Genomic DNA, 139,191 nt, shown 5'->3' with positions numbered 1-139,191 from the left:
CATATAGTTTCAAGTTGAAAATATAATTCTTTAAATGCCATTGAAAAATCATATTTTATATGTTCTACCATAATACATAGGGACAGGTTTTAAATTAAATGACGTAAATTACATATTACAGGCGCGTATTATGCATAAGGATTGGAGGCAATTTATGCCAGACATTAGAATCGAGCCTTCGAAAAGCCGACGACGTTCAATTCACGATAAAATTATCTTATTTTTCTTCATGGATTTCCACTGATATTTCTGAAAAATATATGTCAAAATGCCTAAAATCTCTTACTGCTTGCATACTTGTGGACTAAAGATGTTTGAAAAATTGCTTTGCATAAAAATCAATGGTTTTTACGCCCTTCTGTTTTCTTCGAAAAACTGATCATTTAAGAAAGCCGGTTCGGTATAAGTGATGTTCTTTCTTCTCAATCTCTTTTTTTGTTGCAAAATCTTGATTTCCTTTAAGAATTTGACTGAACCAAGCAAAGTATTTTGCTGTCCGGTATTGAGGGGGGACTCGGTGTCCGGTACTTGGTGATGGGAATTATTGAGTACAATTTATATTTTTTAACGAATTGAATATTTTTGTGGAAAAATGAACTACGGAGCTTGGAAAATATTCAATGAAAGATATTTTAAACATGAAAAATGAAATTTTATGCGACCGAATAATACTGTAATGCTGATCCGAAAATCAGCCGAAGCATAACGATTCGATCGGCGGTAGATACAAACAAACAAATCTCTGTTTTCATGAATGATTCTGACCTATAAAATCACACAGGCTGATTTTTTGTCCTTTTTGTGGTTCAGATTTAATTTTCCCTTGAAATGGAATTGAGATTGGTTCTAACTTTTCTTTGTCATGTTGGATATTCAATCTGGATAATACCGCAGATGCTCCGACCGATTATAGTCAAAGGTTGATCGAATATCCCTTTGAATTCGTACGTTGGTATTATTTATATACGCTCTTTTACTGCACACAACGTTTGTTCTCAATTCACACTAGGGGAAAAGTTGGTTTCGAACTTCTCCGAATGTCTTTTTTTTGCAATAAACCAATTGTGGCACGCGTGATGTGCATGTTGTACCGTCTTGTTGAAACTACAACTTCTTCACTCCATTGAAGGGAGTCAATTGAGATACATACAGTGGATTGAAACAGTTCTAATTGTTGAGAAGAATGCCGAATGAACTCATTTGAATCTCCCTTCACACTACGCTCTAGAGTAAGAATAGTTTCTTCGGTACGCACTCTTATACGACATCTTTGGCGATTCGTGCTATCCTGTAAGGACTGTATCCAAAAGTTTTTAGCAACATCTATTTGTGAATAAAAATGAAATACGATTATTATTTCAATTTTTGTTTTCGGTTTATTGAAGATCAGTACGACTTGGAACAATAACATGGCTTACATTAGTCAAAATATTAGGTTCTAAAGCATGAGCTCACTTTTGATGAAACTCTTCCCAGCAAATTCTGCACACTAGCTTTTGTGCATTTCCTGGATGCTGCTGTTCAGTTTTTCTTGAATTCCTCCATGTTTTGGGAAACTTCTCCTTCCCTCCTGAAGATCTTCTTCAAAATCGACCAGTAACGTTCAATTGGTCAGAGCTTTTTCTCGACGAATTGGATATTATTGTCTGAAAGGCACTGTAGTACAGGCTTAGCGCAATGTACAGATGCCAAATTCGGCCAAAAAAGAGGGGGAGAGACTGCTACTGTTTCTAGAGGGGCCACAATATTTTTTACAATTAGTCATCTTTGTAAATTTGAGCATTTATTGCACACTTTGTGAAGAAAATACGCATCGCAGACCACAAGTACAAAAAGCATGCCATACTAAAACCTTCTGTCCAAACTTTTCCAGCGTAATCGTACTGTCGGTATCGTCCACCAGCTCGTCCGCTGATTTCGTGTAGAATTTTGGCCCTGGAAGCGCTTTTGAATCCTGTTTGACGTAAGTTTCGTCGTCCATATAGATGCACTTGTTGCCGTTGTCTATTATCCGTTTATAGTTACCGTGCTCTTATTTAGGCTCAAGATTGTTACTCTCCGGATTTCTTAGAAACCTTATAATTCTTGTATGTTTTTACGGAGTTCCTGACGTTGATTCGCTGAATTATCGCAATGCTTCTTTTAAGTATTTTAGCCAAATAAGACGTTGTTACCAGTCGGTGTCGTTTAATACGAGTTATTACTTCAGAATCTACCGGGGGCTAACTGGAACCAGGTTTTCTTTCGGACCAAGGCAGATCCTTCAAGGATAACTCTTCTTTATTTATCGATGATATTTTTACGCTTGTGTGGTGCACTTTAAACCGTTTTGCGATTTGGTTGATAAAAAACACCGTTTTCAGTGCACCAAGCGTGCAGAATTTTTTTTCTGATTTCAAGATCAATCCGAGGCATAATAATATGTTTTCGAAAAAATGCCGAGGATTTACCCCATGGAAATAAGCACTAGCTTCAGCAATGAATAAAAGTGGTGCACAAACGATTCACGGTTGATTGCTCCGATGCGGACGATTGAAAAATGTACGAAAATTTTCTTGAACTATGGTTTTTGTAAAAAATTTGCAAAAACGATAAGCAAATATTTGCGTGCGTACCGTGAACGTACCATATTCTGCGCAGTTAAGACATTTTTATGATTCTTCCGCTATTATAAGTATTCTAGAGTTAAATTAATAACGTTCCCAGTAAACATTTTCATATGCATATCATAGTAACAAATGAGTTATATGTACCTATATATACCCTGAAAAATCGTATCTAATGCACAAAACTAGCATATGCGTACTAATTTGGAGGCCATATACGTACTAAAAAATATACATTACCAATTCAACTTAATAAGTCTTTGTATGCGATAAGGTCTGACTCAAAGCGATTAGTTTTATAATTCTATACAATTCTGTACTGAAAGTCGTAGGTCAATCACTTGCTATCGTTAAATACGACAGGATATAAACTTGTATGCATTTCATTACGCTATATTTACGATACTGAATTTATTAAAAGTCAATAACGATAATTTTCGTACATTGATATACGAGTTTGTGTTTGCTGGGTTGATAGCAGCAACGTGTAGTGCTACGGTCTATAATATCTGGTAAAAACATAGGAATTAAAAGTCGACCAACAATTGAGTATATCTTTCGTTGTATAAACTTACTCACGGTGCCTAATTCTGCGCAGTTTCTTGCCCATGTTCCTAATTGCGCGCATGTTTGTTCCTAATTCTGCGCACCCAAAACGTAACAATAAACACTCATACCATGTTGTTTATGTCTTTATAAGCAGAAACCACATAAAAAACTGGTGGCACAGGAATATTGTTATGATTTTGATTGGCTTATTTTAAATATTTTATTGTCGATAACGTGCAGGGCGAGTTGATTCTGGTTTTCTGCATACTGAACATTACACTTTAGACTAATGCTAAAAATTGAGTTTTCATATAGAAACCGCTTCCCCACTCCCTGACAGCTCCATGAAGTTTGACATTCAAAAAAAAATCAGAAGACTTGGTTCCATGAATGGGCGTTTGTAGGTTCGGACCCCGAGCCGCAACACAGGTTTCCAATCAATACAAGCTAAAGGTTCTACTTGAATTTCTATGCCTCTATACCTCAGGCATTTGGGTGACGCTGCGTATTCTTTCGCGATTTCTTTATAGGATACATTACTGCGCAGAATTTGGAACATGAATAAAATATTGGTGCCTAAATCTGCGCACAACTGCATCGCATTTTTTCAACGAAAGCAAGGCATATAATCACTCTTTGTCTAAAACATGACTAATTATTCTTTCTAATTATGCTGGGTAATGTGATCATTGCAAAGAATTTCAATCATAAATTTGTTACTTTTCTAGAATGACAGTCTTAGCGTTGGCGCTAACGACGTTGTTTTCTGACATATAAAATACTTTCAGTTTCACTTTAATTTATTTCGCTGTCAAATATTATGGCCCTTTTGTGAATAATGGCGTAATATTCAGCAGAGATTTATAAAAAAATAACACAATGGCCATAGTTATGCACAATGTTGAAAAATATATTTATAAAGAGAAATGAGCAGAATTAGGAGCTGTGCAGAATTAGCAGCGGTCACGGTACCCCGAAAATCCACATCTCTTTCAACGTGCCATCAGCAGGAAGTTGGGAACGGTACAATCAACGATAAGTCGTGTATTAAGTCGGTGCAAGAAGCAATTGACTATCAATCAGAAAGAAAACGGTTGCCAAAAAAGGATCTCCGTATAGTGTAAAGAATCACAAGCTCACAAGATCATAGGCTTTCAAGAGGAATCCAAACATTTCTGTTTGAGATGTGGCGAAAAAATTGATTTTAGGCAAATCTTTCGTACAAGATGGAAAAAACCTGTAAGTTTTATGTAGAATTAGACTTGAATTCTGATTGAAAATAGAATTTAAACTTTTTCTTTAAAATTTGAATTGAATCAGACTTGAAATCAGAGTTTAAATTTCACTTTAAATTGAACCTTAAATTGGAATTATATTAGACTTAAAATTAGATACGCAATTCATCTTGAAATTGAACTTGATATAGGGCATTAAATTAAACTTGAATTTGGACTAATTCGAACTTAAAGTTTCAGTTCAAACCACACATGGATACGAAATTAGACACGAAGTTTTACTTAAAATTAGAGTTTGCATTTTTCGTCTTATTCTCTCACACGTTTTATCTTTTTTGTGTTCCGTTTTTTTCTCCTGTCCAGTCCGTTTTTCCATTTTTGTTTAGTTTTTTGTGTTTTTCTGTACCAATTTGTTGGTTTTTGCTCTCACTTTTCTACCATTTTTATTTCCTGTCATTCATGCTTCTTACTTTCGTTGTACCCTCTTTTAGTCTGTTATCCTTGTTTTCTCCTGTAACGTCTTTCTCCTTTCATATCCCATTTGACCTCTACTTTTCGTTTTAGTTAATCTTGTTTTCTGTTGCGTATTTCCTTTCTTGCATTGTTTTCGCTCTCGCTTTTCGTTTCCCGCAGCCAGCTGCTGTTTCTTTTTCCGTTACTTTTTTATTTTATTTCCTGTTCTGTCTTTTGCTCTTTACTCGAGTACTGACGTTCATCTGCTCCGAGTTTCGTTTTTTGTGTTTCCTCGTTTTCAGACCCCGCTTTACCTGTCTCGTTTTTTTATTTTCTATTCCGCTTTGAATTTTTTTCTTTCTTTCGGCTTAGGTTTACATTTTTTTGCTTTTTAACTATTTTTCGTTCCGTTTGTTCTGTTCTTTCTATTACTATGTCCTACTCTTCTGTCTGTTCTGTTATACTTCTTGTTTTTCTTTCCTGTTTGATTGCTTTTGTCCATTTTTTTTTCTCTCACTTTTTACTTTTGCTGTACCGTTTTCCATTTTCCTGCTGCCGTATTTTCTCCTCTTCTATCCCGACTCTTCTCATTTTTGTCTCGTTTTCTTCTTGTTTTTCGTTCGTTTTTCGCTTCATATCTTGGGGTTATGTTCTTTTTCTTCGTGTACTTAAAGGTTTTTCCTCTTCTTTTATTTTTCACGTTATTCCTTTCGGTTTTCTTTTTTGCATGTCACTTTTTTTTTATCTTTTTTTCTCTCGCGTTTTTCTTTTTCTATCCCGTTTGCCCAGTTTCTGTCACGTTTTCTTTCGTGGCCCTTTCTATTTTTTCTCCTTCCGTCTCATTTTTTCTTCTTTTCCTAGAGAGCAACGAGAGACGGACCGCTCTCATAACAAATTGTTCGCTCTATGTTGTTTGGTTCATGAGATAGGAATTTTTGCATTAGACAAATATTCAGGAAAACCGAGTTTTCAGCCGCAACTCAGGAACAACAAAAAATGTGCTCATGAATATATTATCATTAAAACATTAGAAAATGACAAACAAGAAAAAATTTAACAAAATTTCCATGTTACAGAACATAATTTTCCGACTTTTCTGTGGAGTTTTCCACCCTTACCGAACTTAAAATTGCGTTTAAAAATAGGAATGAATTAGTTTTAAATTGGACTTGAACCTAACGTTGAAATTGGATTTGAAATCAGACTTGAAATTACACTGGAAGTTGGACTGAAATTTAAAGATTAATGTATTGAAATTAGACTTGGCAATGGACATGAAATTGAACTTAAAGTAGGAATTCAAATCGGAGATAAATTAGCTTTAAATTGCACTTGAATTAGTATCTGGCATTAGACGTGAAACTTAAAATTGGATTGGATTTGGGTATGAAACTAAAATTTAATTTAAAGTTCAATTTGAGCTAAAACCCCTGGAAACTAAGCTTGAAATTGAATTTATAACTTTACTTGAAACTAGAACTTTTTACGAATAAAGTGTCCCGACATCAGACAGGACAAAACACCAGAAAATGAGAAGTAGCAATGAGCTAATCTGTTGGAAATGATGCAGCTTTTGTCACATCAGAAAGGGAACCAAGAAACACGTATCGCTGGATATTAGACAGCAGAGCATCGAAGCAAATGGTAAATGATAAAGAATTCTCAGTGAACGTTCGGAAATTCGAAATGCCGATATTGATAAACGTTGCGAAGTCTGGAGTGTTCTTAGCGAGTTGTTTTGCCAGTGAACTGATCACTCTACGTACGAAAACCCAAAATTTCAACACAAACGTTAAGTTGAGGAGAGGAGCGAACGAGATCTGCAGGGAAGCACTCGACTGGAATCCGTCAGGACAGCGTTGAAGAGGCAAACCTAGAGGCTCATAGCGACGCAGCTTAGCCAGCGACTTCCGGACTGTAGACGAAAACCTGTCCTGGTTACAGGTGAAAGCTATGGCGGGTAACTATCGGCAGTGGAGATCTCCGATTTCATCCCTGTGTTCTACCGGACCGGTGGACATGAACCAAGTAAGTAAGTTAGTGATACATACTTGCAGGTTACAGCATATCAATTGGTCGAATCGCACCTTTCGCTTGGGAGAATGAATACCAAATTCGTTTATTTTAATCTAGTTTTTCCAGATTGGCATGACTTATAATTAAATGCCGTTTAAGCATATATTAATGAATTATCAGAAAACTGAGCTAATCCCGATTAAATCGAAAACATTCGTCTTCAAACATATTTTTTAAACTATTTAGTAGCATTCATTCATATCCCTAATTAATTTTAAAGTTTAATTAAAGATTAAAGTTATCAGGGGTCCATAACACAATACTTAAAAGCATAAGCTTTTTTTGGGTTTTGAACAAAATCGCAGTTCTAATACTGGTTCTGTACATGGAACTTAACCCGGTATTTTTTCCGCTATTGATTGATTTCCGGAATTGATTTTTAATTTTATTCAATTACTCGAACTTTCGATATATCAGAAATCAGTACCTACATAAAATGCTGCGGTTAATCTCCTACAAAAAGCAATCGCTTTAAGATTAGTTTAAGACACTACGCTCGAAGTAAAAATGTTAAACCATGTCGGCTCCCATCTCCACATTAGTTTCGTCTTCGACTTCGACGTCGATTGTGAAGTAGGCCATGAATGGCAGCAATCATTTGAGAAGACGGACGTCGAAGGCTGATTTTCTATGTGGATTTTCGGTTTAGAACAGACTTGGCCTCTGTCGTCTCAATCGTTATAATTAGGAAACTTTATATGACCTTAAACTTAGTTCATTAGTTTTAACTTTATTTGCCCTTTTATAGACTTCTAAATAATAAACTAAAGCACAAATAAAAACAACGGAAATGCGCGATGAAACCTAACCTCTATATTGTATCAAGAGCGATAAAATTTTTGATTCTAAAGCTTGCAGTGTTTTCGCGACTCATCTGTGGTTTTATTAGATCCAATAGGTTCCTAAACGTATATTCTCCATTCTAAAACAATTGAATTCCGAATTTACATAATTCAATAATAACAATTATTAGTTTAAAATTTTGATGTCCAGCAGACTATCACGTCAGCATAATCGTTAATATTAGTATGACACGTCGCACCCTTCTGACTCAGAAGGTTCTAAGCCGTTTGTCGAAGAACTTTCGAACGACGGATAATAGATAATCTGAGTCTTCTCTTTCTTTTGTTTTTGTTTTCTTTACTTTAAATTAAATAACTGACATTTTCAAGGATGTTTTGTCGTTGAAAATTTCCATTAACTTTCTTATTTTTGTTTGTAACGTGGCTTTAACCGTCGAACGTTCATCCCAAAGAACTTCTTATTGATACTAAAGAATATGTGACAAATTAACTTTTTTTAGTGATGCAACTGAATTGCTGAAGTGGTTAGCGCTTAGGAAACTGTTTCGTTTACATTAAATCGATAAACTTTGGTGCAATAATCTAGTAACTGCTGTTAAGCCAAAAACCACCGAATGATATATCATCAATCATTTTTTGCCTAACTGAACTAAAGGTTTTTTTGTTTCGATATAGTCACTTTAAGAGGTCCGACCATTTGTGACTTGCACCGGAAACACTTGTAACAATCACCCCTATTCTGCATACCGATCAAACCCGTTCCGATCAGAAATTTCTCTCCGATCAGAACGAAAGTTTTTGCTGCAACGTTGATCGGAATTCAGAATTTGATTTTTGATCGCAACGGGGTCGGAATGTAGAATCGAGGCTAATTGTTGAACTGAGAAGAACCGTTTTATGATCAAAAGCACAAGAATCACTTTTTTTTAGAATCAACCCCACCAACACTTCCGATGATTCATCGCCACAATATTGCCCTTCACTAGGCAGCTAGCCGTTTCGAACACTAGCTAGATGACCCAATGAATGGCCGAATTGTAGGTTCTTAGGTTCCAGTTCCGCTTCCGATGGCTTCCGAACGAGGATCAATAGGACACTGACGGAAATCGAACGACTGCAGATCCTCTTATACGTAACGGCTGTTGGGAATCGGTTGAGTTTTGGTTCGACGGCCCGTCTGCTGTCGCGGTCGCTGGGGAACTGATTAGTTGTGGTACTTTCGCCTTGCATTGACTGACCACAATAATGCTCAGCGTTAAGATCTCGTCCGTTAACAGGAAATTCTTTTCTGATAAAAATCGCACCACATATGGAGTACTCTGTACTGTACTGCATCGACCAGCAATAATACTGGCCACATCTGGTGCGTTTGTCAACCGAGTGGATTTGCCTTGCCACTGCTCTTACTACTTCATTGATAACGGGCCAGAATCGGGGTGCGATGCGGGTTTTTATCTGAAACGAAAAACACAAAATTAGTGAATAATAGAACAACAGTATAAGCTTTGTTGTTATCAGTGTTGAAGAACAAACGATTTGAATGTGGTTGCTCCTCGTAAGAACGAATGCAAAATGTTCTCGCTGCGGTTCGCCGGGCGGCTACGTCGGGCTAGTTTCTGCTTCTGGGAATTGGGGTTTCAATGGTTTTAAAATAAATTCATTTAAAGGAAACGAAACGAGAAAAAACATTTTCTGTAATCATACTAGAAACTAGAAAAATTGTAGCAACTGGACGAATATATAATATTTTACGCCTATAATAAAAATGTGATCGAGAAGGGTTATGTCGGCTATTGACTGCGGTTAGATGTCTGCAATATTCATCTAAATTTTCTAAAATCATCGCGCCGCTTAAATTTTGAAATTTTCGAAAACTGGTTGTTTTAATAAAATAAAAATATTCAGTTAGTCAATCTCCATTTCTAACAGAATCATTTTAGTTGCTCCCTCTGTCAGGAAAACCGATTGATAATATCTTTCTTTCGGCACTCTTTGCTCTGATGAATTGTTGTTTGCGAGCTAAAACAAACTACTAGAATATGGCGACATGGCCTCGCATAAAAAAATGATTTTGGTGTTGAACTGCGGTATTCTTCATAATAGCAGCAAAAAAACTGTGTGGTCAGGGTGCTACCGATTTAATAGCTCTATAAAACTAACGGATTTATTGCGGTTTGACAAGCAACCGCGATAAGATCAATTTTGATTGGTGCGCCATTTTGTATTGATCCGCCACAAGTTTATAAGAGACGTGGTGCAGCCAATAAGTTTTAACGTGGTAATATGAGCAAATACAATAAATTTGCTTTATTAACAGTTTTATTATGGGTTTCTAGCTAACTATAAGTGTGTTTGGACATGTATCCTTTCGGTATTGCGCAATAGCACAATTAAACCAGAGGTAATGATTATTACCACAATAAAATCAGAATGATCTGTCAGTAAAACTTTTCTGCTCACGGATATATTTTCAAGTTGACAAAGCTGGCGAATTGATACATATTTACACTGAAACAAGAATTATAGTAATTGTTACCATATTAGAGGGTGAAATTAAGAGGACACACCAGTGAATTTTTGCAGAAAAGATTTCTGTTTAGCTTAAGCAGTGTTCTGGTCAAAATTACTATGCGTTACTTTCGGCGTTACCCCGATACATAACAAAAATAACAGAATCGTAGTTAAAATTAGTAGACATGACCAATAAAGGTGGTAAAATTATCTGAGAACATATTACTTCTACAAGAATCATGGTAAATTTGAATAGCTTTTTCATGGTACTTACAAAAAGCATGCGTTTTCTGCAAAATTGTGCGAGATACCATGATTTTTGTTTCAGAGTAGCTTTTGCCAGAGCGAAAAACTTTATTATGGCGATAGCTGTCAAGCTGCGAAAGCTTAATCGGTTTTATTGCTGCTTTCAGCAGAGCGTGATTCGACTACTTGAGTTTATAACCTGATTCTTGTAGAGGTTATGAAAATATTCTAAAGAGTGGGCCACTTGGTCAGAAAGTTCTGGTGGAGCTCATAGTTTTATTAGCGGTTTAATGAAATTGGTCATGAAAACCACTATACGAACGTAATCAAACTTGAAATTGTTACTTGGGAAGTTTCATAAGAATCGCAGAAAAAGTGAGAGTGGTAGAGCTTGGGCTTAGGCTTTCTTTGGCTTAGGATTGTGCTTGGGCAAGGGCTAGGGCACAGAATGCGACTTTAATTTGAACATGGATTTGGAAATGTGGAAATAATTTTGGTTAACAGACGAAAGCGAAACGATATCGTTCGATCAGTCCAGAATATTTCATTTGACTTTGACAATGTCGATTGAAAATTTTCCTTAGAGAGGGTTGCACCAACCCCCTCCCCCACCTTGGGACACGTGCCCCACTTTCTCTTAAAAATTAAGGTGAAACGGTACTGAATCCCAACAGGGGCGGAAAAATGACGTCCATGTGAGGATATGGGTGACATCGATCCGGCCATGTTGGAATTCAGTACCGTTTTACCTTAAATATGAAACGAAATAATCCCTGCAACCCAGAAGTCCGCAGTTTTTCATTTTGTCGGCCACTATTTTTGCGATAACCCGACCGGCACGTTTTTTTTTTGAAATTTTGCGGAAAATTGTTTCTGCGACACTAGAACGTATTTAATTATTGTAATATGAAGTGAAACTATTCAGCTAACGACGCCCAACTTCTACACATTGTAGGTTGCACGAACGATTCTAGATTTTTTAGAAAAAATTCTCACCAACACAATGGTGTAGGTTGGGGCTTAAAGGGATAAGTATGAAATAATCGCGTAAAAATAGTTCCAGTTTCAAATCGAATTGAAAACTTAGTTTGAATTAATTTTAAAGTCAAGTCTTAAGACTTAAGCTTAGTTTCAAGTTCAATTTCAGCTATGATTTTAAGCCCAACTTCAAGTACAATTTCTAATCCGATGTCAAATCCTGTTTCACCTCCAATTTATAAATATTTCCAACTTTAAGTCTCATTTTAATTTGAATAATGGATTGTTGCGCTTGAGTTATGGCTAAAATTCGGGTTTCCTGAGTATTTACCTAATTTAAAAATTCATATCCCATGAACTAAACAATATGCTGTACGATTAAAGCCTTGGGCTTAAACGTCTTATTAAGACTTGATCCTTCTTTATCGACAGACTTCACAGTCGGCTATTAGAGTACAGCACAATTACGGGGCTAGTGCATTAATCCTACTATCTCTATCTAGCAGCACTCGATAGCAGTCGAGCTTCGAACATAGGACGACTGACTTGCTAGACCAGCATCGTACCGTTCGGATTCAAACTCAGAACAAATTTCGAACACTTAGAATAAAATGCTCAAAACGAAAATATTATGCTTATTGTATACCACCGTCTTCGTTAGAATGCCCTCTATCCGGTGGTATACAATAAGAGTAATATTTTATCTTATTAGCAATACTAATGAGCGTTTTTAATCTAAGTATTCAAAGCTTGAGACTGTTCTGAATTTGAATCAGAACGGTACCTCGAAACCACCAAAGCGGTACAAACAGTTTCTAATAAAAATGTTACTAAATTTTCTTAGCGTATTCATAGATGGATTACCGATGGATCTAGAGATAGACCATCTCCTGCTGTTTCTAGAGAAAAAAAAACGGAAAAAGGTATGACAAAAACGGGACTAAAACTGGATAAACGAGACAGAAAGGAGAAGAAAAAGGAAGCAAATATCGTGACAGAATAGAACAGGAAACGGGATGTAAACAGAGCAAAAAGTAGAAAAAAGGGAAACTAAGCAAAAAAAGAGCAGTCCAAAAAAAGGAAAAACAGGAACAACGATAAAGAAAATGAGCGAGAACTGGACAGAGAAAGAGAAAAAACGGATCAAAAAAGGAGAAAATATAGAACCAGAAAAACTGAGAAATGAGAACAGAAATAGATGGAGGAAAATGGAAACATAAGACAAACGGGAAAGAAAAACAGAACGTGGTAGAAAAGGGAAAGCAGTATATAATAGAGAAAAATTGAGCAGACAAAATCGAATTGAAAATAGAAAAGGAGGTTAAACGGACGGAAAACGAGAGGAAAAAGAGTTAGGAAAAGACTGAAACTGGAAGCCGATAGAGAAAAAGGAAAGACAAAGCACGGAAAAACGGGGATAAAGCATTTGAAAGTTTGAAGATATACGTATCCTTTTGCTAAAGAGAAAATAGAAAACAGGATATTATTCAAACAACAAAAGTGTCCCCGGTTGTAAAACACTTTGCAAAAACCATTAAACAAAAAAGAAAACAATGGAATACAAATGGAAAATAATACCGTCATCCGGGAATACTTGCAACGCTGGGGCTACTTGCAACATTTCTGCGCGTCACGATTTTGACAACTCTAAGCCATTTATTTGTTAACATAACCATTTAAAGACAATGTTGTTTCAAAGAAGGTACGTTTATCTATTGTTTAGTTAAGTTTAATCCTTGATATCATTGTTTTACTTGTTTTTATACGATTGAAAAATAATTTCTCTTTCAGGGTATGAAATGGGAAAGGCAACTAGGAAAAAGCGCCCAACACAGCTCTAGCTATCCCCAGCCCCTACCTAGCGCCTCCACGTGGCCATACCTGGAAATACTTCAATTTGTATAATTGAGTAGCCACGCTAGGAGGTGCGGGGTCGTGCGTCTTTCCTAACCTGATAAATGTATTTTTAGGCAACCATTAAAAAAGCAAAACCTGGGTGCTAATTCCGTTATCGGAATTTGACCTTCTGTTTTAATACGACAGACTTCGCAACCAGCTGTTAGAATACAGGACAGTGCGGGGTCAGTGCTACGATCTATTGACTCTAAAAGCCTCTCCCAGCCGAGATTCGAACATACGACGACTGGGTTATTAGACCAGCGTCTTACCTCGAGGCCAACTGGGAGGAGGCCAACCATTAAACCACACGACTTTATTTTCAAGTATCGTTTAATCACTAATATTTTTGGCAACCTAATCTATTTTCAGAGAGCGAAATAAGGCGCAACCCTGAAGCTTATCCTTGACCAATTACAGCCTGGCTTCTGGTCTAAATGCTATTAGTTCATCCCCGAGAGTCCGGAGTATCACTTAACCTTTATTAGCAAAGATACTCCCAACGTCTGTAAATAAATCATTATCTAAGTATAAGGGATCGTTTGGTACGGGAGGTCCACGCTTTTTTCCTTCCCCTTGATTTCAAGGAGTTTAATGGAACTAGTTTTTTTTTCTGGTTCCACTTGATTCCTTGGAATTCTCTCAGCGGTACATGCTGCGCAGTTGAGCTGGCCGTTGACAAGAAAAATGATTGATTCAAGTAATCGCCATTTTCCAGGATGCCTTCGAGAATTGGCTGCGCTAGTGTGAGATTAGATTACATTGGAAAGTAATTTCTTTTTCAGAGTAGGGAAAATGGGTGTGCAAAGTTGCGTCGTTCATTAATATGAAATTATTTTTTTTTCGTTTAGTTCCTGTCCACAAATAGCATGGTGTTACACGGAAAAAATACTTCTCAAATGACCTAGTGTACGCTATTAGTCACACCTAGTACATCATAAAAACACATTTGAAATCTTCCTACCACCCCCAAAATTTCAAGTTATTGCAAAAAAACGTTTTTTGGCTAGGTGTACACATACTATCATGAATAACTCAATAATTTTCCAGGCAATTTTAAGTTTTCTATACATTTTTGGAAAGCTTAGAGGATAAGCTTTCAGGATATATATGCATTCCCTATGGTTCTACAAAAGTTAGACGAGATTTTTTCAATTAAATATGAAATTCAACTAAAAAATTAAAATTTTTCTCACTTTAGGGGTCCTTAAAGTGACCTTAAAAATGACCCACATTCCTAAGCTCAAAATCAATTGTTTTATATTCAATCCTAAGACTTTGGTCAAAATTTCAGCCAAATCGGTCAACATTTGCAAATTTGAGACCATTTTTAAGAGTTGTAGAATTTGTTGCTTCTCATATATCACCCGCCTAATCTTACATCGTGTACAAGATGCTCAGTTGTAAGTTGTTGAAGCGTGTCTCTGCCGCTCCGAAGTGTGTGCGACACGACGAGCAAACGATGTTAGTTATTCTGGTAGTTCTTCTCGTTCTAGGTAGTTCTAGGTGGTAAGTAGTTCTAGAAATCTGCCGCATGACCGGTCATAAGAAATAATGTCAAATGTCTTCAGATTTTAGTCACAACCAGTACATTTTACGTCTCTACTTGTAACATGACATATTTGTATGGGAGTCCTTATCCTCCTACCACAGGGGTGAGGGGTCTCAAATGATCATAAAATAAATTTACGCCTCTAAAATCCCCCACATGCCAAATTTGGTCCCTTTTACTTCATTAGTTTTCGAGTTATGAGGAAATTTGTATTTCATTTGTGTGGGAGCCCCCCTCCTAAAAATGGAAGGGGTCTCAATTCACCGTAGAAAAAATTCTTGCCTTCTGAAACCCCCACATGCCAAATTCGGTTCCATTTGCTTGATTAGTTCTCAAGTTTTGAAGAAATTTGTGTTTCATTTATATAGGAACCCCTCCCCCCTCTTACGCCCTGCCTAAAATTGCTCGCCTAACCCCTCCATAAATTGCTGGTCTTTTTATCTATCCAACGACATATAAATTGTTCAGTTTTGTTCAGTAGTTTAGTAGTTATTACCATTTGAAATCTATCATTCAAATGTTATACTTCTATTTTCGTTTTCACAAAGTGTTTCCCAGTCCCAGTATAGTAAACAAAGACGTAATCCTACGTCAAAAAAGCGAGAGTGAACATGAATAAAAAATGGCATGCAAAAAGGAAAAACCAAGGTGAGGAAGGTAATACCGGAGAGAAAGAAGTGAAAATGAAGAAAACGGGAGAAAAAAGAGGAAAAACGATACATGAGGAAACTGGACAGCAAACACGAAGAATAGAAGAGAAAAGAAGAAAAATGAGAGAAAACAAGGAAAACCATTAACAAAACGAAGAAAACGAGAATGAAAATAAGTATAAAATAAACAGAAAAAGAAAAAAAAAGAAAAAAGGAGGAAAATGGGATTGAAAAGGAGAAATTACGGGAGCAAAAAAATGGAAAAACAAGAACAGAATAAGAGGGCATATCGGAACAGAACATGAAAAAAATGAACGGAAGACAAAAGGTATAAAACGGAAACGAAAAACAGTAAGATTGGAAAAGCAGGACTTAATATTATGGAAGAACCGAACAGACCTAAACGAAAAACGGAATAGAAAAGCGAAAAAAGACCGAAAGACCGAAATTCTACTACACTCAAGTCTTTTTTTGCACGGTTTGTTTTTTTCGATTACTCGAAAACGGTGCAGTTAAGGAACTATTTACAATCTACGTGAGGAATGTCGAGCTACTCCCAAAAGTATTGAGAAATAAATGAATGGTCTCTAAGTTACCCCGTTCTTAATACTCAAAAAACCAAACCGTGTAAAAAAAGTACTTGAGTGTATTTATATTTATTCCCGAGAGAATGTATTTCGCGGACGACTTTCGAAAACAAACAAAACGGTTTCGCATTCTTCTAAGACGCTCCAAAAACTTCTATCGACAAAACTTTAAAAAAAGTCGAGACGGGACAGAAAATGACAAAAATGAGACAGATATAGAGGAGCAACGGCCCTAAAAACGAGAAAAAACGGTAAAAAAGAAGGAAAAAAGAAAATCAGGAAACGGTTAGAAACGGGACAGAAAAATCTGTTCCAAACAGAAACAGGAAAACAAAAAAGAGGAAAAGAAAGAAAACGAGACCAGAATATTAATACGGAAAAGAAAACAAGAGAAACGAAAAGGGAAAAGAAGAATAGCGAGAGAGATAAATCCTCGTTAGAGGAAACAAGAAAAACGGGAAAAAAGGCAAGCAGAAGACATAAAAGGAGAAAGATGGTCCAAAAAACGGGAAAATGGGACAGAAAAAGAACGAAAGAAACACGCGATGGACAAAAAAGAACAAACGATAGAAAAAAGTCGCAATTTATCGGTGGCGTTGAAGTTGTAATATTTCTAGCACCAGTTTTCAATGCACCCGGTGAACACGTTTCCGAGTGCTAACTGATAGCGGCACCCACCGTAGACGAGTATTTTTAAGTTTGCAAAAACATGCATGGAGGCGCTTCATATTTATTCCAATTGGCCGTGTGAGCAAATGAAATAGATAAGGGAATATGAAAACCTAACGCTAGCAAAAAGACACACGTCTAGCGCAGGAAATCCGAGGAACTTTTATAAAGCTAGCGCACGCAATCTCTAGTGTTGTCGAAGTGTTGAAAACCGGCGTCTAAAAGACAACACCAAAACGGGTCGCGGTTGCTATTTTCGAGCGTGCAGTTCATTTCTCTCAAATTAACTTTGCAGGGTTTTTAAACTGGGGCACGCAGTGTATGATTCAGGTTTTACACATGCCTGATTGGAATATACTAAGAACTGAAAAACGCGAGTTCGGTTGGCAAAAATTTTTGCATGAAGAGCTGGCCTTTTTGCGGCTTTCGATACCTAAAATAAAGGTTATAAAGGTATCGATATCCGATAATATCGGTCCCCGATACTCGATATATCGTATGAAAATATTAATACCTCCGGTATCGATAAAATATCGCACATCCCTAGAAGCTAACAAAATTTGCGGGCGCCAAGAACTGCCAAATCCGTTCACCAAGAGCGCCACAATATGAGCAAAAGTTTGTTCAAATTCTAAATGAAGCAAGCGTCATTTAAAAATGCTGGAAGAAACCGATTTTGTCATTCATTCGTACACATAAGGGTTATATTTATTCTGATTTATCTAGCTGTCACTACTGTAAAGTGGTGCTACAGTCGATTTCGTACCAAAAGAGATAAACCCTCCGAATTGTCCCGGGTTTCGAGACCCATTGGAAATTTTTTAACAAATGTCAAACAACGACTTCGGCGACGCGGGGGGACAGTGAACAGTTTTAAAGAAATGCGTTCAAAGTGGAAGAAACAGGTTCGAGATTTTATCAGAACCAGAGAAATGCAATGAAGTAGCACGGTGAAATTTAAAGCTGAATAAAAATACTGCACCCCTGTCATTTATGGGTTTTTCTGCGACACTCCAGTCCCAGTTTAGCCAGACTTTAAACGACTGCTACTCCGTTGGTAACCAAATGAATGCTCACTTGGCTACCAACAGAATAGCAGCGTTGTACCACCGTAAATACAACAGTTAGAGGAAAACTTTGTTCAGCAATATTGTAGATAATAAGTAGTTTTATAATTGTCTCATATAAAACATTTGAAAATTTTGCTTGACTGAGAAGGTATTGCCAAATGAATCAACATTATGAGTCACACTGACCGAGCCATCTCTGGTCACAACCACTTTCTACAATCTTGTTATGTCTGCTTCACGAGTACGGTCTCAAATGGGTGTGCGGATGTAGAAAACAGTCACAGTGAACAAGTGTAATCTTGATAGCCAGGGTAATTTCTATAATTTAATTTTTGTATTATACGTGCTCAATCTAATAATAATTATTTATCAACACACAAAAAGGATCGAAACAGGAAGTAGAACAGCTAAAATAAATGACACTAGGTAATTGCAAGCACGGAAGCAAACTGCTTAAAACATTGTAAATGTAACATTTGCATTATCATTTAGCTAGTCACCAGGGAGTTGAAATGGCACCGAACTTCCTCGAATCACAAAAGTATACCTACACTCAGCCGGGCGAAAAAAAATATCCCGATTACGACGGTTCAACGGTTTGAGAACACCAGTGCCAGAGCCTTTATCAGGCGCGCCGCTCTTAGGAAAATTAGAATACGTTGTCGTAAAAAGTAATGATTTCGCTCGTTTTGGAGGGCCTTCTTCTTGTTTTCCCGCAGCCCGCTTTTGCGGGGCTGCAGCTCAGATTATCTTTTCCTTCTGGGTGGTAATGAGCCGACGGAAAAGAACCGGATGCTCGTTATGTTTTTGTTTTTTTTTCGTTTTTTTCTTTTCGAGAATTACTATGCTTCCATATTTTCATAACTTTGCTATGGCCTAGCCATAGAATGGACTCCATTCGTTTGGCTCTGCTGGTTCGAGTATACTAAAATGATGAAACGTTGTGTCGTATCTACATATCTACACATAGCCAGCCATTCGTTGTACGCTTATGTGCACCGCAGAGTTACGATTATTTTATGTATGGTGTCACATAACGTAACGATCGATTTTTTCTCATCTGTCACAAATTGTACCATATCACTTTCCTATTACAACTCACTTAATTTTCTCGAGCGTACGTTCGAAATCACCATCAAATGTAGAAAGTTTTGCTAATTTTACATAACAACTTCAGTTCCAAACTCAACCAAACCGCACGGATTTTTCTCCGAAAAACTAAACTAAACCATTTCTTGTTTTAATTAATTTACAAAGCTCGTCTGTGCGAGAACTTTTGGCTGGCACAAAGTTATGTAAATAGAGTCACCGTAAACAAAACCCCGGGGGGAACCGATATTTTGCATACTCCACCCCTTTCGATCAGCAGCACACACACGCACACGCACACACACGGGGGACGATCCCGTTTCGGTTTTCCCGTCGTTTTATTTTCCCGGCGTGCTTTCGATTTTATTGGCAAAGTTCGACTGACTGCACCGCACAATCGCCGAAATTTCGGCCGGAAAACATTCTCACCTTCGTTAGCTAACTTTTGCACACACTTTGCACCTCGCGGAAAAGCTTCCGCCACGGACCACGGACGGGGGTTGTACACCCCATGAGAACATGTTTTCTTTGTGACTTTGACGCCTAACCGGCCTATTGCGCAGCTGTTCTACCTCTACGTGGAGTGGAGAGAACAGGACCGACCCGTCACCGAGTCGAGGAGTAGCGAAAAAATACTACTAATAATAATATTAGTAAGAATAACGAAAACTTCGGTTTTCCATGTTTTCACCACAAGCGAATGGCTGAAGTTGAATTGATTTTCCGATGTCGATTCGATTGTTTGACGCGGCCCCCCTGCTTGGCGAGGGACACTGGACTCTGGTCATTGTGTTTCACTCTTGTCACCACCGGCACCGTACTCCGGTCAGGACACTCCGATGGCTGTGACCCAAATACATACATTTGCTTTGCCTGCTGTGTGCTGGTGCTTCACAGCAGGATGAATTCACTGTGTGTTTCCGGTGGTCGATAAAGCAATTTTCTAGCGGTAGGATGTATGCAATATTTATACTTTATGATATCCTTTCCGATCTTTTCCGGTTATCACGTCCGTCCATCCGAGAAAGCCCGAGAAAGGGTCTCAATTTTCGTTGATGTTGAAACGTGTTGGTTAACATATCCAAACCCCCAGCCGCCGGAGAAAGCCGGAGTAAGCCGGTGGAACCGGCCCGGCACGGGGGTTGGGAAAATCGTAACTTTGAATTGTGTGTCGTCCTTTCCACGATGCGGGTTGCACATTTCTTATTTATTTGGGGGGGAATATTTCCCTTTTTTTATTTCCAGATCTTTGCCATACGGAGCGAACGGTGGTGTTGCCGCATTATTGCGATATAGCGGTTTTCTTTTTTGTTTTGTTCCCTTGTATCCAACAACGTTGGGGCCTATCACCCCCAAAAAGCGGACTGATGCTCCACCGACAATGCGGTGAAAACCGACGAGCGACAGAGAGACAGACCGACAGACAGAGAGAGAGAGAGTGAGCATCAAGCATAAGAAAGAGAGTGGAGCGAGTGGTTTTATGTTGTACGGTACATACATTCCTCCGGAAAGTATGATTATGTATTGCTTTAATGGGAAACGTGTGTTTCCTACGTTTCTGGGTAGAACTTTTCGAGAAAGAATCATATCGGAAGCAATCTCCGGGAGTAGGATCGGTGTTGAAAGTTCGGGTGCTGTTTATCTCGTAATGACCGGATAAAATCTTTCCGAAATTTTTGATTGCCAATGATTACGGTGGGGGATGTAATCGATGCAATTACTTTATTAGAAGCTTTTGTGTTCTGCTAGCCCTACGTCTGGTGCTATTATGTGATATCGGTTTTATCGGTCATCATTTTTGTTTTGCTGGTGGGTTTATGGCTTTTCCAATCATGAAACGAAGCCTTCTGGGAGCAAATTGCTAATATTGCATGATGATATCATAGTAATATTGTAGTTAATGGGACTCTAATTATGTTGCTGTATTCATTCAATAATGTCAAAGTCGAATATTAATCAATCTGTCGGATGCTAAACAAGCTCAATTTTGTATACCACAAAGTAGACTTCTTCTCTTTACTTTTGAAAGCATTAAAGAATTTTTGATTTATTTTCTTACATTATGAAGAGCGTTTAATGTGAATAACAAAACATTGATATGTAACATATCATAAAAATATGAAATATGAATATATTCAAATTTACATTAGTGGCATTGGTCAACTTGTTAATTTGTTTATTTGAACATAAAATCATATATGATGATATATTATAGTTATATTATAGTTAATGTGACTAATTATTTTACTGCAATCAATAATTTCATAGTCAATTGATCTGTCGGATGGTAAACAAGCTCAATTTCTTATACAATAAGCAGATTTTTTCCTTTACATTTGAAAGTACCGTTCTGATTCAAACTTAGAACAGTCTCAAACTTCGAATACTTAGAATAAAAAGCTCGTTAGTATCGCTAATATGATCAAGTATTATTAGGGTGACCACATCGATCCAACTAAAAATCAGGACATATTTTCCCAAACATGCCGATGAAGATTTACTTACCTACTTAAGTATCTTGCCGTCCCAAGACAATGCCTGTTGAACAACGTTTCGCCAGTTAACTCGGCTGTGGGCTACTGTTCTCCAATTCCTCGGACACCGAGTACTCTCCGCCAGATCTCGCTCCACCTGGTCTAACCATCTTGCTCGCTGCGCTCCTGGACGTCTTGTTCCTACCGGATTTGAGGCGAACACCATCTTTGCAGGGTAGTTGTCCGGCATTCTTGCAACATGCCCTGCCCATCGTATCCGTCCAGCTTTAGCTACCTTCTGGATACTGGGTTCGTCATAGAGCTGTGCGAGTTCATGGTTCATCGAACTTCAGCAGCTAGATATTCCTTTACGGCAGCGAAAGGAGTGCTCCAGCTCCAACACCTCGCTTGGTGAATTTGCATATCTTCGTTGCCTTATCCGTGGGAAACAGCAACAGCTGAAGCTCAACAATTTTCGATCGGATTCTAAAGGGCGTAAATTAAATACAATCGTAAGAAAGCTTTACCTATAGCTTATATCGTATATATTTCTGTCATCCGTGCTAGTGAAGCACTGACGAGGGAAGGCAAAAATATGAAAATAATTCAAATTTTCAAAATCAATTCAAAAACAAAAATTTTTCAAATTCAATTTCAAAAACAAAATCAATAGTTTTATATATTTTCAATATTTTCCATCGATTTTCCGATCAATTGGTGTAAATATCTTGGAAATCTATTGAAAATTGACTGAATTATAAGCCGAAGCGTGAAAACGCGTTTCTACTTTGATGACGTCATTTCCAACAACCAATCACGACGCGAGAATTCTGGTACAACATAGGTTCATTATTTTCAATTTTTCAATAGTTCAACATCAAGAATCCACACTTTTCTTTATTTGGGTCAATTCTTAGAAGATTTTCCGATCGATTGGTGTAAGAATCTTGAAAATCAATCGGAAAACCGCTGAGCTATTAGCGCTCAAAACCTTTAATTTTTCGTGACGCTTGCATTTTTCGATTTTTTGGAATGACACCCTATCTCAAAACTTGCCGTAAGACGTAGTCCTACGTCAAAAACCATGTTTCGATATAAGACAATTTCGATATAAGACAACTTTTTGAAATTATAAATTGTCTTATATCGAGATATCCCTGTAATGCACAATAAAGAGCTTTTAAGCAGCTAGCACCATTGAAATTCTGTTTTTTTTAAGTTCTTGGCGATGCGCATACTGAACCCGAGGTTTGTGCAAGCTTTAAAGCTGTCCACGATGAACGTGATGTGCTGTTTGAAAGTTAGCTTAAAGTCAGTTAGTTTGAAGCAGTATGCCCAGATCCTTGACGTAATAACATATTTGACAGGTTGTAGTCAAAAGCGAATGGGCTCAACTTTCTACAAAATGTGATGACTTTACACTTGTTGAAGTTTAGCAGCATCGTCGACACCATCGAATTCCAGCTTTCGTATTCTACTTAGACGCTCCAAAAACTTCAGTCAACTTTTCAGTGCAACTTGAGGTCGTCTGAAATCAAAAGTCGCGGATATTTTTTTAAAACGATGATTCTACAATTGATGAAGGGACGGTAAGGGAAAGTAATGAAGAAGGATTTTTTCGGGAATGAAGGGGAAGGGGTGGAAAGGAAGGGGGGGGGGGTAATAGGTAGCTATGTTTAACAAGTTGTCGTTGTGACTCCTATCCTATTTTGGACAAAAGATACATATATTCAAAAAAATATTAATATATGCCTGACCGCATTTCAAGGTCATGACTAAAGTCACGAGTTTGGTCAAAAGTCGCGGACCTTTCAGCAGATAGTTAACCTCCTTGAAGTAGATACGGAATATTAAAGGATCTGACTGCCTTGTGGAGATGACTGCCTTGTGGGATTCCAGGATGATCAATGAACGATTCTGGAGAAACTGTCCTCAATGTTTACCTTTAAGTGGCGTTCGGATAGGTATGAACGGAACCAACGCAGCAACGGACCACCTATGCCAAGTTAACCTAGTTAGGCAATAAACCATACAAATGTAAAAACTCTGCAGTATAAAAACCTGCAAATGTTACCTGAAATTAAATAAAAAGAAAACTTATCCAATTTAAATCTTCGATGTAAATTTTATTCGCGACAGATACGTATTTCGCTTACGACTTACAGGCTTCATCAGTGTGTGTTTTCGAACGTTGTGTAGATATTAATTTTTATTTTTTTCAGTATTTTTTTATGATTTATGAAGATTTTCTTAAAGTTACCCAAAGATCATTTTTTGAAGGGCTTATAATTTTCGAGTTATATTTTTTATAATAAAACTACATGGTATACAGCCCTAAGTGTTATACGAATGGGTGATGTAGGACTATATCAGATCATTAGATCAAAGACTAATGTAAACTGCATTTCTGGCATATGTATGTTTATAAGAATCTGTGAGTTCCATTGTTTAAGTGAATGTTTAAAAGGGAGCGAAATATTCAGATTCAATTCTTTATTGAATGCAATGGTGGCTTTGAAAATACGTGGACGGGGGTTCATAAGTACAACGCCTGCAACCATTGAGACATAGAAGATTTCTTTTAAAAATCGCTTGTATGGGATCCCCCCTTAAAGAAGGCAAAGGTCCTAATTCACTATAGAAAAGATTCTTGCCTTCTGAAACCCCTAGATGCCAAAACCTGATTCCATTTGCTTGATTAATTCTAGATTTATGAAGAAATTTGTATTTCATTTGTATGGGAGCCCCCCCTCCTAGAAGGGGAAGGGGTCTCAGTATACCAACAAAAATAAAATCCTACCTTTTAAAACCCCCACATGCCAAATTTGGTTCCATTTGCTTGATTAGTTCTCGAGATTTGAGGAAATTCGTGTTTCATTTGTATAGGAGCCCCCCTCTTACGCCGTCCATAATATTGCTCTCTCGCCCCCTTCATAAAATTGCAGATCATTTTATCTTTCCAACGACATATAAATTGTTCAGTTTCGTTTAGTAGTTTAGTAGTTATTAGCATTTGGAATCTTTCGTTCCAACGTTACACTTCTTTTTTCGTTTTCACAAAGTGCTACCCAGTCTCAAATAGTAAGCAAAAACGTTGTCCTACGTCAAAAAAGAGAAAAAAATAAGCCCTTTCCAAAAGTTAGTCTAGACCAATTTTCGAAAAACTAAGTGTGCAAAGTTGTTTATTTACATGAACTCTTTACACAGAAAGTTCCATTGAAATCTGAGAGGGTGTTGCCCACCCCATAGACGAGTTGGCGTGAAATCCGTCATGGGTGAAATTGTAGGAGTTTTACCAAGGTGGTGCGAACTTGAGCACCTGGTGCGTGGCGGCTCAAACAGCGTCTGTCTCGGAGCGTGCAGCTGAATATGAAATGCTGTTCCCCGCAAGTTATTTTTAAGATCGCCGACTCATCATCGGGACCCCAGTAATTTGTTTATTTGCAAAAAAAATCATCGGACACAAGGTGGTCTTCATGATATAAACACATATGACAGTAAATAGATACAATAGTACAATTACAAATTTATCGTCTACGAAAGAGTCGTTGTTGAAAGTTATTAGGCGCCATGTTGAAATCGAACCAACCGTAGAGTTCGTTGAACCGCATTGCCATAAAACGGATAAGGTCGTACAGTCCGTAGTTTGCATTCCGTCCCTGCAGGTGCAGGAAATACCTAGTTCTGAGGGGTCGTTCAGGAGCATACAAATTCAGTTGACTCAGAAGAGCGGCGCTGTCAATATCTCCCAATAAGAATTTAGCCAGGAACGTGGCTTGAGCGTTGGCATGTCTTCTTTCAAGAGTGTCCAAGTTAAGCAGATGGCAGCGTTCCTCATATGGCGGAAGGTTTCTGGGATCGCGCCATGGAAGACTGCGCAAAGCATACCGTAGAAATTTTTTCTGCACCGCTTCGATACTAGTGATTCAAATTTGTTGATATGGACACCAAATCACTGATCCGAATTCCAAAACAGACCTTACAAGTGCATAGTACAAAGATCGAAAACAGTACGGGTCACGGAACTCCTTGGCGATTTTAAAAATAAGTCCAAGTTGCTTATTGGCTCTGGAGATAATGTCGTTGTAGTGTATACGGAAGGTTAGTGCGCTATCCAGGACGACACTAAGATCACGAATGTTGAACGACGCGTTGTAACAAATGTCCTGCCATGTTGTAGCTAAAAGCTGTAGGCTTATTTTTACGATGAAAGGAGATGGCGAAGCACTTTGAGATGCTGACGGTAAGCATGTTATTCGAGCACTAATCTTCAAATTTGTCCACAAGGTGTTGCAGTTCAATGCAGTCGGAGTCCGTTTTAATTACTTTAAAGATTTTTACATCGTCGGCATAAAAAGACCGACAGCCTGGTGGCAGAAGAGCTGCTAGTTCGTTTATAAAAAGAGAAAATAGCAAGGGTCCAAGATTGCTCCCCTGTGGTACGCCAGAGATATTGTTGAACGAGTCGGAAAGCTCTGATCCGATTTTCACGATTTAATTTAATTTCCTGAATGAAATACCGTCAGGTCCGGCCACTAACGAATATTTTAATTTTCCGATGGCAGTTTTCACAATCTCCTCCGTTACACGAAAGACGTTGAGGTTGATGACTTCGATAGGTGTGTTTCTAACAGCATAAGCAATTTGTTCTGAGGAAGCAGGAGCACGATTAAAAGCCTACTTGAAGTGAGTAGCAAAGTGGTTGCATTCATCGCGAGCAACGTTGGCTTTACGATCGTCCAGAAACAGATCAACAGGTAGGAGGCCGTCTTCGTTATTCTTAGTGTTGAAAAATGACCTAAATTTCTTCGGATTTCTGCGGATTCCTTGCATTCGTAGAGTATACTGCTTATGCAAAAAACGGTTGTACGCTCGAAAATCACTACAGGCACGGCTAAAATTTCGCTTGGTGGCTTGGCAGTGTGATCTTTGAAATGCGCGCAGAGCAGAGGATCTAGCACGTTTAAATCGACGGAGATGCGCGTTTCCCCATGGAGGCTTGCGAGCGGGTCGGCGGTTGGGAACGAAATCGGTGATCAAACTGTTCAAAGTGCGAATGAATTGTTCAACAGCCGTGTCAACATCAGGATACAGTAACAGAGATTGACAGTCAATCTGCGCAATTGCAGTGGCTAAGCCGTTAGAATCAGTTCTATGGAAATCTAAATACCAAATCGGTGCCGTCGATAACGTCCTCAAACGCGACAGGGATCGGCAAACTGAATGTAACCTCAAGAGCTTGATCGGCATCAAGCGTGATAATAGGATCGGCCGCCACGATAACCGAGCAAAGTTGTATGGCTTGATCATTGGCAAATATCAGATCTAACAAGCGATTATTCCTGTTTAACACTGGATTAATTTGCGTCAGGCCGTGGAAACAGAAACCGTCTAAAAGCGCGGTGCAAGCTGCGGAAGCGTGAGAGCGAAGTCGTAGGCGAAATACGTATTTGTCAAGAATAAAATATACATAGTAGAATTAAATTGGATAAGTTTTCTTTTTATTTAATTTCCTGGTTTCGTATTCTACTAAGACGCTACAAAAACTTCAGCCAAGGAAACGTCTAATAGATAACGATTGGAAACTTGGTACCTGGAATATCCGAACTCTACATGAACAGGCACGAGCTAGCTTGCTACCTACAGATCACTCGGAGTGGAGGTTGCCGCTGTTCAGGAAGTGAAAATCATCATCGGAGATTCAAATGCGCAGATTGGGAGGGAGGGATTCTTCCGTCCTGTCATTAGAAGGCATAGCCTACGTCGGTCGACCGATGATAACGGTCTCAGGCCATCAATGGCACCTACATTCCACGTCTGAATATTTGGAAACACACCTGAATGCACCTAAAGTGGAGACTCTAACTCTCAGATCGATCGTGTCTTGATTGTCGGTCGACACTTCTCCATTGTCACAGATGTACGGTCGTTTCGGGGACCAAATATTAACTCTTTCCTTCAACTCGTCGTGCGTAAGATTCGAGCAAGGTTGTCGAAGGCTGCTGCTGCGTTTCAACATCCAGTGGTAGACGGCAGATTCCGTAGCTCTCGAGTACGCCAGAAAGCTTTTTCAACGAATCGCAGACTGGCATGGAGAAAGGTAAGAAGTTACAAGAGGGCTGTGGAGGAACATTCATGGTGTTATTGAAACAACTGCGAGAGAGTTGGTAGACGCGATACGTGGTAAATTGGCACCCTATGAGCTATGACCCTATCCAAATTCTTGTCAGTAATTAGCTGCAAATAAGCATTGTCAGCACTATAAGAAGTCTATTTTAGCACAATAGCATTTAATTAGGATTTATGGTGACTTAAATGCTTATTGACTTGCATTTGAATAGCATTGGTGATGCTTATTGGGAAATCCAGCGTCGAAAAAAACGCGTGTACGCGGCGTACGTGCTCGTTTACACAGGGTAAAATTCGACAGCAACGACACACGGTGTTCCTACAAAACAGTGAGGTGCAGAATGCTTGTGCTGGCAACCTGCTTATAAAACGGCAGAACTACCATCACGAAATCCCACATGCGTCTTGGTTTTACGGATGACGTCAATATCACCGGAATCAACCGTAGAGCAGTGAAGGAGGCCTTTAGGTTTTCTAAACGGGAAGCAGCGAGTTTGGGAGTTGAGACTTACCATTAACACCGCCAAAACGAAGTACATGGTTGCTGGCAGAGAACGTGGGAGTCCAAAGGGTGTTGGTGCCGAGGAGGAGTTGAACGGGCAAGAGATATTAAGTAGAGGAGGAATTCATATACCTTGGTACTCTCGTGGCATGTGACAACGATGTAAGCCGCGAAGTAAAACGACGACTACGAAGTAAAAAGACGACTACGGTAGCCACCTGAAGTCCCGTAGTTTGCAAATTCGCACAAAATGGCGCTCTACAGAACACTAATCTTTTCGGTGGCCCTTTACGGTCGTGAATCATGGACGCTAAAGGATTATAATTATGATATAATTCTGTGATCAATACTTGGTGACAAACTATAAAATGGAGTGTGGCGCAATTATACAAATAGTAAAGGGCGTACAATGTGGCAGATGCGGTTGACTGGTCACGTGGCCAGAATGCCCGATGAAAGAGTAGCCAACCAAAACTACCTTCAGCAGACATCTTCCTGGAGGCCATAGACTTCGGGGCGGTCTCCGCACCCTAAGTATTTGCGCTGTCGAGGATGATGAACGTTCGACCGAACGGTAGTCCAAGACCGACAGTACTGATGGAGGACCATAATTCGTTCGACGCAGGATCGATGAGTAGGTCTGGTAAGCTTCACACCGTACTAAATTACTCATGTAAGAAACGTCAATAAGACCGTCCTTTATGGGCACGGTACGTGGACAATGGTCGACGGGTATTTGAAAGTACTGGCCCTTTTTTGAACGTCTCGTACTTGGGACCATCTTTGGCGGGGTATGTGTAAACGTTGTATGGATGGGTGGGACATGTGAGAATACCGAACAACAACCCCGCAAAAATGGAGTTCGCTTCGAATCCGTTTGATTACTGGATGCAAAGGTGTGCAGTGTGCTAGATGGTTAGACCAAGGGAGGCAAAATTGGTGGACCATTGTTATGCAGGTGAAATCCTAAAGGCCATCGCACTAGGTTAAATAAGTAAGTGTCTTGTCTACAACTTAAAATATTAAAATTAGGACGGAATTATAAATTGCTGAGCAAATTTTTAAAAGCTTTGGTTACTCTTAAAATAATGAAATCTTTTATTGCAGTTTTTTTAAAGAATTATCGACAAGTTCCAGAGGGTTTTTGATGATTTCTCTTTTGAAAAATTTTACCTCGCAAATCAGCGATATTTTTTGATGATTTAATTTAAATAATTTTCAGTGTTTTTTTGGATATGACCTGTTTTTATTTTTATAACATAAAAATATTCTACCAACTACAAACGTTACACAAAACCGGGTAGAACTTGCGCACCCCTAGCAAACAGCCAGCGTCCGCACACACGGACACGGCCATTCAGTGGCAGAGTTCACTCGGGCCTTTGCTGCCTGCCCTCGCGTGTGTATTGGTGCAAGCACACCAGTCCACTCGCGAGTTGTACACATTCCGATTGGAACGTGCGCGGTACGGCGGAAAGCATACAGCAACCTATAGTAGCTTGAAGCTTGCTTGGCTCTGCGGCTCTACCGTCCGTGGTGCTGCTTCGAACTCTCGACTCGACTCGACCGAGCTAGCTGTACTGTGTGTGGCGTGGCGGCGTAGGATAGAAGAGGGTACCGTCGTCGAGTCGACTCGACGGTTGGTTGAATGTATGCTGCTGCGTTGACGGCGAGAGATTTTAGTTGCAATTGGATTTCGATCCAAGTAGGCAGGCAGCAGCAGCAAGCAGCGAATGCGAAGGGATTCGCATATACCTATTAGTGGGCGCAACGTTTGCGTTAGCCTTCGTCGAGTGGAGAGTGAAGTTGTGGCAGAACTTTCACTAAACTGTTGAAGTTTGAAATATTGATCGGCTGTCGGCTTTTTTTGGTCAATAGTGAGTGCGAATTTTTGCCGTTTGTTTCCCTGCTTTTTGTCGGTGTTCTATTTTTAGTTCTGGGGGGAAATTTAGGGAGAAATTATGCCACCAAGCGAAATTGTCTCTAGTTTGCTAGAGTGACAATTAGTGTGATGGGCTGCTGCTCTATACCATTACCATCAGGCCAGAAGAGGAAGAGGAGAAGTTTCATGAATCAGAGGTCTGTTGGCTAAGTTGAAAGAAGAATTTGTGTTGGTGTCAAAAATCACTGGCTAGTGAATCCGGAACGAAGTGTTTGTGTGAATCGGTTTTAATTCATCATCTAGATCGGTGTGTTGTAGGGTCTGCCTACGGAACTATGTCCAAGTGTTTCTTCATTTGCGTTTTAATTCGCTTTATCTAGCTGTAAGCGGCAATTGGAGTGAGTGGTTGAATCGTTGACGTTGATAAATATTAGATAGCGCCTGTTTGCGGAATCATTTTCATCGTTCCTGCAATTGCAGTTATCATCATTAGCCAAAGTGTGTACGTACTCCTAAATCAACAAACAAAAGCCATGTTGTGTTGTGGTCTGGTCCACCCACACAGTTCAAGAAAAGAGTGATGGCAGCGCCGCCTGCACACTGCAGTGTGTGGCATTTTCCTGCCACCCAACAGCACACATTCATAGATTCATGGATCGCATCGGAGTGAGCATAGAATGTTGCAATTGTTTCCTAGGTGATTGCGGCATACTCTCCTGTGGTGGGATGAACACGGACGGGCCGGAGACCGAACCCTCATCCGTCTAATGTACTTTAATATTTAATGTGATGTCTACTTCTTTTTTTATATTTTGGTTGATATCGATCTAGTTCGCGTCTCTTGGGTTCGGCGGCTCTAAGTGAATTGAAATTTTTATGTGCATTCCTGCGGAGCAGGAAGTTAATTGATGGCAGCAGGAAGGTTTTATCTTTAAAATTTCAGAATTCCAACAGGAATTGCGGAAGTACGGTGTTGTAAAAAAGGTCCTACCAAGAGAAGAGAAAAAACGTGTAATAAATTCTTGCTATCAAGCTGTGGTTTCTTTATTTCCCCAGTGCAGCAGCAGTAGGCGCTGTGATGATTCAGTGATGAAACAGAGCGAAACAACTGCGATCACACGACGTCAGTAAACTGCAGTGTAGTGCAAGGCCTTCTATGTTTTCCAGCATGCTGAAAAAGGTGGATCAGCAGAAGAAGAATGCGGTGCGGCGGTTGTGTGGTTGAGCGAAAGTGGTTCGGTGAACTGGGATTAGGCGGATTGACTTGTCAAGTGGGCTGGTTGGTTGAAGATTAACAACTACCACTAAAGCTCCGACTGCTTAGAAATGCAGAACAGTGCTAACGTGTTGCACGATGTAGTCACTGTTGATGGTTCTAATCCCACGGAAATTAGTTATAGCAACGATATCGATCGGTCCAGTGCCAGTGCGGCGGATGTTGGCGGATGTGTCAGAAATAAGCAACTGCTCGGCCTGTTCGGTGGTGACAAAAATATTCGGCCCGCTTCCTTGCCAATTAAAAAATGTTTTAACTATACAGAGGATGGTAATGGTAGTGGTAAATTGGATACAGAGTGCGATTTAAACTCGTCGTCGTCGTCGCGAGAGCTGAATCAGTCGTCGCAAGTCGCAGAGGCGGCATTCCTCAGTCCAAGCGAAGGTCAATTTTGGAAACGCTACGCTGAGGTTTCCAAGTTTCGCAAAGACTACAACGGCGAAGAATGTTCCACGACAAAGAATCGTCGAAGGTAATGTTTTATTTTTTTTTCGTCTCGTCGGCGTTGACATTGGACGATTGTCGAAAAAAACATTGCAACATTTGTGTTTGATGAAACTCCGATCTCGATTACAGGTCAGACACATCGTTCATGTTAGCGAAACAGCGATTATCTTCGTTCAGTCTCGGTGGTCAGGGAGCGGCTAGTGCGGAGACAATGGATGACGATTTAGCACCCCTTCTGCCCAGCAAGAGAGAACTATCGCAGGAGGATCTCTATCAAGTGAGTATGCTAGAAGAGGGAGGGGCGGGGGAATCACCGCATAAAATGTTGATGATAATAGCTGCGGGATCTTTTTGTGCCACAAAGAATAATTCCATCCCGATGGCATACGCGTGTGCACATTTGCTAGAAGACGATGCAAAAAAAACAATCTTCCTCTCATGTGCTCAGGAAGTGAGAAATGGCATAATTTATTTAAATTGTACGTGACATTTTTGATATCCTTTGTGCTGTCGTGCAATCTCGCAGCAGTGGCGTTTCATGTGGATTAACATAATGCGAGCACAAACCGTGGTAATGTTGTCTGCCATTTGCTGATTAATTTTAAAGGTTTTTTTATTAACGCTACTACTATAATACATTGCCTATTTAAGTGGCGTCTCGAAAAGATGGGGGTTGTAAGATTCCAAATTTATACCGTTTAGTCATCGCAACGCATCTTGTTGTTCCACGAATCATTAATGGATGAAACTGCTCAATTAAAATGGAAGAATTTCTGTTCTCAAGCATTATATATTAAGGTTGGTGAATGGCTGGATAATACGTAATATCGGTGCCTCGTGTACCTGCAGATATAAACCAACCCTGTTGGAAACTAAAACCGTATGCTGATAGGGAAGAGGCAATCTTGAGAACGCTGAGTAAGTAACAACGAGGATTAGCTTTGTCAGCCACGTGAGCGCCAGTTCCCACGTCAAAGGGTGACTCTTGTTGGCAGCGAATTTCAATCGCAATCGACTCGTTCCTGCCACCCAAGTCGTCCCGGCCCTGTGTCTAGTCAACCGTAACAAGTATTGCTGCATCTGCCACCACGAATGTCCTGGTATACTATCAAAACGTTGGAGGAATGAACAGCTCTCTCGCTGAGTACCAGTTAGCCTTCAGTGATTGCTGTTATGACGTATACGCCCTCACCGAAACCTGACTGAATCAAAATACGACGACAAGCCAGTTGTTTACCGATTCCTACTCCGTTTACCGACAGGATCGGTCGCGTTCAAATAGTTGTAAAAGTACTGGAGGTGGCGTTTTGTTAGCTGTTCGCTCAGGATTCAAGTCCTACGCAGTTAATCCTCCCAACAGTTCGGCAGTTGAAGAATTATGGGTCGCGATTACCGCTGTTGACGGAATACTCTATCTCTGCGTAGTTTACATCCCTCCCGATCGAGTCAACGACGAAAACTTGATGGGCAACCATCTTGAAGCTATCAATTGGGTTGTGTCGCAATTAAAGCCTAGAGATAAAATTGTTATTTTGGGTGATTTTAACTTAAGCGCGATCTTTTGGCAGCGTAATTCCCACGGTTCTCTATTCCCGATCGTCTCTCGATCGTCCATAGGCGTAGCCCCGCGAAAACTGCTTGATACATATAGCACCGCTGGACTTAAACAGATGAATGGAATTGAAAACCAGAATCATCGGACCCTTGATCTGTGCTTCGTTAGTGACGAGCTGTGCGTAGACTGTACGGTTACAGAAGCTCCGGTACCACTCGTAAAGATCTGCAGGTATCATCCTCCTTTACTAACGCAGTTAAAGATCAGGCCACAGCAACGCTTCCGGGATACTTCCGAACGCCTCTCATATGAGTTTAGTAAAACCAATTTCAACGGTATGAACGATTTTCTGGGCCACGTTGATTGGGAGGAAGTTCTCCGCGATCACGACGCTAGTCTCGCTGCATCGACCATTTCTAGTATACTGGCATATGCTATCGACCAGTTCGTGCCCGTTAAGTCAAAGCGCGTACCGCCTAAACCAGCCTGGGCGAACGCTGATCTCAAGCGCCTTAAAACGATTAAACGTGCAGCCCTTAGACGACACAGCAAGTATCGCACTGATGCCACGAGAACAAGATACGTAGAAATAAATACTACCTATAAACAACTCAATGATCACCTGTATAACGCCCTTCAGAACAATCTGCAACGTCGTCTCAAGGCAAATCCAAAAAGTTTTTGGCGCTACGTGAATGAGCAACGTAAAGAATCGGGATTACCCTCTACGATGTCCAATGGTCTGCTCGAAGCCGACACCGCCGCTGACATTGCCGACTTGTACGTTCTCATTTCAATAACATTTTCACCAATGAACATCTCGAACCGCAGGATGTAGCCGTCGCCATCGAAACTGTTCCTCGACTTTCTGTACCTTTGTCGCAGTTTGTTATCTCCATTGACATGATTACGTCAGCTGGAAAAAGACTAAAATCATCCACGGGATATGGCCCTGACGGTATCCCGTCAATCATTCTGAAACGCTGTATGGAGACGCTAGCGGCACCGCTTGCAGCGGTATTCAACCTATCTTTGGCTACAGGCATTTTTCCAAACTGCTGGAAACAGTCATATGTTTTTCCTGTCTTTAAAAAAAGTTGACGGCACAAGGAAGTGGACGCGATATACACAGACTTATCTGCAGCATTTGATAAAATGAATCATCAAATTGCAATTGCCAAATTTGATCGATTTGGCATGAACGAACATTTGCTACTCTGGCTTCAATCTTACCTATGTGGTCGTAGCATGTCTGTGAAAATTGGTGATCACATTTCTTCGCCATTTCCTGTTTGTTCTGGCGTTCCACAAGGAAGCCACCTAGGATCGTTTTTATTCCTGCTGTATATGAACGACGTTAATTCCATTCTGAAATACGCGAAACTCTCATACGCTGACGATCTAAAGCTATACCATACGATAAAGCAACCACTGGATATGAGTTTTCTGCAGGAGCAGTTGGAAAACTTCACTAAATGGTGTCAAATTAACCGATTGTCGCTGAATGTGTCTAAGTGCTCGGTAATCTCATTCGGACGAAAACATTCACTATTCCAGTATGACTATGCCTTGGCAGGCGTGCGTTTACTGCGTGAATCCACAGTTAAGGATTTGGGAGTTTTAATCGATGCAAAATTAGCTTTCAAGGATCACATTTCATACGTGGTGGCAAAAGCTTCTTCACAGCTGGGCTTTTTATTTCGTTTCGCGAAAAAATTTAAGGACATCTGCTGCCTGAAAACACTCTATTGTTCAATTGTGCGACCTGTACTGGAATACGCGTCTCCCGTCTGGTCTCATTACCAGAACGAAATTCAACGCATCGAAGCTATTCAGCGAAAGTTCATCCGCTTCGCTTTACGTCATCTCAGATGGACAGATCCACGGAACTTACCCAGCGTTGCATGCTGATCGGCCTGGAATTACTAGAGGAAAGACGCAATGTGGCAAAGGTATGCTTTATTGGCGATCTCCTGCAAGGTAACGTTGATTGTTCAATACTCCTCAGCATGCTGGATATCAATATAAGACGCCGCAATCTACGATATCACTCGTTCCTCAGTATTACTCCAGCTAGGACGAATTACATTGGCGGAACTAGCACTCATTTCTAGGGGGGGCTATAGCCCCCGGAATTTTTTTCAGCCGTTTTATTTCGTCGGCATATTAAAATTTAATGCACATTAATGCCTGGAATCTTATAACAGTCATACTAATAAACTTTACTCTGAAGTTTTTCGTACCTATAGTTATCTAACTATTGGTTTTTCAAAAATTAAAAAACTTAGTCAACTTTTCTAGGGGGGGCTAAATCTTTTCTAGGGAGGGCTTAGCCCCCCCTAGCCCCCCCCCCTAGTTCCGCCAATGACGAATTATGGTCTACATGGACCAGTGCGCAGTATGTCTCGTCTATTCAATCAATATTACCATGTATTTGACTTTAATGTGTCTCGAGAAACAAACAAGTATAATTTTAGACGTGTTTTATGTTAATAATCTAAACAGACGAGTATTGTAAATACGTTACTTAGTTATTTCTGTCATTGGGGTGATATTTTACCTGTTGACGTTAATAAAATAAAATAAAAATAAAATAAACCTCAACTAAGTAAGCGGTTGTACGGCAGGTTAGGAGTGGCTTACAACAGCCTGTGATCCGGAGCGAGCGGTTGAATTAAGAAATCACGTAAACTCGGCATTGTAGCTCTGCAGGAAACGGCCCAGTTTAATCAGAGCGGTGGCACTACAAACGAATTGGGAGCGAGCTTTGTAGTGTTGGGCAGAATGCAGGATCGCGTGATAGATTGGAAGGCGATTAACACGAGTCTATTGACGATAGAAGGCCGTTTCTTCAATTAGAACATCATCAACGGGCATTGCCCGCGCGAAGGAAAATCCGACGATGAAAAGGAAGCATTCTACGCGAGGCTGAAGGCAGGTATCATCATCACATCAAGATCATCATTGGGAATTTGAACGTCCAGGTCGGTAGCCAATGGCCAACCATAAACTTCGCAGTTTCCCGAGGTCTGGTGATCCGCAGCACCTTTTTTCCCACGATAAGATATCCTCAAAGCCAACTGGAGGCCAACCTAACCAACGTACAATGAACCAGATTGACCATATTCTCATAGATGATCGGTCCTTTTGTAACATCACGAACATAAGTTCCCTACGGGATGCGGATATCGCCTTTCACCATCACCTAGCACTATATATCCGTACAATATTGTCAATCGTAAACCAGACACGCCAAAGTCGTCCTGTTCGCTTGAACATTGAGCTCACAGGTCACCCGTACTGCCCAGAACTACGCGTGAATACTGTATGAGTCACTGCCTTAGGCGATTCGACCTACGTAGACGGTTGGGGCAGAATACTAGGTGAAGAGCCTCAGAGTATACGAAATAACTGGTTTGATGGGGAATGCCAACAAGCGGTGGCATAGAAAAACATGCTTGGAACAATCATCCGAGCATTGTCACTAGGGAGAACTTGGCCAAATACCGACCAGCAAGAAACCAGTTATCCGCGATTCTTAGGAGTAGAAAGCACCGAAAAGAGGGTCGCGAAGAATTAGAGCAGCGAATTGGGAGCGAATCACAGGCGCAAGTTTTACGAGAAGGTGAACCAAAGTCCTAAGGGTTACACACCTAAACCTGACATGCGTAGGTTCGAGGGAGGAAATCTGATCACAAATGTACGCGAGGATGCAGTTCTTCCATGACAAAAGGCAGAAGGCAGAACGCAAGTTAACTTAGTCGGAATGCCCAAGGTAGATAGTAATGTCCTAGCATCTGATCTTCAAGAAGTCAAACGAGAAATCGGTTTGATGAAGACCAACACCAACCAGAGGTTTACACTCACGTTTGAGAAACGTTAGCAACGGCTATACACTGGATTATTTCCAAAAGTGGTTGGCAGGATTGGTTTATCCCATATAGAAAGGGTGGTTGGCTCGAGTCCTGCATCTATCCAACTGCGAACCAAAATTTTACCATCCGACAGATTTTGCAGAAATGTCGGGAGTAAAACGTGCCCATGCATCATATCTTTATTGACTTCAAAGCAGCATACGATAAAGTCGATCGTTTTTCGGATAAACTGGCCTGACTGATAGCTCATCGGATCGACTGATGTGTTTCGTTCGCATCTCGGGGACACACTCGAGTCCCATCCAGACGCGACGAGGGTTAAGCAAGATAACGGCTTAACCTGCATGCAGTTCAACATCGCCTTTGAAGGGGTAATCCGACGAGTGGGCATCGAAATGAGAAATGCGATTTTCAGCAAGGGTAGCCCACTCCTAGGCTTTGCAGATTACTTAGATATTAAAACCCGGTGCTTTGCGACGACGTAGGCCATCTACACCAGACTGGAAGCGGAGTCCAGGAGGATTGTACTAGAAATAAATGCGTCGAAGACCAAATACCGCAGAGCCCCGTTAACTTGACCGTTTTTAATCTGAACACTTTAATTTGAACCCCGCTAGATTGCACGATTTGCAAATTAAACATGGTTCAATGCCCATAAACACGATTTGTTTCTACTGATCTAGCTTGTTTAATCTGTTTCACATTCCGTTTTCCGAACGATTATGACAGAAATCCGATCGGAGAATGAAAGATTCGCTGCTTGCAACTGTCAGTTAAATCGAACCATCAAAACAAAAACAAAGAGCAGAGCGGCCTGTTCGTGCAAGTTTCCGCATATTAAGGGGTTGCCAGTTGTTCAAATTAATAACTAAACCCGTTAGTCCACGGGAGTCCACGGTACATGAAAGGAAGAAGCTCACAGGAAACAAATGTGTTCCTCCTACGGACGATAACCGTGGTCGGCCTAGAAGAAGAAGTGGATTAGAACTAGAAGTGGTAAATGTAATCGTGTATTCGGGATTGCTGGTGACCGCGAACAACAATACTAGTAAAAGGATCCAGAGGCGCATTCAAGTGGGAAATCGGGCATACTTTGCCCTTCCCAAAACGCTACGATCAAGAAGCATATGCGGCGTATGAAGCTGACGATGTACAAAACTTATCAGACCGATTCACGGAGGACACTTGCGCCCTTGCCCTAGTTCGAGCGGAAGGTGTTGCGGACGATATTTGGCGGAGTACAAACTGAAAGCGGAGAGTAGCGAAGGCGTATGAATCACGAGTTACAGGTACTGCTTGGAGTGATTCCCATCGTACATCTGGCGCCGGATGACAGACCAAAGAAAACAGTTCTCTTCAACAATCCCACTAAGCACCAGGAACAGAGAGGCTCAACGTACAAAATGGTGCGACTAGGTCGAAAATAATTTGCGACTTCTGAGACGGCGGGAAATTGGCAACGAATGGCCAAAGATCGAGTTGAATAGTTCGTTTCCTGTTGCTTTCCTGCTGCTGCTTAAAACAGTATGAGTCACCTGCTGCTGATGACAACGACATATGTTGATAACAGTAATACTAGTCAGTAAAATAAGGTGTATTCAACCGACCAGAATAAAATGTCAAATGTTACCATAATCAAAACACGCTCCCAGTAAATAAGTAGGTACATAGATATTTGCAATGAAATGTGGCTGACAAAAATCAATGGCGAATAATGCATCATTTTTCAGCGCTTTGCCACGTGATTAGCCAGGGGGAAGCATAATAACGATAATCTCCTTAACTAGAACTTGGTGATACAGTAATATAGGATGTATGCAGTGCCGGCGCTAGCCAATTGGTCGCTACACACATATCCTTAAAATGGCACCCCCAGAATTTGGTCCTAAAAAATAATTGTGATTTGAAATTGACAGATTATTCTATCATGCATTTAATTTTTTAGATTTAATTTTTATGTCCAATCTAACCAATTTTTTTCTTTATTTCATGTTAATCGCTTCTATGTCCATAAACAAATAATGACAGTATCGCAATCCTTTGGATTCGCAATCCTTTAGCATTCGTTAAAAGATCTTTAAAATTCTTGCAGCTATTCTAAAGATTCTGACGAAAAAGATTATTTTTTATGCTTCTAATATCACAGAGAAAACTGCAAGCATTTTCAATAAAATTGATCGCAATATCAAAAAAAAAAACAGTTGAAGCCTTCTACTTTCGATTTCAGAGCAGAATCGGTTAATCATCTGCTGCATGCAAAAAAAGTTGATTCTTGTGACAGAAGCGGATTCATTCCTCGGAAATGAACGACGTTCCCATCGGTTTTCTGAAACTTTTTATCAGAATGATAAACCTTCAAAAACATTGAAGTTGTTTCTGTTGTTTGTTGGTTGTTCAGTTCGAAATTGCTGTTAAATTATTTTTTTTTTATTTCCATATTTGAGAGGTTTTCAGCGATAAATCATTAACATCGAAATGAATCGTTGATTCGAAAATCTCTCTCGAAAAATTTCTCAATGATTTAATTGCCTCAATACGACTTTCCCACTACTTTTGTTTACTGTTAAGGAGTGTTTCAATCTTTAACGGAAAGCGGAAAATGGTGCAGGCGTAGGAACTACGAGCTGCAGACACTTTTAGTGAGATTTAGTGAAATGGCAATGGTGGGTCGGCCACGTCGCAAGGATGCCGGACGATTGTGCAGTGGAATGCGTTCTCTTGTAGAACTTCACCGGCTCCAGGAATAGCGGAGCTCAAGGTGCTAGATGGTTTGATCAGGTTGCAGGTGACGAGTAGCCTGGCAATGAAGTGGAGAAAAACTTATAGATTTTATACCCCAGTTTTTTTAATGTAGCCAAAATTCACCCTCCCCTAAAGTGACGCCCCAAGCAGCTACTTTTTTTGCTTAAACAAAGCTCCGACCCTGGCTGTATGTTCAAGAGAATTTCTCGTTCGCTGTTGAGTAAATAACAATTACTCTAGATCCCTCCATAACACTGCACTATAAGCTAAAAGTTTTATTTTTGACGTAGGACTACGTCATTTCGAAAAATCTCGACAATTAATTTGGGTTGGTCGTTTATAACTTGGAGGTCTTGATTGATTTTCAATATTATTGCACTAATCGATCGTCAAATCTTCTACGCGTTGACCTAAATGAAGAACACTATTGATTGTTTAACTAGAAATCCTCGCTTCATGATTGGTTGGAATAATTTCTAATTATTTTCGAACAAGTTTTAGTACAATTTACAAATCAACGAGAAAATTGAAGGAAAGTTCCATTTAATTCCTGCTTTTGACAATTGTTACATAGAAAATTATCTGCTGTAAACAAGTGTAATAATTGGATGGAACTAACTGAAACACTAACTCGCCGCAACAAATCCACAGAGAAAACATTGCAAACTACTCCGACTAAAATCGTTTTAATGGCATCGAATATTTTGTTTTGACAAAAACTGCTACTCCAAAAAGCTTAAACACAGTCAGAAAAGAAAGTCTTTTATATCTTCATTCAAGCATGTGTTCATCTTTAAAAGAACGGTTTCTGGTAATTGATAAAGCTGCTAGCAATTCAGAGTTTCTTCTTAGTTTTCTTGGGCAACAGAAAACCTTGTATGTTTGGTACTGTTTGGTTTGGTACTGCTCTTAAGGTGAAATTAGCAGTCATCGATTCTGCCAATTTCGAAAGCAGTTTTTTTGTTTGAAACAAAAATTCTGTTCATGAAAATATATTCGCTGTGTTCATATTTGCAAGAAGAATGCAGTATTTACATTTTTACAAACAGAACCCCGCTTTTGGGCCCAAAAACTGCTTCCGAAATTGAGCTTTCCGACGTAAAGTCAATGACTGCTAGTTTCCCGTTAAAACCAACATTTTAACCGTGAAATCACTGCTGGTAAATGGGCGCGCGTAGGCAAACGTTGAATACGGCTTACCGGGAACAGCATTGGTTGGATTTTCCATTCCCTGTTTTACCAGTCACCTCCAAGATCGAAACTTGACCTTCTGTTTTTTATACGACAGACTTTGCAGTCAGCTCTCAGCGTGCAACACTTAGTTTGGCTAGATGGTTTTAGTCGGTGGTAGTGGGTTGCCAAAGTCTATTTTCCGACTAAGTTGTACTTAGAAATTAGATGTGATATTCACTAATAAATAATTTCACTTCACTTATTGGTACTCGGAAAACTGTTCCCTGAAAAAACTTAACTTTATTGAGAAAAAATTACAATAGTCTTCTTAAAGCTACGCGTTGAGTAATCGAACTTACGTAAAGCATCTCGGAAAAATTGACTTATATACAGTAGGATTTCGAATTTGGCATGCCTCGATTTTGGCAACAAAAGTATCCGTTTTTGGCAACACAAGATATTTCCCTTACAAAAATATGCTTAAATATCAGTCAGTTTCTGCATAGATGCTTTAAATGACGCAAAAGTAATGCCCTCAATGTGTTCATTAAAAATAGTTTGCTGTTATAGAATGTTTCGAACAATAATATTTTTACTACCGTAGGACTACGACTTACCGCAGGTTGCGAAAAACTTACTTGCACCGGACGGATAGCTCTCAGCGGACTTTTCAAGCATAAAATGATTGCAATCGTTGATTATAAATATTTTCTCAATTTCTAACGCATTTAAATTCAATTTTTTCATATCAAAAAAGGGTCTCGATTTTGGCAACATAGGCGACACGCATTTGTTGCCAAATTCGAAATCCAACTGTACTATGTCCCTTTAAATACCAAACTTTTCTTCAAATTCCATTATCTTTATTTATTTTCCTTCTAGAGTCTAACGGGCGCTTATTCTAAAACACTATAATTGTTTGAACACGATAAATGCGAATGACTTAATTTTTATGCCCTAAATAAATTAAATAACACTAGTTAACAGCATTTATGAACTCAGTAAGCTGAACGTGATTTTTCATGTAAAATTGGCCGCTGAATCCGAAAATGTGGTCAAAAAAATTTAATGTAGGATAGTTTTTGAGATATGCATTGAAGTTGAAATTTTGCTTAAAAAAAGAAAGTACATGCACATAAATACAAATTTCTCCGGCTGCGGTGCACCAATTTCAAATACCTTTTTTCCATAAAAAAGAGGAGAAAATTTGCTATGGTACTGTAGATATTTGAGAATTTGTTCACAACAAAACAAAAAAGAGCGCATTTTTTTGGAATAATTTCAACTTTATCAAAGATTTTAGACAAAATTAACGCATTTTAAAAAATTTGATTTTATATGGGTCTTAAAGGCCGATAAAAAACAAAGAAGCTCATAATGATAACCATCGGTTGAAAATTGTAGAACTTATGACAAATTAACTAAAACAGTAATGTTTACGCATTTGAATATCATGCTCATGATCATGCTTGAAGAGTGATTGAATTTAATAGTAAGAATTGTGAAAATAGTAAGAACAGTTAGAAAAGTCCGCAGAATCGAATAGGGTTTATCTCATTTATTTTAGAGCACATTAATTTTTTTGGTTGAATTCCCATTTGATATGGTCCGTTTGATAACGGGAGTTCAACCAAAAAAAAGTGGTTTAATGAGGTTTAGTGTGGTTACTAAATGAGATAAACCCTATTCTATTCTGCGGACTTTTTTACACAAAATTATTAGGTTTTTAAGTTTTGTTTTCTCAAAGCCTTGCTTGGAACAGTCCAATAAGGGTAAAAAATATTAAAAATAGGGGAAAATGAACAAAATAGGGGACTTCCCGATGATAAACAGGAAAGGGGTGGGCACTACGCGATTCTCCGGAAAATTTTGCGTAAGATCATCTACATTTTATAAGCCTGCAGGCCGTATCTTAATTGCGTTCGTTTTTTCTCTCGTTTTTGCCCATAGTGCAGTGTTGCGAAAACGCAACGCACCTTTCTCTCGGTTCTAGAGAAGGCTAGGTATGAGATATCAACTTGGACCCTAAGAAACAAAGAAAGGTTGGGAAAAAATTTATCTAATCGACCTGTTTTTGCTTAAAGCATAGATGTTGCATAAAACAAAATTACAGCCATGTAAACATAACAGGTCTTGCTAATTTTCAGTCAGCTCAAACTAGTCACTCTGCTCTCGGATGGTAAAAGCGAAACTGGTGAAAGCGGGAACGTCAAGTGCAGTATTTTTGAATTCGAATCTAATGTTCTAACCTCTCTGGAATGATAAAGCTATGTAACAACTGCTTATGGTATGCACCCCCCCCCTCCCCGCCTGTAGGTCCCTGCGTTTGCATTTTTGACATGGGGACACAATTAAAAATACATGTGTGCGGTTTTCTCTTAGTTCTTGATCTAAAACATAACTTTCCTGAAAGTTTCAGCTTTTTATCTCTGCTGGAAAAAATGTGGGTTAGGGAAGCAGACGCGAAGGTGCCGTCGGCGTCAGTGAGAAAACCGTAGCGAAACCACCAAGAGAGAAAAGTAGAATTTGTTGGGCACGCATCTTATGAGGCACGCTTCTTTTAAATAAATGTTCTAAGCTGGAGTTAAGATAATAAACAATCGGTCCTTTTCAGGGCCCAAACGTAACGATTGAGGAGTTTATTTTTTTTGTTAGTTAATATCAAAATATCAAAATAACATTTTTGGCCGCTGTGGATAACTAACAAGTAGCAACAAATGGCGTAGAATAAGTTTTCTGGTGGCCTTTTCTGCCGATTCGAAAACGTAAGCAGTCTCGTTAAACGCTTCATAAAAGTGCTTTCAGTGTTCTATTGTGCTAAACCGTAGAAATGTTATGCGCTAACTATGTGGCTGTTTGCGTGTAGCTGCTGAGACTTTCCGATTGGCTCGTTACAACAAACTTTTACCGATCTCCTTTCATGAGGTTCAGATCTCCGTTCGTGTGTTGTCGGGTGAATTGGCTAAGCACGCTGTTCGGATAAAAGACGAATTCTCCAGAGCAGCTATTGGATTTAGCAGCTTGAAGCTGTGGTAGTTCAGCACCCAGATAGTTTTCTGCTTTCTTCTCTTTCCTGTCTAGCAGGACGCAACGAATATATTTTTATGGTTGAAGCTTTTGGAGTGTCTTAATAGAATATGAATTCATGACAGACAAGTATTACGACTTGCAGCTTTATCAGTGTCTGTTTTCGGTAAATGTTCTCGAATAAATTATTGTGAGCATTAAACAGCTTTCGAAATTCAAAAAGCCAACGACGACTACACTCAAGACGGAGTGTAACTTTAGACAGTAATACATTTTTTTAATTCTAGCTATTCAAACAATTTTAAGTTGTTAGATGTAGTGATTAAATGATTTAACACTGAAGAAAAATTTGGGGCTATCAACGCACTGTTTTGAATATGGTGCTTGTACGGTATTTGAACCTGCAATTATTTTGTATTTTTGGCAAAAATGTGAAAAAGAGCTTGCTTGAGTACATTTATGCCATTGAAGTTCAAGCTCCTGAATAAAAAATGCTCTTACGAGTAGCTACATTTGAAGCTCCAGAATTTAAATTTTAAATGTAGGTCGGGCGTCGTTAGAGAATTGGACGTGCGTAGGTTGGTCGACCGTTGGGTGCTGCCATTAAAATATTGTCACTAATGACAACGTAGTCCTACGTCAATCATGCGGACGTGTTTTGTACACAAACCTTCTGGTTTTGCGTACAGAAAAAAACAATCAATTTTGGTATACGTCAGATTTGAATGATTTCAATCGCAGTAAGCCATGGCCGGCATAAGGCCATTCTTTTTAAAGGTATTTAACATATTTACCTACACCATTTTAAGTGAAAAATTGGAATGTGAAGAAATAGTATGAAAAACTGTCAGAACAATTGTGAAAAGTATCGAAAGTGATATCTTTTCAACCACCTACTGTCTTACAGCTGGTTAATTTTATATGCCAGACGATATTAAATACTTACAATTGGCAGCAGAAGAACGTACGCATGTGCATCTTGAAACTAAAAATGGCTGAACCGGGTGAAATTAATTTTTTAAAAGAATCTGCTGCGCTTTGCGTGTTTCTCAAGGTTTTTTTAGGTTACCTTTTTACCTACATATAAGACACGTTTCTTTTAGACGATTTTCCACAAGACACGTGGTGTTTGTTTGTGAACATTTCATCAAAAACGCTTGGTTAAAAAACTTGTGAGAATTTATAATCACAAAAAAAACTCATTCTTTATTTCCAGTCACAAACCTCATTGGTGTCGAGTTCCGAGGGAGGAATCCTGGCGGAAGGTGAAGAAACGTCCAGCGAATCTCAAGTGTCCGATAACTCGCGCAGTCCGGCATGCGTGCTGGGGCTGGTCGAACGGCTGCTACGAACCCATCCAGTATGGTTTCTGCCGGGCATTCAACGTTCCGGAGCCGTTCACCTGCTGCAGGGCAAAGAAGAAGGGGTAGGTCATCTATTTGTGCTTTCTTTCAACATCAAATGATTTTTCTAACTTGTCTCATCTCTTTTTCGTTTTAGAACTTCATCGTGCGCGGTTCGAGTCAGTCCAAAACGATGGCCGTTTCCGTACGGCTTCCGGCGGAATGTGGACCGTACATCGAGCACTACTTGATCCAATCGAACGAAGGCTTACTGAGCCTGGAGAGTTCGAGATTTAAGTTCGACTCCATTCCTTCGCTGATCGCTCACTATTCGCAGTGCTGTGATGAACTTCCGGTTCAGTTATGTCTTCCGAAGGCACTGCGAGAAGCGAAGAATCGGCAGCAACTGTCGTCTCTGGCTCTGCTGGGCCAGGAATTTTGGCGCTATCCGATGGCATCGCCCAAACCGAAAACTCTCCTGTCGGCCAATTCTAGTCATTTGAACACTCCTTCCGATGCAACCCACTCGAGTGGCATCGGACTTACATTTAATAATCGGACCGCTCCGAGTTTCAATACGTTCGGTCACGAAAGCAATTCGAATCTTTTGGCCCCTGGCGAAACGCCAACGGATACGATTTCGACCTTGAGTAGCTTCACCGTTGGTCACGGTCAGCAGTTGCTGAGTCCAGAATCGATTGACAGTGCAGTCGTGTGTTCGCCAACGGATCCGAACCAAACGGGAATCATTGGAAAGACGAGCACTTTTAAGTCGAGACGGCCACTTCCGTCACCGACGGTGACCACCACTTCGTACGATGTCGAAAAGCAAATAGAGATTTTGAACGCAAATCTGATGGCGAATAACAATAGTAACACCAGTAGCAGCAGCCATGATTCGAAGCTAAACGAATCGGCCGGTTCGAGCAGTACTCTCGAACGGCAGTTGAAAACTCCGCGGCCTACGCCGCCGAACACGCTGAATATAAAACCGATACGGTAAGTGATTCCGTTGCTTTTTTTTCAGTTTGAAAGTGTAACAAAGTTTAATTCTCTAATCAACAGGAGTCCACCAGCGCCTCCGGCGCGTCGCCTAAAGCCACCAAGCAGCAGTGTAATAAGCACTCCTAACGATTCCAATCCAGCATTTTCCAATAATATCACGGTAACGACAACGGTTACTTTCAGTGTTGACAATCACACCAATGCACAAATCATCGAACTGGTTTCACCGAACGAGGGAAACTCCAATTTTACAACGGTTGGTACCAAACTAACAGATATCTCGTGGTTGACTGACGTTAATCTACATTATCTTAGTTTCAGACTACGTCGAAGCGGCTCCCGCCGGACGGTGAGTGTCACATTCCATGCACGCTGGCGGCAAAGGCGCAGGATACCGTTTCCGATTCCGATGGTAATTTCCTGCAGTCGCCATCGCTCGGGCACCACGGAAATAACAACAACAATGGTTTTTCGTTCCGAAAGAACGGCAAAGCGGACGCGAACTCTTCGGCTGTCATTCACGGCAGCACCCGAACCAGTAGAAGAAGCAAGCGGAAGGAGTCGAAGCACTATCAGGTGAGGAATGATGTTGATTCGAAATTTATGTGAAATTAGAGATGTGAGCCGTTACCTTGAATCTAGAGGAAGCTGGAAGAACTATGCTGGCTTGACATCAAAGCAAGCTGCGGAGAAAAAATATGACAACCATTTTGTAGATTTTCATTTGCGTACGGTATATTTGTAACATGTGTCGGGGCAACGGACGAAGTTGCGTGAAAACACCCTAAAGAAACTGTGAATGCACATTGAGATGAGAAAAGTTACTGGCTAGCACGTCTCTCTGTGCATCTAGTTATATAAAGAGAAAAACTGATCACATCGATTTCGAATCCACCGAATACTCGATTCGGCGAAGGGCACATTAAGGCGTTACCAACGGATTTACCGACGTTTTGGGCAACCCGTGACCGATTGGTCGCTATTCTGTAATCAACTGGGAGATTTCGACGAAAGAAAGCAGATATTTCATGCAGAAAATTGAATTGTTAAACAGAGCAGGGGATTACAAAATTGCTTGTAGTTTACATTGGACAAACAAAGAGGAACTTGGGTAGGTATTCGTTTTGAGGAACACACGTCTGAAGTTACCAAGGCAAACAAAGGCGCAGGAAAACGGTTATCTTTCCATTTTAAGTCTAAAGTAGCAAAGAACATATATTCGAGAATATCTATCTATTAAGTCCTGTAAACATCCATCTCCTCCCCCCAATTAATGCACCGTGGAAGTTGGATGTTGCTGAGAGTCTTGAAATGTATTAACAACAATCCTCGCAATCCTCGCAATCCTGAGCAATAACGCAGGAAACAAATTTTCATGGCTCTTCAAGTTTATTTCAAACCTAGCCCGATATGGGGCGGATTACCTTTCCATAGGATCTGGCGATTCGTCTAACTAAACCTATCGAACCTTAAATTTTTTTCATTGCGGAATTACTTTGCATTTTGTAATCATTCGTTACGTGAATATTGTGTAGGTTTTTGGTTATGTAGCAGAATAAAACGGAAAAGTTTCGGATCGAAATCAAAATCAACAAGGTTCCAGCCAGTCCGCTTGCAGATCGACTCAGCGTTGGATATTGCGACCTATCGCGCAAAGTCCTGTTGCATACATTTTTCAAGGTGAGGTAGAAGACGAACTTTAACGGTTGCAGCACTTGGGAACCCTCCAATTTGTGTCATTTGTGTCGATTTATCAACGGGCCTCAACCATGTTTTGAAATCGAATCAGCGTCCGCTTCTGCTACCAGAAGACGTCTTTAACAGGATCCAACGCCTATCTCCAGGTGAATGTAGACCCCTGAGATCAACCTCTCCTGAAAGTCATCATCTACAAGGGATTATTCCGTTATGCTCGGCCCACCTTTGGAATCAATACCGGGTGTTTTCCAGCAGATCATGGACGCAGTGGTGAGTGGCATCCGAAGAGCTTTGTGCAAATTCAACATTAAGGACAAATCTTGGATGATGATGGCTTCAGACCCGATCCGGACAACACACGTCAGTTATCGCTACCATACCGTAGCCTCGTCGAGATGTTCCGTCATTCCGTTCATGCCTTGAAACCGTCCATTATTACACAAAGTATACTCAGGAAATACGGAAGCTACGGTTCCCGATGGATCAACTCTGGTGAAGTCTGGAGCAAATTCATTTAGTTGGAAGCATTTGGTCTAAACATGAAAATCCTACGGTCGACGGATGCGTCGAATCGCGGAATTGGAGCGCGAATTGCCCACAAACTACACGATAGATCAGTCAAGCCAATATCGTATACATCGAGAAGTCTCAGTCCAGTCGAGTCTAGCTACAGTGAAGTCGAAAAGAAAAGGATGGTATTGCTCTTTGCAGCAACATGGTTCCATCGGACGACCTTCCTTTTGGAAGTGGGTCATTATTAGCCTTTGCTAGCCATCTTTAGTTCGCAAAAAGACTCCAGCGATGGGTGCCAACTCTACTGTATGCCTACAGCATCAAACAAGATTTTTTTAAAATTTCGATACATACAAATAACATTTAACAGAAAAATAGTGGCAATCGGTCTTGTCACTGTCCACCACTTCTATTGCCGTGATATTTATCGCGATGAATTACTTGCGGTCAGCATTGCTATCAATAATGATGAAACCTATCAAATGTTGCGTAATCAAATTCGAATATGGAAGCTGCAATTCAACTACAATTTTTAACATATTTTAGGAGCAGCGTCGCAATAAGGTATTGAATCACCAACCGTGCATCTTAAAACAAAAGAATTGCTCCGTCTCTTTTGTATATATTTTCAACGCATGGAAGCAGTGCGACAAATCCAATCGCAATCTTTTCAGAAAGTCGCGAGAGAATGATAGCGAAAAATGATGCGAAAAAAACGAAAATGAAAGTGATAGACTGTGAAAAATCTGAAAGTTTTATAGAATGAAATGTCGTTTTGTGCAATGTTGCAGAAAATTGAGATTATTTTACCATCATTTTCTGTTAAAAACAAGGATGAAAATGATTTTCTTCAACACTGCACCTTAGTATGGACTGGACCACGTTGGCTAAAAGCTTTCGCTTGCTGCCATATACCGCAGAGCTGTTAGACATCATACGAGACAGTGCCGAAATAGCTGTGGAAGCCTTCTTGCAGGCATAGTCGACGTGGCTTCCGAACTTGCGCTTGTCGCCGACTATGGCTGCCAGCAGTTTGAAGGACTGTGTTGACGAAATAGTGCAGTCCCCGACGCTGTTATTTGCCTGCTGCACCGACTTGCGGTTGTGCATTACGATTACTTCCGTTTTATGATGCGCTAGCTCCAGTATTCTGGAGCAAATCCAATCTTCGACAATTCTTAAATTGCTCAATTTGACGAAGAGACTGTTTGTTCTGGTCTGATTTATCTTTAAAAAAGCGTTTGAGAGCTTCCGTAGACGGTTGCGAGAATGGTTCAATTTTGAATTCCACCACGGTTGATGATTGGTGGAAATTTTGCGTTGTTTTTCAACCGGAACGTGCTCATCGATCTTCCTGTTCTGAGGATACGTTCGTCGGCATATAGCTATTTATGTCGGAGTCGAAGTTCCATATAAGATTCGGTAAATTGAAATCACCGAGCAGGACTGCGGGGTCAGCAGTTTTTGTAAGATCAGTAAGCCTTTGAACACATGCGCAATGTTCATTGTAAATAGAAGTATCGGAGTTAGGTTTAATATAGACGCAACAAATATAACCCTAGTAGCACGGTTGCTACAAACTAGTTGTGGCAATCGATTTATGACTAATTTCAGTTATAAATTAGTTCCTGCAACCATAAGTGCGAAAAGTGTGCTGCTTGGGAAACTGACTGTTTCGGCAATTCTAGACAAACTGCAACTTGTTCCAATCGATTATCACCAGGGAGTAATCTGGTATACTTTTGAAGCCTGTTTAACTGCAATTAGAACACCTCCTCCACGTGAGGATCTACTGGTCGAGGTTTTTCGATCTTATCGAATCGATCAGATGATGAAAGTGCAAGAAAGAGATCGTTTGTTTTCGTTCGCAATCGTCGGACGTTTTGGTAGTAAATAGAAAGAGGTTGAATCTGAGGTGTATTGAAACAGATTGTTTTTGTTGTTGCCGCAAAACTATCGCACGGCACCTGTGTTACGCGATATGCGAAACGCGCCTGCGATGTACAGCAACTATCCTCGGGAATCAGCACTATCGGCAGCAGCCACGGTATCCCACAACCTGGAAGGATTACATCTACACCCCGCGAGAATGTGAGTACCTTTCAACGACCAATAGACAGCGGTTCTGCTGTTCCACCACTGAACAGTGGACATTTGGCAGCCAGGTCAACTGTAAAAGACCTGCCCAGGTTGGCCACGGTTCATCGCAGCGTATGAAAGAACATCCAGGATGGGTGCTTTCCGGAACGACGAGCTGTTCGATCGTTTAGAGAGAGAGAGAGAGAGAGAGAGAGAGAGAGAGAGAGAGAGAGAGAGAGAGAGAGAGAGATCTGTATGATGAAGCTCTCAATGCTGTTTAAAGTCTGCTTTTGCACCCTGACAACGTTCCGGTAATAATGAACCGGTTGAAAACTCTTCAAAAACCCGGAATTTATTGTTGAAACGTTGGTGAATAGGGTTACAATGATGCTACCACCGAAAGCCGAGAAACTGGAAACCATTGTAGGCAGAAGCTCGTTCGGGCCATTGCATAGGTCCTTCGGTTTCCGAGAAATATTAGAGTTAAACTTAAGCACAGTCAACATACGATCGGTATCCTCGAGCAAATGAAGCTCTTCGAAGCAGAGAACACTTTATTTACCGACAAAGGCAATTGGAGGAATTCAGTGAAGAAATGTCGTTCTGACGCGTCAGTTCCAAAAGATAGTCCAATTTACAAAATGTCGCCCTTCCTGGATGAGAACGGTGTACTGCGTATGCGTGGAAGAGCAATTGGTTGCAAATTCGTTGAACCGACTAATGCTCATACTATCCTACTGCCAAGAAAGCATCCGGTTACTGCTTGCATCGTACAATCGGTGCACGAGCGGGTACCATCATCTCAACCACGAAACCGTAGTTAACGAGTTGCGCCAAAAATATCGTATCCCAAGGCTTCGTAGTGGTTGCTACAAAATCCGGCTAGACTGTCAGGCTTGCAAGAATGCTAGAGGTATCGATTACTTCGGCCCGATCCAAGTAATTGTTGGTAGAGGCACGGAGAAGAGATGGGGAGTACTCTTTACATGCAACACAAGCTCGTGTATTTTGGCCCTGCAAAACTATGAAGCAGCCAAGAGAAAAACTCCGATAAAAACATACAGCGACGCGGAACAAATTTTGTTGGAGCGAAACGTGAGCTGCGTGAAGCCTTGCTTTCCATAGACCAGAGTATGCTGATGAAAGAGATTGTGACACCAGAGACTAAATGGACTTTCTTGCCTCCAAGCAGTCCTCACATGGGTGGAAGCTGGGAGATATTGGTGAAATCGGTAAAGAAGATATTGTACCAGATTAAACTTCACAGGCTACCCACAGACGGAATACTCAGGAACAAATTGCTGGAGATTGAGAGGACCATCAACTCACGCCCCCTCACGTACATATCTGTCGAAGATGGCGAGAAAGAGGCGCTAATGCCCAATCATTTTTTGTTGGGATCATCCAGCGGTTCCAAACCTCTTGTGCCATATAACGATAGCCTTGCTACGCTGACCAATCGCCACGCAGATCTACGCCAACCTTTTTTGGAAAAGATTGCTGCAGGAGTACCGGTAAAGCCGATCCAGATTGGCGACGTAGTGATAGTCACAGATTCAGATCTACCAAGGAACTCCTGGCCCAAGGGGCAAGTTGTAGATGTCAAACGCGGTAAAGACGGTCAAGTTCGCAGCGCTGCGGTGAAAACTGCAGTCAATGTCTATGAACGACCTGTGGTAAAGCTGGCAGTTCTGGACGTCGACGCAACATATTGTGATAATTTGATAATTGCTTATACTAGTAGTACGGAGGATTTAATAGGATTTATACTGATTTACGGTATCATTTGGTGTATCACTAAATTTGCTGATCTAGCGGAAGCGAGATTTTGATACCTCTGACGAGCAGTGGAATTGTACACCAAGAAGTAACTGAAGATACAGAAATTTCATATAACTTCAAAATTAATGGTATAGAGGACACGAATGATGAGGATAACTCTCGGAGGAAATAAAATTGGTGGAGTGATGGAGGTGGAAGATACAGGAAAGCTTGTATTTTATTTTTTTGTTAAAATAATTTCAAATTTATGTATTAGTACGTTTAACGTACGTGTTGGTACGTGTTGGTATGTTAAATCTTTCCAAGATACATTTGAGTCATTCACACTCTATTCCTCCCTCCAAGATACTGAGGTGACTGTCAAAATCAGCGCAGTCTCGGGTATCCGGTTTGTGCATCAAATAATTCCTCAAAGTGTACAATAACACGGTGACCTTCAATACCTTCTCTTCTACACTTCTTAAAATATGTCCATAGTATTTTAGCCGTGCTATTCTGATTTTGCTGTTAACAGTTCTCCCTTTCGAAAGTTGAGCTACATCAAGGGATTTGTAGTGGTACAAATGACACTAACTTCCAACATAAGCTTTGAATAAGTAGTCTAAATCAGCACGAGACTCTTTCACGAACCTTTTCTTTAGAGCGAACGTTTATAAGTACGGAGTGTGCAGCCACTATGTTACGCTAGCACGACTACGTATTGACCAAACTCTTGTTTTTTAGTCTTTGACCTTAAAATGCGGTCAGGCATTAATATTTTTTTTGTTTTGTCAATTTCATAGGAACGAAGCTTTCGAAAACCCGCGCTGACAATCGCGGGTAACACGCTGAGGAACGAACAGTGCCACGGGCAGTACCTTGCAAGTCGTAAGGGTCTGCATAGTGTCGTCGTCCTGAAAGTAAAAACAAGTTAGATTGAAACTTCTCGTTCGGTGGTTTCTACAATAGAAGGAGGAAGAGGCACAATTTGTGCTTAAAAATAACCCTAACCAGATACGTCGCTAGATTAATAAGGGGGGTTGCACAGTCTCCTTTTGTCCAGCGCCTATATGGTTCAAAGGTACACGGGTACCAGCGAGTCACACGCCCTGGCGGGTATTGTGGATTCAAATCCGGTTATAATCTCTGATTATAACTTGGTTCGACCCATGCACCTTCCAGCATTGGACAAAAGGTAGGAGTCACAACGACAAATTGTTAAGCGTAGCTACCTTTTACCCCGACTTCCTTTCCACTCTTTACCCTCCTTTCCCAAATAATTTTCATTACCTTCCCCTACCGTCCCTCCATCAATTGTAGAACCATCGTTTCAAAAAATAATAATATTAATGCCTGACCGCATGTCAAGGTCAAAGACTCGTATTTTAGTCTTGGTCAGTTAAATCAAGCTGTTTAGTCAAGCAGTCCGGTCGAGCAGTCGAGTCGAGCATTTGAATCGAGTGGTCGAGTCAAGCAGTCAAATCGAGCAGTCCAGTTGAGCAGTTTAATCGAGCAGTTAAACCGAGTCGTCCAGTCGTGCAGTTGAACGAGAATTCTAGTCGAGCACTTGAGTCAAGCAGTCGAATGGAAAGGTTTAGTCAAGCAGTCGGATCAAGCGGCTAAGTCGAACAGTTGAGTCGAGCCGTTCATTCGAGCAGTTGAGTCGAGTAGTTCAGTCGAGCAGTTCAATCGAGCAGTTGAGTCGAGCTGTCGAATCAAACAGAAGTCAAGCAGTTGAGCGCAGTTTAATCGAGTAGTTTTATTCGAGCAGTCCAGTCGAGCAGTTGAATCGAGTAGTCTAGTTGTGCAGTTGAGTTGATCAGTCCGGTCAAGCGGTTCATTCGAGCAGTTAAGTCGAACCGTTGAGTCGAGCAGTTCAGTCGAGTAGTCCAGTCAAGCTGTTGAATCAAGCTGTCAGTTAAGTCGAGCAGTTGAATCGAGCAATCGGGTTGAGGAGTTGAGTCGAGCAGCCGATTCGAATAGTCCAATCGAGTAGTTGAGTCACATAGTTCATTCGAGCAGTGGAATCAAGCAGTTGAATCGAACAGTAGAGTCAAGCGTCGAATCGAACAGTTGAGTCGAGCAGTCTAGTCGAGCAGATTAATTTGTTTATTTGTCCATATAAATCATCTGACATTTAATGTCTTAATGAATGTCTTAATGAATGTGCTAGTGTAAAACGTACCTTAATTTACAACATGGTAGATTTAGAAATCTTATTTTTAAAACTATAGTTAGGTTCATTGAAAGCATGCAATTCTTCCACCAACGAGAAGGCACGAATGCAAGCCGCGATTGGTTCATTATACCCGAAAGATGTTCTATGAAACCGAGGTACAAGTAGTGTGTCATTAGGCAGTGTCCTTTGCGGGGCCCGCAAATTTAAAGCGGAAAGCAGCCAAGGGGAGCCGATTTCATTATTCAAAAGCTTTCCAATCAGTATTGCTTGCTGAATCGTTCGTCGTCGTTGTAACGTATCTAATCCCAGAAGTCGACATCGGTCAGGATACGGAGGAAGGTCGAATGGGTTACGCCATGGTAAAGCCGTAGAGGGCATATAATCACACAATATTTAGGGCCTTTAGGCAGTGAGGATCGATAAAATCTTTTGCTATTTTCGTGATGAAACCTATTTGGCGACTCGCTTTAGAGATAACAGCTGAACGGTGTAAGTCGAACGAAAGTTTCGTATCCAGCAGGATGCCCAGATCTTTAATTTGATCTACTCTCGAAAGTGTCACACCATCAATTTGATAAGCAAAAGTGATAGGCCTTAGGATGCGATGGAAGGTGATCACTATGTATTTGTCTGCGCTAAGCGTTAGCTTATTTCTTTTACACCAACTGGCAAACACATCAAGCAATGATTGAAGGCGCTCACAATCTTGAACAGCATGTATAGTGGAGTAAAGTTTTAAATCATCCGCTTAAATAAGCTTACAGTCATTCTCGAGCAATAGCGCGGCGTCATTAAAAAAAAGAACGAAAAGCAATGGGCCCAGGTTGCTTCCTTGTGGAATTCCCGATATGTTTGAAAAAGGTCTCGACGTACAGGAGTCGATTTTAAAAGAGCTCTAAAAGAGCGCTGGTCACGATTATCTCAAAAAATTTTGGATGCAGCGGAGAGGCTAGTTATACCCCGGTAATTTTTCACGTTTCTATGATCACCAGATTTAAAAACCGGAAACATATAGGACTACTTCCACACGAGAGGAAATTTTGCTTCCTGGAACGAACGATTGAAAATACAGGACAGAGGATCCGCTAGTGCTACTATACAACTATTAATTATGCTGTCCAGTCAAGTAGTCCAGTCGAGCAGTCGAATCGAACAGTCCAGTCGAGCAGCTCAATTGTGTAGTTAAGTCGATCAGTCGGGTCGAGTAGTAAATCAAGCAAATGTGTCAAGCAGTCGAATCGAGTAGTTAAATCGAGTAGTCCCATCGAGCTGTTTAGTCAAGCAGTCAAGTCGATCTGTTCAATCAAGCAGTTGAGTCGAGCAGTTCAGTTAAGCAGTCCAGTCGAGTAATCAAATCGAGCAGTCTAATCTTCCGACGGCGGGTCACCGGCAACACTCGCGACCGTCTCGTCCTGAATGATCTAGTGTTACTATAGATAGTTTTTGTGGTCTTGTATTGACTAATGTTTTATGGAAGAGTCTCGAATTTCTCGAGTTCGATTAGTTTTTGAGTTTCGCAAAAATTTCTGTTTTATTTGTATGAGAGTCCATATCCCTCTAACACAGGGGTGAGAGGTCTCTAACAATCATAAAATAAATTCAAGACTCCAAAATCTCCCACATGCCAAATTTGGTTCCATTGGCTTCATTAGTTATCAAGTTATAAGGAAATTTGTATTCCACTTGTATGGGAGCCCCCCCTCTTAAAAAGGGAAGTGGTCGTAAGTCACCATAGAAAAAATTTTTGCCATCTAAAACTCCCACATGCCAAATATGGTTCCATTTGCTTCATTACTTCTCGAATTATGAGGAAATTTGTATTTCATTTGTGTAGAAGCCCCCTCCTGTCGAACAGTCATGTCGAGCTGTCAATTCGAGCAGTCTAATCGAGCAGTTAAATCAAGCTTTTAGTCAAGCAGTCCGGTCGAGCAGTTGAGTCGAGCAGTCGAGTCGAGCATTTGAATCGAGTGGTCGAGTCAAGCAGTTAAATCGAGCAGTCCAGTCGAGCAGTTTAATCGTGCAGTTAAATCGAGTAGTCCTGTTGAGCAGTTTTATTCGAGCAGTACAGTCGAGCAGTTGAATCGAGTAGTCTAGTTGAGCAGTTGAGTCCAGCAGTCCGGTCAAGCGCTTCATTCGAGCAGTTAAGTCGAACAGTTCAGTCGAGCAGTTCAGTCGAGTAGTCCAGTCGTGCTGTTGAATCAAGCTGTCAGTTAAGTCGAGCAGTTGAATCGAGTAATCGGGTTGAGGAGTTGAGTCGAGCAGCCGATTCGAAAAGTCCAATCGAGTAGTTGAGTCACGCAGTTCATTCGAGCAGTGGAATCAAGCAGTTGAATCGAGCAGTAGAGTCAAGCGTCGAATCGAACAGTTGTGTCGAGTAGTCTAGTCGAGCAGATTAATCATGCTGTTCAGTCAAGTAGTCCAGTCGAGCAGCTCAATCGTGCAGTTAAGTCGAGCAGTCGGGTCCAGTAGTAAGTCAAGCAAATGTGTCATGCAGTCGAATCGAGTAGTCAATTCGAGTAGTCCCCTCGAGCAATTAAATCGAGCTGTTTAGTCATGCAGTCTGTTCAATCGATCTGTTCAATCAAACAGTTGAGTCGAGCAGTCGAATCGAACAGTTCAGTCGAGCGGTTCCGTTAAGCCAGTCCAGTCGAGTAATCAAATCGAGCAGTCTAATCGACCAGTCCAGTCGAGCAGGCCAGTCAACCAGTCGAGCAATCGAGCAGTCCAGCAGTCGACCAGTGAGATGACTGAGAATACAACCCATTGCTACGAAAGCATGACGTCCTGTCAGGGACCTGTTTTCAGTTACCGAAAAGCCTCTTATGACGTCCTGTCCTCTTATATAAATAGATTTTGATTATATCAAAAAATCGTTATGTTAAAATGGATTGGCTGTGCTGTGCTGTAATTTTATTTTTGCAAGTCGATAATTTTTTACAGCGTTTTATTCATTTTCAATATTGAAAGCGAAAGCGAGTTAAAGTTGTTTGCAATATGTTTTGTACCTTACTACCTTATACTGCGATGAAGGTCAAATAAACATTGGCATCACTGCGGATCTCTTCTGGCCATCGAAAGAAATTAACTTAAATTTAAACTAAAGAAACTGAAGAATTACAAGCAAATAACTGACGCAAAGCAGCGAATAAAACGTTCAAAACTATTCTCGGATAAGAGAATCACTGATTTTCCTTGCTTTGAGAATTGCTGCGTCACGTCACGTGCACAAATATCTCTCCTGTGCAAAACAACAATTCCGAAGAACTTCTTGCAAACGAAAAGGAGGACCGCTCACTTTTCTATGACGCTTCACTTTCAGGACGTCAATTTGGACTATTCAATGTTTAAAGATAAACTCGGTTGGAAAAAGAGGTGGTTTTCTTTAGAGTGAACATTTATAAGTACGCAGTTCGCAGCCGCTGTGCGCACTAACTTTCAGAACAATCATGCGTAAATACTAATCAGTGAGAGCAATAAGATAAGCCGGCCACTTCCTTCGTATTTTCACGATATTTCGTTCGTCGACCAAAAGTTTGCTTAGAGGGGAAAATTCTAATTGGGATCGGTTCTACGTGAGATGGCCATATTTTTAAACGACCTAAACGGGAAAAAGATGCTCGACCGGAAGAACAAAGAGTTATTTTCTTAAACAATTTGTTGATTGGAAATGTCGCTTATCTTGCTCCGGTTAGATAACGTTTCACAGCGCTTAAAATGTCTCAAAGATTAACACTTACTATTTAACTGAGAGTATTAGGCAGCTTCAAAATTAATTTGACCTGGTTCGTGGGATTAAGGGGCAGTGCTAGTATTTTTCCGTGAGTGTTCGTGAAACTTTGAATAGGTAATGAGCGTGAAGAATTCCAAGTCTTGGTTAGTTCATTATTGGAAGTCTTTTTCCCCATTGTTAATTTCAACTGAAATGTTGGGTGGTTTGTGCGGAATCGTGTAAGAGTCTAAAAAGGGCGAATGCTTAAATTGGTTTGAAGAGCTGTTCAAACGGCTTTTTATTGCTAATTACTACTAGCCGTTTTGGTTCTATTGCTACACTGAACCACGCTGAAATTGTAGCCGCCATCCATTTCTTCGATTCGGCCAGTGAGAACACACGAACCCGTTTTGTATATGATATGTGTATGAACGGCGCACACTGCACACGATGGGTAGATCAGACAATGGAGACCCAGTCGACGTGCTGACTGAGTACCGTATATATAGCACAATGCGCCGTTTGTAAATCAAGCAACACGATAATCGGCGCTCAAGTCGGGATTATTTTGGTTCCTCCACCGAGCGAAAAAACCGTTCACGCGGAATCGACGCGCCACAACCTGAACCTGGAAGTTTTGATGTCCTGACAGAAAACAATTGTGTAAAAGTGTTATGTTATGAAAGTGATACATGGCACAGGCATTTAGTTATTATAATCTTTTTCTTTTCTAACAAACATTGTAAATTATTGTAACGTCAACCCAGCGTTTGAGCCCCTAGACTCAGATCTTTATACTTTTGTGTCTTATCTTGCCATTATTTACAGGAATCGGATATCCTTGAGTCACCGTCTGTGTACTGTCGAAGCAATCTGGGAGATAAGATTAGTGATTACGAAGACATATGGACTCAGGATAACAATGGCAACACAACCCTCATTAAGTTGGACAAAATGTCCACATTTAAACCAGCTTTGGAAAAACCAGCGGACCTTCTGTCACCAGGTAATGCTTATAGGATTCTCAATTAGTACCAATCCTACATAGTTTTTTTTTCAATTAAAGGTATGGTTAGCCACGAGCAGTTCAATCAGCAATCGCTGACCGAACCCCCGACCCCGTACAACCCCAACTTTCACGAGCACTCGAAGAGCTCGCTGATGGCTTCGTTCAGCACGGAAAACGTGATCCAGCTGCGTCAGCACCGAGATGCGAGCAGCGATCGCAGTACGCCTACCGAGCTGCAGCACCGCAATGTACTGAAAACATTCTCACCCACTCCGACACCGACGGTGCAGGAGAAACCGCTCGTCAATCCAATGCTGGAGCCCCGCTACCGGATGGGACTGTGCTTTCCGAACGTGGTCGTTAACCGGGCCGAGTTTGGCGTGGTTGATGCTATCGGAAGCAGCCGTACTGGAACGCCACCGTTGCACAGTGGCAGCACCAGTAAGCAGGATAGTCCCTTTTACGCCGATCCCGCTGATGTGCTGAATGGAATCGTTCGAAGAAGCCCGTTCCTTAGATCGGTCGCCCTTGCCAGCAACCAGAGGCACTCGGAACCACCGAAGCAGCTGCTTTCGTCCGGTTTTGGTGCCCAGTCGCCACTGATGTGGTCCTCGCCGGAACAGGATGCCAAACAGAAGGTTTGTGACTTTTTTCATCTTAAAAAGTTGTTGTTAAATGCCCCAATGGAACACGCGCTGTATGACATCACCAACGGAGCGGCGTAACTATCGTTTGAAGTTTACAAACGCTGCTCATACTATTTCCGACCGACGCGACGATAGGATTGCTCTAGTAGTAAATCAACATGTTTTCATAACAATACGCTAATCTATTGATGTTTTGATTGCCTTCGCAATCAACTGACGACCGATTCCGATAGGAATGCTGCTCGTAAACTGTCATTTGTTATTGATACCGGAGCTGCACGCGCGTTCAGTGTTTCCCATATTCGCTTTAAATGCGCTCGTTATTAGGGATAGCTTTTAAGGGCATATTTATTCATATTTTGTTGCCTCGCTAGTCTGAAAAGCTAAGCCTCAAATGGAAGCGACTTTCGCTTATCAATTCCTGCATCCTTTCACACAGAAATGTAACAATATCGACCAGTTGCATCATCGAAGCTTGTTTTGCCTATCGAGCAACATTGTTGCATCCTCACTGGCAATTGAGTTTTTCTTTTCCCTTTTGATTTCTATTATTATTGCTCAACTTTCTAGGTTCTACCTGAATTTAGTCTTATTTTACGATGCCACAAATTTTGCTTTGCAGAACCATTTCGCCGCGTCACTGGACGAGCTGCAAAATGCTCGAAGTGGCACGGCGCATCCGCTCCGGTACGGTACGGACCGGCTGGCCGAACGCTTCGAGCGTCTTTCGCTGGAGCAGACGGAAAACAACGACTATGATAACGACCTGCGCTGGCTGGGCGAGCAAACAAGTAAGCAGCCAGCAGAACCAACGGGCCTGATGATGATGAGTCAATATCAGCCGTCTTCGTCGTCGTCGAAGAATGTGATAATGGCATCATCCCAGGCATGCCAGGAAAACAGTAGCAATAGCAGCAGTAACAATAGCAACAGCCAAAATCCTTACCATCTGAACCGCGCGGTAACGGTTCACCAGATAATTGCCAATCGATTGCCACATCTTGATTTGCCGGAGATTCCGGCAAATAATCAAAACCCCAGCTCGACTGAAGCAGCAAGAGGAGCCGTTGAAAATGGTGGGGCAGGTACCCTGACCAGAACCCAACGCAAATCGGCATATGATAATGTGGAAAAGCAAAACGTCGGTATGTAAATCAACTGCTTTTGCGTGTTTAGCAAAACATAATAAAATGTTTCTCTGTTTTCCTTTTGCATTCTTTGTTTTCAGCTTATGCTACATCCCTTCTAAATAGTGCTCAATCCGACGATGGAACCGTATTCTCCGAACCGTGGGATAGTTCTCAATGGGAAAGTTTTCTACCTCAAGACAGTAAGTTCTAACTAGAAAAATGAGCTGAGTGAATGATTAACAGGTAAATTTTCCACTTTTTTTTGTGGATTTCAGGCACCAATGTTGACACGATGCCCATGGGCGAGGCGAATAGCTACCAACCGGGTAGCAAATTGTGCGGCCAGGATCGGTACGGATCGCGAACCGATCTGACCGGTAGCTACAGCAGCCTTTCGCTGCGGCGGGACGCCCGGGCAGCGACGGCGAAAAAGTACAGCAATTTGTCGTCGCAATCGCAGAAGATTGCTACCATTTTGCGCTCGAGAAGCTGCCGGGACCGAGAGATACTCTGTGAGTATGCACCACTTTTGGGCTTGATTATGAATGGAAATTTTTGCCTTAAGGTTGGGTCGTTCGGATTTTTGCGTAGAGTGGAATATTCCATCGTTGTTGTTGTAGGCTTTTTTGCAGTAATTCCATACTGCCGCATTGACATTTTTTACCCAATGCTCATCTGGCATACCTTATTATTATTAAGTTGTGTGTAGATGGAGGGTGGGGCTACGATTCTTTGGCAGAGATGAACAAGGTAAGTCAAAAGTCACTACGAGTGGCGAATACAGTTAAAAACATAAGATTGCTCACATGATAATGTACGGCATTGCTCCATATTTCAAGAACTCTGATTGACGATACTAAGCAATGCATTTTTCGGCGACCGGTTTCGACGAATCATTAAACAAGGTTACAAAAAACCAACAAATGGATATAAATAAACGATTCTGGAACTCAAAAGTGTCCTGCTTGCTTCGGTAGGCCTTCGTTTTCTACTGGAAAAATACCAACAAGACTTTCGAGAGAATCTTAAAGAAAGCTTCTGAGCTGTCTTTTGCAGCAGAGATTAATCTTCGTTCATTTGGTAGAAAATTTGAAGCTTTGAAGCATCACTGTAGAATGGTAATCACGTAATCACTGTCTGGGCTGACGCAACGAATATCGTTATTGCTGAGTGAAAAATACTAATTTAAATCACCAAATGTTATGTTTTGTGAGGATCAAGTATGCTATTTATAATTGTTCCGAGAAGGGAAGTTTTCGCTCGCCATTTGCGGTCATGCAGTCTACCACTTTACACTATTGGTTTTTCCGCGAACAAATGTATTTTTATTAATGAAAACCTTTGCCTTGTGTCGAGGGAACTACGATCCAAAGCGTTAACATTGAAGAAAAATGTTGCAACTGGTTGGAGTTTACGCGCGTGAACCTAAATCAAGTGTTCTGATGTGCTGAAAGTAAAATGTCTTCTTTAAGGAGCACAACCGTCCTTACGTAGATGCGATTAAAGTTTACAGTAATGGTGCAAGTTACGAAAAGCGTTGCCAGACTTAAGCCGAGGAAAAATCCGTAGTTTCATTACCGGAGAAAGGGTCAACACTTTCGTTTCAATATCCATGGAGAAGCAAATTTTAAACAAATTTAAGTTGAATAAAAATTTAACCGACTTTTGTGCTTCATTCGCAGGTTTGCTATAATATTGTTAGTTTGTTTAGCTGAAAAGAGTTTCCTTTAACACAGACGAGCTTCGCTTCTCTCCGTCTAAACGTGTGATCGCTCTTCATCACAAAATGTACTCACACAGTATTATTGGTGTTGTGCTTAATTTGAAGGAAATTAGTACCTTTTTAAATTAAACTCGACTTTTGTTATTGATATTTCACCTATAATTTTTCGTCGTTCGTTTTTTGTCTCTTTACGGCGATTTGTTAGTTTTTTTTGCGTTTTTGGTTGCTCTTGATAGCGACTTTTCGTTTTCATTTGTAGTCGGTTTTACTATTCTTTGTCGCTGTTTTGCTGTCGTTTAATCGTCTTTTCTGCATCTGTTCTTAGTATTTTCGTCATTTTTTATTATCTCCCTTGACTTCTTTTGCCACTTTTTTGGTGTTTCTTCGGCCTCTTTTCATCGTATTTTCTGTTGCCATTTTTCACATTTTATTTTCATCAACTTTTTCGCAGCCTGTTTGTCGTCTTTTGGTTGTCCGTCTTTCTTACATTTTGTTTTCTTTTTTTTTTTTGTATATTTTACTGTTATTTTTGATGCTTGAGAATGATTTTTTGTCATGTTTTCTGTATTTGTTGGATTTTTGTCGCTGTTTTGGCGTCTTTGCGTCATCATTTTGCCGGCTTTCTGTCGTAATTTTTCTTCGTCTATTTTGCATGTTTTGTCGTGTTTCACACTTTTTAAACGTCTTTTTGCCATATTTTCTGTTTTTTTGGCGTTTTACGTTATTTTATTTGTTTACAAGATAACAAAAATATTGTTTTTTATTGCCTTTTCATCGTACTTTTGTCATCTTTCTATATATTTGCAGTCCTTTTCGCATCTTTTGTTACCTTTTGATGCTTTTTAACGCCTTTCCTGTTTTTGTTGTCGTTTTTTGCGAGACATCTTTTCATCATCTTGTTGTCGTTTTCATCGCATTTTTGTGATATTTCCGACGTTTGTGACTTGTGAGTCGTTGTTTGCTTCTAGTTTTAGCCGAAAAAGCGACAAAATTTCGGTGGCTTTTTCTCGTTTATGTGGTTTTTTCTTGCCATTTTAGCGCCTTTTCGTCGTGATTGTGTCGTTTTTTTACTCTTTTCATCGATTTTTTGTCGTGGCTCCGCCGTTTGTTCGTTGTCTTTTCGTCACTTTTTTGCCAAATATTTTCATCGGCATATTTATTGTCCAGATTAGAAAATTGTTTCACTTTTACTGTCTTCTCGTCGCACTTTCTTTGTCTTTTCTATCACCTTTTCAATCATTTTTTGTCTCCATTTTACCGTCTTCTATCGTCTCTATATCGCCTTTTTTGCATCCATTTGCAGACATTTCGTCTTTTTTTTTTGTCTTTTCGTTTGCATTTTTAGCTCTTGTTCTGGCGTTTTTTCGGTGTCTTTTCACTATACCTTTGCCTTCTTTCATCGTCTTTTCGCCCCCTCTTCGCCGTCTTTTCGTCAGCTTATTGCTGCCTTTTCAATACATTTTCACCGTTTTTTTGTCATCTCTCTGCCATATTTGTAGTGGCTTTTCAGGATCTTTTTGCCATTATTTCGATGTATTTTTGTCCTCTGTTTTGACATTTCTTGTCGTTTGTACCATCTTTTTTGTTTCGACGCGCTTTTGACATTTTCAAACGTACCGTGTTTTTTTGTAGGTTTTTAGTCATTTTTTGTCGCAGTTTTGGCTTCTTTTCGTCATCTTATTGTCTTTTTGATGCGTCATTTTGACATCTTTCATAGTATTTTTTGTTTTTTTTTGAAAAAACACACGTGAAAGACACGTCGTATTTCCGCCATGTTTACATAGTTTCTTTGTCTCTTTTCAGCGATTTGATGTCATATTTTATCGCTTTTTTTAGTCTTACGTCTTTTTCAATGGCCTTTTCGCCAGTTTATCATCACCTTTTCGTCCAGTTTTCGTCATCTTTTAATCGTTTCTTCATCGAATTTTTATTGCTTATTTCCTATGTCGTTCTTTCGTCAACTTATTGTTGCATTTTCTTTGTATTCGTCGTCTTTCATTGTATTTCCGTCAACGTTTTATCGTATTTGCACTATCCTTTCGTCGTTCTTTATCTTTTCACCGCACTTTCGTTGTCTTTTTTACCAGACAGTAGTAAAGTTCTATCGAATTACGGAGATCTTATTAGAAACTGCTGATATGTGCGAAGATTTCTTCGCAGAAACGAAAATATTTCACTTTTCTCCCGTACTTCAACCAGGAAAATGTCAGTATTACTATTAAGGGGTTATATACAGGGCGATTAAAAAAAGGGATTATCCTAGAATTTTTCTAGAGAAAACCCTTTTACTGATTAAGTAGTAGTAGTAGTAGGGGAAAGCCACCATCATTTCAAGGACTTGCCAATGTATGTGGGTAGAATTACAGTAGATCCAAATTTGATTATCAAATGAATTTCACACTAATGCTGTTACAGAAGGGCCAAAAGGGATTGGGCGGTCTAACAAGCAGACCGGGGTTATAAGAGTCACCTTCCAGCGTTAGGATCCTTCCATGTAATAATCAATTTCGCTGTACCAACTTTAACTTACGTGATGATTTGTTTGTTTTGAGTTGAGAAGTGCCATATTTGCTTCAGACCTTAAGGATTCAGGTTGGCAATCCACTCCATCATCCAGTCTTCCACATTTATGATATCAATAATAATACTATTAATAATATGATATTAAGAGGAAACGTGGTATATATGGGTATATAATGAAGTGTGGTATATAATAGAACAATCTCATCAGCAGTCCTTCGTATGAAATAGAATAACATCCTTTGAAGTTCCATAAGTGCTTCTAATACTTAATTTAATTTTCTCATTCTGGTATCTATGTGCAGTATTAAAACTCGTTTTGGCCAAAGTTTTTACTGTATAGCAAGAGATGCTTCATAAGCTAAAACGAAAAAAAAAATAATTAAAATAACTAATTAGGCTTACCTATTATGAAAGGTCGTGTGGCTCCGCCGCCTGCCCAAAACCCCGGTTTTGAGATCAGGCAGCCGGGAACCACCCAGCATCGCACCTCCTAGCTTGGCTACTCAAAAGAGCATTACCAGGTATGGCCACGTGGAGGCGCTAGGTAGGGGCTTCGGATGGCTAGAGCTATATTGGACGCTCCTCATTTGCCTTCCCCATTTCATACCCAGAGAAAACCCTCTAACTGATTAAGGTGAAAATTTGTATACATCTTACAGTAGCTTTCGGCTGTATTTTAACATATTTTGTTTTTGAAAAAAGTTATTTAAATAGCTGCTATAGATAATCTCCTGGAACTGTTCTAAAATAAGGCGTCTTGCGGTGAGCACGATATCTTTGGACTGAAGCATCGAAAATTGAAAACCCAAAAACAAACCGGTGATAAAATACATTATCTATAGATTGATCGAAGGATTTAGCAATATAATCATTTTTGACAAAATGGCGGATTGTTAAACATAAATAATCGATTTTTGGCATAAATTTTTCTCAAATTGTCCATAAAATAAGAAACATTAATCGGTGTGGTAAAACCTTCAATTAATATATATATAGATTCTATAGAATATATCTTCAGAAAACTTGCCTTAAAATTTGAAGTGATTCGGTTCAGCCGTTTTGGAGAAATTTTGCTTACCAGCTTTGAAAACAAGATTTCGAGAAACACACGCTCAAAGTTTCGCGTTCCTTCTTCAATCGCTTTGACACATCGTTACAAATATACGTATAACTTCGTTAGAATTTTCTGGATTGGCATGAAATTTTCTGTATGCACACTTAAATATATGTACACCACGATGATGAAGTAAACAGAAAATCGATTCTTAAATACCTTTGGACACTTTAATTTTTGTTCTTACAAAGTATAAAAATTACCTTCTTGCCGACCGGTTTCGGGTAAGTAGTTACCCATCTACGGGGCCGAGTCCAACTAATTATGTTGATGAGAGCAGCTACAGACTTAACTTTGTTAAGCCGAAGAGCGGCGATACTATTGGAGCATCATCCTCGTTCATCAGTGGCGCTCAGCTGTGAGGATGTGTAATGACTCCCACGCATTCAAATGTGATGATTTTCGTACATTTTTTAAAAGTTTGGCACTATTCAAGTTTACCACATGTTCACTGCTAATGGCATGCATTGCCACACTGGAGTCATTATTACGTTTATTTTCGGTTGCTGGGATTTCATAGCTGGGAAAACGGGACGGGTTTCTCCATGGCAGTTTTCGCAAAGCGAATCTAAGAAATCGTCGCTGAACGGACTCGATTCTTTCAGCGCTGTTGTTGGTTAGGATTCCAAACAGACGAACAGTATTCAATTTCACAACGACCGTCCCAGCGAACAGTATATGTCCGAGAAATTTTTTGCGATCCTAAAGATAAAGCCTAAGGACCTTGAGGCTTTAGCGACAGCATACGAGATATGATGCTTGTACATTAACTGCGAATCTAAGATAACGCCCAAGTCTTTAATATGCGAAACACGTTCAATTACTGTGCCTTCGAGCTCATTACGAAACCGGATCGGATCTTTCTTATTAGAAAATGTGATTGCTGAGCACTTCTCCGGGTTCACTATCATGCAGTTCACGTCGCACCAAGTGGCAAAGGCCTCGAGTTGATTTTGAAGAAAGTGACAGTCGTCAGTCGAGCGGATCCGGAAGTACATTTTAAGATCATCTGCATACGAGAGTCGTGGGCCCTTAATGACCAAATTAACGTCGTCGAAATAAAGCAGAAAAATCAGAGGACCTAGGTGGCTTCCTTGAGGTATACCTGATGAAGCTGGATAGCTATCGGATCGATAATCTCCAACGGCAACCGCCAGCTGTCGATCGGTGAGATACGAGAGAAACCATTGCAAAAGGTTATCGTTAACATCCAGTCGTTTTGTCGTTTGCAATTGTGATGGCGTGATTTATCTTGTCAAAGGCTGCCGACAGGTCGGTGTACAAAACATCTGTTTAAGCTCGTTGTGCCATACCTTACGTTATGTATGATGTAAGACACAGCAGATTAGTAGTGGTAGAACGCTGGAACGTAAACGAATGGGGCCTTGTCCTGTGAGCTCACGAAGCAGAGGTCTAAGGAACGGTTGTTCTCATTGACGACATGATTAACTTGATGAAGCATTGTAGCACTATAGTTGTCAAGAAGATTCATTGCACCGGCATGGATCGTAGTTTTCAGAATCAGGATAGAGGAAACTGCTATGGGCGGGTTTCCACGAGTTATCTGGCAAATTGAAGTCGCCCAATGTAACTATCTCATCGAGCGACGAAGCGTCCCTGATAACTGAGTAAACTGACTGGCAGTGAGCGTCAATTAGATCGTTATCGCGGACACGATCAGGTGGGATGTATAAGGCACACAAAAAGAGGAAGCGATCACTCAGCTTGATGGTTGTCCAAACCTGTTCTACGCAGTTCCATAAGTCACTCTCAATGGCTCTCGCTTCCAATCCACGACGGACAGCTATCAGAGCACCACCACCAATGGATTTGCCGCTGTTGTTAGAGTTTCGATCGCAACGGAAAACTTCATAACCGGATTCAAAGACTTGCCTGGAAATCGTCTGGGAGTTAAGCCACGCTTCGTAAATGATAATGATATCATAGCAGCAATCCGGCACGACTAGTCGGTAGTCTTCAATACCGGAATTCATTCCACCGACGTTTTGATATAAGACTAGGACATCTTGCTTGTGACTTGGGGTCGAACTTAGTGATGTCCGATTTTCTCAGTTAATCGATTAACGAGTAATCGAATATTTTTTTATCAATTGTTATTCGACACGATTAATCGTCTGTGATTAATCGGGTAATTGACCAAACTTCGATTACTCGTTGTGTATACTGCCGCTACTCGCATAACAGTCCCATTTATATAGGAAACTCCATAGAAAATGGGACTGTTATGCGAGTAGCGGCAGTATAGGTGATGGATAAAGCGTAGTAAAAATCGAACACCGTTGCACTGTAACTCTCTTGCTGTTGATAGATTTGGGATTGTTGATGGCAGATGGTTTCCAGTGTTTTTAGATAAAAATTCATTGAAATCTGGGTTTTTATTTGTAAAATTATTTTCAATGAAAATAACTTTTTATCTGTATGTTGGATAACTCATCCAACAAAGCTGGTGCGACCAACTTGGGGGTGTATTATTTGGAACTCTAAATCAACAAAGTCCGTTGTGGGAGAACTTCACTGACCTACTTACGGCTTGTATTACGTGCGCTATTGCTTCGTTGGATAGCAACAGCTTATAAGTATTGTTCAAGCTTGAAAATGGTATCCTCGTTGTATCTGCAAACTGAGAACCAGTTTCTTCTTCTCCTCTGTTCGGAACTCTTACCACTGCGTCCATTATTTTGGATTGTTGCGGTATGCCCCGTTTTATTATTTTACTATACACTTCAAGCTTACCTATCACTTATTGAGGAAGTGACAGGCCGGTAGCTGGAGCGAGACATGTGCCAATCAAGCATGACTAGGTTTATGAACCTAGTTACCCTGATCGGCGACGCAAACCAGATCTCCCCTTTTTGAGATACTGCAGTCTGCGTACTATTTGTGCTCCACAATTGCAGAGCAAGTGTTCCGAGGTTAAATATCATCTTGTACGAAACCGTGATTCCGAAGATGATATTTGCTTGGACAATGTCCTGTCGCAAGACCTCTTATTGAGACTCGGCAACTTTTGAGTAACCCAGGGGTGGATACTCGACGTTATATATTTTTAGATTGTTTGAGCGATTGTACAGCCATCCTACTGGCCATAACTGTTCGGCTCTCCTTTTGTTTCAGCCCACCCTCCAGCATAGCATACAGTCAGAGATCAGGCAGAGTGATCTCGACCCGTGAGTAGAGGGTTGGAGCCACATCTTCGTTTGTCGACTCACAACGAGTCAGCGTGTTGAGGATAGAAGAGGATCAGGACTGAACCTCTGATAGCGCATCGTTCAAGTCCCCTGCTCTCCTCTCCACCTCATTTGTTTCTTTGTTTTTTCGGCAGAGAGAGCTTGCACGGTAAGAAATCACCCAGTGCATCAGTGACCAGCTTGATGCAGCAAGGGCAAATTGCAGTGAAGGCTGCCCTGGTACTCCACAGACTCCGTTGCGGCGAGAGAATTTATAGAACCCCCTCCACCATTCATCCCTCGGCACGGGTCGCGTCACGCCTTGGATTAGGGGTTTATCCATTCAAGTTTTTACATAATAGCCATGGATAACAGCTATTACAACCATCTCCTTTAGGGGCTTTAGACCCTCTGCTTTGGTTCCTGGGAGTCGAGAGAACCGTCCTGCAGGCGGAGAGTTTACATTTCAGCCTTCGCATGGGTGCCCCCTTCTCTGTCCGCATACAACCCTAGCTTCCAACGGTTATCCGATTTCCACTAAGTAACGTATCCCGGCTGGTACCACGAGGAGGTAGAGATAGGAGTTGCTGAATAAGAGGCTGTGGAATCTCATGGTGGTTCTGGAGCGCATTATTCAACCATTTACCATAGAGAAGCAGTTTAGTACGCAGTAGTTGTCGAAATTTGACTAATGAATTTTCAAAAAAGCTTTGGCTCAAATCCAAACCAAAGCTCAAATCAAAATCATTTTGAAATTTTATTAAAATATTTCCACGCTGCGCTCACTTTGGCTTTAAGTTTTCCTGCTGAAGATTTATCGCTCATATTTACACAAGCTTTGCGTATTGATTGCGTTTACTTCAGAAGTGTAAAATGGTCGAAATTAATCCCGATCTAAACTCACTTTTGGACGTAAAAATGTGAATAGCGTGCCGAAAACACATCCACATGTACGCCGTGTGACTACGAGAATGAAAAATAAGTTATTTCAAATAACAGCACAGGAACCGGAAAGCGGAAACCAGCGGGACCAACCAACAGAACTAATATTTTAAAAATGATTCACGATGACAAATGTAGAAAGAGATATTTGATCCTTTTCGCTCTATGCGAAATTCCATGCATGCGAATGCGTTTAGTCGCTGTTTGCCTTGCCAAAGAGAGTTTTAAGTTTGTTCGCACTTCACTTACATGGAATCTCTATGCCAAATTGTCAAAACTTGCGTGAAAACGGTGAAAACACAAACAAAAATATTTTTGTCTCGCACATAAAAGATATCATCGATATCATGGCATGGCAATCTGTCAAAAAAGTAAAAGAGATCGTTTACTGCTGGCAAGGCTGGCTGGCAACGAATATTTAATTTGCGAATTGCGACTACGAAGGTAAGCTTCGAAGTCGCGACAAGTTTAATTTAAGCTTTTCGTTAAAATTACCACATGGGCTTCATGTCATTTTGAGTTCAGCAAGCATAAACCTCAAAAAGCAGTATTCGTGTCAGTAATCGATGCGAGTGTAATCGATTAGTTCGATTATGTGGTTAGGCGATATTCGATTAGAAATTATTCGACTATTGCATGCTGTAATCGATTACTCGATTAATCGAGCGATTACCGGACATCACTAGTCGAACTACCAGTTTCTTCAATAATTACGTGACGTGTCGGAAGAATGCTATCCATTAGAAGAGCTGGAAGAGCCCTCGCCATCGTCAGAAACAGAAACGAAAATATTTCACTTTTCTCCCGTACTTCAACCAGGAAAATGTCAGTATTACTATTAAGTTGAATTTACTACGTTCAGCCGAGCCAGAAGCCTGACCCAAAGCCTAAGAGTGAAGAATTATCATGCCATCAACGCATATAATGGTGAAAAGTTCTATTTGCCATCAAAGTGAAAATTGCAAGTTCCAATAGACAGCAATTTCCCTATTTAATTCATTAATCTTAAAAGTAGTAAACTCTCCGTAGTATTCTGTTCATTTCTTCATCTCAGAAGAGCTCTGTAAGAAACATTCATATTGGCTCTAAAAGACGAAAGATATGCTTTTCGGGATATTATTCACTTGTATGTAGCGCACTCGTGAGTTTTGTAACTGAAAGAAAATTTCAACCTTTTCCGTAATGTGTATGAAAATCCGTTGATACAAGCACTTGATCCGTAGAACTTCGGAAAAATCCGTAGATCTGGCACCACTGGCTTACGAAGACGACTAATGAATTTGATGCTTGCACTTCGAGTCAAGCAATAACTGTAAAATGGACGAAGTTTTACTTGACACCAAGAATCTTTCGGATGGATTGAGTAATACAAGAATTGACGTGTGTTTTATCCATCAGCCCGATATGTCCGCCGGTTGATGGTTTGGCAGTGATGAGCCAGGTAACTGGAGCTAAAATTTTCTCGTGCCTCGAAACAGTAATAAGCCACAAGTCACTGAGAGCGGTGACTACAGGTAAAAAAGGACAAAGGTACATATATGATAATGTGTGGAATAGCCCCATATTTGAAAGACGTTTTGATTGACCACATTAGACCATGCGATTTTTTTATTGCCGCTGGTTTTGACGAATCATTGAACAAAGGCACAAAAACCAACAAATGGATATAAATAAACGATTTTGGGATTTTAATATGAAGCTTCAATTGTCTACAAAAGCTATCCGAGCCGAGATACCTATTCTTGTGCTACATGAATGCGTGCTTGTCCTTCAAAGTCACCTGTTTGGTTAATTCCATACTCAGAAGCAGAAGCGTAAGTTTCAATAATGAACATTGGTGTATCCAAATCGCAGTATGTCCGAGTTGAGAGTGCTGCAAAAACGCGAAATGCAGTCATTTAGCTATCGTAATCGTGTTATAAAGTACTTTGAAATATTATATGCTTGTAAGCGTTTGGTAGCGAGTCTAAACCATTTTAACGTCTTGAAAGTAAAAGTGCGCAACCATTCTCTGCGATGCGTTCGATCGTTCTGTTTGAAACTGTTCAAGATTGAAGCTTTGTGTAAAAACGTGTGTGACGAAATAGACCATTGTGTTATAACCGGAGTATTCTAGTTTGCTTTAAAAATATCAATATTTCATAGGAGTTCAAGTAGTTTTTCGAAATTTCAGATTTCATATTTTTTAAATTTGTTTTTTATGTTATTTATTTTTCTTATAGTTTAACTTTAACTTTCTTTCATTAACCTCGTGTCGTACCCTGAAAAGAGTTTGATACAATCGAACTGGTCGTATTATTTGATTCGTAACTTCGATCTAGATCGTAAACATCGCCTAGCTTTGATTCATCTATGTAAATACCACGCACTATGTGCCCTTAGTAAGCTGCTTCTTGTTTTAGCTACTCAACCGCTACAATGTACGCGCTTTTGATGCCTTGACATCATGTTATCAGGCCAGCCAGCAGTTGACTCATTTCAATCAATCTTGTGACGATGGTGTCGCACGCCACCGCCGCTTCTATATGCGTATGTAAATACTATATTTGATGCATAATATTGAATCAATGACATTAGAAATCGATTGAACGCAGCAGCCGCGCGTTCGATGAGGCGAACCCGCAGACGTAATTTACTCTGACCTTTAAACCGTTCGCACTTGGCACCAAATCACCGAATCGAGATAGGTTAATTGAATATTGATATGGTTTCTTCTGAAAGAAATAAACAAGGATTAAAAAACGAAAAAAATGAATGTTTTACATTCATATGGGATGTACGGGAAGTAGGACCATTAATATTTTATCAATTTAATGGAATTCGTACTACATTCATTACTATTTATCATTAATGGGTTGGTTTTCGGAGCAATGTTTCCCAACCAATGTTCTACCAACTGTCCATTCAGAGCTAAATTATCTGTATAGTATTTTGAAAGTTTTTACTTAATTTCTTATGTATATTCAACGACTGTGACAATGTGCACACAAGTGTACATAAGTTAAGGCTTATGGATATTCCGTAATTCACGACATCACGGTTCCTTTTCTGATAAAGATGTTTAGGGCCTGTTTGATACTAGGATCAGGGATGGATATCAGTGATTTTGATCAAACCTGTGAGCTATCGCCGCGCGCACAGATCACGATCCGTACAGATCATGACAAACAGTGAATCATTAGCGTTGATCACAAGATTTTGTTCTCTAAACAGTCTCAGCAGTCGATCACAGTGTTACATCTTACCTAGGTGCGAGAAAAAAGGTCACACATATTATTTGTATTGTGATTCATACGATGAACACAACCAACCGTCTGTATCTGTTATATTTCTTTACGCTAAATCAAAGGTGAATGACTAGAAAGCTTTGTCGTTCTTAGAACTTGCCGCATCATTTTTCATAGATTTTCGATCATTTTCTGCTTTTTTACAGATGGGTATTATGCTCCTCCTGAAGACGTGTTTTGTCTTCTGGGGACTCTGTTTGTAATTTTACCTTGAAGGCGTCACATGATGCACAGGCGTTACATCCTTCAAAGGTAAATGAAAATGAAGATTATACTCATTATTAAAAATGTCCCTGTATCGCCTTTCGTTAACTATGGTCAAATGATTCGTATTGCACCGCTCGACGTACAGCTTATTCACCAATCTTACATTTTCGATTGGGATTATGTACCCTAGTGTAATGAGATTGGTCTGCAGGGAAGCTATTAATATGTTGGCGGACGATCTCTTTGTGTTCTTCTGGCGTTTTACGCGAGATGTTCCGTCCACGTTGTTCTTCTCCGTTCCCCGTGCTCAGTTTCGTCAATGCTCTCAATATTTTTCCATTTGAAATTTGAAAGGTGTGTAGAAAAAAGGGTTTACACACCGTGATGCTTTCACCATCACTTTTCATAAAATAGTGATTCGAGTTGGTTTTTTTTTGCTTTACGGAAAATGCGGATACTACGCAGCGACGTAACGGAGTGATTTGCCTAATTAAGCCACTTAGATATATGTTTTGTTTGATATACGATCCCATACCGGAGAACGACTCAAACATTAATTTTCTCATCTTTTACTATTTTTTCGTCACATTTCATCCTACACAGAACACTATTCGCTAGAAAACTGCTTGTTTCTAACATGTACTCCATTTGCTGCGGTATAGCATTCACCGGAGTTACGTTTTCTCTTGCGCTGTGCAGCCTTCGATTCGTGTACGGGTCTTTTTCTTCTACGTTTCTTTTTGATATGGCGGTTCCTTCATAGAAAATCATGACTGCTAGTCTGCTAGTGAATTTTAGATATTTTCTCTTTTACCAGCAGGAGAAGCATTTTCCTTTTCTGATTTACTGTCAGTATCTCCATTTTCGAAAATAAGATCCATTTTCACGTTGAACAATCTGTTGAAAATAACACGACGGTTATTGAATATTCACTACGGTTTGCACCAAGGACTTGTAGATCCTGAAATGTGCAATGAAGTGAAAAAAATCCAAAGTTATTTGCCTAAGACTTATCCCTGCGAGGTCCGTTGATAAAAGAGATCGATTCTGGATCTGGATATGCCTTGCGCACGATGGCTAGGATCAACAAATGTGGTTGCTAAGGCTACGATATATTGCTTAGCAACGTGTAAACACTTAATCTCATGCTATAGTAAATCTTCCTATTTTTCTACAAATAGTATTAAATGATAATAGCTAAAAAGGTTTCGATTGCTTAGCAACGCACAAACAATACACTCTATGTCACCTTCACATGTGTCTTAATCTTCTTAAAATTGCCCAATGAATTCGAAAAAATAGTATTTTTTTTAGTATCAGTGAATGATGATGATTCTCAATGAATACAATTTGATCTCAAAAATTCCAACTCCATCGTATTTCCCAGATTTTTTTTATATAAAAATCACCGAAATTTTTTTGACAGTGTTGCCATACTCTACTGCCAACTGAAAAGCTGGCAACAAGAAAAAAATTTACTATATACTGTATACGTGCTTTCACAACGAGGCATATAGACTCACTGGTCATGAAAAAATAATTTTGCTCTTTTTTTCCAGTAGGGACTCATCACTGCGACCAGTAACGTTTGATCTATTGTGATATCGCCCGGGTATTTGCTGTATAACCCGCACTGCATTCATTTTTGCTATAATCGCTATTGATTGAGCGATATGCTTATTGAATTTTATGCGTGCTTGTGTGTGGTTGCGTACCCTTCCTTCAATGCTTTTCTCTACTTTATCCACCTTGTTCCACATGACAGCGCGCAGTCCTCAATCATAGCCATCCCTGGCGTGGCAAAACCAGTGCATTTTACTATAAGGGACTCATTTTTGCACTGTCAATAGGCCATATCGGGATAATATAGAATTCAGTATGAAGAAAGGGTGATGAGGGGCCTGAGAGTAAACCCATGCTAAAGTCACTTTGACATCGAATGGCCTGATTCTACTAAGATTCGAACCCATGATCATTCGCTTGTCAAAGCAGACTCGGGAACCTTGCGGCTACAGAGCCCCCCCGAATTTTGCTCTTGGTTTTACATGAAAAAATTGGAGGCCGCTTGCTTCAAAACGTTGTCTCTGGATCGGCAAGGAATACTTCGTGGTGATAAGTGATTCTAATGTAAAAAAATCTGTGGAATATGATGGAGTCGGAATGTTTGAGATTAAATTGTATTCATTGAGAGGAAAATAGAACTTTAATGTTCAAATCGAACTAAAAAAGTATGAAGGTCTGTGCCTAGGGGCACGAACGAGGGGCTCACGTAGGACTACGAATGCATCTATATATCTGTGTATATGTATATCAGTTATATCCATTTCTTATACTTATGTAGTTCCACTAAGAGTTTCATCAAGCCACAATCAGACCACACTTCTTCTGGTGATTGGCGAAGATATCGCATGTTGAAAATTTTTGTGTGACTTGTAATGCTAGTCAACTTTAGGTAACTGGCTTGAAACGAATCGTGCTTAAAATATAAAATAATTGTCATTGGACGCACAACGTTGAACGGAAAAAATAAATAAATAATCTGGGTTATCATATGCCATTGGTTGACTTTCGTCAATTTCCTTACATATAGTTGACATATAGCACCAGTAATACAATCGAAAGTATGGAAAACAATTGCATGCAACTAATTGAAAAGCAACAACTTTAATGCCCAAACCCTATTTTCGCATCAGACAGTCGCTAGTTCTTTCTCACTTTTAAAATTGCTGCATCATGTCACATGCATGAATATTCCGTCAACCCCTTTTTCGAATAATACATCAGTTTTGAATAACTTCTTTAAGTATATTGATACAACCGGGCGAAAGATGGGGTTGGTCGCTCACATTTTTATGACTGTTCACTTTCAGGACATCAAATTAGACTAGGTTCATTGCAGTCCTAAGAAATCTTGCAGGGATGAGGATGAGGAGACACTTTATCTGGCGCACTTCTCTAACACAGATATTAAGTTGGTCTAGGTTTATAGCGGCCCTAAGCAATTTCGTTAGGACGAGAGGACTTTATCACCTTTTCTGGTGTACTTCCCAAGCACAGATAACGAATTAATATAAGTCTGAACGTCGCTATGAATCTTCGACTTGTTGAGACGAGGAGGCTTTGTCACTTTTTTTTATTAAAATAAGGGAAAACTGTAACGAGAACCATTAAATGCAAGTGTAGAAGCTGGAAGGAGCGTAAGTTTAAGTACAGTTGTATACTACCGTGCGGCTTGTGGCATGGAAACAACATTATCGCTACGGTAAATCAGCACTATTTACTGTATTTTTTGTTAGACAATACCTAACATTTTTCAATTATTTCAAAGTTTGTTAGTGAAACATGTAATTGACTGTATTGGAATGGATTCTTATAAAAATTTCCAATCGATTGATACCAATATCTCTAGAATCTAATAAGAGAATAAATACCACTTTTTTCGAATTTCTTGGGCAATTTTCTTGTTTTTTGACCCAGAACGAACACTGACCAAATTTGGTAAAAATCCGAGAAGATCGATTACACGGGTCTCGGATACTTGACATAGAATGACTCAAATCTATACCTATAAAAATGAATTTCTGTCTGTCTGTCTGTCGGGATGTACCTTATAGAATTGAAAACTACTCATCCAATCGGCGTGAAAATTTGCATGTTGGGTCCAAGAAAAGTTCTTATGATGGTTAGAGACCCCTTCCCCCCACTAAGAGGGGGGGCTCCCATACAAATGAAACACAAATTTCTGCATAACTCGAGAACTTATCAAGCAAATGGAACAAAATTTGGCATGTGAAGAAGGCAAGAATTTTTTCTATGATGAATTAAAATTCCCGCTTTAGGAGGGGGGGCTCCTATACAAATGAAATACAAATTTCCTCATAACTCGAGAACTAATCAATCAAATGGAATCATATTTGGCATGTGGGTGTTTTTGTAGGCAAATTTATTTTCGATGGCGAATTGGGACTCCTCCCCTCTTTAAGAGGGGAATTATGACCTCTCTTCCCTTCAAGAGGGGGGGCTTCCATACAAATGAAATTCAAATTTCCTCATAACTCGAGAACTAATCAAGCAAGTGGAACCAAATTTGGCATGTGGGGGGTTTTGGATGAAGAAATTTTTTTGACGTTGGACTACTTCTTACGGCAAGTTTTGAGATAGGGTGTCATTCCAAAAAATCGAAAAATGCGAGCGTCACGAAAAATGATAGGTTTTGAGCGCTAATAACTCAGCGGTTTTCCGATCGATTTTCAATATTCTTACACCAATCGATCGGAAAATCTTCTAAGAATTGACCCAAATAAAGAAAAGTAAGGATTCTTGATGTTGAACTATTGAAAAATTGAAAATAATGAACCTATGTTTTACCAGAATTGTCGCTTCGTGGTTAAAAACCTAAAAATAAAAAATAAGAAAACTTATCCAATTTAATTCTACTATGTGTATTTTATTCAATGACAGATACGTATTTCGCCTACGACTTGCAGGCTTCCTCAGTGTCTCTTTTCGAGCTTCGTGGTTGGTTGTTGGAAATGACGTCATCAAAGTAGAAACGCGTTTTCACGCTTCGGCTTATAATTCAGTCAATTTTCAATAGATTTCCAAGATATTTACACCAATTGATCGGAAAATCGATTTGAAAAATATTAAAAATATAGAAAACTATTGATTTTCAATACGCGTCATTGAAAAATTGAAAATAACTAACTCGCTCGTACTAGAAATTGTCGCTTCGTGATTGGTTGGAATAATTTTCAATTATTATCGAACAAATCTTGGTACAATTCAGGAATCGCTGAGAAAGTTGATGGAAAGTTCCATTTAATTCTACTATAACAAAGTTACAAGAGAATTAAATGGAATCCTACCCTTTCTCGTTGATTGCTAATTGGCTTGAAAATTCCTTATTGAGATGTACCACCAACGGCAATACGAGCGGTGACGCAGTCGTGCACCTCTGCAGTTCCCGGTCGGTCGTATTCATCGTTTGCGAGGAAAGTATGCTGAGCGTGTGTTGGAGCTGGAGCACTCGTTTCGCTGCCGTGATGGAATATCTGGCTGCCGAAGTTCTGGAATTGGCAGGAAATATGCTGCTCGCGACAACGAAGCGACCAGAATTATCGTCACTTGCAGCTGGCCAACCGCAACAACCAACGAAGAGTTGAACAAATTGCTGTCCGGTGTAACCACTGCTCAGAGAAGTGTCTTTCCGAACATCCAAACTGTGTTGTTGCTGCCCAAGAAGACGGAAAAGAAGGCTTAAATTTTCAACATATCACGTCGAAAAACCCTTCTTTTAAGGACGAAACATATGTTCATGAAGATTTAAGGAATTTTTACTCACTGATTTTAGTTCTATTTGATTTAGATTGATTGTTTACTTCTTATCAAATAATTTTAATTAACTCACCTCTCGCGCTTCTGTTCGCTTGTTGCTGCTGGTTGAGTTGGCTGTCTCGGAAGGTACCAAAGCTGCCAACAAATATACCAGCTCCAAGTAAATGTGTTCGGTCAAGGGTCAAAATGCATAAAACCATGGGTTTAATAAAATGAAATAGTTTTAGTAACATCTTTTGCATCTTCATATAAGAATTTGTTCGGTCTTCAAAGAATGGTTTTCGGTAATTGATGAAACCTAGGAACCTTGGAACTTAGGGGTTTTCACTCGGTTTTCTTTAGCAACACAAACTTATCCATCACCAATGCTACAGTAATAATACGTAGCGTAATTTTTCTTTGGCAGCAAAAGGCGAACGGCTCACTGGTAACTTTGCTCTTTTATTCAGACTGAAATTGAAATGCTCCATTTTATTTAACGTAGATGATAGAATGAAGGACCATGAAAAAAAGGTGTGGCCGATTCATGTCGCTTGCTTTGGGACATAACACGAGGTAAGCCGGCGAACAGCATTATTCAAACGCTGGCTGAGCTACTGCCAACATCGTTTGCCAGGGCAAACGAAAGTCACGCTCGACTCGTGCACGTTTGCAGTTCCCGGTCGGTCGTGTTCATTGGCTGCTAAGGAAAGGAAAGTATGCTGAGCGTGTGTTGGAGCTGGAGCACTCGTTTCGCTGCCGTGATGAAATATCTGGTTGCTGAAGTTCTGGAATTGGCAGGAAATATGCTGCATGCGACAACAAAACGACCAGAAGCATCCCACGTCACTTGCAGCTGGCCACTTGAGCGGTATTCCATCGTGATTTAGGACCATACACGAACGGCTTCGTTGATTGCATAGCTGCTAAGGTTTTCCGGCTGGTCCGTTGCAACAAGCCGTGCCTGGTTTGCGGTTATCGGTATTCCAGTTTACCGAATAGAGAATTATGTTAAGTTCGTTAGTGCAAGTTTATTGCAAGCTGGAGTTATGATAATCAAACAATCGGTCCTTTTAAGGGCCACAGAACGATTGAAGAGTTTATAATATTTTCTTGTCCAGTTAATACCGTAATAATACAGGCAATGAGGGAAAAGTTGAATTGTTCGCCATTGTGGAGACCAACAAATGACGGAAATAAGTTTTCTGGTCACGGGTGACATTTTCTGCGACTTCCAAAACATCTGCAGGTTGTAAATGTTTTATTATCAGTGTTCTGTTGTAAGCCGCAGAAAAGTTGCGCAAAATTTTCAGCTTTTTGAAAACTCGCGCGTACCGTCTACCGATTACCAGAGGAAAAGCACTATTCAACGTAGAAACAGTTCGTGAAAATTTATTTACTGTTTGGTTTAGTGTGACTTGGTTTCGTTTTAATAAAATAGATTCAATCAATTAATGGATATAACTCCTAAATCGGTTGAGGATTGAATGTATACAATGTTTCTACTTCGATAAACGTTACGTATGTAGCTTGTATACATGAAGAATCGTATTATTACATACATGAATACATCCTACCATCGCTACAAAGAGACTTACGTAGTCCTACGTCACCTATGCGGTCGTGTCTTGTGCACAACCCCTCTGATTTTTATGATGGTTTGAGACCCCTCACCCCTGTGGTAGAGGGATAAGGATTCTCATACAAATAAAACAGAAATTTTTGCGTAACTCAAAAACTAATCGAACTCGAGAAATTTTAGACTCTTTCATAAAACATTAGTCAATAACAAGACCACCAGAAACTATTTATAGTAACATTAGATGATTCAGTGCAAGACAGACACAGGCCGCGACTGTTGCCGGCTACCTACCGTCGGAAGCGCCGGCCACTGCCCCCCAAGGTCAAGACAAAACACAAGGTTGGTCATGTAAAATTGTCGGGCGATCACCTTAAGAATTACGAATCGAAAATAAAATGGGGGATGTTGGGAGATTTTCGCGTTCAACAAAAACTATGCTGGCAAAAGGGGGGCTCTGTAGCCGCAAGGTTACCGAGTCTGCTTTGACAAGCGAATGGTCATGGGTTCGAATCTTAGTAGAATCAGGCCATTCGATGTCAAAGTGACTTTAGCATGGGTTTATTCTCAGGCCCCTCATCGCCCTTCCTTCATGCTGAGTTCTATATTATCCCGATATGGCCTATTGACAGTGCAAAAATGAGACCCTTGTAGTAAAAATGCACTGGTTTGCTACGCCAGGGATGACTATAATTGGGGACTGTGCGCTGTCATGTGGAACGAGGTGGATAAAGTAGAGTAAAGCATTGAAAGAAGGGTACCCAATTACACACAAGCACGCATAAAAAAAAAGAAATTCAATAAGCATATCGCTCACTCAATAGCGACTATAGCTAAAAAATAAATGCAGTGCGGGTTATACAACAAACACCCGGGCGATATCACAATAGATCTAACTTACTGGTCGCAGTGATGAGTCCATACAGGAAAAAAAAAAAAAAAAAAAAAAAAATGCTGGCAAAAAATTAAATAAAAGCATTTGAACGCAAAAAAGTTTTATTTTTTGAACATATTAGGAAAATGGACAAGCATCACTGCTAGGGGGATTGATCACTTCGGATAAAACTTTGGAAAATTGAATGTGAGGACGAAAGGAGTAATTATATAAAATTTAATTGAAATCGGAGACGTTGTGATCAGTGATCACTGATCACTTGAGATTTATTAGACTTTCGCTTCTCAATCCCTTTCACTCACTACGAATTAGAATTAGATCACCAGAAAATGCACAATGAAAATGATCTGCTACTCCCAAGCATCATTCTGATGGTTCTTTGTGCAATCTCAGCTGATCTAGATCAATCGCGGGCAACTCACGGGCGGTCAAACTATGCTATGCTGCTTTAATTGAAATCGGAGATGTTGTGATCACTTGGGATTTATTAGACTTTCGCTTCTCAATCCCTTTCACTCACTATTGATTTTTACATCGTTGTTGGTTACTTTTGGTAATTTTCAGTATTTTAGATTTGAATATGGTTTTAAAAAACAACAGTCGACTTACGCTTATTAACTACTTTCACCTAATGCCCAAATTATGGGAGTTTTATATCAATCTCTATCACAAGTAAGTTCCATGCACATAGACCACAGAATGCCCATTCTGTTCCGGACCAAAAATTCAACATGAAAAAAGCAGGTCGGAAACCTAGTAATTTGAAATTTTCATTGTTTACATAGTACATCTATGCGAAAGGATGCGATTTATGCAAAAATCACATATTTGACAAAAATGGTCAATACACCACTATAATTCGGAACAGCTCATATATCTCTGCATAGAGGTGCCAAATTTCCTCCCAATTGGCTTCGAGGTGTGATGCTGGCCTTATAAGCCAGTCGTCGTATGTTCGAATTTCGGCCAGGAGAGGCTGTTTGAGTCAAAAGGATCGTAGCAACTGGTCCTGCAATTGTCCTGTACTTCAACAGCTGGCTGCGAAGTCTGTCGTATAAAAACAGAAGGTCAATTTTCGATAACGGAATGTAGCACCTACTGTGTTACCTGACTCATAACGCACCCCTATTTCCGAAATTCTAAAATCTCTCATGCTTTTATATTTGGAGTAAACATGTAATTTCTTATGTTATATAGTTGATATTTGTATGCTCTATTCGGGTTTATGATCAATCAAACGAAAAACCACAAAGTTAATGAGTTACGAGACCCTCCCCCGTATATAACGTATATTCGTTATGAGTCAGGTAACACAGTAGGCTTTGCTTTACTTTTTAGGGGTTCCAAATTATCGCTGAGGTTTCTAAATCGCACCGATCGCACAAGACAGTAAGACGTAATCCTTCGTCAAACCGTAGTTTATACCAATTTAAGTTTTTAATGTGTGATTAAACCCTATCGTTATGCTTAACAAAGATAAGCATGCATTGTTGAATCAGATAAGCTCTGTGACATTCATTGTGTGTGTCAATAAACTTCCATGAAAATCTTAAGTAAAATTGTTCGAAACAGCGTTCTTGGCTTCTTTGATCCCTTTGATCGAAGGTGTCGCCGAAGGTTTCTCCTTCCTCACGAAACACAAAACGATGATGAAATCCTGCATTCGTATTGCAAGACTCTTGTCCCAGTTGGCAATCGTTTACTTTCTATGTATATGGAAGAAAGGGAAGGGGTTGAAATCTATGTTCTTCCGCCTGCCTGCGGGCGGCGATGCCGACTGTTTTGTTTAGTGTGTTTACGGTGTTTACCTACCGGAGACAGAGAGGCGTTAGCTAATCTGTTTTAAACAGCAGACACAAAACTTTCCAAACAGAAACAATAATTGACTTCATGAAGCCAAAACTGCAATTCACACTCGTCTCCGTCCGTCGGCTGGAAAGTCCAGGATTATCCTTGTGACAATTTCTGCGACGCATTATTACTGCTGGCTGCGTTTGGGAGGACAAACATTGGCCAGATAATGAGCTGCGTTTGATTTGTTTACGATGCGATGGATGGTGGCCTGCTTCGTTCGATGTTTGTTTTCATTCACAAATTGACAAATATGTTAGAAGGAATCAATGCAGGTACACTACACATTGTAGGCGGACTCGTGAGTTTACCTTTTACCAACACACTAGCAAGTGCGCTCTGGTAATTATTTTGCCTGTCTGTCTGCCTGCTTGCTTTATGAGCAGATTTATGGCAGATCAGGCCTGTATTGGTCGGAGTTAAGCAGAACTCGGATTACGTTTCGTTTGCCTATTCGGTACTCGTTTTTGTTTATTCGCATCTTCAGAGCAGCAGCAGCAGCAAAGCGCATCTAAGTGCTTTGTGCTTTGTTAAGCGAGCGTCAGTTTGTCGATAGAAGTTAATCCGTGCGGAGGTTCCGGGCTGCAGTGCAGTACTTAAGTAGTATTTAGTGATTTTTTTTTGGTAGTGCGCATAAGCATGCACTTACTTTGGTAGCACCGATCCAACGAGATTGTTGAACTAGTTGTGTGTGCCCTGTCTTACCTCGCTTGAAACCCGTACTGATGAGAAATTTCAAATTCCGACGATTCGTACAGTCTGGAAAAAATAGTCTATCAATAAGCCATGAAGTGGTTCAAAAAGTGGTTACTCGGAAGGTCCGGGAGCCAGAATAACATCGCGACCAAGCCGGATACTGGCACGCATGGTGCGAGTGGATACGCTCAAGTAAATCCGACGGTAAATATAGCGCCGTTGAACGGTGGCCCGCGGTTTAATGGTGATAATTTCGCGATCCGCAGCAGTGCTAATCGAAACAGTAAACAACTTCATCGCACTGATAAAGACGGCCTACTGCCGCCGACGCTGGACGCTGGTTATAGCAGCGCAGGCAGTCATCGTCCACCGTCCAGGATAGATAGCAGAACATTTACAACAGCAGGCGTTTGTGGTGAAAATGTGAGTGACATTTACGACGAACCGACGCAGTGCTACGGATATGGGCTGAACCCGAACGGTTTTGCATCGGAACTGGAATACCCGAATATTCGCAACAGTGCAAACTCAATCTACGCCAATGATGATCTGGAGCTGCTAGTTCTGGACGAGTACGTGATCGTAAACCTAGAGGATACCATTCCGGTGGAAGCAACGGCCGTTTCCTCGTTGGACTATTTGCTGCGTTTGGGAAGCAACGTAGAGTATGGGCTAGCGGTGGACAAGACTAGATCAAAATCGAAAAAATCTTCGCTTATTTCGTCTAGCAGACAAAGTCCCACCGATTTGCTACTGATTCAGCAGGACGTGCTGGATGCACTGAGCCGATCGCTGATGGGACCACTGTATCAACCGCCGCAAAAGGCGAACGAGTCGGTAGCGGCAGTAGACTTGCAGCCTCCTCCGTGCTCGATCAAGGAGGCTGAGCTGCTGGGGATGCAGCAACACGCGCCGGTAAACGTACAGAAGCGCTTCGGACTGGACGGGGCCGGAAACATCACCATCGACGTCGGCCACATCGAGGAGGAACGGGGCGAAAGTGTGTACTTTAAGCGTCGCTATCAGAAGTACTTTCGGAATTTGGAATTTGCGGAGGAAGTGTCCGAGGGAACGAAGTTTCGGCCGACCTGGCGACAGGTGGTACGGAAGATTGTGCTCTGCCTGAGGTGCATGCTCAAGGAAGGTATGTTGAAATCGGGTGTTTCCGTTTTGGGTCAATGTGTTGTGTAAGGGATGATTGCGCTCGTTGAAAAATATGCTGATAAACTGTGTTGCGATGGGTGAGGCATTTCTTTGTTGTTGATTTTTTTTGCAATAAAATTGTTTGTAATTCAATGAGAGGAAGCGATCTGCTTATTCGGTTAGTTTAATGTGTCGAAACTAGACTCAGCAAAAAGTGTGTCAGTTTTAATGTTGGGGAAATGCATTGTGACTGTTTTCGCATGTGCATTTACAGGCTCTACTACAATCAACCATTCGCAATCATACAGTAACCTGTTGGAATAAGTGAGATATTTATTATTCATGGAGGAATATTGTTTGTATTGTACACAGACTTGTTCCCAGCGGCTATTTTTGGACACACTATTTATGTAATCACGGTTTCCGTTCGATAAGACGCGACTTGTATTGTTCTGGGTTTTGGTGCTCGTTAGCAGAGCAGAGCAGCTCCAGTGGAACAATGGCGATATCTCGCGCCACTGTGAAACAGATTTTTAAGACTAGACAGATCCTTTATTTTAATCGATTAGTCAGTAATGTTTGCACAAGATTCTCGACATAAACTGAAGCTACGGCGATTCGAGTGATAAGCCTCGTACGTGCTTCGGCACAGAGACACTCAAGCGTTCTTAAGACCAAGTGACGAGTTATCTTATTCTGCATGCCATTCAATAATAGCGTTCTTGAGGGTGTGATTCAACAGGCGAGCATCGAAAAGAGAGGCAGGATGTTCATGAAGATCAGTCAGTAAACCAGGCTCTCAACATTGTCGAAACTGATAAATGAAGCTGAATTTCTTTCGTTATGGTTTCAAACACAACGGCAATTTGAAGTCGTTTGACTCTATAGCTGCGATGTTGTATTGCATTAGTTTATCAAAATTTTACTACAATTTTGATTTGTTTCCCTTTAATGTTGGGGTAAAGTTTATTCTATCAAAAAGGACCATGGTTTTTGGCTTTTAGTAGAGCATGTGGCTGATTCTGCATGTCGTAGAATAATGGTTCCAGAATGATTTCATAAATGAAAGTGATTCATATCAGGTGTATCGAAATGTTTCCGGATAGCTTCGAGGTATGATGGAGGGTTTCGACAGGTTTTAGTTATCATAGTTTAGAATCTCGGCTGGACGGTGCTGCGGTACCATGTCGTAACACTGTTACAACCGATTGCAAAGTCTGTGGATAAAGCAGGGTCAAGTCTTTATCATGCAGGCCACAATATGAAGGAATTATAAAAAAAGAAAGAATTTTTGTTCCCAAATTTTGCGAAAAAATATTTAAAAACAAAAAACTTGTGATCATTTTAGTGAATTTTGCAGTATTCCAACGAATGATATTCTCTTTTCTGCCAGCAAAATTGGAAATTATCTTAATTAACGCATCTAGTAAAATGTGTGTACATGTAGTTGTTAATTTGAGAATAATTCAATTCTAATCTAATGAAAATAAGCGATGCGCAGAATTAGGCCCGTTTACGGTAGTTTGATCGCATCACTAGCACTAGCTCGTTGGTAGATTGAAATGAAAATTTGGTGTGTGGAAAGAGTAAGAGAGAGAGAAAAGAAGAACAAAAGAAAGAAAGCGAAAGAGTAACAAAAAAGAGAGAAAAAAGAATAGGGCAAAGAGAGGAAAATGATCAGAGCAAGAGGAATAGAAAGAGAGGCAAAAGAGGGAAATTAAGGGTTACGGGAGGGAGAAGGAAACAGTAAGAGATAAATGAACAGATACGTGATCTTTTCGTAAAAGGAAGAGAAGGAAAATGATGGAAAGAGGAATAGAATGAGAAAGAGAAAGCGAAAGAGAAAAAGAAAGAGTAAGAGTAAGAGAGGAAATGAGTAAAAGACGGAATTAGAGAGGGAAAGTATCAAAGGAAGAGAGAAAAAGTTTGCTGGAGATATTTTCAGTTAAAGTTGAATGTAAATGGGATTTCCTGAAGATTCTTGATTTTTTTTATACTTCCTTTCGTACGTGGACAGAAAAATACTAGTTTTCAACCTCTTCCCCCTACCCCCTCCTTCGTGGACAACTGTGGATATTGACTCAATCTCCACCCACCTTCCCACGTTTGTCCACGTGGTCATTTTTATGTAAAATTCAACAAACAAAAATGCATGGTGCTTAATTTTGTTTTCAACTTTATTTATTCAGTAATTATTAAAAATATTTTAAGTAAAAAAAACCCATGAATTTCCCATGGATTTTATGTCAAATTTTCGCAGCGTAGTAAAATCCGTATGCATGGTGTTTGGACCTTAATTCTTCTGTTCATAGTGGTCTTGTCCACCGCGAATTATTATCGACTCGTTCAGTTTGATTTTCGAGTATCCTTGTTCAACCAGAGTGCCTCAGCTTGGCCGTTGACATCAACACAAGTTTTTACGACGTGGTTCGTAAAATTTTTTGAGAATCCATTTGGAAATACGTTGCTCATTTTTGTCCTTTTTGTGGGGAACTGCATTTTATTTTGAGGTAAAAAGCAATCTACATCCGCTACCAGCGCGAACTAAATCATAAATGAGTTACGTGACTGGTGAATGTTTGTGGGTTTAATTCAGTCACCCTTATTCTGCGAGGCGAGTGACGTGACTAATTTAGAGTCACCGCGAATGAGATGACAAGGGTTTGTTACCTAGGCAACACGGTTGTCACCTAGGTCACAGCACTCAATTCGACTCGCCGTGGCGAGTCACAGCGAGGGACAATTGTCGTATTGAGTCACGTGAATCGCAGAATAAGGGTGAGTGACTATTAGAGTGAGATCGAATGTTTTGCGTATACTTTCGTTACCTTTGGACCAAAGGATGCAAAGGGATGTGAAATATTGATAATAAGTTGGATTATTTCAACATTCACGCAATTAACTTCCCTGTGTATTAAAGCAATCTTTCCAACAAGAATTACGCCAAATATGCGTTCTCGTGACGAGTGACGAGAAAACCCAGGTAACTATTGTAAAACCTTTTGGTCTTATTTGAGTTTTATAAAAGTTTTATTGCGGTTTTACTACTTATGGCTAGCTATATAATTACATTAAAACTTACTGCAGAGTTATTGTGGATGCTTATGTTGCCACGGTAAAACTCTGGCTGCACCACATATCTCATGAACTTTTTGTGAGTATCTCTACAAAAAGGCGTAGAGTACTAACACGATTTTGATTGCGCGGTGCCGCTGCAGAGTCTGTCGATAACGAAGGGTCAAGGTCAAGAACGTTTATACCCATGGCTTTGCTTTTTTTGTCTCTCAGTCACTTGTACATCTGTTATTGTAATGAAAATTCACATAATACAAGAAACAAAACCCTTTTTCTTTATTTGAATGCGCCTACTTCCTTTGTCAGTTCCCCTCCTGTTGTCCTCCAGACACTTGTAAATCTGTATTCTTTTCGGTAATCGTTGTAAAGCGAGACAAAGCCTTTTTTAGGTGTTTGAACGTACCCCTTGTTAACCCTTTAGGACCCAGGTATACGTAAATTTGGGCTAAATGAAGTAGAATTGATTAATCCTTCATATTACGGCTCGAATGTGTCGGGAAACTCCAAATCGCCATTGAACTTTGAAAACTGGACCTTGAAAACTTTGGTTTTGAAAACGTGGTATGAAATTTCATACGCTAGGACGTAATGGGTTAATCATTCTTAGCATCCCAAGTAACAATTTTAATACCAGTTGGTTTTACTTGAATTTTATTAAGGTTTTATAGCGGTATTAATCATTACCTCTGGTTTTATAGTGGTATTACGCATTACCAAGAGGATACGAGTCAAATAACACTTATACCTAGCAAAAAAATCACAATAAAACTGTTTATGAAGCCAAATTATTGAGGTTGCACGATAAAAGTAGTTGGCTGCATGACGTCTCTTATAAACTTACCATAAGTCCATAAGTATGGTGTAGCTATACCAAATGGCACACGAATCAAAATTGATCTTATCGCGGTCAAATCGCAAGAAATCTGTTAGTTTTATAGAGCTATTAAAACGGCAACACTCTGACCAAACAGTTTTTTGCTGCTATTATCAAGAATATTAAAGTTCAACACTAAAATCATTTTTTTATGCGAGGCCACATTGCCATATTCTAGTATTTTGATTTAGATCGCGAACAAAAATTCATCAAAGCAAAGTGTTTTGCTGAAAGCAAGTTCTTATCAATCGGTTTTCCAGCCACAGGAAGCAACTAAAATGATGGTTTTCGAAAATTGCAAAATTTCAATGGCGCGTTTATTTTATCCACCTATCATGCCAATATGCACGATAAAATTAAATGCGCACATGCTGCAAACCAACGAAATTGCTCAAAATTTATTCAATACTAGCTGACCCGACAAACTTCGTATTGCCACAAATTAAACTGTGTTGTACATAAATCGTGAATCTCGGATGACCTTTGTCGAAATCTCGAGTTTTGCAAGTTTCTGAGGAGTTCATGGGTTTAATAAATAAATTTTCCTCACAGTAGCGTAGAAAACGACTCTTCCCATTGCTTAGTCTGATAAAATAAAGCGGATAGCATTAATATATTCGCCATGATTATATAACATTTCGCCAAATACCATTTTGCGGAACACCATAACGCGGAATATAGAGTTTCGCGGAATACCATTTTGCGAAAACCCTTACGTGAGATGTACCATTTCACGAAAAATGTTTTCGTGGAAAGTATCATTTCGCAGTGGTTCTCCTTTCCTTACTCGCTGTCGCTTGTTCGGACCCAACTGAAAGGAAGTAATAGAGGTCAGTAGACCAAAGAAAATAAATAAACCTAGATAGAGATCATTCTCTGCGGGGGGCTGCCCCCGCAGTGGCCGGAGCTGCCGACGGCGGGTGGCCGGCAACACTCGCGACCTACGGACGTCTCGCCCTGCATCATCTAGTGTTACTATTGATAGTTTTTGGTGGTCTTGTTATTGACTTATGTTTTATGGAAGAGTCTAAAATTACTCAAGTTCGATTAGTTTTTGTGTTACGCAAAAATTTCTGTTTTATTTGTATAAGAGTCCTTATTGCCCTATCACAGGGGTGAGGGGGTTAAAACCATCATAAAAAAATTTCTGCCTCAAAACCCCTCACATGCCAAATTTGGTTCCATTTGATTGATTAGTTCTCGAGTTCTGAGGAAATTTGTATTTCATTTGTATGGGACCTCCCCCCCCTCTTAGTGGGAGCAGGGGTCTCTAACCGTCATAAGAACCTTCTCTGGCACCAAAAACCCCTATATGCAAATTTTCACGCCGATCGGTTCAGTAGTTTTCGATTCCGTAAGGAACTTACGGGCTGACAGACAGACAGAAATCCATTTTTATAGGTATAGATCATATCAATATGCACGATAAAATTAAATGCGCACGTGCTGCAAACCAACGAAATTGCTTAAAATTTATTAAATATTCTATGGGATATTTTATTATGGTCGCTATAAACCAAATCGATCAGAATAATCTGACAGTAAAACTTAACTTTGCTGCTCACGGAAGTATTTTCAAGTTGACAAAGTTGGCGAACTGAGCGTAGCTTTTATCAGAGCGAAAAGCGAAGAGCTTTATTAAGTTATGGCCGTAGCTGCCAAGCAGCGAAAGCTTAATCGGTGGAGGAGTGAGTCACTTGGTTAGAAGGCAGTCTTATAGCGGTCATCAGAAAGATCTGATGAAGCTCATAGTTTTATTAGCGGTTGCATCAGAGACCCTACCGCCTATTGATGAAATATTTCTTCATAATAAATTGGTTAGCTGAATTTGTTTTACAAAACACTGTATTGAAAATTTAACGGAACGGATCGAGTTTCAAAAAATGTCTAGCAAATTTAAAACAAAACTCGAATTGAATAACTGAAAACTGACTTCTAAATTGTGCTTGGAGCACAAACATAAATGAACATTTTTAATTGGTTTCGGTGATACCTTTAAAACTTGATGAGTTCTTTTCAATGAAGAGAAAATTAATTCCAAGACTTCTTCAACCAAGCTTGTCCAAGTCTCCTGGATACAGCAGATTTCCAGAGGTCTGTCGCTCTGGAGAGGTAATCGTTGTGCGCGTATTGTAGTGAACCAGAGTCGAAGTCTCTGCAGGAATTCGTTAGAAGATACTCATTTCGTTTGAAGTGTAAGTGTGGACCTGCTGCAGAACCTTATATGTGTGCATTGTATCTTCTTATCGCGCTTGGTGATGTTTTTCCAGCCTTGTGCGAGTTTTGTCATCAATGTTCGGCGTTAATCAGCAAAATTCACGTACTAGGTATACATTTGTACGTTTCGCAGAAACTAATTATTCGATTAAGTAGTCTTTGTTTCATTAGAATGGGGATTCAAAATCCGTCCTTTTTTTCAAATTCTATCTTTCCATCATCTACGTAACTAAAGGGCGTGGCTTGTCGATGAACTACTAGCAGGCCGCGAAACTGTTACTGTTTTTACAACACGTAGCAACGAAAACTGATAGTGTTTTGTGTTGCATTTCAGGTTGTCTGAAAGGACTCAGCATAAAAGGAAAAGCTGAGGAATTGATATCTTAAATATCCAGTATTCAATAAATGAGCACTAATCAGACTAAAGGTTTATAAAAACGATGGATTTCACTCTTACATCTACCTGATAAATGCAATGGATCAATCGATTTCATGCCCGAAAATGCTCAAGCGTGATTGGCTGGAAGCTCATGTAAAATTACTAGAATTGTTCTACTTTCTGTAAAATTCAATCTTTTTGTAAAAACCACAGAATAGGCACACAATGTTTAAAAGAAAAGAGCGAAATATTCAGATTCAATTCTTCATTTAATGCAAAGGTGGCTTTGAAAATACGTAAACGGGGGTTCATAAGTACAACGCCTGTAACCATTGAGACATAGAGATTTCTTTTAAAAATCTTGTGTGCATCATAAAGGTTGAAATAGTAATGGATGACTAGCCCATAGATTATTGCATTAAATATGATTATGCGCAGCTTGACATGTTTCAATAATCTTACTTTTACTCGCTTGTGACCTTTAAAAGGGCCATTGGTTACAAATAACATTAAGGCCAAAGCACGTTCATCGCAAATATGACGTGCCATTCGAATGTCCTTCTCTTTTGACTGAATGGCAACAGGCACGTAAGTTAACGGCGTCGATTCACTGTCTTTTGCTCCGAGAAGGTTCTACTAGTTTACTTTCACAGCTTACCGCTTGTTACATAGCAGCAAATATGGCACGTACGCAAAAATTTCTATTTTATTTGTATGAGAGTCCTTATCCTCCTACCACAGGATCTTGAACCATCATAAGTTCCATCATTTAGTTCCTTTTGATTGATTAGCTCTCGAGTTTTGAGGAAATTTGTATTTCATTTGTATAGGAGCCCCCCCCCCCTCTTACGCCGTCCATGAAATTGCTCTCTGCCCCTCCATAGAATTGCTGATCATTAAATCTTTTCAACGACATATAAATTGTTTAGTTTCGTTCAGTAGTTTAGTAGTTATTAACATTTGAAATCTTTCATTCCAACGTTACACTTCTATTTTCGTTTTTATAAAGTGCTATCCAGTCTCAGATAGTACAAAAAGACGTAGTATTACGTCAAAATAATTTTTAATTACCTAATAGAAAATATTTAAATATTGTGGCTGTGATGGTTTTTATAAGAAAGAGAATAAGAACAAGAACAAGAACAAGAACAAGAACAAGAACAAGAACAAGAACAAGAACAAGAACAAGAACAAGAACAAGAACAAGAACAAGAACAAGAACAAGAACAAGAACAAGAACAAGAGCAAAGCAAAAACAGGAACAGGAACAGAAACAAGCACAAGCACAAGAAAAACAACGTTTTATCAACTTTGTAATGACTTTTGGACCATTATTTGATGACTTTATGACAACTCTGGCGATCTTCTGAGGACTTTTTGAAGTCTTTATGATGACTTCTTAAAGATTCTTTAATGATTTTTCGACCACTTTTTATGATTCTTGACGACCCTATGACGACCTTTTGACAAATATCTGACGACTTTCTGTCCACTTTCCACATTTTTAACGACTTGTTGACGGTTTTCAAAAAGTTTTTGATGATTTACCCAAGATTTTCCGGGGGATTTCGGGCGACTTTCCTGCAATTTTTTGTTGACTTTGCGACAAATTTTCGTAGATTTTCTAACAACTTTCAGATGACTTTTTGATGATCTCCCATGAAGACTTTTTAAATGACTTATTGAGGATTTCGTAACAACTTTTTTACGACTTTGAACGACCTTTTAACGACTTTTTAATCACTTTTTGACGACTTCTTGTCGACCTTCTGAAGACGACTTTTTGATCCGTTTCTGACGAATTTTTGACGGCATTCTGAAAGCACAAACTTTTTGACGACTTTTCAGTGACTTTTTGACGATTTTATGTCAATTTTTTGTCAAATTTCTGAGGACAATCTGACGACTTTCTAACGATTTTTTATGATTAATTGACGACCTTTTTACGACTTTCTGCTGTGTTTTTTGTTGATTTTCTAACGCTCTTATGGCGTTCTTCTGGCAACGTTTTATTAACTTTGTAATGACTTTAAGAATACTTTTTGGCGATCTTCTGACGACTTCTTGAAGGCTTTTTATCGACAACTTTTTGACAGCATTTTTACGATTTTTTGACGACTTTTTGTGAAGCTTCCGACGAATTTTTGACAACATTCGGAAGACTCTTTGTAGATTTTACGACGAATATGTGACATCTTTTGCACGACTTTTTAACGACTTTTTCACGATTTTATGTCAACCCTTTGTCGACTTTCTGAGGACAATCTGACGACCTTTTGATGATTTTCTTTTATGATTGACTAGCTGACCCGACAAACTTCGTATTGCCACAAATTAACCTGTGTTGTACATAAATCATGAATCTCGGATGATCTTTGTCACTATCTCGAGTTTTGCAAGCCCCCCAGTGGGCGGCGCTTCCGACGGCGGGTCACCGGCAACACTCGCGACCGGCTCGTCCTGAATGATCTAGTGTTACTATAGATAGTTTTTGTGGTCTTGTTTCTCGAGTTGGATTAGTTTTTGAGTTTCGCAAAAATTTCTGTTTTATTTGTATGAGAGTCCATATCCCCCTACCACAGGGGTGAGAGGTCTCTAACTATCATAAAATAAATTCAAGACTCAAAAATCTCCTACATGCTAAATTTGGTTCCATTTGCTTGATTAGTACTCAAATTATAAGGAAATTTGTATGGGAGCCCACCCTCTTAAAAGGGAAAGGGGTCGTAATACACCACAGAAAAAAAATTCTGCCATCTAAAACTCTCACATGCCAAATTTGGTTCCATTTGCTTGATTAGTTCTAAAGTTATGAGCAAATTTGTATTTCGTTTGAATGGGAGCCCCCCCCCCTCCTAAAAAGGTAAGAAGTCCTAATTCATCATGGGAAAAATGGTTGCCTCCAAAAACACCCACATGCCAAATATGGTTCCATTTGCTTGATTAGTTCTCGAATTATGAGGAAATTTGTATTTCATTTGTGTAGAAGCCCCCCCTCTTGAAGTGTGGAAGGATCCTAATTCACCGTAGAAAATATTTTTGCCTCCAAAAACCTCCACATGCCGAATTTGGTTCTATTTGCTTGATTAGTTCTCGAGTTATGAGGAAATTTGTATTTCATTTGTACAGGAGCCCCTCCTCTTAAAGTGGGGAGGGGTCCTAATTCACCATAGAAAATTTTCTTGCTCTCGAAAACCTTCACATGCCAAATTTGGTTGCATTTGCTTGATTAGTTCTCGAATTATGAGGAAATTTGTATGGAAGCCCCCCCTCTTAAAGGGGAGAGGAGTTATAATTCCTCTTATAAAGAGGGGAGGGGTCTCAATTCACCATAGAATAAATTCTTGTCACCAAAAAAAACACCCACATGCCAAATGTTGTTCTATTTGCTTGATTAGTTCTCGAGTTAGGAGGAAATTTGTATTTCATTTGTACAGGAGCCCCCCCTCTTAGAGTGGGGAGGGGTCCTAATTCACCGTAGAAAATTTTCCTGCCCTCGAAAACCTTCACATGCCAAATTTGGTTGCATTTGCTTGATTAGTTCTCGAGTTATGAGGAAATTTGTATGGAAGCCCCCCCTCTTAAAGGGGAGAGGAGTTACAATTCCCCTTATAAAGAGGGAGGGGTCTCAATTTACCATAGAATAAATTCTTGTCACCGAAAACACCCACATGCCAAATTTGGTTCTATTTGCTTGATTAGTTCTCGAGTTATGAGGAAATTTGTATTTCATTTGTATAGGAGCCCCCCCTCCTAAAGTGGGGAGAGGTTCTTATTCATCATAGAAAAAATTCTTGCCTCCAAAAACACCTACATGCCAAATTTGGTTCCATTTGCTTGATTAGTTCTCGAGTTATGAGAAAATTGGTATTTCATTTGTACAGGAGCCCCCCCCCCCTCTTAAAGTGAGGAGGGGTCCTAATTCAACATAGAAAATTTTCTTGCCCTCGAAAACTTTCACATGCCAAATTTGGTTCCATTTGCTTGATTAGTTCTCGAGTTATGAGGAAATTTGTATGGAAGCCCCCCCTCTTAAAGGGGAGAGGAGTTATAATTCCCCTTATAAAGAGGGGAGGGGTCTCAAATTACCCTAGAATAAATTCTTGTCACCGAAAACACCCACATGCCAAATTTGGTTCTATTTGCTTGATTAGTTCTCGAGTTATGCAGAAATTTGTGTTTCATTTGTATGGGTGCCCCCCCTCTTAGTGGGGGGAGGGGTCTCTAACCATCACTAAAACCTTTCCTGGCCCCAAAAACCTCTACATGCAAATTTTCACGCCGATTGGTTCAGTAGTTTTTGATTCTATAAGGAACACAGGACAGACAGACAGACAGACAGACAGACAGACAGACAGACAGACAGACAGACAGACAGAAATCCTTCTTTATAGGTATAGATTAATGACCTTTTTACAACTTTCTGCCGTGTTTTTGATGATGTTCTACGGATTTACTGACGATTTCAAGTCAATCATCTAGCAACGTTTTGTAATGACTTTTAGACCACTTTTCTGACGACTTTTTGAAGGCGTTTTATCGACTTTCTGACGACTTTTTGACGATTTTCTGACAACTTTCTGGCGACTTTCTGACAACTTTCTTATGAATTCCGATCGACTTTTTAATGATTTTGTTACGACTTTTTGATGGTTTTTCAATCTCGGTTTGATAATTCGCCGACGACGTTCTGAAAACTTCCTGACGATTTTTTGATGATTTTGTGACAACTTTTTACGATATTTTGATCACTTTCTGACGGCTTATCGGTCTGACAACTTGTGGGCTATTTTTCAATGACTGAATCAGAATCGGAATCGGAATCTGAATCGGGATCGGAATCGAAATTGGATTTGGAATCGGAATCGGAATTGGAATCGGAATCAAAATCGAAATCGGAAACGGGATCGGAATCGGAATCGAAATCGGAATCAGAATCGGAATTGGAATCGGAATCAAAATCGGAATCGGAATCGGAACCGGAATCGGAACCGGAATCGAAATAAAAAAAGGAATAAGAATTAGAATACATTAGACTTAAAAATTTTGTTTGAAATTGAAATTGAATTAGACTTGAAATTGGATTTGAAATTAAAGTAGAAATTTGACTTGAAATTGGATTTGAAATTAGATTTGAAATAGGAATTTAGATGTGTTTAAAATAGGACTTGAAATCATTGATTAAATTTAAAATTGAACTAAAACTGGAACTAATTTTGAAGTTGAAATTGAACCTGACATTCGACATTTAATTAAACTTTAGGCCAATTTAAACTTGAAGTTTTACCTCAAACCGGACATGGACACGAAATTAAACACGAAATTTGATTGAAATTAGAATTGACATTTTCCGTCTTATGCTCTAACACGTTAACCTCTATTCTGTTTTATTGTTTCCCTTTTCCAGTCCCGTTTTTTTCACTTTTTGTGCCGTTTTTCTCTTTGTCTGTACCATCTTGGGTTTTCCTCTCGCTTTCCTTCCATTTTTTCCTCTCTTTTTGCTCTCGTTTTCCCTGTTTTCTGTGCCATGTTTCCCGTTTCATTGTTCAGTTTTTTTCGTTTCCTGTCCCAGTTTTCGCCTTTTGCTGTACCGTTTTACCTGTTTCCTTGTTTTGTCCCATTTTCCCGTTTAAAATCCCATCTTTCTCCTTTTTCCTGTTTACCTCGTTTCCTTTGGCGGAACACACATTTCTCTCTCGTTATTCTTATCCCTTTTAGTTTCCCTTGTTTTTTATTCCGGTGTTATTTTATTTCTGTTCGCTGCTTCTCTTTCACAGTTTCTTATCTCTTCTTTCGCTGTCCAGTTTTTTCGTCCTTTTTTTTCTCTGTTTCGTTCCGTTTTTTCCTGTCTCGTTTTTTGTCACTTTCTGTTTCGGTCTTTTTTTCGGCCCCCAGTTTTCGTCTTTTTTCACTTTTTAACTCTTTTTGTATCCCGTTCTTCGTTGTCGACTGTTCCGTTCTTTTTCTTATTGTGTCCTGCTTGGCCTTCTGTCTTCCATTTTATCCCTTTTTTGTGCCCCGTCTTTTCTCTTTTTTTGTTCGATATTTCTGTTCCACTTTATTCTGTTTGCGTTTCTTCTTTTCTCTTGTTTTCCCGTTTTCCCTTTTTTTCTCTGTCGTTTTTCACATTTTAGTTTTTCACATAAAGAGAGAGTTATGTCTCGTTTTCCCTTCCATTCTGTTACATTTTTATTTTTTTCATTGAAGTATTTAAGTTTTTCTCTCGGGTTCTTCCTCTTTTTCTATCCCATTCTATTTCTATATTTGTTCAGCTGTTGATACGTTTTCCTTCGTGTTCTTTTCCGATTTTACCCGTCGGTTTTGTTTCATTTTTCCTTTTTTGATTTTTACTGAAGAGTAAGAGGCGATGGAATACCATTTTACATTTTTTCAATATCTGTATTTTGATGTGAATGGTTTTTAATGACATAAAATCTGTTAACAAAAGCTTTGAAATCTTATGAACACAAACTACTGTCTTGCCACACGCTGTTATGGCTTGAGTCCAGTCAGTAAATTCCACTTATATAATTGCATAAATAGTTATCAACACGGACAGCTTCTCAGCTGGTGTTTGGCCTATCACCGCACGATGATGCATAGCTTCAGCTTAATAAACGGTGTTCGGCAAATCTACCCGGAAACGTCACACCCAACAGAGAAACAGACTGCATCGGAAAATGCACTGCGACCGCTCATTGTTTGGCTTTGCGGCTTGCGCTGCTGTTGCCGTGTAAACATCGTGAAGTGATAGTCCGTCATAAACTAGCTAAACGTTCTAACTCAGAGACCCGCATATTTGTCATTTACTAATCCCGCGCATTTAAATCAAATCGTTGCAGGCCACCCGCGCAACAAGACCGTCTTCAGCGGACCGGGCGAAAGCATCGGTATGTACGCGCTGTCGCTGGCGGACGACACGGAGTCGACGTTTTCCCGCAACATTTCCAACTTCATCTTCTGCACCAAGGAGTCGAAGGCCGCACCGCAGGTTGTGATGCGCAACATGCGCCAGTTCATGAGCGGCATGAAGAACTATCTGGTCAAGCACGGCGAGGGTGAGTTCGCCAACGAGGTCCAGAAGGCCCGCTCGCAGCTCAAGTCGGACGAATTTCTCAACCTGGACTCGATCCTGGAGGAGGTGATGCACCGGTTGGTGATCCTACCGCTGCGGGAGCATCTGTACGGGTTGTTTGTCGATTACTACACCCAATCGGGTGACATTCAGCTGCTGGTGGAGAAGGTGAAACAGACGGCCGGCCGCGGGCCGATGGTGTTTGGGATTAAGGTGAGTGTCCGAGGGGACCTTGTTTGGAATGATTTTAATGTGATTTTGCACTTGTAGAACACCGTAACTCCGCCGAGTGCCAGCGCAATGCGTCAGATTTCCACCCTCTTCGTGCGGCTGCAGGAAGCGGAACTCCCGCTGGAGAAGCTCGATCTGCTGCTGACGGCTGTGTCGACTATTTTCGAGGCGACCAGCTGTGCCAACGGCCAGCAGCTGAGTGCGGATGATTTCTTGCCAGTATTAGTGCTAGTGGTTGCCCACTGCGGCTTCATTGGAGCCGAAATTGAGGCCGAGTACATGTGGGGCCTGATCCAACCGTCGCTGCTGAGCGGAGAAGCTGGCTACTACCTGACGGCACTGTGCAGTGCCGTTCACGTGCTGAAGAACTTCTCCCTGCAGGAACACGACGGCATGTCCGGTTCGCTGGAGGTTGGTTTTCTTTGGTTAAACAACCAACGTTTTTAAATCAACGTTTTTTAATTAATTTAGTGGACATCGTCAACCCTCCCGGAATGTTCCTCGGTGCTACGGGTCATCATACCGGACGAGTACAACGGCTCGATTCAAACGCGAACCCTCCCGATTAGACCGCATACAACGACGCGAGAAGTTTGTCGGATCATTGCCCACAAGGCACGGATCACCAACGCTCAAGACTATGGACTGTTTAAGCTAATCGACGGGGAAGGTAACTTCTTTAAGAGCCTTAAAGTTGCTGTTGGATCTAACTTTTGCTTTAAAAAATTAATTTCAGAAACCCTACTTCAGGACAACGAATGTCCGCAGGACGTGCGCATGGCCGCCTGCGGTAGGCACTGCATGATTGCCTACAAGCGGGTGGACGCGAAAATCGCCTGGCCTACCGTGATGCCGCCGACGTCGACGGGCACGACAACGACGTCGACGACGACCACCACAATGACGACGATGACGATGACTGATACCAATAATCAATAGCGTTATGAAAATAGGTTTTTTCAAAATATACACTTTATTTATTGCAATTCTACCTATCGCAGCAGGCTACTACCAGACTAGAGCAAGGTTTCGTACGTAAAAAAAAAAACAAGAAAGAAAAACAATAGCTGTTTTGAAACTGTGACAAATAAGCTCCTGATGCGTTTATATATATACAGACACCCTCACACACACACACACACACCACACATATATGTATGTATGATTTTTTATTTTGCTGGCACTAAAAACAAAAACTAAACTGATAATTTAAATAGGTAAGAATAGCTTTTCACTGCTAGTAGAGCGCAGATGTATGACTGCGAATGACATTCTGCTCGTAAAATCAATCAATTAAGTTAAGCAATCTCGTTCGTATTAGTATCTAGCTAGATAGAGAGAGAGAGAGAGTGAGTGGTATCCAACGGTTGTTTTTGTTGGATCCATCCGATTCCGTTCTCGGTGTGACGACTGATTTGTACTGTGCTGTACTGTGAAAGCGGCTTCCAAGTTTTAAATCAATGAACGCGGCAAACGCGAACGAACGGTAGTGAAGAAGGCAAAAAAAGGTGTGCGAAACGAAATGGGAAAGTTGCGTTTGTGAAACGGGAACGGAAATGTTTGGGGGAACTATTAAAGACATTTGAATCGAGTACGGCTTGGTACGTATCAAAGAAACAGCTGATTTGTGTGTTGTTAGTGAAAAATGGCTCTACATCGACGTCAAATGTATTCAATGGGAAAGGAGTGAAATAAGTAGTAAAGGTTAGTATTTTTCAATGAAATGAGATTTTTAAGGGTTTTTTTGTCATCGTTTCTGTTTAAATTGATGAAAAAAGAGCCGAAATAAAAACTTTATCTTTACGAACACATGAAATGTTCAATTTGGCTGGATAGCCAATGTTTGCCATTGGTATTTTAACCATCTTGTGCACAACTGACAAAGGCGTCGTTACAGCGACAGGCTACCAGTGCCAGCTTCCGTTTTCTCTCTGATTCAGCTAGACGAGTCTAGTAGGAGTCGGTAACGTAATCGACGACCTATATCGGGATTACCGATCCTCGGTGGTCGCCTACCCGGCATTCTCGTTACATGTGCTGTGCATCCCACTGCTGCATGTCGAGTCTTATTCGGCTAAATCTGCAGGTTGATACCCCTGAGGCCACACTCCATTTTCCAGCTTACGGCTCTGGACTTCAATTTTTGATAGCTTTAGTTTTGAGGGGTCATTCCCATATTTCTCCCCAGTCCCGCACTTAGGGATGGTTTTACATCAGGCACGTACCCAGGTGCCACATGTCCCCTTTTTTCATAATGCGGTTTTATAGTTCGTAATCAGCAAATTTAACTGGAACTTTCCTGAATCGTGGCTCACGAACGGGCGCGGCTTACCCAGCCACTTCGCCTTGCTCAAACCCATGAAAGTCCTCTTCTTCTGTTTCATAGCTGACTTCGTTGCTTTCAACGCGTCTAGAGTTGTCCGAAAATTCTATCGATGTCTCGGCATGCTGCGACTGCTGTTGGTTTTCATCAGTTATCTTTTTTAGATGAGCGATATTGTGATCGAAACGCTTCCCATTATGTTGATCCTCAATGGTTACTCGTGGGCCAGAGCGTGATACCACCAGAAACTTCTTTGGGTTGAAAGTTGTTTGAAGTTTGTTTCCCGGTAGCAGGTTGCGCATCAACACCACATCTCCAGTATCAATTGATGATCTTCTTGCCTTGCGTCGTAACTCTTCGTTTTCCTACCCTTTTCCTTTCAATTCTAGATCTCTGTCTGCAAAATTTGTTTGAAGAGGGGTGGTCTCGATGTCTTCTATTGCTGGTATCTTTGAGCGAATTGTCCGATCATATATGAGCTCAGTTGGTGTACGACCAGTGGTGGAATGTGGAGTAGTATGAGCAGCTAATCATGGAGATCCCGCTTTGTAGTCTTTAATATTGAAATATTTTGGCGTTCAACGAGCCCATTTTCTTGTGGCCAGTATGGTATCGAATGGTTTAAGTTGATTCCGTGGGCTTTAGTATACTCTTCTAGTTCTACTCCTACAAATTGCTTGGCATTGTCAAGCGTGATGGTTCTTGGGTAACCCAGTCGAATGAAAATATTGTCAAGCCTGGCCAGTGTTTCCTGTGCTCATCGATTGTTTTACTAATTGCAAGACACTATCAGATAGCACTGATTCCTCCAGTTCCTGGACATCAACCGCCGCAGCTTCCATTACTGCCAAAACCGTAAACTTATTTTAGGCGTCAAAATCTTCTACGGTGCTTTTCTGAACCAAACGCGATAAAGGGTCGGCGATGTTGTTAATTCCCTTACGATACTTACGATACTCCTCTACCACAAACGAAAAAGATTGAAGGCGGAGCACCCACCTCTCTATTCGTGCACATGGTTTCGAAGTTGGTTTAAAAATCACCTCAAGAGGTTTGTGATCAGTTTCTAGTTCAAATTTTCGCCCTAGAAGATATGGAGAAAACCGTTCAACTGCCCAAACCAATGTAAGCGCTTCCTTTTCGGTTTGTACCGACGTTCTGTTTGTGTGAGACACTTACTAACGATCGTTATCGGTGTGGTCAGCAAACTGTACGAGAACAGCGCCTAGAGCAACTGGAGAGGCGTCTGCAATAACACGTGTACGTAACGAATTGTCAAAGAACCTCAAAAACTTCACATTTGCGATCATCTGCTTCAATTTTGAGAAGGATTATTGCTGGTCTTTACCCCACGTAAATTTTGTGCTAGAACATGTTAGCGCACGAAGTGGTGCCGAAACTGTGCCAAGATTTGGTAGAAAACGCCCGATGTATGTCACAAGCCCTAAGAAACTCCGCACTTCTTGTGGATTAGAGGGCGTACGGAAATTCTGAAGCGCATCAACCTTGCTAGTTGATGGTTCGATTCCTTGTGAAGAAACAACATGGCTCAAGAATTCTATTTTCTGTACCTTAAACATACACTCCAAATTCATTTAAGGTGGATAGTGTTGCTTTGAGGGCTTCGTCATGTACTAACTCCGTTGCGCCGAAAACCAAAATGTCATCAATAAAATTGACCGTGTTTTTACTACATCTGCTTAGTATCTGCTCGAGTATTCGCTGGAAAATTTCCGGAGCTATGACGATACCATACATTAGTTTCTTGTACCGAAAAAGTCCAATGTGTGTAATGAATGTCGTCATGTATCGACTCTCTTCAAGCTCTACTTGATGGAAAGCTTCCTTTATGTCGAGTCTGCTGAAAAATTTAGCCGATGTAAACCGGGGAAGAAAGTCTTCTATAGCGGGCATTTCGTTTCTGTTCACGAAATTAACACCGTATGTACTGGGCAAACCCACAAAAAGCATACGTAAATCAGTGGCGGTTGCTCTACCCAACAAGCATTGTATAACATAAAATGTGGCAACCTGAAAAATTCACACTCAGTTTTCACTACCCTGATTATTAGTATGTACAATTTACCTTTTCCATAAGTTTACCAACGTCTTAAACTTCTACGGTTGATTGAAACACATCAAGCACTTTCAAAGGCTTTGCTTCTTTCCCATATGGCAAGAAAGTTTCGTCGCACTGTTTTCGTTGGTCCCATATTTGAACACCGTTTGCGTTTAGGTTGCTCCAAGTTTTTTCGTCTATCGAATTTTTCTTACATCCCGAGTCCACTAACGTTTGAATCAGCACACCTCTCAGTTTCACTTGGAACAGCTCGTCACCATCGCCGATGTTGAAAATGAAGTTTTGCTCTCTTGAGTCAACTGGCTGTACACTCTGGTTTTGTATCTCACGTACACGCTTCGATTTGGAGCGTTTATTGCGTTCAGTTTCAATATCTTCGAATCTCCTCTTCAGTGGTCTGACTGTACGACATTGCGTCCATCAGTTGAGCTTGCTGTTTAACAGATTTGTTAGAGGTTACAGGATGCGAGACCGCATCGATTTGCAAAGTGTCGTTGCAACAATTGTTTCTTCAAATCGTTTGAGGCAAACAAAATTATTTTGTCGATGACACTGATCGAACGGCTTTCTTATGCGGTTTTTCCGAAGTCGCATTTACTTGCCTTTTCTTGGCAACGTAGCATACACTTACCGAGGGTCTTGTCCGAATTCGGTTTTAATGTCCAGAATAAATTTCGTTCAAACGTACCGGGGCTGGTACCGAATGGCCGAATCACGAATGGCCGAAATCCAAACGGCCGAATTCCAACAACAGTCACAGAAGACCGAATCATGAAAGGCCGAATCACGAAAGGCCGAATCACGAAATGCCAAATTTTCCCGGAATGCCCAAATCATCAAAAATTTTATTGCTCATTTTGTTAGACCTTACACATTTTGTATAAATTTTTACATCTATTTCTCTCCGCGAATTTGAAACATCTCCTCGAAAAACCTTTAAAATCTTCCGCTCTATTGCCTTTTGTTCCACTCGCAGCTCTGCGATGATCAGCGTCAATGATAGGTGAAGGAAAAAAGCTTTTCGTAAAATTTTGTACCTTAGATCCAGAAAAACAAGACATACTCTGCGTCTAATTTTTTGGTGTTGGTAGATAGATGATTGATAGTTTCTTCCCCTAAGCGCGAATGATTTACGTTTATTATAGGGTGCGAGGCATATGCCCAACATTTGTGCAGGCTGAAGGTCATGATTATTTTCGGCCGAATATGACGTTCGGCCATTCGTGTTTCAGCCTTTTGTGATTCGGCCGTTCGTGATTCGGCCCTTAGATATATTATGCCATTTGTTATTTCGGCCATGTGTGTATCGGTCATTAGTAGGTAATCCACGTACCGTGTTGCTTAGGAGCGAAATAAGAATCAAGTTTGTCTATTGTCACTACGTACGGATCGATTCCTTTTTCAGTATCTTCCGCTACGTCTGCTCCTGGAATGGATGCAAATACAGAGTGCTCCACCTTTTATGTCGGTATGAAAACATTGAATAACTTTAAGAAAAAACAACCGATTTTTATTAGTAATGCATTTTTATTTAGTTTTTTGGTTCCTTAAAATTTTCTTGGTTTAGTTTTTGAAAACAATATCAATTAAGCGACCACCTTTATTAGAAATTACAAATTGACTCCTTTTTTCCGCGTTTTCCATTACCTTTTTGAGCATCTCGGGTGTTAAAGCGTCGATTTCCGTACGAATGTTTGCCTTAAGCTCGTCAATAGTTTTTGGCTGGTTGGCGTAAACTTTGCTTTTCAGATAACCCCACAAAAAGAAGTCCCGGGGGGGTTAAATCAGGTGATCTGGGTGGCCAGTCAACATCGCCTCTTTTTGACACCAGACGTCCCGGAAATTTTCGTTGCGGAAATTGAATTGTTGAATTCGCAGTGTGGCATGGTGCACCGTCCTGTTGAAACCAGTAACCTTCTAGACCTTTTTCGCGCATTCGTGGGCAAACATAATGAGCCAACATCCACCGATATCGATTTCCATCGACAGTTTCATTTTCTTTGAAAAAATATGGACCAATGATGGGTTTTGGCGCAAATCCCGGCCCACAAAGTTATTTTCCGGTCATGGAAGGGCATTTCGTGAATCTCGTGAGGATTCCCCAAATGCGGCAGTTTTGCTTTATGACACCGCCAGAGAGGTTGAAATTGGCCTCGTCAGTCATCAAAAGGGTATTCCAAAAATTACGCTCAGCGTCAACCATTCGAGCGACTGTTTGGCAGAATTTCAGCGCGTTCTTTCGGTATGAAGCGATACATGGCGAAAATTGTACTGAAATGACGTTTCCTAAACATATCTAATGAAAGAAATCGGTTGGGAAATGTGAAAGTTATACAGCGTTTACATACCGACATAAAAGGTAGAGCACCCTGTACTTCCTGGAGATCAGAACCAGGGATTCTTTTCCTTAATATCGTCTTGCCCTTTTGTAGTAGTACAGGAAAAATTCCATCCCTGCCTGGTGATTTGAAGGGTTCAAAGGTGCCAATCGCCCATTCAACCTTGCTTCTAGTAAAAATTTTTTTTGGCCAAAGTACAGGCATCATCCCTGTTTCTATCTATCCCAGTCATTCCATTCACTATTTCAGGAATATCTGTCCTTGTTTCAAGAGCTACAGTTCTCGATGCTGGTGTACCTTGGTTTTCACAAGAGATAATCACCCTTATTCTTGTTTTCCTTCGAATGATATTCGTTCGAAAGTTCAGCCGATCCGTATTCTTGTTTTCGTTCGAATCAATTCGAACGCCCCTTCCTTTTGTTCATTCGAATATGAGAATAGTGCTTCCCGATTCGTTCGAAACAAACTATTCGTACGAATGCAGGATACGGCCGTAAACAAGAATAAAGGTGAATGATGGAACTTGGAAAGTGGGTGCTCATCATTAACTCTAACGTTTCATTTATAGAGTTGGTAAAAGTGTAGCTCCGCGAAAGAGGAGTATGTAGACTAAACCGGAACTTTGTTTTCAGTAAATGTGTTTTATTCAGAATTGGAGTTAAACTAAAGAAAAATTACAACTTTTCTTATCGACTACCTTAAACTTCTAGCTGTTCGGTTGGAAATGAATTTTACTGTCACATTTAATGTAGAACAACCTGAACCTGAACCTGAACCTTATCTGTACCGAATTTAACTAACTCCTAACACGAATTCAACTCCCTTAAAACACGAACCTAATTTTATCTCTACCATGAATTTAACTCCCTACATCTTTCAACACGAATCTAACTCCCTTGCCCGCGGTGTTGTCGCCGGTATTTATCATTTATCGGTATTTAGAGCCAACCTCTTTTTACAAGGTACCTAGCCCATTTTAGTGATTTTTAGCAAGAATTTTCTGCAATCTGGCAGTCGATGAGTATTTTCTATGTTTTCACACGCATGCTTCCAGTGAATTCTCTTTGATCTCCGAATTTCCCTATTATAGGCAGTCAGGGCTTGTTTATATGTCTTCCACTGTTGTGTCTGTTTGGCCCGGTTGAATAACTTCCGGGTCTTTCTCCGTGATTTCTCTAAAGTTTTGTTCCACCAAGGCACATCTCTGATGTTCGTAGAGCGTTCCTTTGCGGAACAGCTTTCGAGGTAGGCTTGTTGAATCAGGCTAGAAACTTGCTTTGAATTTTCTTCAAGTTCGTTTTGCGTTTTTGAGCAATCTTTCAAGCTCTTGACTCCATCCTTAAGTTTTAAATTATACTGTTCCCAGTTTGTTTTCCTGGGATCTCTTATGATTTCAGTATGTTATTGATTAGTCTCATAATCGAATATTATCTGCTTATGATCGGACAAGGATTTTTCGTCCGATACATGCCAGTTTTTTATTTTATCAGTCACCGTCGGACTGCACAAAGTTAGATCAAGTACCTCTTGTCTTATTGCATTTACAAATGTTGGCTTGTTCCCTTTGTTACATATATCTATTTCATGCGATCATATGAAATCTAAGACACTCAACTCTTTTGTTGGTATCTGTGCTGGCCCACACGGTATGGTGGGCGTTTGCATCACATCCAATTACGAATGCTTTGTTATGTTTCAACCTCTGGAGAAGGTACTTCTCCCACGTTTCCTGGATGCCAGGTATTAGTTTGAATGTAATTCGCATCAAAGTTGGTTCTAATACCTATGTCGGGACAGTAGACGATGATCCGCCGTAGACGAATGCCACCATATTGATAGTACACTTGTGAGTGCTTACTTCATTTCACGTCATGGTCGCAAGCTCATAACAGTGATAATTTAGGACAAGCTTGCAAAAAATCAGTAAAATTCAAGACTTTTTAAGAAAAATTCGCACGCGTTGATTCTCGCGATACAAGTCCAAACGAAACATTACACCGAAGTTACCATAATCAGCATGTCACCTGCCATCAGATTGATAGCCCAGAGAAGTTCAACGCATTTAGGAACTTTTGAAAGAAAGGAAAAGTGGGTTAGATAAAATCAAGTTTAACCCAACAAACATTTCTGTTGAATAATAGCTTAACAAGCGCTTGCTTACTGGATATTAGCTGTATAATGGATGAACAAGCTTCTCTTTGAAAAAAAAAATGTTTGTTGGGAAGTTTTTAAAGCATCTATCCAGCCTTGCCAAACAATGTTTCAAAACAAAAATGTTAAATTTTTTACAAAAATAATTAGCCCTAAACTGATTATACAATACCCACCTTGTATTGTGAAATTTTATGTCGCAAAAGAATTTTCTCAAGTTGTGGCTCTCATTTGAAGTTTTTCGACGCTTTCCTCGTGATTTTACTTCCAATCGAAGTATTTTCATTTTCTAAAATCAAATCCATTGTGCAAAGTGAACGAAAACGCCATACAGGAACTGCTGTACTGTTCAGCAGCTTCACCCCAAAAAGTGGAACTCTTCAGAATCACTTACGTGCATAATTAATTACGATTATTTTAACTCATCACACAGATTTGGTTCACCATTTAACCTGATTTCCTAGTTTCGCATTTCCCGGAATGAAAATGTTTCTGACAGCTAATCACATGCAGCCGAATTCTCACCTCACAGGTTGCTTTGATGTGTACACGTGGAAAGACAGAAAGCTATTTAAACTTACCCCTTCAGAATCTCGCCGTCTTGCAAACATTTCTGTTCCCGTTTTACTCCTTCCTATACGCACGAACCGAAAGCCATCGTTTTTGCTCCGAAGGGGGCCATACCGCAAACGGAAGCAACTTGTATCAATTTCTCATTCATCATATAACCAATTCACAAAACATTGTTAATCATAAAGTACTTACTTGAACAACGTGTAGAACGCCACTTGATGTAAATAATTTTAACCTTTTACACTAATTCTCCTTTCCGGGTTGAACCTCCTGCCAGTCCCATATTGTTGCCGTTGCCGGTACAGAATAAAATCGAACAAATTGTTTAAAGGTTACGTTTAGTAGTTCCATCCTCTGTTTTTTTTCGTGTTTTAACTCTTTGTATTTGTCATAAAATGACCAACCGTAGCGTTATATGTTGCCAAAAAAATTTGATAGAAAAACAAAAACGGCTCGTTTAACTAATAAGAGACCTTTTTCTTAAATACTAATAAGCTCTTACCTTCTATATAAGTGAACTGTGCATCAGACAATCTAATAAGAGAAAAATGGAGAAATCGAAACAGTATCGATGTTTTGTGATCGCAACTACTATGTTACTAAACGAAAAAGAATAATAATAATTATCGTGTGTGTAATTCATCCAACTCTGGACCAAGTCAGCCCCACGTTTCTTCCCATGTTGAATCTGTTTTACAGCGAAAACACAGAGAAAAAAATAAGAAATATTTAGTTACTACCCTAGTCAGAAGATCGTTTATTTTAATTTTGGCTTGCTATACATATATTTATCGACTTTGTTAAACGTTTGTTGATACGTAGTCCATTTTACCCCATAATTAGTTGATATGCGGTCTCTTCCCCAGCAATAAGCAGCAGCAGACGGCAAACTTTCGAAATCTAATTTCATGAAAAAAAACTATCAACCAATCAACCAACCTAATCGATTCTATGCATTTTTGCCAAATCGCTAATATTTATCTAACATTTTACTTACAATCATATAATAGAGACATTCTCTCTCAGACGGTGTGTCTTTTGTCTTACGTAACGCGTGCATTTTAAAACTAGATATTCCACTACTACACTAGTTTTTTAACATTTCATACAAAAAAAAAAAAAACAAACCTCCGTATATTTGCTCATCACACAAACGAAAGGAACTAAATTGAACAACTCAATGCTCACACTTTTACCAGGCAAAAAACAAGAAGGTAAATTAAAAAAAACATTAACGAACACAATAAACATCTCTGCTCCATTCGGTCGGCGGAGACTGACTCCTGTCGTATTTTTGATACCAAACAAAACACATTCAAGCTCTAATTCTAGCGTTTTCGACTTTCAAAAGTGACCAGTATTAATCGAATAATAAACTAAACAACAGCCGAGCAGAGCAGAGCAAATTTGGTTTGGACTGAGATAGCTAAACTCTTACTTCTTGGAACAACACAAAAAAAAACAACCTAGCAAAAAACAAAACTAAACTAACATCAATCTTGCCAAATGAGAAAAAAAGAACAAAAAAAAAATGATAATGATAAAAAAGTAATATTATTGAAAAATATTATAAACAAGTTTTTGGATGCATCTATTTTTACATGATAATAATCACACTATGTAAGCTCAATCAGTAATAAAGAAAGCAAAAGGAGAAAGCAATCCCGAACTGCTTTGGGTTTTCATTTCTGCTTGGTGTCCTATTCCGGTGAATATCACACCTTCACACACCATGATTTTGACCCATCCAACACGTCGGAATACGAATCGGCTTAACCTAGTTTCGTCGGAAAACCATATTCTGCCATTATCGGCCACAGCTGATTTCGTTTGACTGAATCGTACACCACCTTAACGTCAACAAACAGATGGTCTCTAGTCCGAACGTGTTTGCAATTGGCGCAGAATGAATGAAACTGCGTGTTTCGGTCTCCAACTTAAAGCTAGCAGAAGTAAAAAGCTGATGAGCGAACCGAGGGACTTTCTTTTGCCGATTCTGGGAGGTACATGAGAATAAAAAATTGTTTGGTTGTTTTATTCAATTAATGCCAATGCACACCTAATTTTATGAATGTTTCTTGTAGCATTTTTTCTCAGCTTTCCGATGGTGGTCTTAAAATGAAAATCGGACCAAATCCAAGATGGCCGCCAAAATTTTTTTTATTCCATTTGAAAGCCCTGTTCTTCGTCTTTACAAAACCGGGCCATTTGTTAGCTGATTCATGGCAAATTTATGAAATATCACATGATATAATAGATGCCAAGTTTGCTCAAAATTCAACTTTTTTTTGTTAGGCCCCTTGGCGAACGAGGGGTCCACTATTTCGAGGTATCAAAAGTGCAATTCTTATTTTTCAACCATTTTCAACCAATTAAGCGCAAAAGTTCAAATATTTGAGGACCTCGTTTCAGTAGTGGCCCCGTTTCAGCGAGAATTACTCAGGTACCAATTAACCCCCCCCCCCCTCCCTCACCTTTCCACTCCATTTTCTAAAAACTTTTCATTGCTTCACCCACCGTTTCAAAAAAATAGAAATCTGCATGTTGCTGTACGAATACGGATTTGTATCATTGTATTTGCTTTTCGCTCATTCTGTCATCCAGGCGGGATTCATTGATAAGGTAGGTGGAAGACTGCGTACCTAAGGTGGATTGTCTAATTGCTAGCTACTTATTGGGTGGTACGCTGAGAGAAAAACCATCGACGGTGTTTGTCATCGTGTTGCATCGATGTCATTCCTGCTTTTATACTTTACATAAAATTTATATGAATTACTACACAAAATCTCAAAATCTTCTAAGCGGAGGGTACCAACACTTACACATTATTTGATCGAGACAGTAACAGGCCCAACAGGCAGAACTCTTCCATGCAATTATGAAGAACGTAGTCTCTGAATCAAGTCTAGATCGCATAACGGGAATGTTTTTGTGTACATTCACCATTCAGACAATCAAATTTTCGAACCTAGCCGAGGTAATGCGACGTATCACCAATTGCATTCGCATGCATTGCAAACCTGCAGGGAATCAGCATTTATTTTTGGATAATTTTGGCATTTTTTGGATAAATAGACGGCTGAAGTGGGTCGATTTCAGTTCTGGGAACGACAAATGATTTCGCTTTTTCCTTGCTTGCGAATAGACGTGATGCTGATAGAGGATGAGTTTAAAATCATATTTAAAATCAGCTTGCAAACTCGCTTCCTGGCAACCAGTAAACTCACCTAGTGTAATTTAGGCTTATCAGACGACAACAAATCGATCCCTTTACTTCAAGACTTATTTACAACAAAACTGATATGAATTGCTTTTGATAAACTTCTAGGTTAGGTTTTCTGATACCCTTCATGAATTCCATAACTGACAACACTATTATAACCATAGCAACCACGCTTGTTGATTATAGTCACGTGTGCATCATCGCGTTGTAGAGATTTTATAATTTTGTGTTCAGAATGGAGGATGAAATCGTATCTAACCAACCACCTCGAAAGATCAATACCAGTTGGACTGAGGAACAAATCAGAAAACTAATTGAATCCGTCGAAAAAGAGCCACTGTTGTGGAATGCATCGTTGGTAGAATACCGAAGCAAAGTGAAGCGTGATGCAACATGGAAAATGATCGCCGAAACTATATTCGATTGTTCCATTGATCCAAATGAATTAAATAATAAGTGGCAGAGCCTACGATCGCAATTTAAAGATTATTCTAATAAATTAAAGAGAAAAAAAGTAGACTAGGTTCAAACGAAAACGTAAAAATAAACTGGAGATATTTCGACCGAGTGAAATTTATTGAAGCTGGTGAAGGAATGCCGTTGTCTGTTTCTACAATTTCAAACATTTAGGTTTTCGAATTATATTCTATTGTAGGTAAATTATTTTATATAAATTTATATTGCCATGGAACTTCTGTGCATCTGTAACGAAGTAATTTTCAAACTCCTTTCTGATTCGTTTGGCATCACGTTAGATGGTGGAATTCTATTCATCTCGATCATGCTTACCTCTGGTGTTTCGTTTCTCCATGAACCTTGATTTATTGTCTCATCACCATTTTCTGTATCGAATGTTCCAGCAGGTGCATACAGAGTTCTCGATTGATTTCTGCACATTATGAAATTGTGTAAAGCACAGATACTTAGGGTCATGAACTTCACGTTTTCAATACTCAAAGCTAGTGCGGTTTTCTTAGTACTCGGAACCGAGCAGACAGGATTCCAAAAGCATTCTCAACTACTCGACGAGCTCGAGATAATCGGTAATTGAAAACTCTTTGTGTACCGTTCAATGGTACCGGATGGCACAACGGGTTCTCCATAGTTCCATATAGTGCGATCTACAGAGACTATAGATTGCAGAGGCGCCGAGACACTCAAAATCCGCTAAATTTTGAACGAAAGCGGAGAGTTACCTTTATTTATGATGGTACTCTCCGTTTTGTTTCCAAATTTAGCGGATTTTGAGTGTCTCGGCGCCTCTGCAATCTATAGTCTCTGTAGTGCGATCAGTATCAATTACACCGTATGGAACATCCATGTTGGGCTGTGCCTCCATCCAGTCAGAGAATGTCGTTACTAAGGATGATACTTTGAACTCCCTTAGTAGGGGAAGGGCGGTAAAGACGGACACCTTAAGGTAAAGACTCAATATTTATTCAAATATAACTGTATTGATCCCAATTTTCGTATAAACTGAACCTTTAAGTCTCTGTCTAATAAAGTTACAACGTGTGCTGGAAAATTTCTTCCAAAATTTATGCATTTTTTAATATTATAAACATCATGTATAAATCAGAGTTTCTGCGCATGGGCGGGAAAGACGGACACTCGCAAAAAGGTGTCACGCGTCGTTGAATTATCAGTATTAAGAAAAATTAACATATTTCATAATGTATTTAGGAAAGAATTGGTTTGGGAAACCCCCTTCCCGATCACCCCTTTGAGCGAGAAAATAGAATGGTTCCCTTCAATATTTTAATTGGTGACGAATTAATCGTTTCTAAAAGTTGGCTCATTCCAACTGTTATATGACTTCTGGTTACTTTTACATATATAATATGTATGTATTTGCAATGTTAAATCGTTGTTGGGCCAAATGGGTTCAAAATCTGTGCGTCCGTCTTTCCCTACCGTTGGGTGTCCGTCTTTCCCGACTTGGATACCATTTTTTCAAACTTCAGTAACTTTTTACTGAATATTCAAAAATTCACTAGGTTTCCAATGGATATTCAGTGAAAGATCAAACTAACGCAATGTCGTCGGTTTAGCATGAATATGTTGTTTTTTAACGATTTACCAGCTATTTTCTTCACGCACAAAATTACATCGGTTAGCGTATATACGCATTTTTTCTTTGTTTTGCTTATAAATTTGTCAGCTATGCTGCTAAAAATCGGCAGTTTAGTTCAAAAGTGTTAATTCAATCTATAGAAACATTTCCCATCATTGATTTGCTTCAAAAAATTATTGTTTATGAAATATGACAAGTGTCCGTCTTTACCGCCCTTCCCCTACGCGCAACCTTAGTGCACCGAGTTCGGCTTTCTTCTACACATGACAGGCAGGTAAATGGTAAAGGCAGCAAGCATAACATTGCCTCCATGACTGCAGTTGGTGTTGTGCACATAGCGTTGGTCACTGACAAACATGCTAGGCGTTGAACTTTGTGTATTTGTAGAACTCCTCCCACCATTCATCCCTTGGCACGGTACGCATGACACCGTGGATTAAGGCTTTTATCCAGTAACGTTTTATGTTATAGTCGTGAATAAGAGCAGCAGAACCATCCTCCTCTTAAGGGCTCAGGTCCCATTGCTCTGGTTCTTAGTATTTCAGGTTCATTCGAATCTGTTTCTACCGAGATCCGTCATTTGCAGGCGGAGAGTTTACACTCAGCATTCGCACGAGTGCCTCCTTCCCCGTCCGCATATGACTCTAGTTTCCACCGCACAGTGGGACCATTCTGGAAAAAGGCGGTCAAAAGTCTTCTCGCTTTTCCTGACATTTTCGAGCTTAGGTGTCTTAGGAGAAGTTTCATACAAAAGTATTCTACATCCTTTAGACTTGGGTTTTATCGGCTCATCAGTCAGAAATCTGACTGACTGATGAGCCGATAAAACCCAAGTCTAAAGAATTATTGAATACAGTCGATAACCACGTCAAGTATTCTACATCTAATTACATTTTCATATAATTTGATATCAAGGGGATAACAAATCTGAAAAAAATATTTTTATAGGAACTAGATAGCATGGTTATATGTTCGGCAAAGTTGTAGAACTTTGAATGTCATTAAACTTTGCCGAAGATACTAAGTATCTGCATTATATGATTTGCGAGATATAATTGACTTTCTGTCGTGACCCCCTTAAAATCAGTGTTTTAAACTTTTTGTACACAAAACTTCATCTAACAGGTTCGACATGTTCTACAAACTTTTAGATACTATCATAATACGTAACTTTTTTTTTTTTTTTTTTTTTTTTGGAGTGGTTTTAACCCAAAGGGTCATTCACCACTTATATGTATTTTTAAAACTATTTAACTAATTACAGTTGATTACAATTTATACATCATTATATATATTGCATACTTTCAAAAATTCTAGAGTTTTATCTTCGCGTGAAGAGTCGTTTGCTAGGATGTTTCGAATGGTTTCGTTGTCTAATAACTCATCTCTGGGTAGTTCATATTTAGGACATGTGAGGAGGATATGTTCAATCGTTTGCTGGATGCCGCAGACCTCGCACTGATTCCTGCAGCCGCTTTGGAAAAGTTCACGGTGGGTAACTCCAGTATGGCCTGTGCGGAGTCGCGAGAGTATTTGTTGGTCTCGTCGAGAGGGACGGTCAACCCATCGTTGAATGCTGTCTTTTATTTTTCGCAGCACGAGATCTCTTCGTTGCCACCATTTGCAGTTTGTGTTGAATAGTACAGTGTTGTGAATTTCTTTTCTGAGATCGGGTCCGGGGATATCCAGACTATACAGTTGACCTCTCCTTCCTAGGGCGGCAAGTTTATCGGCTTGTTCGTTTCCTCTGATTCCAGAGTGACCGGGGATCCAACATAATGTTGTTCGTTCAGTCGCGGCGGATTCAATCGCTTGTACCCAAGGGTGGGTGGAAGCTCCTTTTTCAACTGCTTGAAGAACGGAGGCCGAGTCTGTGAAGATGACCGTGTGTGAAGTCAATTCGAAATCGGTGGCTAAGGCATAATAGGTTGCTGCTGCTTCCGCCGAGAACACTGAGCATGACTCAGGTAATCGATGAAAATGGGAGGATTCTTTTTTTAATACGCCAAAACCGACACTGTTTTCTAGTTTAGAGCCATCTGTAAAAATTTGGTCGTGCCAATTATAGTTTTTTGCCACGTGTCGAAGATAATATGTTTGGGCTTTGGTAGGTGGGTCTCCAGCTCTAAGTAATTTCTTCAATGACCAGTCTACTTTTGGTCCTCGATGGTTCCATTTTCGATGTCCATTACGGGGAAGCCTGGATACTGGGGATGTTTTTATTTCAGGAAACTTCAGTAGTATTTGACGAAGAGGGTAGGGGGAAATACGTAACTTTCTAGAAGGTGTAAATATCATATGTTGCTTTATTTGCTTTATCTGCGGCTACATTTTTTGAAAAAGTCATAAAGTTTTTATTTCAGATTTTCATTCTGCAGTCTTTTCCGCTTATTTTGATACTAATTTTGTAATGATCCGACTACGGGAAGTGGGCGAAAAATGATCGAACACATAAGCATTCCAGTGCGGTGTAGAACAACTTCGCCGGAATAAAACGCCGCTCCTGTAAAAATACGATTTTCAAACTTTATGTACCTTTTTCTCAGAAACTACACAACGTATTGAAACAAACTTTTTTTTGGTTTGTTGGAAGAATGATGCTTATCCAATTTAAAATAAAATACACATAGTAGAATTAAATTGGATAAGTTTTCTTATTTTTTATTTTTAGAATGATGCTGTTCACCTCCGTTAAACCGGACGGGATACCTGCTATTCTCAAGAAATGCACCACAGGTTTGCTTGCTCCTCCTCGTCATCTTTACAATTTGGAATTTATGTTTCCTTATCCTTATTATATTTCTTTAACGGCATTTATGTTTCCGGATCATAAAAAAGGCGACAAAAAGGACATCTATAATTATCGAGGTATCGCCGCTTTGTGTGCGGCATCCAAGCTATTCGAAATAGTAATTTTGGGACCAGTGTTCTACCATTGCACAGTGGTCCAGGAACGAAAGTTAAGTGGAAACTTACTCTTGCGGCTAAGCGTTTTATAATAGCTCCCTACAATGTTCAGCAAAGTTGTTCAACTCTAAAAGACAATTAAAGCGAAATCAACGACTTAGTTCCAGTTTGGCTTGTGAACACATAATCCATAATAACTTTTTATAAAAAAGAGATAGAAGAATAATTTCTTCGACAAAGTTGTAGCTAAAGATTATATAAGTAACTTTGCCAAAGACATACTAGGCGTATTTTTAGGCGTTTCTAACTTACAGGGTGTTTTACAACAAGACCTCTCAAAAATCACTTTTTCGCTGATTTCTTCAAATGCAGTGGTTTTATTGCATCATAATGTCTTACAAAGTTGGTTATCTTATCAAAAGACATATTTTTGTAGAACATTGTATGTTGAAAACTCATTCGTATAACGAGTTCTAACGTTTTTCCTGTGTTTTTTTAGTCTTTTTTGGAATAGAATATCTCAAAAAGGGGCAAACGAAAAAAATCAAACTTGGCCGTTTCTGAAAGCTTGGAGTTTTATCTCAAGCATATGTGAAAATAAAAAACTGGTTTTTTCTCTAACTCGAGTAATTTCAATTTAATTATTTCATGTTTGACCATTTTCTACTATGCAGTATTTTCCAATATCTTCTTGAAGACGATTAAAGTCAACATGTCAATAGTAAAAAAGAAATTTGTCGTATCTTGACACAATTTCTTCTGATTGTCACGTAAAATAGTCTTCGAACTCCAGATATGACATCAGTTTTCTATCAGCACCAGCTGTTTTTGATAAATATCTATCTGTCAATTTTCATTATTTTGCAAATATGCTCAATCTACCATCAATAATGTTTTAAAATTAATTTTCAATAAAAAAGCAAAAAATATTGGTTATTTCATACATAATATTTTGAACTGTTATTTTAGTTTTATGTCATTTTTTAATCGCAGGCCAGTATATCAAAACAGGCAAAGAGGTAAAAGAGAAAAAAACCTTTAGATCCTTTTCGAACTTCAACCACCTTATATCAGTATTTGGATTTGATTTGATTTGGAAAACAATAAGGGTGGTCATTTATTTGAGAGATTCAATAAATGTTTTGTTTTCGAAATATTTTATTATTGTTAGCAATATAATAATTAATTATATTAATAATTGGTTTGCGCTTGGTGGAAGCTCCAGAGTACGTGTACAATACAAACGATTCTGTATTGCAATGACTGGATCGGACGACAGCAGGAGGCGTTTGAACACATCCTCCAAATTGCCAATCCGGTTAAATTTTCTAACGTGAAATTCCCTGAACTTGCAAATACATTTATTTAGCGTTTCCTGTACCTCTTCGCTTAATAACCCTATGAGTTGTGCCGTGGCCTTAATAATATCTGCGCCGTGTACTAGCATTTTATTAACGGTTGGCGATATAGCTAATATGGAATTGAATGGGAAATAATCTCCTAAACTACCGAATTACTTTCACGAACATTTTAGATACTAATTTAAAATAACAATAACGGTACCCTCAAATCTTTTGACAAAAAACTCCAGGACTCTAATAGGATTTGCTTGAAAATGTTCCTCCTTTTTTACTACGATCATAGTCATGTTCCTGTTCCTGAATACGTATAAGACATCAATTTTGAAGACTTCTCAGCTTTCTGACACTAAAGTAATTTAAAAGATTACTTTAGACTAGAATCAGAAATATCAATATAAAATTTAATTGCATGTGCATATATCCAAGTGAAGATTTCCATGACTATTTGTAAATTAATGAAAATTGTAAGATAGATATTTATCAAAAACAGCTGGTGCTGAGCTCCATTTGCAGAGAGGACGATACGACAGTGATTATTTGAAATCCAGGATAACTGCTAACCAGAGTACAGTAGTTCTATGGACACCACGGCCCTTCACTCTAAATCACCGTCGAACTAACTAGGCGCGCAATGAACCAGCCTGCCACTGTATGCAGCTAATGAACAATTTTAGAAACATACTAAACTTAAACATGTCGACTGATACTATTAAGAAAAAACTTTCTGACTATTTCTGAGAGGTCAATTACATGTACACTAATACCACTGCATTTTATATTATTTTGTATTTGGTATTATAATTTATATTTATATATATGGATTGGATGACGGGCGAAGTCCATATATCTTGACAATAAACAATTGTAAAAACTACCGTTATAAAAACTTATTTGATGAATATTTCAGCAGTGGTTTGAAAACTAGCACAAGGTCAAAAAACTAGATCTCTTAACTTATCCGGAGTTCGAAGACTATTTTACGTGGCAATCAGAAGAAATTGTGTCATGGTACGACAAATTTCTTTTTTACTATTTACATGTTGACTTTAATCGTCTTCAAGAAGATATTAGAAAATACTGCATAATAGAAAATGGTCAAACATGAAATAATTAAACTGAAATTACTCGAGTTAGAGAAAAAACCAGTTTTTTTATTTTCACATATGTTTGAGATAAAACTCCAAGCTTTCAGAAACGGCCAAGTTTGATTTTTTTCGTTTGCCCCTTTTTGAGATATTCTATTCTAAAAAAGACTAAAAAAACACAGGAAAAACGTTAGAACTCGTTATACGTATGAGTTTTCAACATACAATGTTCTACAAAAATATGTCTCTTGATAAGATAACCAACTTTGTAAGACATTATGATGCAATAAAACCATTGAATTTGAAGAAATCAGCGAAAAAGTGATTTTTGAGAGGTCTTTTTATAAAACACTATGTAAGTTAGAAACGCCTAGAAATACGCCTACTATGTCTTTGGCAAAGTTACTTATATAATCTTTAGCTACAACTTTGTCAAAGAAGTTATCCTTCTATCTCTTTCTTATAAAAAGTTATTATGGATTATGTGTTCACAAGCCAAACCGGAACTTAGTCGTTGATTTCGCATTAATTGTCTATTAGAGTTGTACAACTTTGCTGAACATTGTGGGGAGCTATTTTGAACCACAAAAAACTTTCCACTTAATTTTCGCTGCTGGACCACTGTGCATTGTAAGCAACTCATCGACGATTCTCAACATGGATTCATGCCACGACGATCAACCACGACAAATCTCCTTTCATTTACTACTTATGCTACGGGTACCATGTCTAGGTGTTTCCAAACGAATACAATCTATATTGACCAGAGTATTCCACAAGGCTATATTCGTGCTATGCGTCAACGATGTAAATTGTTCTCTACGGGGACTCAGGCTTTCCTTTGCTGATGATATTAAGATCTATCTCGCGGTCAAAAAAGCAGAAGACGCTATGTTCCTGCAACAGCAACTGGAGAGCTTTTCTAGATGGTGTAACGACTATAATCTAGGGTCTAGGCGGTAAACTAATTAAAAGAGAGTCCTGCATCAAGGACTTGGAAGTTTTGCTTGACTCACAGCTCACCTACAAGCAGCAAGCACATCAGCTACATCGTTGCTAAAGCATCCCGCAGCCTTGGCCTAATCATGAGAACTGCGAAAAGCTTCACCGATGCATTGCTTGAAGAATTTGTACTGCGCGCTTGTCCATTCGACGCTGGTATATTGCTGGGCGCTCTGGATTTCTCATTATCTCAACGGCTTTAGATAAAATACAACGCAGATTCGCCCTCCGTCGCCTGCCCGCTCCAGCTACCAAGATTCGAAGCGCGCTTGATGCTAATTGGACTGAACACCCTAGCAACCAGGGAGAAATCTGTGCCGAGCAATCCTTGTAGCTGATATCCTGATGATGTGGGCCGATTGCTCATGGCTTCTCATCCATAGTAGTCTACGAGCTCAACCACGATCTCTTCCTTCGAGTACCGTTACGAAGGACAAATTATACAGCAAAGGAGCCACCGTCGGGCTACAACGAGTTTTCAGCCAAGTGTCAGCTGGGTAGGACTATTCGCAGGAACACTGACAACCATTCATAGCAATGGGCCTATCTGGGCAAGGGGGAAAATGTTTAATAAAACACAAAACAAAGTTTGGCACATAACAATTATCATATACTTTGTTTCTTGCTGTTTTATACATGATAATTGACAAAGAAAAACAAAGAAGGAAGCTTTATTTGGTTATCTAGCAGCAAACGTATTGTAAACATTGTTGAAAGTTTGTCCCAAGTATGCCACAGTATCTAGTTAAATAGAGAGAAAATTCCATCCGGTTTCCGGCATCGTAAACGAATAACTTGTACCGCAATTAACAAATTATTAGTAGGAGACAAGTTTAATAACACTTCCAGGTGGACAAAAAAGTGATTATAGAAAGGCTTGTTGCATAATAAAATCGTTATTTTTCAAACAATATCATTTTCTTTTCGTTCTGTTCATCAAGGTTTCAGGATTCACAATGTACCATGCGCCTCCATTGAGTCTTATTGCCATACAAATTTCAAGCTTAGATTTCTCAAAAAGTTCCATAGGCTACACCTATACGAGCAGTGCAGTCAAGCTCTGGATCGACAGGGCTACACTATGGTGTATATCGTTAAGTTCAAAGCCTATGACCGATAGTGATGTTTCCTTGTCAGTTGTGTTTTTTTTACGTGAGGAAACGCTCAATGCCAGGCACACTAATGATGTATTACTACATCACGTGGCACAGTGTGGGACTCTAACCCACTAAAAACCTCACGGGCGTCTGACCTTATCCCCGCCGGTACTACCGTTAAGTATTACTTCGGGGGGAGGCTGTGTCTGTACACCCCGATCCGGAGATGACGACCGTCATAACGTCCACTCCTTCACATTCACCCTCGCAGGGTTCTGCCATCCTTGATGATACTACATGCTCCTTCACCGTCTACTTTCCTTGCACCTGTCAAGACGTGTACCGATCCAGAGATGGCGACCGTCATGGCTTCCATCTCCTCACGGCCACCCTCGCAGGGTTTTTTGTTGGGCTCAGCACTGCTCCGTCGAGTTTGCCACTGCACTTCCACTTCACATGTCGAGACGCGAACCGATCCAGGGATAGCGACCAACATAACATTCATCCTCTCACAGTCGCCGTTGCAGTTGCAACCACATCGCCATCGCATCGGATCCACAGATGGCGACCGTCATGAATTCTATATCGAGTGTGTGTGTGTGTGTGTGTGTGTGTATGTGTGTGTGTGTGTGTGTGTGTGTTTGTGTGTTTGTGTGTGTGTGTGCTTTCCACGAGCGATAATGGCGGCTATTGAGCACAAGTGGGCACAATCTTTTGACATTCATTGGAGGAGTGTCGAGTTCGCCCTGACTGAGTTACTATGGAAACATACATGATTGTTTGTTGTTCAAGTGTAAAAATGTAAACATTGTTCAATTTTGCAGATCAGCTAAAGAGGAACATAATTGAACGGACAACGTGTTTTATGGATTGTGGCTTTGCATTTTTCGCAAATTTCAGGGAGAATGTCCAAATACGCAACGGAAAGTTTCTTATCAAGTCGAGACGCTGTTAGAGAGCAAACTTGACAACGGCTCGACCAACAAAAAAGTTAATGTTTGCGTTAATGTGTAATGTTTCGAATGTTTAATTCGCACGATTGTGAAAAAGTATTCTGAGCCAGTGCCTTCAGCAAATTATGGCCGCAAACCACTACAAAAGTTTGAATCCGTTTAGTTATGTTCCACTTCAGCTGATCTGCAAAATTGAACAATGTTTACATTTTTACACTCGAACAATAAACAATCATGAATGTATCCATAGTAACTCCGTCAGGGCGAACTCGACGCTCCTCCAATGAATGTCAGAAGATTGTGCCCACTTGTGCTCAATATCCGCCATTATCGCTCGTGGAAAGCTGGATTCTGTATTTCGAACGAACCTTTATTTCGTTCGACTTGTTTCGAACGAGATGTTTTTCCCATTTGACTTTGCTAGCGGAAATTTCGTTCGAAAAAACTTTCGTTCGAAATACCAATCCGTTCGAAATATAGAATAGCGGTGAAAAGTTTGAATCCGTTCAGGTATGTTCAGCTTCAGCTGATCTGCAAAATTAAACAATGTTTACATTTTTACACTCGAACAAACTTGGTATTGAAACCAAATACATAAACTCGATTGTTTAATTTCTCTTTCTCTTGTTGGCTGGTTGCTTGGCAGTGATGCCAGGTTTCGCTGAAGAAAAATCCGTAGTTTTACCATCGGTTTTTTTTATCACAGAGGAAAGGGGTTTAAATTATAAAATAAAACCAGTTTTAAAACTACAATTAATAGTAAAAGTAAAATTTCAAATCAAACTTTTGATTTGAAGTTTGACCGATATTTGTTTTTCATATAAATGTTTGTTAGTATAAAGTGTTTCTAAGTTTTACTGAAAAGTACTAGAATTGACATACTTCATCGCATAGATATTGTACTTGATTGTATTTGAAAGAAATGAATACTTTTTTTAATCAAAATAGTTCATTATACATATATTTCAAATTTTCTCTGTATTGTTCAAGATGGCATACTCTTGATTTTCGTCATTGGCCTTTTGCCTTTGTTTTTTTTCGTATTTCATCTCTTGTTTTTCGTCGCTTGCTTATTATGTAATTTGTCGCCTTTTCCTGTCATTTTATTGTCGTTTTTTTTTTGTTTTAATTTGATTATAGTCACATTAACAGCATGGGTCATTCAAGATTTCTGCGGTACTGGAATTTGAACCCGAATCCTCGGCGTGAGAGGCGTGACTACACCGTGTTAACCCCTCGTTCTTGTTGTTTTTTAACGTCTGGTGGTTGTTCTATATTGTTTTTAACACCTGGTATTTTGTCGTAGTCCTTTTATCTCTTTTCAACAATTTTTAGTCAATTTTTGTTGCTTTTTGTGGCGTTTTTGGTTTGACGGTGTCGTAATTAGTGAATATTTTGGCAAGGCTTGTCTCTTTGGTACTGACTTGTCTCTTCAGCCAATGGCAACATAAATTTATGGTCTTTTTGTCGTTTTGTATTGCAGTGTTTTGGCATTTTTATCGCTGTTTTTAAGGTTTTCCGGTGTCTTTTAACCGTATTTTGTCGTCGTTTGTCTTTTCGCCTACTTGTCTTCACTTCTTCATCATATCTTTTCGCTGGCATTTCCCTGCTTGTTCATCGTTTATTTTCTGTCTTCCCGTCAATCTTTAATCGTCTTTTCGTCACCTTTTCGTTGCCTGTTCACTGAATATCGCACATTTGAAAGGATAAATTGAATGCATGATACTGATATAATTGATTTTAAGAGGTCTGTCATAAATGACGCCTAATATCTCAAAAACTTTGATACACAGAAAAATGGTATCTTCAGCAAATATTTGTTATCTGCAACTTTTCCCAAGAAACCATAGCTATATATCATAAAACAACTAAGTTTGCAGCGCCACCGGTGGTTGTGTTCCGAACTAACACTAATGATCAACCATTGCTATACAAAAATTCTCCCAAACATATTATATTAATAAAATCACTATTGAAAGAGTTATTAAAAAAGTTCACCCAAAGTGCCTAATTTTTCTTTTTCGTTTTCTGTCTTCTTTCTTCCACTTGTCGTTTTTCGTTTTATTCCGTTTACATTTTTTCTAAATTTTTCTCTTTTTCTGTTCTCTTTTATCAATTTCCCTGCCCATGTATTTTTTCCTTTTTTTCTAACCAATTTCTTTTGTACCGCTTGCCCAGGCTTTTGCTGGAGCAGCAAAACCAACTCTATAGATTTATCGGTAATTTATCTGTGAATAAGCTAAGCAAATTTACTTGCATTTTGATAAGAAACCGTTTGCTCGTACAGCGTACTGTTTGGTTTATGAGATATGAATTAGGTAAACATTTCGGAAAACCGAGTTTCTAGAGCATAACTCAGGAACTAAAAAATTTGTTATCGTTAAAAGATTAGAAATTGGCAAACTGTCCAAGTGACAGAACATAGTTTTCCGATTTTTCTTTGGAGTTATCTACCAACACTTAACATAAAATTGGACTAAAATTTTGAAATGAACATAAATTTAAAAAGGACTTGAAAGAGTACCTACTTGAAGTTGCACCCAAAACCCTTGTTGAAATTAGACTTGAAATTGAACTTCAAGCAGGAATTAAAATTGGATACAAATTGGATTCAAGTTGCACTTGCAATTTTATTTGGAATTGAACTTAAAACTATACTTAAAATTGGACTTGAAATCACTGCAGAAATTGGGCATGAAATTAGAATTGAATTTGGACTTGAAAATTGGCTTAAATTAGGATTGAGACTGAACTAGAAATTTGATTTATAACCCGACTTTAAATTGGACTTGAAACTATTTTTAAGCTATTAATTTACTCATCGCAAAAATAGTGGCGGATTAAATTAATAAACTGCGGATTTCTAGGTTACAGACCTTGTTGAATACTGTATTAAATTGTAGAGAGAAGTTGGGGCACGTGCACCAGTGTGACCCAGCCTGGGCAGGGCAGTAAATAGAAATAGTGCTTAAATGGAGCTCGACATTAAAATTAAACTTAACTTGATTTTGGAACTATTGCTGCCTCAAAATGATAGACCTCAGGTTTTATTTTAACTGTTAATAAACTCATTCGTAAAAGTACACCTGAGAGAGAGAGAGAGAGAGAGAGCGAGAGAGAGAGAGAGAGAGAGAGAGAGAGAGAGAGAGAGAGAGAGAGAGAGAGAGAGAGAGAGAGAGAGAGAGAGAGAGAGGAGCCAGCTCAGTGACAGATTGATTGTTTTCGTTTTCTTCTTCTTATATTTGATGCAGAAAATTCAAATAACGGGTGACAACTAAAATTTTGGAATTTTTTTCTCGAGCTGTCAAAAAAAGATAGAGATACATGGAGAAGATCTGATCTACCGAAATTAAACATACATTATCCATTGTTGGAAAAAAATTAGTGTACATTTGAAAACGGTCCGGATCGGCTGTTCGGCGAAGCTTCCGTTTGATGTCGGAACAGGAGTGTTGTACGGCCGTCATGTCAACTTTGCGAATACATCTCTTGATTCTATCAATCAACTTTTTGCAATTCGTAGTTCTTCAGTTATTTTTGTACACCAAGGAACTCAAAATCCCGAAGAAATCTTCAATTGGGCGCACTGAGACAGATTTTTCGGGTCGTGGCATTTGGGTAAAAATGGGATCGATTGGGTATTCAGCAACTATTGTGTTTTTGGCGTAATGCGATGATGCTCTATCCGGCCAAAACAAGTATTATCCATCTGCATGATGTTTTTGTAGAAACGGGATCAAAATTTTCTTCAAACATTTTAATTGATAGCCAAACCAGAGGGCTTGTTGTTGAAGAAACGAGAAAGAGAACGATGTCCTTCTACGTCCATAATTTTGGCTGGTCTTGCTCTACCTTGCTTGCGAATAGTTGTTGGGCATCTAAGGATATGGTAAACAGTCGAAACCTGCTACATATGCGGTTCCTAATAGTTGTACCGTATAATTTTTGCCGAGATTTCTGTGGCAGTTCGTGGAAGTGTACAATGCGCTCTCGAAATGCTTCTTGTTTCGACATCATTTTAAGCAAAACAAGGCAAGCATGAACAAAACAAAAAATATTGACAAAAAGAGGAGAGAGAGAGAGAGAGAGCTAACACATACATACTCTCGTTTCTCTCTGAGCTCGTTTGTTGTGGAGTATAGGGGCTCAAAAAAAATTCCAAAATTTTAGTTGTCACCCGTCAGCATCACTTAAATTAAGTCAGCATGCTCGGTAAAGTAAATGCGTAAAGTCGGAAAGGCTGTAAACAGCCTCGATGGAACTGATGTGATCCTTAATGCTGAATAGATCCCGTTTGCATTCCGGAGGAAGGTAGATACTCCTGCGCTTGTTGTGTGCCCAGGTAACTTTACTCTTATTCATATTTGTTCGAGTGTATTGCATACGGGTGAGAAATCGATGGAAGCACTTATCCTCGCTGATTTTGTTGTTGTGATTTTATAAAATCCAATTGCGACGGAAAACCGTGAATGAATCGCCAAACAACTGCGCTGAGTAGCTGTTTTTGTTGAGCCACGTTTCAGTAAGAACGATGATATCGAAGTTTGACTCCGCCACAGCAATAAGATGTCGTTGATTTTAGTCCGCAACCCCGTCCATTTTGATAAAAAAAACAACATGCCCTCTATCGTGTAACGTGTAACGCGTGAGTGTGGTATGCTCCGTAGAAGATGGCAGAGAGATAAAGGAGCCACTGGAAGGTGAAGACACGTGCACGATGATACGTACTTGGCTGAGACCGTAGCGTAGACTACGTCGTATCAGCTCAGAGGGTCGACTGGGTCGGACGGCTTTCGAAATACTGTACAAGTTGCGTTCCGGTAGAGAAGAGGAACCAACGAGAAAATCAGTAGCATCCTATGAGCAGTAAGGAAGCGAAGGATGTTTTTAAAAATCCGATGTATCAAGTCATACGAAAAGCTGTTTTTTAATTCTTGAGATGCTTAAAATTTTATCGCAAATAAATTAGTCTTCAACATCAAACAGACTGGGACAGTGCAAAAATGTTAAAAAATGTGAGAAAATCGTCACACTTAAATGCCTGGGAGTCTATGCAAATATCTACAGCTGAGCAACCGCTAATGAATGAGGATGATGCTCCAATAATATCGCCGCTCTTCAGTTTGACTAAGTTAAGGATGTAGATGCTCCATCTCTTCAAGATAATCAGTTGGACATCACCCCGTTGTTGATGGGAAACATACACTCAAAAAAATCAGCACGTCAAGTTTACGTGAAAACATACGTAATTCTCATCCATCACACTTTTCATGTAATTTTCACGTGAATTATTGGTAACTCGCACTCATACTAACCAGTTTACGTGCGATCCTGGTAAATTTTATCAACTTTCCCATTAACTAGTACATGAAGTTCACGTAAGTTGCTGTACAGAAGTTTACATGATTTTTCACGTGGATGCAACGTGTCGATTTTTTTGAGTGTATTTCCCGAAACCGGTCGGTTTAAAAGGTAAACTATCCGTTTGTAAGAACTATTAGTGTTATGTCCCGTTCACTAAATATTGAGTTATCGGTTCTTACGTTGGCATAAAAATAGTTTTTGTAGCGCAAATAAATACTTTTCCTGTTTTACTCAGTCAAGCTTGTCTGGTTTGCACTGACAGTTCGGTGCACAAAAACAATCCCAGTTGGCTCCTCGCTCTCTCAGAGTGTAACTGTAACGTGTCAAATCAAAATAGATGGAAAACGTATTCTATTTTAGGCAGGCACGCATTAATTATCTACTATCATTTGCTGCCCTTGCCATGCCACTAATAAAACGAATAAACAATACCCAAAACAGTAAATTATCTACTTACAAGTGTGCACTGTCCATTGCAAACAGTAGGTATAGTGCAGTCAGCGAACCGGCTAATATTACGCAAATAATTGGACAGAAAAGCACCGGCAATCCATCTCCACTTAATAAATTTCCAACTCTGCTCCATTGCTCGACCATTGATTATGCGGAAACTATTCGAATATTAGCACTTACGGTGCACACACACACACACACACACACACACACGGCCACAGACTCACACAGCCGAACAATTTACTTACCTAATTGAAATTGAGGTCCATGTTTAATTGTGAAATTGCGAAAAAAGCTATTCGAGCGTGAAAATTTGACACCCTTCTGTTCAGTGGCTGGATGGAGGGGGGGCATTTTGGCCGCGTGCAACGGTTGCTTTGTTCGAGGCTGTGTCGGACGGACTGACTGCGAGTGCAAGGATGCACTACAAACGCAGCCGTAAATCAATTTTATTTCAGCAAACCCCCCTTCGAAAAAAATATGGTAATATTTATGTGTGTTCGGCAGGCACAGCGCACAGATTGTGGATTTTTGTTTTAGACAAAAAATGAATAACACAACTCAGATGACACCTCTTTGTTTTTTTTTTGTCGACTATTATTTATTCATATAGTATGTGTTTGTTACTGGTATCATTACTGGTATCTAACTTTTAGTAGGTTTTGTATCATATGAATTATTTATGCTTGTAATTTATATAGCTTTTGACCACAACCATCATTTTACATATCAGTTTGATAAGTTTGTTCTGTGTGTTTTATTAGTGTGTTTAATAATAATTATAAAACGAATATAAAATTTACCGCTCTATTCCTATAGGTATGGGCTGGTAGTGTTTTTTTTTAAATGTTGTTTTTTTTTGTTTAACTGTATATTTATATATGTGGTTATAAAAATGCATATTTTTTCTTTTTTTACTTGTATCTATAAGAGATCGTAAAATAAATATTCTGAAATAATGTTCACAACACTGTCTGCATGCGCATAAAATTCTTTTATGTTCATATTCATAACACATTTTTTTTGTTTTACTTTTGGGAATCGATCGTAATTGGGCTAACTGCTTCATTCACTACATCACTGACTGCCACTATCGTCAACATCGTTTTTTGGGGGAAAAGTATAAACTTGGTTTGGTTCTTCACATTGCTAGCCATTAAAGTTTCTGGTTTTGGTTTGGTTTGGTTGTTCGATTTTTTATAATTTACTATTTCTTTTGTGGGCTTCAATTCTCCAGTATTCTCCTACATTTTTTTTTGGTTTGTTTAATGTAAATACTATCGAGTCGTTGATATAAAAGCAGTTTTTTCACTCTTGAACCTGGGCTTAAAGTATATAAACACGACGCTATAATTCGCCTGACACTGCCAACAAACAGTCAGAATTGGATGCGCAAACACTTAATACGTATTATTATAATAGTTTTATTATAATTATTTTTATTATTATTAGTAATAGCAATATAATCTTCATATTGTAGAATCATATTTTATATACGTTCAATCTGGGTGCTGGTTCAGAACCAGTGTCAAGTGTTCTACCGGATTTTAAATACTATTTAATTTCACTCATGATTTCCTCTTCGATAAGCGCCTTCCCCTCCGGGGGTGGAGATTTTCCTCCCGTTCCAGGTATTGTTTAAATTTTTCTTCTTCTTCTTCTTTGTTTTATATAGAATCACCGTAGAATTAAATTCTACTCTACCCAAAAGGAAAAAAAACTACAAACGTCGTAATATTTTCGTGAGACATCGTTTATTTTAGTTTAGCTGTTAATCTGTGGTCTGAAACACGGTAAATATTTCTCCATCATATCTGTGGACAGAGTTGCTTTGCTTTGTTAAGTTTATTTTTGTTTCTGGGACTGTGTGTGAGTGTTTGTGTGGTGCATTTAAAGTTTTAGTAAAGGTCGGAAAAGTATGATATGGGACATTTCGTGTTACTGTGTCTGTGTGTTTTTGCTTACGTTGTTACGTTTTCTGACAATCAAAGTGGGCCTTTTTCGAAAGCTTAAGAGCATTTTCAGCTTAAAACGCCGAAAAAAGCCCTTTTTGTCTCAATTATTTTTGATTGGAATGAAATTTTGCTGATATGTTGGATGCCACGCAAAGTTTTATTTTCCATTATACATAGTTTTTCTTGTCAAGAGTAACTGTTAAGTAAAAGGGCGTATTTAAAAATGAGATTTTTTTACCAGAAAACCGTATCTTGAAAACTACCCATATGGCCCCTAACTTGTTTGATATAAAAAGAAACCTCGGCAATATGTATGTCAAACTTCATGAAGTCACTCCAAAAGTTGATTTTTATCCATTTTGAGTCCATTTTATGAGTTGTCCTCGAAATGGCCACTCCGGGTCAACTTGTCAGATGTACTCAAAATGGATAAAAATGAACTCCTGGCGTGATTTCATGAATTTTGACATACATATTGCTAGGGTTTCTATCCAAACATGTTAATGGTCTCATAGGGCCCCACAGGAACCTGCTCTGGAGTGGCCATTCCGAAGACAACTCGTTGAATGGACTCAAAATTGATAAACATGAACTCCTGGAGTGATTTCATGAATTCTGATACCAATATTGTGTGGTTTTATTGACAATTATACAAATTTGTCTTGGATCTGGAACATGGTCCCGGAGATCCGGATTTACGGGAACCAGACGCCGTCTCAAGCCTGGTATGTCTTGCAGTCTAAAAATAGACAAATTTTTCAATCTTTTGACGGTTCAAGATCCAAAATCGGTCAAGAATTTATAAAGTTAGAAGCATTTCATTTCGGTGGGTACCCGGGTACCCATCCGAACACTTATGGGGTAAAAAAATTCGGAGCCCCCCCCATTCGACCCCCCCCCCCCCTGCTGCTACAAGCGGTCTGATGACGGCAAATGGTTTGTTTCTAGTAGTTAGGAGCATTCTATGAGTTTTAGCTGGCTGAGTTGAACTAAACCTTGTTTTTCTGGGCAATAAAGTCTAAAAAGGTACCCGGGTACCCAGCCGAACACATAACGGTTAATCAAAACGGCGTCAAAAAAGAAAATACTTTGCAAAATCATATCATCGTCAGCAGCATAGAGCCGGGGTGGCTCGTGCTGGGGTGGGGTTGTTGAAGAGAACTGTTTTCGTCGCACTGTCGTCCGGCATCTTTATGACGTGTCCGACCCACCGTCTGTAGTCTACCGACTTTCGTCACATTTAGGATAGAAATCTGCTCAAGCAGTACCTGCAGCTCGTGATTCATATGCCTCCGCAACTCTCCGCTTTCAGTTTGTACTCCGCCAAATAACGTCCGCAGCACGTTCCGCTAGAACACGGCAAGAGCGCGAATGTCCTCCGCGAGCAGCGTCACAGCTTCAAGTCCGTAAAGAATTACCGGTCTAATAAGGGTTATGCACATTGTCAACTTCGTAAGCCGGCGTATGCTTCTTGATTGTAGTGTTTTGTGAAGGGCAAAATAGGCCTGATTTCCCACTTGAATACGCCGCTGCATCTTCTTACTAGTGTTGTTGTTCACGGTCACCAGCGATCCCAAATACACGAACTTCTCTACCACTTCTGATTCGTTTCCGTCCGTCCGGTCACCGTCCGTGGGAGGAGGTCTTCCTTTCATGTATTCAGTCTTTGACGCATTTACTTTTAGCCCAATCCCCTTAGATTCCGCTTTCAGTCTGGCGTAGATTGCCTCGGCCATCGCAAAGTTCCTGGCTATGATATCAAAGTCATCTGCAAAGCCTAGGGGTTGGCTACCTTTGGTGAAAATCGTTAAAGGATAAGACGTCTCGAAAGGACTCGAAACTGTATTCGTACATGGTGATTTTGATCGACTATATCGTACGCTGCTTTGCAATCAATAAAAATGCGATGCGTAGGCAATTTAGGCATCGGATGGTGTTGTATGGTAGAAATTTGGTTCGTAGTTGCGTGAGCCCCTATAAAGCTCGCCTGGTAATCCCCTAAGAAACCTTGTGCTATCAGTGAAAGCCGGCGTAACAGGATCTAGAAGAATACCTTGTAGGTGGCGTAGGCGGATGGGACAAACCACATCTTGCATCCATTCGTTTGGTCTTGGAAATAACCCAGTTGAGAGTCGTTGTCAGCGTTTCCCCTACCATATTTTGTAAAACTTTGCGGGTATGCGGTTCTTACTAGTGGCTTTGTGGGTCTTCAGTCACCCGATTTCTCGTGTGACTTTCTGGAGATCAGGTGCTGGGACAAAACTATCTTCCATGGGCACTGCAAGGTTAACTTCCGTTTCGCCTTTTTCTGCAGCTTCACCTTTGAGGTGTTCATTGAAGAACTGCTTTGGATTTCATAAGTTGATGTTTTTATTACGTATTTTGTGCAGTCGCGCAGCATTAACTGGACTCGTAGTGAGCAGGAGGGGAAAGAGTATCTTTTAGGAATTTTTCAAAATTAAAATTTGGTTGCCGTAGTCCAGGTGAGACAACCCAGTTTTCCTTTATAGTATTGCTCTCTATGAATTCCATTTTCAGGGCACTTGACGAGGCCCCGCAAAATGGTTAGTGGATTTTCATGTTAATTCAATTTAAGGGGGACTTCTACCTTCGCGGTTTAAAAACACCGAAAAAAGTTCCAGTCGACAAAAAGTTGAAAAACCGCTTGTTTTTTGCCAACAATGTTAGATTTTCAAAAGTTTTGGCAAGGGTTTGTCCACAATTTTCAACGTTTCACGTAAACTTGACGGGCCGATTTTCTGGAGTGTAAAAATCACATCGTGCGACGTATTTACCTCTCACGAGAATTGTAATGTAATGTAATCAGCGAATACCACCACTTCAAAGCTTTTTTCAGTTAACACTTTCAGTAAATCGTCCACAGTTAGTGTCCACAATAGAGGAGAAGGAACTCCTCCTTGAGGGCAGCCTTTTGTTTTATTTTCTTAGATTGAGTTGCATTTCCAAGCGAGGAAGTAAATTCTCAATTTACCAGTATTGCCTTTAAGCAATTTGTGGGATAGATGTAAATCCTATATGCTTTCTCATAGCTTCTTGTATTGATCTACGGGAAGTGTTGTCAAAAGCTCCCTTTATATCAAGGAAGGCTGCCAGTGAGATTTCTTTTGTATCGGTAGAATTAACTCTGAAATGAGGAGACCGCCTCTAGTTTCTGATCAAAAAGAACAAAAGTTGGCGCTAGTGTTTCATCATGCGCCATGCGTGAGAGTATGCTTCAAACTATCAATGTTTCCCTGTTGAATATAACAGATGTTGTTACTTTGTAACGCATATTGCACACATTGGAAACAGTTCAATTTTGCGCTTTAATAATTTTACTCAGCGCAGCAACAGTACTCTGTCATACATCTCAGTTTCTTTTGTGTTTATAGCTAATCGCAATATAACGTTTGTCACCTGAACCAATGAATAGTTGGTAAACACTATTGTTATTTATCGCGTTCAAAATTTAATATCTTTGAATTGAAATATCGCAAACATATTCAGCTTCCGGTTCTCGCACGGTATCAAAATCACTATCCCGGGCTCACGGAAGAATGGTAGTAAGATGCTATGGCGAGGTATAGGAAAAGTTTGTTTTTTATCAAAATTAGACAGAAGCTATGAAATCAAACATAACAGAGGAACTGTATCACAAATAAAATGTGATTAGTGATTGTTTTTAAGGTAGGTAAACATAGATAAGTGACAAATTTTGATTTAATATCTTCTAGTGATATCTGCAAAACTATTTCTCGTTCTAAAAATAGAATTGACAGCATTGCGCAAATTGGTTATTTAGAACACGCAAAAAACTCTATTAAGCCCCATTGCAGCTTTGAAAGCAGCTAACCAAATAACAATTTCAGGCTGATCAGACGTTTTTTAGCTGAATTGATCCAACCTGTGGCTGAACTATGGTTTAGTTTTAGAAATAAAAACCTTTTTTCAACTCTTAAACATCTAAGTCAAGCTTCGGGCTTGTTAATAGCTGCTTTAAAGCTGTAATTTGGCTTAATAGAGGCTTTTGTGCGTGTTTACAGAACCAATTTGCGCAAAGTTGGAAACAAGGCGCACTGAGGTTATATAAAGGGCGATATAATTGCCTAACAAGTGTTTTTTCTGCCTCAAACGAAATAGGTTGTATAAGTTCTCCAATAAACTGAATAAGTATTGTAGAATTGTTTACATAAATTTTATTCGATGTATATTCAGCTATGGCAGAATAATAATGACTGCTAAAATGTTTAATCAGCGCATAAATGTTTCTTGAGAGAGCTTTTTTATTAAGATTTCCAATCGTTTATTCAGCTAATACAGCGCAATTATTGAGAATATTGACAGGTTGTGGAGAGGTTGAAGATGCGCCTAATCTGCTTGTGACACTATTATGTGAAGCAGCTGATTTGCAGCGCATTCGTTGGCTGCTTAAACACTTATAGAATACAGAGGCTTTTGCTTAAGTTTATTTAGCGTCTAGCGTCTACCACATGTATTCAGAGTTAAATCAGCTGTAACTAAAACAGAAGCATTTTAATTCAGCTTCGGTGTTTGTTGGGATATCTTTGTCTCTTGTGCGTTCGTGATTTTGGATTCCCTTTTGATTAATGTGAGTTGCACTTTCAACACGAAATTATATGTAATTCTGCCTGGCTGTCGAAAATTGATGCGTTTTATCCACGGTTTTTGGCGTTTTGCTTCACATAATGATTTTTACTGTTTTTAAAAATCGTTAAAAAAGACAACAAATACTCGTTTTTATAATGCAATTGCTGCAGAAATATGTAAAAAGCATCCCAAAGTATTGTGGAACAAACACACCGTATCTTTGCAAAATGATGATTTGCTTAAGGGATGCCTTCTCCACTCTCCCACTCTCGATACCTGATGTAACTTTATATCCTAGCATATCGGCTTCCTGGCTCGATACGGTCGACCCTGATAGTAGACGACCTTTCTCGGGTGATACCACAGCAAGTAGCGTCATGTACTGCCAATCGCTGAACTGAGGGTAGCTAAATGCGGATGCTTACTGGCTCCTGATTTTGAACGCTTATTCAGGCGTTATTCTGAAGCTATTGGTTCCTGTCCAGCATCTGTTTCGATATCTAATTCAAGTCAGTGGTCAGAAGTTTATCGCCCACGGGATGTACTGCAGTTGGCATTATGGGAACTTCGGAGCACCCCGCCACGATCGAGCCAACGCAGCTAGCGCTCATCAGTCAACCTGGTTCGTATGTGGGAGCGGTGACGGGGTCTGCTATACTCACTATTCTGAACTTCCGGTAACAGGAATCGCCTTTCTAACACCGACTCAGTTGACCAGATGCCAGCAACTGTCGTATTATTATTATATTTATTTATTTATCAAAAGACATATTATTGTCCTAATGATAATAAAAAGTTTTGACGAATAGTTCTACGATTAAGGTGAAAGTCGAACCCAGCTGACACTTGTCTAAAAATTCGTTGTAGCTCGACGGATGATGGTCGCTTGCTGCATAATTTGTTCTTTGAAACGGTATTTGGAGGAACATTCTGCTGCGAAGAGGTCATGGTGGAGTTCGTAGACTAATATGGTTGAGAATGGACATGGACAATCGGCCATCGCCATCAGGATATCAGATACAAGGATTGCTCGGCACAGATTTCTCCTGATTGCTAGGGTGTCCAGTCCAATTAGCATCATGCGCGCTTCGTTTCTTGGTAGCTGGAGCGGGTAGCTGGAGCTGGAGGCAAGCGACGGAGGGCGAATCGAATGAATTTGAGTTAAATTTTTTCTAACCGATCGACCGCCGTTGAGATAATGGAGATTCCAGACCGCCGAGCAATATTCCAGCGTCGAACGGACAAGTGCCCAGTACAAATTCTTCAAGCAATGTATATCGGTGAAGCTTTTCGCAGTTCTCATGATTAGGCCAAGACTGCAGGATGCTTTAGCAACGATGTAGTTGATGTGCTGCTTGTAAGTCAGCTGTGAGTCAAGGAGGACTCCCAGGTGCTTGATGCAGAACTCTCCTTTAATCAGTTCACCTCCTAGATGATAGTTGAAAATCCTGTTTTGGGTTGATTGGCCGTTTTTTCCTGGAGAACAACGCCACTAATGTTGAGTACCATTCTATTTTCGTTGCACCATCGAGAAAAGCTCTCTAGTTGCTGTTGCAAAAACATGGCGTCTTCAACTTTTATGACCTCGAGATAGATGTTAAGATCATCAGCAAAGGAAAGCCTGGGTCCTCGTAGCGAAAAGTTTACATCATTGAAATATAGCACGAAGACGAGCGGGCCTAGATGACTGCCTTGTGGAATACCGGACGTAGCAACAAACTCGCTGGGTAGTGATTCTCCGATTTTAACAGCCAGATGCCGATCAGTCAAGTAGGACTTCAGCCAGAGCAGCAGGATGCCGCCAAGGCAATCGCAATTTCATGATTCAACTTATCAAAAGCAGCAGAAGTCGGTGTAAATGGTGTCCGTTTGGAAACACCTCGACATGATATCCGTAGCATAAGTAGTAAATGAGAGGAAATTCGTCGTGGTTGATCGACGTGGCATGAATCCATGTTGAGAACCGTTGATGAATTGCTACTTGCTGTCTATGATTCACTTTTTGGTGTAATCACTCGACACGTCCGTAAAAAAAGACAAGTCTTGTTCTCCAGTTCAAGCAACCGTGGTGGACACGGTTCGTAACAGCCTTCGTAAAATGCGCAACCGATATTCTATTTAACTAACTAAAAGCGAATCTGATAGAGCTAAGCTTTGGGAGTGTGAAGTAGAGTACAAACTGGCCTTACCGCAACATGTGACAACTATTTGTAAATGATTCAGTCAGCCGTTAAACAGGACCCTTCGTGTTTCAGGAATCTCGTCAAGAACCGTAAAACTGGCAACAACCAACAATGTTCCTCCGTCGGTCAACTTCGATGGAACAACTTTTCACACGAGTTCAGAATCATCCAATCTCTTGGCTACGTTTTTCGAGAGCGTAGTTGGTAAAGCATCACCCGTCCAGCGACAGAACTGCTTCGAGGATAAACCGCTCCGTGATATTAATCTACCACTTGTGCAGATTTCAATAGACGAGGTTCGAAAAGCCAGCATGGGTTTATGAAGCATCGTTCAACAACATGTAATCTTATGTGCTATGTCACAGCGAGCGATATCACATGAGCTAAACGCTAAGCGGCAAGTGGATTCGATCTATTTTGATTTGACGTAAGCTTATGATACTGTAACACATCATCTCATTATTGGAAAACTGAACCACATCGGATTTCCCTCTTCCAATGGCTTTACTGATACTTATCCGACCGCAAATTTCTCGTTACAGGAAACTTCGTGTAAATATAAACTTTGGTGGTGAACAAATATATAAATAAATATGCCTCACCGTCTGAGCAATTTGTGAAATCGAAAGCAGCTAATTTGTGGAGGATTATGCCAAAGAAGAGGCGGCAGTCAAAAGTGACAGAAGGTCACTTTCGGTTTCGGTTTCGGAGACGAAATTCGGAACCAACACCTACCAATCGCACAGCGGAAGGTCGCGCAAAGATTGGAATGGAAAAGAATGGCAATGGAAGTTGGCAGATCTCCAAAATATGTTGCTTAAAAATTATTTCTGTTCAGCGAGACAGTAGAATTAAATTACGTGAACATGAATCTCCTTCGGTTGCATCCAACAGTATCCAGCTGTACGCAGATGTTCGGATGAATACGAGAAAGCTGAAAAGCTAAAAGCCAGGTCGCATAAAAATTGAGCATTCTGATAGATCAAACTGGTTTGCGAAATCCGAGGAGCAATTCACAACGGTGACACAAGACTACTAGGATTTTTAGGTCCAGTTCTTACTTCAGCAAGGTTAACCATACAAGAAATCTGGCGTTTGGGTAGAGTTGGAATGATGTTCTCCCAGAAAATTTACTCCAGAGTTGGAGACACTTTCGAGAATAGCTACCTGGTGTGAACCAAATCCGAAAAAAGCGACTGATTATATCTGGAAACACGTTTCACATGTCGACGTGGGCCTCCGAATGACGTATATTCCGATAATGGAACTCCTTTCGTAGGTGCGAACCATGGAATTGACTGACTTCTGCTCTGCCAAGGGAATACGATGCCATTTTATTCCGCCAAGAAGACCCCACTGTGGGGGACATTGGGAAGCGGGCGTTAAGCTAATGGAATTTCATTTCAAACGGGTTGTCGGCGAAACAAGGTTAACGTTTGAGGAAATGAGCACGTTTTTTCCTTTGCTCAAATAGATAATTTTCAAAATATGGTATTTGAAAAAAAAAAATCCGTCTAGTTATGCCCTCCCGAAACGTTATTCTCGACGATAAAAAATATGTTTAGGAAAATGAATTCCAATCAAAAAAAAGTCGAGACAAACCGTTTTTCTATTGAAGCTGGAAATGCTCTTAAACATCACTTTTAGGCTACACACTAAAGCAAAATGAGTGTCAATAATGCACGGAGTGGGTTCCATGCGGGTAAACATGAAATATTCGTCGATGCGTTTTTTTTTTTTGATAAAAATGTTTCCATAAATATTCTCTAGCTACGGTTGGAACCACAAAATTGTGAAATTTCTGGTTTTTTTGTGTTTGTGTGTATGTGTTTTTTTTGTTTGGAATTTGAATTTGTTGTTAGCTTAAATTGTTTTATAGAATAATAGACAGCGTTTGAATATTTACTGTTCTACAGTTTCGTTTCCCGCGTCATACCGGAGAATCGTGTTAGTTCAAGAGGTTAAAAGTATACCGAGTGATTGGTGAATTTGTGCAAAAAAGAGTTCATATTTAGGAATA

General features: G+C 39.8%; 1 protein-coding gene across 7 annotated transcripts; it reads left to right on the top strand.

Moving 5' to 3' along the window:
• The first annotated feature begins 29,783 nt into the window (after nucleotides 1–29,783).
• Nucleotides 29,784–110,567, top strand: LOC128744048 (protein sprint). Of its 7 annotated transcripts, none has more exons than XM_053840800.1 (16): nucleotides 29,784–29,952; nucleotides 31,014–31,705; nucleotides 31,810–31,957; nucleotides 45,269–45,478; nucleotides 45,553–46,394; nucleotides 46,461–46,656; nucleotides 46,716–46,976; nucleotides 59,168–59,345; nucleotides 59,406–59,986; nucleotides 60,618–61,140; nucleotides 61,224–61,325; nucleotides 61,401–61,637; nucleotides 98,977–99,422; nucleotides 99,480–99,851; nucleotides 99,912–100,110; nucleotides 100,177–110,567. In XM_053840800.1, the coding sequence occupies exons 2-16, from the start codon at nucleotides 31,284–31,286 to the stop codon at nucleotides 100,377–100,379; spliced, it is 4,920 nt and encodes a 1,639-aa protein (XP_053696775.1). In that variant the 5' UTR covers nucleotides 29,784–29,952; nucleotides 31,014–31,283; the 3' UTR covers nucleotides 100,380–110,567. The 7 variants fall into 7 exon arrangements, with proteins under 7 accessions (XP_053696775.1, XP_053696771.1, XP_053696776.1 ...); XM_053840796.1 differs by having other exon boundaries at nucleotides 30,901–31,705; XM_053840801.1 differs by having other exon boundaries at nucleotides 29,938–29,952; nucleotides 31,125–31,705.
• The last annotated feature ends 28,624 nt before the right edge of the window (nucleotides 110,568–139,191 follow it).

This window comes from Sabethes cyaneus, chromosome 3, assembly GCF_943734655.1.
Source record: "Sabethes cyaneus chromosome 3, idSabCyanKW18_F2, whole genome shotgun sequence".
Lineage (NCBI taxonomy): Eukaryota > Metazoa > Arthropoda > Insecta > Diptera > Culicidae > Sabethes > Sabethes cyaneus.
Note: the sequence above shows the minus strand (reverse complement) of the source record. Positions and strands in the feature narration are given on the sequence as shown.

What these genes read in the sequence shown, in the direction of transcription:
- LOC128744048 (XM_053840800.1), top strand. Translation starts at nt 31,284, where the DNA reads ATGCAGAACAGTGCTAACGTGTTGCACGATGTAGTCACTGTTGATGGT. An exon ending in CTGAATATAAAACCGATACG is followed by an intron (nt 46,395 to 46,460) that starts GTAAGTGATTCC and finishes TCTAATCAACAG; the next exon opens with GAGTCCACCAGCGCCTCCGG. An exon ending in CGATGGTGTTTGGGATTAAG is followed by an intron (nt 99,423 to 99,479) that starts GTGAGTGTCCGA and finishes TTGCACTTGTAG; the next exon opens with AACACCGTAACTCCGCCGAG.